The 143,546-nt window shown below is 40.1% G+C and overlaps 36 non-coding genes across 36 annotated transcripts; all 36 read left to right on the top strand.

The window, feature by feature from the left end:
- The first annotated feature begins 1,000 nt into the window (after positions 1-1,000).
- Positions 1,001-1,073, top strand: TRNAF-GAA (transfer RNA phenylalanine (anticodon GAA)). The gene has a single exon. It is a non-coding gene; the product is annotated as a tRNA-Phe (tRNA).
- Positions 1,074-6,185: 5,112 nt separating this feature from the next.
- Positions 6,186-6,258, top strand: TRNAF-GAA (transfer RNA phenylalanine (anticodon GAA)). Its single transcript has one exon. It is a non-coding gene; the product is annotated as a tRNA-Phe (tRNA).
- A 13,788-nt stretch (positions 6,259-20,046) lies between these two features.
- TRNAF-GAA (transfer RNA phenylalanine (anticodon GAA)) lies at positions 20,047-20,119 on the top strand. Its single transcript has one exon. It is a non-coding gene; the product is annotated as a tRNA-Phe (tRNA).
- A 1,039-nt stretch (positions 20,120-21,158) lies between these two features.
- On the top strand, positions 21,159-21,231 carry TRNAF-GAA (transfer RNA phenylalanine (anticodon GAA)). The gene has a single exon. It is a non-coding gene; the product is annotated as a tRNA-Phe (tRNA).
- A 12,429-nt stretch (positions 21,232-33,660) lies between these two features.
- Positions 33,661-33,733, top strand: TRNAF-GAA (transfer RNA phenylalanine (anticodon GAA)). The gene has a single exon. It is a non-coding gene; the product is annotated as a tRNA-Phe (tRNA).
- A 7,490-nt stretch (positions 33,734-41,223) lies between these two features.
- On the top strand, positions 41,224-41,296 carry TRNAF-GAA (transfer RNA phenylalanine (anticodon GAA)). Its single transcript has one exon. It is a non-coding gene; the product is annotated as a tRNA-Phe (tRNA).
- A 3,949-nt stretch (positions 41,297-45,245) lies between these two features.
- On the top strand, positions 45,246-45,318 carry TRNAF-GAA (transfer RNA phenylalanine (anticodon GAA)). Its single transcript has one exon. It is a non-coding gene; the product is annotated as a tRNA-Phe (tRNA).
- Positions 45,319-46,408: 1,090 nt separating this feature from the next.
- Positions 46,409-46,481, top strand: TRNAF-GAA (transfer RNA phenylalanine (anticodon GAA)). The gene has a single exon. It is a non-coding gene; the product is annotated as a tRNA-Phe (tRNA).
- Positions 46,482-52,125: 5,644 nt separating this feature from the next.
- TRNAF-GAA (transfer RNA phenylalanine (anticodon GAA)) lies at positions 52,126-52,198 on the top strand. Its single transcript has one exon. It is a non-coding gene; the product is annotated as a tRNA-Phe (tRNA).
- Positions 52,199-56,458: 4,260 nt separating this feature from the next.
- Positions 56,459-56,531, top strand: TRNAF-GAA (transfer RNA phenylalanine (anticodon GAA)). Its single transcript has one exon. It is a non-coding gene; the product is annotated as a tRNA-Phe (tRNA).
- A 1,039-nt stretch (positions 56,532-57,570) lies between these two features.
- TRNAF-GAA (transfer RNA phenylalanine (anticodon GAA)) lies at positions 57,571-57,643 on the top strand. The gene has a single exon. It is a non-coding gene; the product is annotated as a tRNA-Phe (tRNA).
- A 1,089-nt stretch (positions 57,644-58,732) lies between these two features.
- Positions 58,733-58,805, top strand: TRNAF-GAA (transfer RNA phenylalanine (anticodon GAA)). The gene has a single exon. It is a non-coding gene; the product is annotated as a tRNA-Phe (tRNA).
- A 510-nt stretch (positions 58,806-59,315) lies between these two features.
- On the top strand, positions 59,316-59,388 carry TRNAL-GAG (transfer RNA leucine (anticodon GAG)). Its single transcript has one exon. It is a non-coding gene; the product is annotated as a tRNA-Leu (tRNA).
- A 3,411-nt stretch (positions 59,389-62,799) lies between these two features.
- TRNAF-GAA (transfer RNA phenylalanine (anticodon GAA)) lies at positions 62,800-62,872 on the top strand. The gene has a single exon. It is a non-coding gene; the product is annotated as a tRNA-Phe (tRNA).
- Positions 62,873-63,382: 510 nt separating this feature from the next.
- Positions 63,383-63,455, top strand: TRNAF-GAA (transfer RNA phenylalanine (anticodon GAA)). Its single transcript has one exon. It is a non-coding gene; the product is annotated as a tRNA-Phe (tRNA).
- A 1,672-nt stretch (positions 63,456-65,127) lies between these two features.
- Positions 65,128-65,200, top strand: TRNAS-GGA (transfer RNA serine (anticodon GGA)). The gene has a single exon. It is a non-coding gene; the product is annotated as a tRNA-Ser (tRNA).
- Positions 65,201-65,708: 508 nt separating this feature from the next.
- TRNAF-GAA (transfer RNA phenylalanine (anticodon GAA)) lies at positions 65,709-65,781 on the top strand. Its single transcript has one exon. It is a non-coding gene; the product is annotated as a tRNA-Phe (tRNA).
- Positions 65,782-69,192: 3,411 nt separating this feature from the next.
- TRNAF-GAA (transfer RNA phenylalanine (anticodon GAA)) lies at positions 69,193-69,265 on the top strand. Its single transcript has one exon. It is a non-coding gene; the product is annotated as a tRNA-Phe (tRNA).
- Positions 69,266-69,775: 510 nt separating this feature from the next.
- Positions 69,776-69,848, top strand: TRNAF-GAA (transfer RNA phenylalanine (anticodon GAA)). The gene has a single exon. It is a non-coding gene; the product is annotated as a tRNA-Phe (tRNA).
- Positions 69,849-70,358: 510 nt separating this feature from the next.
- TRNAF-GAA (transfer RNA phenylalanine (anticodon GAA)) lies at positions 70,359-70,431 on the top strand. The gene has a single exon. It is a non-coding gene; the product is annotated as a tRNA-Phe (tRNA).
- A 508-nt stretch (positions 70,432-70,939) lies between these two features.
- On the top strand, positions 70,940-71,012 carry TRNAF-GAA (transfer RNA phenylalanine (anticodon GAA)). Its single transcript has one exon. It is a non-coding gene; the product is annotated as a tRNA-Phe (tRNA).
- A 2,254-nt stretch (positions 71,013-73,266) lies between these two features.
- Positions 73,267-73,339, top strand: TRNAF-GAA (transfer RNA phenylalanine (anticodon GAA)). Its single transcript has one exon. It is a non-coding gene; the product is annotated as a tRNA-Phe (tRNA).
- Positions 73,340-73,847: 508 nt separating this feature from the next.
- TRNAF-GAA (transfer RNA phenylalanine (anticodon GAA)) lies at positions 73,848-73,920 on the top strand. Its single transcript has one exon. It is a non-coding gene; the product is annotated as a tRNA-Phe (tRNA).
- An 8,024-nt stretch (positions 73,921-81,944) lies between these two features.
- TRNAF-GAA (transfer RNA phenylalanine (anticodon GAA)) lies at positions 81,945-82,017 on the top strand. Its single transcript has one exon. It is a non-coding gene; the product is annotated as a tRNA-Phe (tRNA).
- A 1,095-nt stretch (positions 82,018-83,112) lies between these two features.
- Positions 83,113-83,185, top strand: TRNAF-GAA (transfer RNA phenylalanine (anticodon GAA)). The gene has a single exon. It is a non-coding gene; the product is annotated as a tRNA-Phe (tRNA).
- A 2,254-nt stretch (positions 83,186-85,439) lies between these two features.
- On the top strand, positions 85,440-85,512 carry TRNAF-GAA (transfer RNA phenylalanine (anticodon GAA)). Its single transcript has one exon. It is a non-coding gene; the product is annotated as a tRNA-Phe (tRNA).
- A 16,595-nt stretch (positions 85,513-102,107) lies between these two features.
- Positions 102,108-102,180, top strand: TRNAF-GAA (transfer RNA phenylalanine (anticodon GAA)). Its single transcript has one exon. It is a non-coding gene; the product is annotated as a tRNA-Phe (tRNA).
- Positions 102,181-105,014: 2,834 nt separating this feature from the next.
- Positions 105,015-105,087, top strand: TRNAF-GAA (transfer RNA phenylalanine (anticodon GAA)). Its single transcript has one exon. It is a non-coding gene; the product is annotated as a tRNA-Phe (tRNA).
- Positions 105,088-107,884: 2,797 nt separating this feature from the next.
- On the top strand, positions 107,885-107,957 carry TRNAF-GAA (transfer RNA phenylalanine (anticodon GAA)). Its single transcript has one exon. It is a non-coding gene; the product is annotated as a tRNA-Phe (tRNA).
- A 2,210-nt stretch (positions 107,958-110,167) lies between these two features.
- TRNAF-GAA (transfer RNA phenylalanine (anticodon GAA)) lies at positions 110,168-110,240 on the top strand. The gene has a single exon. It is a non-coding gene; the product is annotated as a tRNA-Phe (tRNA).
- A 2,793-nt stretch (positions 110,241-113,033) lies between these two features.
- On the top strand, positions 113,034-113,106 carry TRNAF-GAA (transfer RNA phenylalanine (anticodon GAA)). The gene has a single exon. It is a non-coding gene; the product is annotated as a tRNA-Phe (tRNA).
- Positions 113,107-117,063: 3,957 nt separating this feature from the next.
- Positions 117,064-117,136, top strand: TRNAF-GAA (transfer RNA phenylalanine (anticodon GAA)). The gene has a single exon. It is a non-coding gene; the product is annotated as a tRNA-Phe (tRNA).
- Positions 117,137-119,929: 2,793 nt separating this feature from the next.
- On the top strand, positions 119,930-120,002 carry TRNAF-GAA (transfer RNA phenylalanine (anticodon GAA)). The gene has a single exon. It is a non-coding gene; the product is annotated as a tRNA-Phe (tRNA).
- A 12,713-nt stretch (positions 120,003-132,715) lies between these two features.
- TRNAL-GAG (transfer RNA leucine (anticodon GAG)) lies at positions 132,716-132,788 on the top strand. Its single transcript has one exon. It is a non-coding gene; the product is annotated as a tRNA-Leu (tRNA).
- A 3,979-nt stretch (positions 132,789-136,767) lies between these two features.
- TRNAF-GAA (transfer RNA phenylalanine (anticodon GAA)) lies at positions 136,768-136,840 on the top strand. The gene has a single exon. It is a non-coding gene; the product is annotated as a tRNA-Phe (tRNA).
- Positions 136,841-139,664: 2,824 nt separating this feature from the next.
- Positions 139,665-139,737, top strand: TRNAF-GAA (transfer RNA phenylalanine (anticodon GAA)). The gene has a single exon. It is a non-coding gene; the product is annotated as a tRNA-Phe (tRNA).
- Positions 139,738-143,546: the final 3,809 nt, after the last annotated feature.

Genomic DNA, 143,546 nt, shown 5'->3' with positions numbered 1-143,546 from the left:
AAAATGATCAATTCAACATAGACTTTGCTTTCTGTCCTCCTTTTAAACTTTCTTCCACCTATCTTGCCTTCAGGTTTGACTATGAATGTTTTCCATTTTGTCCTTTTTTGTAAAGTAAACTCTTGTCTGCATCACATTCCACTTCCCCTTGAACACAGATGTCAGTAGTCAGATGACATTGCTTACCTACTCATGCCAAATATATCTGGGTAATATAGTGCTAGTCCATTCAGAGTTAAAAAAACAACTACCTAACCTGGATCCCAAAAATGCTATTTACCCATTGCACCAGTTAACTGGGGAATGATACAGGACTCCTTAAAACATATCTCTACCATATGAGGTTAAAAATCCAGGTCCTGCATCTATTTTGTTAAATGGTTCAAATTAAAGTATGAAGACCCCAGCTATCAGAAGGCCGAAATAGCTCAGTTGGCCGAGCGTTAGACTGAAGATCTAAAGGTCCCTGGTTGAATCCCGGGTTTCGGCACAGTTGAGAGGTTCCTTGCTTCTAACAAAATAGGTCTTGGGATCAGCTGTAGTTCTTTTTCTCTATTCATCAAATTTTTTCCAACTGATCTACAACACAATCAATTTAACATAGACTTTGCTTTATGTCCTCCTTCTAAACTTGCTTCCACCTCTCTTACCTTCAGGTTTGACAATGAATATTTCCCATTTCATGCTTTTTTGTAAAGTAAACTCTTGTCTGCATTACCTTCCACTTCCCCTTGAACACAGATGTCAGTAGTCAGATGACATTGCTTACCTACTCATGCCAAATATATCTGGGTAATATAGTGCTAGTCCATTCAGAGTTAAAAAAACAACTACCTAACCTGGATCCAAAAAATGCTATTTACCCATTGCACCAGTTAATTGCGGAATGATACAGGACTCCTTAAAACATATCTCTACCATATGAGGTTAAAAATCCAGGTCCTGCATCTATTTTGTTAAATGGTTTAAATTAAAGTATGAAGACCACAGGTATAAGCAGGCCGAAATAGCTCAGTTGGGAGAGCGTTAGACTGAAGATCTAAAGGTCCCTGGTTCAATCCCGGGTTTCGGCACAGTTGAGAGGTTCCTTGCTTCTAACAAAATAGGTCTTGGAATCAGCTGTAGTACTTTTTCTCTATTCATCAAATTTTTTCCAACTGATCTACAACACAATCAATTTAACATAGACTTTGCTTTATGTCCTCCTTCTAAACTTGCTTCCACCTCTCTTACCTTCAGGTTTGACAATGAATATTTCCCATTTCATGCTTTTTTGTAAAGTAAACTCTTGTCTGCATTACCTTCCACCTCCCCTTGAATACAGATGTCAGTAGTCAGATGACATTGCTTACCTACTCATGCCAAATATATCTGGATCCCAAAAATGCTATTTACCCATTGCACCAGTTAATTGCGGAATGATACAGGACTCCTTAAAACATATCTCACCATATGAGGTTAAAAATCCAGGTCCTGCATCTATTTTGTTAAATGGTTTAAATTAAAGTATGAAGACCACAGCTATAAGCAGGCCGAAATAGCTAAGTTTGGAGAGCGTTAGACTGAAGATCTAAAGGTCCCTGGTTCAATCCCGGGTTTCGGCACAGTTGAGAGGTTCCTTGCTTCTAGCAAAATAGATCTTGGAATCAGCTGTAGTACTTTTTTCTCAATCAACATTTTTATCAACTGATCTACAAAATGATCAATTCAACATAGACTTTGCTTTCTGTCCTCCTTTTAAACTTTCTTCCACCTATCTTGCCTTCAGGTTTGACTATGAATGTTTTCCATTTCGTCCTTTTTTGTAAAGTAAACTCTTGTCTGCATCACATTCCACTTCCCCTTGAACACAGATGTCAGTAGTCAGATGACATTGCTTACCTACTCATGCCAAATATATCTAGGTAATATAGTGCTAGTCCATTCAGAGTTAAAAAAACAACTACCTAACCTGGATCCCAAAAATGCTATTTACCCATTGCACCAGTTAACTGGGGAATGATATAGGACTCCTTAAAACATATCTCTACCATATGAGGTTAAAAATCCAGGTCCTGCATCTATTTTGTTAAATGGTTCAAATTAAAGTATGAAGACCCCAGCTATCAGAAGGCCGAACTAGCTCAGTTGGCAGAGCGTTAGACTGAAGATCTAAAGGTCCCTGGTTCAATCCCCGGTTTCGGCACAGTTGAGAGGTTCCTTGCTTCTAACAAAATAGGTCTTGGGATCAGCTGTAGTTCTTTTTCTCTATTCATCAAATTTTTTCCAACTGATCTACAACACAATCAATTTAACATAGACTTTGCTTTATGTCCTCCTTCTAAACTTGCTTCCACCTCTCTTACCTTCAGGTTTGACAATGAATATTTCCCATTTCATGCTTTTTTGTAAAGTAAACTCTTGTCTGCATTACCTTCCACTTCCCCTTGAACACAGATGTCAGTAGTCAGATGACATTGCTTACCTACTCATGCCAAATATATCTGGGTAATATAGTGCTAGTCCATTCAGAGTTAAAAAAACAACTACCTAACCTGGATCCAAAAAATGCTATTTACCCATTGCACCAGTTAATTGCGGAATGATACAGGACTCCTTAAAACATATCTCTACCATATGAGGTTAAAAATCCAGGTCCTGCATCTATTTTGTTAAATGGTTTAAATTAAAGTATGAAGACCACAGCTATAAGCAGGCTGAAATAGCTCATTTGGGAGAGCGTTAGACTGAAGATCTAAAGGTCCCTGGTTCAATCCCGGGTTTCGGCACAGTTGAGAGGTTCCTTGCTTCTAACAAAATAGGTCTTGGAATCAGCTGTAGTACTTTTTTCTCTATCAACATTTTTATCAACTGATCTACAAAATGATCAATTCAACATAGACTTTGCTTTATGTCCTCCTTTTAAACTTTCTTCCACCTATCTTGCCTTCAGGTTTGACAATGAATGTTTCCCATTTCGTCCTTTTTTGTAAAGTAAACTCTTGTCTGCATCACATTCCACTTCCCCTTGAACACAGATGTCAGTAGTCAGATGACATTGCTTACCTACTCATGCCAAATATATCTAGGTAATATAGTGCTAGTCCATTCAGAGTTAAAAAAACAACTACCTAACCTGGATCCCAAAAATGCTATTTACCCATTGCACCAGTTAACTGGGGAATGATACAGGCCTCCTTAAAACATATCTCTACCATATGAGGTTAAAAATCCAGGTCCTGCATCTATTTTGTTAAATGGTTTAAATTAAAGTATGAAGACCCCAGCTATAAGCAGGCCGAAATAGCTCAGCTGGGAGAGCGTTAGACTGAAGATCTAAAGGTCCCTGGTTCAATCCTGGGTTTCGGCACAGTTGAGAGGTTCCTTGCTTCTAACAAAATAGGTCTTGGAATCAGCTGTAGTACTTTTTCTCTATTCATCAAATTTTTTCCAACTGATCTACAACACAATCAATTTAACATAGACTTTGCTTTATGTCCTCCTTCTAAACTTGCTTCCACCTCTCTTACCTTCAGGTTTGACAATGAATATTTCCCATTTCATGCTTTTTTGTAAAGTAAACTCTTGTCTGCATTACCTTCCACTTCCCCTTGAACACAGATGTCAGTAGTCAGATAACATTGCTTACCTACTCATGCCAAATATATCTGGGTAATATAGTGCTAGTCCATTCAGAGTTAAAAAAACAACTACCTAACCTGGATCCCAAAAATGCTATTTACCCATTGCACCAGTTAATTGCGGAATGATACAGGACTCCTTAAAACATATCTCACCATATGAGGTTAAAAATCCAGGTCCTGCATCTATTTTGTTAAATGGTTTAAATTAAAGTATGAAGACCACAGCTATAAGCACGCCAAAATAGCTCAGCTGGGAGAGCGTTAGACTGAAGATCTAAAGGTCCCTGGTTCAATCCCGGGTTTCGGCACAGTTGAGAGGTTCCTTGCTTCTAACAAAATAGGTCTTGGAATCAGCTGTAGTACTTTTTTCTCTATCAACATTTTTATCAACTGATCTACAAAATGATCAATTCAACATAGACTTTGCTTTCTGTCCTCCTTTTAAACTTTCTTCCACCTATCTTGCCTTCAGGTTTGACAATGAATGTTTCCCATTTCGTCCTTTTTTGTAAAGTAAACTCTTGTCTGCATCACATTCCACTTCCCCTTGAACACAGATGTCAGTAGTCAGATGACATTGCTTACCTACTCATGCCAAATATATCTAGGTAATATAGTGCTAGTCCATTCAGAGTTAAAAAAACAACTACCTAACCTGGATCCCAAAAATGCTATTTACCCATTGCACCAGTTAACTGGGGAATGATACAGGCCTCCTTAAAACATATCTCTACCATATGAGGTTAAAAATCCAGGTCCTGCATCTATTTTGTTAAATGGTTTAAATTAAAGTATGAAGACCCCAGCTATAAGCAGGCCAAAATAGCTCAGCTGGGAGAGCGTTAGACTGAAGATCTAAAGGTCCCTGGTTCAATCCTGTGTTTCGGCACAGTTGAGAGGTTCCTTGCTTCTAACAAAATAGGTCTTGGAATCAGCTGTAGTACTTTTTCTCTATTCATCAAATTTTTTCCAACTGATCTACAACACAATCAATTTAACATAGACTTTGCTTTATGTCCTCCTTCTAAACTTGCTTCCACCTCTCTTACCTTCAGGTTTGACAATGAATATTTCCCATTTCATGCTTTTTTGTAAAGTAAACTCTTGTCTGCATTACCTTCCACTTCCCCTTGAACACAGATGTCAGTAGTCAGATGACATTGCTTACCTACTCATGCCAAATATATCTGGGTAATATAGTGCTAGTCCATTCAGAGTTAAAAAAACAACTACCTAACCTGGATCCCAAAAATGCTATTTACCCATTGCACCAGTTAATTGCGGAATGATACAGGACTCCTTAAAACATATCTCACCATATGAGGTTAAAAATCCAGGTCCTGCATCTATTTTGTTAAATGGTTTAAATTAAAGTATGAAGACCACAGCTATAAGCAGGCCAAAATAGCTAAGCTGGGAGAGCGTTAGACTGAAGATCTAAAGGTCCCTGGTTCAATCCCGGGGTTCGGCACAGTTGAGAGGTTCCTTGCTTCTAACAAAATAGGTCTTGTAATCAGCTGTAGTACTTTTTTCTCTATCAACATTTTTATCAACTGATCTACAAAATGATCAATTCAACATAGACTTTGCTTTCTGTCCTCTTTTTAAACTTTCTTCCACCTATCTTGCCTTCAGGTTTGACTATGAATGTTTTCCATTTTGTCCTTTTTTGTAAAGTAAACTCTTGTCTGCATCACATTCCACTTCCCCTTGAACACAGATGTCAGTAGTCAGATGACATTGCTTACCTACTCATGCCAAATATATCTGGGTAATATAGTGCTAGTCCATTCAGAGTTAAAAAAACAACTACCTAACCTGGATCCCAAAAATGCTATTTACCCATTGCACCAGTTAACTGGGGAATGATACAGGACTCCTTAAAACATATCTCTACCATATGAGGTTAAAAAGTCCAGGTCCTGCATCTATTTTGTTAAATGGTTCAAATTAAAGTATGAAGACCCCAGCTATCAGAAGGCCGAAATAGCTCAGTTGGCCGAGCGTTAGACTGAAGATCTAAAGGTCCCTGGTTGAATCCCGGGTTTCGGCACAGTTGAGAGGTTCCTTGCTTCTAACAAAATAGGTCTTGGGATCAGCTGTAGTTCTTTTTCTCTATTCATCAAATTTTTTCCAACTGATCTACAACACAATCAATTTAACATAGACTTTGCTTATGTCCTCCTTCTAAACTTGCTTCCACCTCTCTTACCTTCAGGTTTGACAATGAATATTTCCCATTTCATGCTTTTTTGTAAAGTAAACTCTTGTCTGCATTACCTTCCACTTCCCCTTGAACACAGATGTCAGTAGTCAGATGACATTGCTTACCTACTCATGCCAAATATATCTGGGTAATATAGTGCTAGTCCATTCAGAGTTAAAAAAACAACTACCTAACCTGGATCCAAAAAATGCTATTTACCCATTGCACCAGTTAATTGCGGAATGATACAGGACTCCTTAAAAAATATCTCTACCATATGAGGTTAAAAATCCAGGTCCTGCATCTATTTTGTTGAATGGTTTAAATTAAAGTATGAAGACCACAGGTATAAGCAGGCCGAAATAGCTCAGTTGGGAGAGCGTTAGACTGAAGATCTAAAGGTCCCTGGTTCAATCCCGGGTTTCGGCACAGTTGAGAGGTTCCTTGCTTCTAACAAAATAGGTCTTGGAATCAGCTGTAGTACTTTTTCTCTATTCATCAAATTTTTTCCAACTGATCTACAACACAATCAATTTAACATAGACTTTGCTTTATGTCCTCCTTCTAAATTTGCTTCCACCTCTCTTACCTTCAGGTTTGACAATGAATATTTCCCATTTCATGCTTTTTTGTAAAGTAAACTCTTGTCTGCATTACCTTCCACCTCCCCTTGAATACAGATGTCAGTAGTCAGATGACATTGCTTACCTACTCATGCCAAATATATCTGGATCCCAAAAATGCTATTTACCCATTGCACCAGTTAATTGCGGAATGATACAGGACTCCTTAAAACATATCTCACCATATGAGGTTAAAAATCCAGGTCCTGCATCTATTTTGTTAAATGGTTTAAATTAAAGTATGAAGACCACAGCTATAAGCAGGCCGAAATAGCTAAGTTGGGAGAGCGTTAGACTGAAGATCTAAAGGTCCCTGGTTCAATCCCGGGTTTCGGCACAGTTGAGAGGTTCCTTGCTTCTAACAAAATAGATCTTGGAATCAGCTGTAGTACTTTTTTCTCAATCAACATTTTTATCAACTGATCTACAAAATGATCAATTCAACATAGACTTTGCTTTCTGTCCTCCTTTTAAACTTTCTTCCACCTATCTTGCCTTCAGGTTTGACTATGAATGTTTTCCATTTCGTCCTTTTTTGTAAAGTAAACTCTTGTCTGCATCACATTCCACTTCCCCTTGAACACAGATGTCAGTAGTCAGATGACATTGCTTACCTACTCATGCCAAATATATCTAGGTAATATAGTGCTAGTCCATTCAGAGTTAAAAAAACAACTACCTAACCTGGATCCCAAAAATGCTATTTACCCATTGCACCAGTTAACTGGGGAATGATACAGGACTCCTTAAAACATATCTCTACCATATGAGGTTAAAAATCCAGGTCCTGCATCTATTTTGTTAAATGGTTCAAATTAAAGTATGAAGACCCCAGCTATCAGAAGGCCGAACTAGCTCAGTTGGCAGAGTGTTAGACTGAAGATCTAAAGGTCCCTGGTTCAATCCCCGGTTTCGGCACAGTTGAGAGGTTCCTTGCTTCTAACAAAATAGGTCTTGGGATCAGCTGTAGTTCTTTTTCTCTATTCATCAAATTTTTTCCAACTGATCTACAACACAATCAATTTAACATAGACTTTGCTTTATGTCCTCCTTCTAAACTTGCTTCCACCTCTCTTACCTTCAGGTTTGACAATGAATATTTCCCATTTCATGCTTTTTTGTAAAGTAAACTCTTGTCTGCATTACCTTCCACTTCCCCTTGAACACAGATGTCAGTAGTCAGATGACATTGCTTACCTACTCATGCCAAATATATCTGGGTAATATAGTGCTAGTCCATTCAGAGTTAAAAAAACAACTACCTAACCTGGATCCAAAAAATGCTATTTACCCATTGCACCAGTTAATTGCGGAATGATACAGGACTCCTTAAAACATATCTCTACCATATGAGGTTAAAAATCCAGGTCCTGCATCTATTTTGTTAAATGGTTTAAATTAAAGTATGAAGACCACAGCTATAAGCAGGCCGAAATAGCTCAGTTGGGAGTGCGTTAGACTGAAGATCTAAAGGTCCCTGGTTCAATCCCGGGTTTCGGCACAGTTGAGAGGTTCCTTGCTTCTAACAAAATAGGTCTTGGAATCAGCTGTAGTACTTTTTTCTCTATCAACATTTTTATCAACTGATCTACAAAATGATCAATTCAACATAGACTTTGCTTTCTGTCCTCCTTTTAAACTTTCTTCCACCTATCTTGCCTTCAGGTTTGACAATGAATGTTTCCCATTTCGTCCTTTTTTGTAAAGTAAACTCTTGTCTGCATCACATTCCACTTCCCCTTGAACACAGATGTCAGTAGTCAGATGACATTGCTTACCTACTCATGCCAAATATATCTAGGTAATATAGTGCTAGTCCATTCAGAGTTAAAAAAACAACTACCTAACCTGGATCCCAAAAATGCTATTTACCCATTTCACCAGTTAACTGGGGAATGATACAGGCCTCCTTAAAACATATCTCTACCATATGAGGTTAAAAATCCAGGTCCTGCATCTATTTTGTTAAATGGTTTAAATTAAAGTATGAAGACCCCAGCTATAAGCAGGCCGAAATAGCTCAGCTGGGAGAGCGTTAGACTGAAGATCTAAAGGTCCCTGGTTCAATCCTGGGTTTCGGCACAGTTGAGAGGTTCCTTGCTTCTAACAAAATAGGTCTTGGAATCAGCTGTAGTACTTTTTCTCTATTCATCAAATTTTTTCCAACTGATCTACAACACTATCAATTTAACATAGACTTTGCTTTATGTCCTCCTTCTAAACTTGCTTCCACCTCTCTTACCTTCAGGTTTGACAATGAATATTTCCCATTTCATGCTTTTTTGTAAAGTAAACTCTTGTCTGCATTACCTTCCACTTCCCCTTGAACACAGATGTCAGTAGTCAGATGACATTGCTTACCTACTCATGCCAAATATATCTGGGTAATATAGTGCTAGTCCATTCAGAGTTAAAAAAACAACTACCTAACCTGGATCCCAAAAATGCTATTTACCCATTGCACCAGTTAATTGCGGAATGATACAGGACTCCTTAAAACATATCTCACCATATGAGGTTAAAAATCCAGGTCCTGCATCTATTTTGTTAAATGGTTTAAATTAAAGTATGAAGACCACAGCTATAAGCAGGCCAAAATAGCTAAGCTGGGAGAGCGTTAGACTGAAGATCTAAAGGTCCCTGGTTCAATCCCGGGTTTCGGCACAGTTGAGAGGTTCCTTGCTTCTAACAAAATAGGTCTTGGAATCAGCTGTAGTACTTTTTTCTCTATCAACATTTTTATCAACTGATCTACAAAATGATCAATTCAACATAGACTTTGCTTTCTGTCCTCCTTTTAAACTTTCTTCCACCTATCTTGCCTTCAGGTTTGACTATGAATGTTTTCCATTTTGTCCTTTTTTGTAAAGTAAACTCTTGTCTGCATCACATTCCACTTCCCCTTGAACACAGATTTCAGTAGTCAGATTACATTGCTTACCTACTCATGCCAAATATATCTGGGTAATATAGTGCTAGTCCATTCAGAGTTAAAAAAACAACTACCTAACCTGGATCCCAAAAATGCTATTTACCCATTGCACCAGTTAACTGGGGAATGATACAGGACTCCTTAAAACATATCTCTACCATATGAGGTTAAAAATCCAGGTCCTGCATCTATTTTGTTAAATGGTTTAAATTAAAGTATGAAGACCCCAGCTATAAGCAGGCCGAAATAGCTCAGCTGGGAGAGCGTTAGACTGAAGATCTAAAGGTCCCTGGTTCAATCCTGGGTTTCGGCACAGTTGAGAGGTTCCTTACTTCTAACAAAATAGGTCTTGGAATCAGCTGTAGTACTTTTTCTCTATTCATCAAATTTTTTCCAACTGATCTACAACACAATCAATTTAACATAGACTTTGCTTTATGTCCTCCTTCTAAACTTGCTTCCACCTCTCTTACCTTCAGGTTTGACAATGAATATTTCCCATTTCATGCTTTTTTGTAAAGTAAACTCTTGTCTGCATTACCTTCCACTTCCCCTTGAACACAGATGTCAGTAGTCAGATGACATTGCTTACCTACTCATGCCAAATATATCTGGGTAATATAGTGCTAGTCCATTCAGAGTTAAAAAAACAACTACCTAACCTGGATCCAAAAAATGCTATTTACCCATTGCACCAGTTAATTGCGGAATGATACAGGACTCCTTAAAACATATCTCTACCATATGAGGTTAAAAATCCAGGTCCTGCATCTATTTTGTTAAATGGTTTAAATTAAAGTATGAAGACCACAGCTATAAGCAGGCCGAAATAGCTAAGTTGGGAGAGCGTTAGACTGAAGATCTAAAGGTCCCTGGTTCAATCCCGGGATTCGGCACAGTTGAGAGGTTCCTTGCTTCTAACAAAATAGGTCTTGGAATCAGCTGTAGTACTTTTTTCTCTATCAACATTTTTATCAAATGATCTACAAAATGATCAATTCAACATAGACTTTGCTTTCTGTCCTCCTTTTAAACTTTCTTCCACCTATCTTGCCTTCAGGTTTGACAATGAATGTTTCCCATTTCGTCCTTTTTTGTAAAGTAAACTCTTGTCTGCATCACATTCCACTTCCCCTTGAACACAGATGTCAGTAGTCAGATGACATTGCTTACCTACTCATGCCAAATATATCTAGGTAATATAGTGCTAGTCCATTCAGAGTTAAAAAAACAACTACCTAACCTGGATCCCAAAAATGCTATTTACCCATTGCACCAGTTAACTGGGGAATGATACAGGCCTCCTTAAAACATATCTCTACCATATGAGGTTAAAAATCCAGGTCCTGCATCTATTTTGTTAAATGGTTTAAATTAAAGTATGAAGACCCCAGCTATAAGCAGGCCGAAATAGCTCAGCTGGGAGAGCGTTAGACTGAAGATCTAAAGGTCCCTGGTTCAATCCTGGGTTTCGGCACAGTTGAGAGGTTCCTTGCTTCTAACAAAATAGGTCTTGGAATCAGCTGTAGTACTTTTTCTCTATTCATCAAATTTTTTCCAACTGATCTACAACACGATCAATTTAACATAGACTTTGCTTTATGTCCTCCTTCTAAACTTGCTTCCACCTCTCTTACCTTCAGGTTTGACAATGAATATTTCCCATTTCATGCTTTTTTGTAAAGTAAACTCTTGTCTGCATTACCTTCCACTTCCCCTTGAACACAGATGTCAGTAGTCAGATGACATTGCTTACCTACTCATGCCAAATATATCTGGGTAATATAGTGCTAGTCCATTCAGAGTTAAAAAAACAACTACCTAACCTGGATCCCAAAAATGCTATTTACCCATTGCACCAGTTAATTGCGGAATGATACAGGACTCCTTAAAACATATCTCACCATATGAGGTTAAAAATCCAGGTCCTGCATCTATTTTGTTAAATGGTTTAAATTAAAGTATGAAGACCACAGCTTTAAGCAGGCCAAAATAGCTAAGCTGGGAGAGCGTTAGACTGAAGATCTAAAGCTCCCTGGTTCAATCCCGGGTTTCGGCACAGTTGAGAGGTTCCTTGCTTCTAACAAAATAGGTCTTGGAATCAGCTGTAGTACTTTTTTCTCTATCAACATTTTTATCAACTGATCTACAAAATGATCAATTCAACATAGACTTTGCTTTCTGTCCTCCTTTTAAACTTTCTTCCACCTATCTTGCCTTCAGGTTTGACTATGAATGTTTTCCATTTTGTCCTTTTTTGTAAAGTAAACTCTTGTCTGCATCACATTCCACTTCCCCTTGAACACAGATGTCAGTAGTCAGATGACATTGCTTACCTACTCATGCCAAATATATCTGGGTAATATAGTGCTAGTCCATTCAGAGTTAAAAAAACAACTACCTAACCTGGATCCCAAAAATGCTATTTACCCATTGCACCAGTTAACTGGGGAATGATACAGGACTCCTTAAAACATATCTCTACCATATGAGGTTAAAAATCCAGGTCCTGCATCTATTTTGTTAAATGGTTCAAATTAAAGTATGAAGACCCCAGCTATCAGAAGGCCGAAATAGCTCAGTTGGCCGAGCGTTAGACTGAAGATCTAAAGGTCCCTGGTTGAATCCCGGGTTTCGGCACAGTTGAGAGGTTCCTTGCTTCTAACAAAATAGGTCTTTGGATCAGCTGTAGTTCTTTTTCTCTATTCATCAAATTTTTTCCAACTGATCTACAACACAATCAATTTAACATAGACTTTGCTGTATGTCCTCCTTCTAAACTTGCTTCCACCTCTCTTACCTTCAGGTTTGACAATGAATATTTCCCATTTCATGCTTTTTTGTAAAGTAAACTCTTGTCTGCATTACCTTCCACTTCCCCTTGAACACAGATGTCAGTAGTCAGATGACATTGCTTACCTACTCATGCCAAATATATCTGGGTAATATAGTGCTAGTCCATTCAGAGTTAAAAAAACAACTACCTAACCTGGATCCAAAAAATGCTATTTACCCATTGCACCAGTTAATTGCGGAATGATACAGGACTCCTTAAAACATATCTCTACCATATGAGGTTAAAAATCCAGGTCCTGCATCTATTTTGTTAAATGGTTTAAATTAAAGTATGAAGACCACAGGTAGAAGCAGGCCGAAATAGCTCAGTTGGGAGAGCTTTAGACTGAAGATCTAAAGGTCCCTGGTTCAATCCCGGGTTTTGGCACAGTTGAGAGGTTCCTTGCTTCTATCAAAATAGGTCTTGGAATCAGCTGTAGTACTTTTTCTCTATTCATCAAATTTTTTCCAACTGATCTACAACACAATCAATTTAACATAGACTTTGCTTTATGTCCTCCTTCTAAACTTGCTTCCACCTCTCTTACCTTCAGGTTTGACAATGAATATTTCCCATTTCATGCTTTTTTGTAAAGTAAACTCTTGTCTGCATTACCTTCCACCTCCCCTTGAATACAGATGTCAGTAGTCAGATGACATTGCTTACCTACTCATGCCAAATATATCTGGATCCCAAAAATGCTATTTACCCATTGCACCAGTTAATTGCGGAATGATACAGGACTCCTTAAAACATATCTCACCATATGAGGTTAAAAATCCAGGTCCTGCATCTATTTTGTTAAATGGTTTAAATTAAAGTATGAAGACCACAGCTATAAGCAGGCCGAAATAGCTAAGTTGGGAGAGCGTTAGACTGAAGATCTAAAGGTCCCTGGTTCAATCCCGGGTTTCGGCACAGTTGAGAGGTTCCTTGCTTCTAACAAAATAGATCTTGGAATCAGCTGTAGTACTTTTTTCTCAATCAACATTTTTATCAACTGATCTACAAAATGATCAATTCAACATAGACTTTGCTTTCTGTCCTCCTTTTAAACTTTCTTCCACCTATCTTGCCTTCAGGTTTGACTATGAATGTTTTCCATTTCGTCCTTTTTTGTAAAGTAAACTCTTGTCTGCATCACATTCCACTTCCCCTTGAACACAGATGTCAGTAGTCAGATGACATTGCTTACCTACTCATGCCAAATATATCTGGGTAATATAGTGCTAGTCCATTCAGAGTTAAAAAAACAACTACCTAACCTGGATCCCAAAAATGCTATTTACCCATTGCACCAGTTAACTGGGGAATGATACAGGACTCCTTAAAACATATCTCTACCATATGAGGTTAAAAATCCAGGTCCTGCATCTATTTTGTTAAATGGTTCAAATTAAAGTATGAAGACCCCAGCTATCAGAAGGCCGAAATAGCTCAGTTGGGAGAGCGTTAGACTGAAGATCTTAAGGTCCCTGGTTCAATCCCGGGTTTCGGCACAGTTGAGAGGTTCCTTGCTTCTAACAAAATAGGTCTTGGAATCAGCTGTAGTACTTTTTTCTCTATCAACATTTTTATCAACTGATCTACAAAATGATCAATTCAACATAGACTTTGCTTTCTGTCCTCCTTTTAAACTTTCTTCCACCTATCTTGCCTTCAGGTTTGACAATGAATGTTTCCCATTCGTCCTTTTTTGTAAAGTAAACTCTTGTCTGCATCACATTCCACTTCCCCTTGAACACAGATGTCAGTAGTCAGATGACATTGCTTACCTACTCGTGCCAAATATATCTAGGTAATATAGTGCTAGTCCATTCAGAGTTAAAAAAACAACTACCTAACCTGGATCCCAAAAATGCTATTTACCTATTGCACCAGTTAACTGGGGAATGATACAGGCCTCCTTAAAACATATCTCTACCATATGAGGTTAAAAATCCAGGTCCTGCATCTATTTTGTTAAATGGTTTAAATTAAAGTATGAAGACCCCAGCTATAAGCAGGCCGAAATAGCTCAGCTGGGAGAGCGTTAGACTGAAGATCTAAAGGTCCCTGGTTCAATCCTGGGTTTCGGCACAGTTGAGAGGTTCCTTGCTTCTAACAAAATAGGTCTTGGAATCAGCTGTAGTACTTTTTCTCTATTCATCAAATTTTTTCCAACTGATCTACAACACAATCAATTTAACATAGACTTTGCTTTATGTCCTCCTTCTAAACTTGCTTCCACCTCTCTTACCTTCAGGTTTGACAATGAATATTTCCCATTTCATGCTTTTTTGTAAAGTAAACTCTTGTCTGCATTACCTTCCACTTCCCCTTGAACACAGATGTCAGTAGTCAGATGACATTGCTTACCTACTCATGCCAAATATATCTGGGTAATATAGTGCTAGTCCATTCAGAGTTAAAAAAACAACTACCTAACCTGGATCCAAAAAATGCTATTTACCCATTGCACCAGTTAATTGCGGAATGATACAGGACTCCTTAAAACATATCTCACCATATGAGGTTAAAAATCCAGGTCCTGCATCTATTTTGTTAAATGGTTTAAATTAAAGTATGAAGACTACAGCTATAAGCAGGCCAAAATAGCTAAGCTGGGAGAGCGTTAGACTGAAGATCTAAAGGTCCCTGGTTCAATCCCGGGTTTCGGCACAGTTGAGAGGTTCCTTGCTTCTAACAAAATAGGTCTTGGAATCAGCTGTAGTACTTTTTTCTCTATCAACATTTTTATCAACTGATCTACAAAATGATCAATTCAACATAGACGTTGCTTTCTGTCCTCCTTTTAAACTTTCTTCCACCTATCTTGCCTTCAGGTTTGACTATGAATGTTTTCCATTTTGTCCTTTTTTGTAAAGTAAACTCTTGTCTGCATCACATTCCACTTCCCCTTGAACACAGATTTCAGTAGTCAGATGACATTGCTTACCTACTCATGCCAAATATATCTGGGTAATATAGTGCTAGTCCATTCAGAGTTAAAAAAACAACTACCTAACCTGGATCCCAAAAATGCTATTTACCCATTGCACCAGTTAACTGGGGAATGATACAGGACTCCTTAAAACATATCTCTACCATATGAGGTTAAAAATCCAGGTCCTGCATCTATTTTGTTAAATGGTTTAAATTAAAGTATGAAGACCCCAGCTATAAGCAGGCCGAAATAGCTCAGCTGGGAGAGCGTTAGACTGAAGATCTAAAGGTCCCTGGTTCAATCCTGGGTTTCGGCACAGTTGAGAGGTTCCTTGCTTCTAACAAAATAGGTCTTGGAATCAGCTGTAGTACTTTTTCTCTATTCATCAAATTTTTTCCAACTGATCTACAACACAATCAATTTAACATAGACTTTGCTTTATGTCCTCCTTCTAAACTTGCTTCCACCTCTCTTACCTTCAGGTTTGACAATGAATATTTCCCATTTCATGCTTTTTTGTAAAGTAAACTCTTGTCTGCATTACCTTCCACTTCCCCTTGAACACAGATGTCAGTAGTCAGATGACATTGCTTACCTACTCATGCCAAATATATCTGGGTAATATAGTGCTAGTCCATTCAGAGTTAAAAAAACAACTACCTAACCTGGATCCCAAAAATGCTATTTACCCATTGCACCAGTTAATTGCGGAATGATACAGGACTCCTTAAAACATATCTCACCATATGAGGTTAAAAATCCAGGTCCTGCATCTATTTTGTTAAATGGTTTAAATTAAAGTATGAAGACCACAGCTATAAGCAGGCCAAAATAGCTAAGCTGGGAGAGCGTTAGACTGAAGATCTAAAGGTCCCTGGTTCAATCCCGGGTTTCGGCACAGTTGAGAGGTTCCTTGCTTCTAACAAAATAGGTCTTGGAATCAGCTGTAGTACTTTTTTCTCTATCAACATTTTTATCAACTGATCTACAAAATGATCAATTCAACATAGACTTTGCTTTCTGCCCTCCTTTTAAACTTTCTTCCACCTATCTTGCCTTCAGGTTTGACTATGAATGTTTTCCATTTTGTCCTTTCTTGTAAAGTAAACTCTTGTCTGCATCACATTCCACTTCCCCTTGAACACAGATTTCAGTAGTCAGATGACATTGCTTACCTACTCATGCCAAATATATCTGGGTAATATAGTGCTAGTCCATTCAGAGTTAAAAAAAACAACTACCTAACCTGGATCCCAAAAATGCTATTTACCCATTGCACCAGTTAACTGGGGAATGATACAGGACTCCTTAAAACATATCTCTACCATATGAGGTTAAAAATCCAGGTCCTGCATCTATTTCGTTAAATGGTTCAAATTAAAGTATGAAGACCCCAGCTATCAGAAGGCCGAAATAGCTCAGTTGGCCGAGCGTTAGACTGAAGATCTAAAGGTCCCTGGTTCAATCCCGGGTTTCGGCACAGTTGAGAGGTTCCTTGCTTCTAACAAAATAGGTCTTGGGATCAGCTGTAGTTCTTTTTCTCTATTCATCAAATTTTTTCCAACTGATCTACAACACAATCAATTTAACATAGACTTTGCTTTATGTCCTCCTTCTAAACTTGCTTCCACCTCTCTTACCTTCAGGTTTGACAATGAATATTTCCCATTTCATGCTTTTTTGTAAAGTAAACTCTTGTCTGCATTACCTTCCACTTCCCCTTGAACACAGATGTCAGTAGTCAGATGACATTGCTTACCTACTCATGCCAAATATATCTGGGTAATATAGTGCTAGTCCATTCAGAGTTAAAAAAACAACTACCTAACCTGGATCCAAAAAATGCTATTTACCCATTGCACCAGTTAATTGCGGAATGATACAGGACTCCTTAAAACATATCTCTACCATATGAGGTTAAAAATCCAGGTCCTGCATCTATTTTGTTAAATGGTTTAAATTAAAGTATGAAGACCACAGGTATAAGCAGGCCGAAATAGCTCAGTAGGGAGAGCGTTAGACTGAAGATCTAAAGGTCCCTGGTTCAATCCCGGGTTTCGGCACAGTTGAGAGGTTCCTTGCTTCTAACAAAATAGGTCTTGGAATCAGCTGTAGTACTTTTTCTCTATTCATCAAATTTTTTCCAACTGATCTACAACACAATCAATTTAACATAGACTTTGCTTTATGTCCTCCTTCTAAACTTGCTTCCACCTCTCTTACCTTCAGGTTTGACAATGAATATTTCCCATTTCATGCTTTTTTGTAAAGTAAACTCTTGTCTGCATTACCTTCCACCTCCCCTTGAATACAGATGTCAGTAGTCAGATGACATTGCTTACCTACTCATGCCAAATATATCTGGGTAATATAGTGCAAGTCCATTCAGAGTTAAAAAAACAACTACCTAACCTGGATCCCAAAACTGCTATTTGCCCATTGCACCAGTTAATTGCGGAATGATACAGGACTCCTTAAAACATATCTCTACCATATGAGGTTAAAAATCCAGGTCCTGCATCTATTTTGTTAAATGGTTTAAATTAAAGTATGAAGACCACAGCTATAAGCAGGCCGCAATAGCTCAGTTGGGAGAGCGTTAGACTGAAGATCTAAAGGTCCCTGGTTCAATCCCGGTTTTCGGCACAGTTCAGAGGTTCCTTGCTTCTAACAAATTAGGTCTTGGAATCAGCTGTAGTACTTTTTTCTCTATCAACATTTTTATCAACTGATCTACAAAATGATCAATTCAACATAGACTTTGCTTTCTGTCCTCCTTTTAAACTTCCTTCCACCTATCTTGCCTTCAGGTTTGACAATGAATGTTTCCCATTTCGTCCTTTTTTGTAAAGTAAACTCTTGTCTGCATCACATTCCACTTCCCCTTGAACACAGATGTCAGTAGTCAGATGACATTGCTTACCTACTCATGCCAAATATATCTAGGTAATATAGTGCTAGTCCATTTCGAGTTAAAAAAACAACTACCTAACCTGGATCCCAAAAATGCTATTTACCCATTGCACCAGTTAACTGGGGAATGATACAGGACTCCTTAAAACATATCTCTACCATATGAGGTTAAAAATCCAGGCCCTGCATCTATTTTGTTAAATGGTTTAAATTAAAGTATGAAGACCACAGCTATAAGCAGGCCGAAATATCTCAGTTGGGAGAGCGTTAGACTGAAGCTCTAAAGGTCCCTGATTCAATCCCGGGTTTCGGCACAGTTGAGAGGTTCCTTGCTTCTAACAAAATAGGTCTTGGAATCAGCTGTAGTACTTTTTCTCTATTCATCAAATTTTTTCCAACTGATCTACAACACAATCAATTTAACATAGACTTTGATTTATGTCCTCCTTCTAAACTTGCTTCCACCTCTCTTACCTTCAGGTTTGACAATGAATATTTCCCATTTCATGCTTTTTTGTAAAGTAAACTCTTGTCTGCATTACCTTCCACTTCCCCTTGAACACAGATGTCAGTAGTCAGATGACATTGATTACCTACTCATGCCAAATACATCTGGGTAATATAGTGCTAGTCCATTCAGAGTTAAAAAAACAACTACCTAACCTGGATCCCAAAAATGCTATTTACCCATTGCACCAGTTAATTGCGGAATGATACAGGACTCCTTAAAACATATCTCACCATATGAGGTTAAAAATCCAGGTCCTGCATCTATTTTGTTAAATGGTTTAAATTAAAGTATGAAGACCACAGCTATAAGCAGGCCAAAATAGCTAAGCTGGGAGAGCGTTAGACTGAAGTTCTAAAGGTCCCTGGTTCAATCCCGGGTTTCGGCACAGTTGAGAGGTTCCTTGCTTCTAACAAAATAGGTCTTGGAATCAGCTGTAGTACTTTTTTCTCTATCAACATTTTTATCAACTGATCTACAAAATGATCAATTCAACATAGACTTTGCTTTCTGTCCTCCTTTTAAACTTTCTTCCACCTATCTTGCCTTCAGGTTTGACTATGAATGTTTTCCATTTTGTCCTTTTTTGTAAAGTAAACTCTTGTCTGCATCACATTCCACTTCCCCTTGAACACAGATGTCAGTAGTCAGATGACATTGCTTACCTACTCATGCCAAATATATCTGGGTAATATAGTGCTAGTCCATTCAGAGTTAAAAAAACAACTACCTAACCTGGATCCCAAAAATGCTATTTACCCATTGCACCAGTTAACTGGGGAATGATACAGGACTCCTTAAAACATATCTCTACCATATGAGGTTAAAAATCCAGGTCCTGCATCTATTTTGTTAAATGGTTCAAATTAAAGTATGAAGACCCCAGCTATCAGAAGGCCGAAATAGCTCAGTTGGCCGAGCGTTAGACTGAAGATCTAAAGGTCCCTGGTTCAATCCCGGGTTTCGGCACAGGTGAGAGGTTCCTTGCTTCTAACAAAATAGGTCTTGGGATCAGCTGTAGTTCTTTTTCTCTATTCATCAAATTTTTTCCAACTGATCTACAACACAATCAATTTAACATAGACTTTGCTTTATGTCCTCCTTCTAAACTTGCTTCCACCTCTCTTACCTTCAGGTTTGACAATGAATATTTCCCATTTCATGCTTTTTTGTAAAGTAAACTCTTGTCTGCATTACCTTCCACTTCCCCTTGAACACAGATGTCAGTAGTCAGATGACATTGCTTACCTACTCATGCCAAATATATCTGGGTAATATAGTGCTAGTCCATTCAGAGTTAAAAAAACAACTACCTAACCTGGATCCAAAAAATGCTATTTACCCATTGCACCAGTTAATTGCGGAATGATACAGGACTCCTTAAAACATATCTCTACCATATGAGGTTAAAAATCCAGGTCCTGCATCTATTTTGTTAAATGGTTTAAATTAAAGCATGAAGACCACAGCTATAAGCAGGCCGAAATAGCTCAGTTGGGAGAGCGTTAGACTGAAGATCTAAAGGTCCCTGGTTCAATCCCGGGTTTCGGCACAGTTGAGAGATTCCTTGCTTCTAACAAAGTAGGTCTTGGAATCAGCTGTAGTACTTTTTCTCTATTCATCAAATTTTTTCCAACTGATCTACAACACAATCAATTTAACATAGACTTTGCTTTATGTCCTCCTTCTAAACTTGCTTCCACCTCTCTTACCTTCAGGTTTGACAATGAATATTTCCCATTTCATGCTTTTTTGTAAAGTAAACTCTTGTCTGCATTACCTTCCGCCTCCCCTTGAATACAGATGTCAGTAGTCAGATGACATTGCTTACCTACTCATGCCAAATATATCTGGATCCCAAAAATGCTATTTACCCATTGCACCAGTTAATTGCGGAATGATACAGGACTCCTTAAAACATATCTCACCATATGAGGTTAAAAATCCAGGTCCTGCATCTATTTTGTTAAATGGTTTAAATTAAAGTATGAAGACCACAGCTATAAGCAGGCCGAAATAGCTAAGTTGGGAGAGCGTTAGACTGAAGATCTAAAGGTCCCTGGTTCAATCCTGGGTTTCGGCACAGTTGAGGGGTTCCTTGCTTCTAACAAAATAGATCTTGGAATCAGCTGTAGTACTTTTTTCTCAATCAACATTTTTATCAACTGATCTACAAAATGATCAATTCAACATAGACTTTGCTTTCTGTCCTCCTTTTAAACTTTCTTCCACCTATCTTGCCTTCAGGTTTGACTATGAATGTTTTCCATTTCGTCCTTTTTTGTAAAGTAAACTCTTGTCTGCATCACATTCCACTTCCCCTTGAACACAGATGTCAGTAGTCAGATGACATTGCTTACCTACTCATGCCAAATATATCTGGGTAATATAGTGCTAGTCCATTCAGAGTTAAAAAAACAACTACCTAACCTGGATCCCAAAAATGCTATTTACCCATTGCACCAGTTAACTGGGGAATGATACAGGACTCCTTAAAACATATCTCTACCATATGAGGTTAAAAATCCAGGTCCTGCATCTATTTTGTTAAATGGCTCAAATTAAAGTATGAAGACCCCAGCTATCAGAAGGCCGAAATAGCTCAGTTGGGAGAGTGTTAGACTGAAGATCTAAAGGTCCCTGGTTCAATCCCGGGTTTCGGCACAGTTGAGAGGTTCCTTGCTTCTAACAAAATAGGTCTTGGAATCAGCTGTAGTACTTTTTTCTCTATCAACATTTTTATCAACTGATCTACAAAATGATCAATTCAACATAGACTTTGCTTTCTGTCCTCCTTTTAAACTTTCTTCCACCTATCTTGCCTTCAGGTTTGACAATGAATGTTTTCCATTTTGTCCTTTTTTGTAAAGTAAACTCTTGTCTGCATCACATTCCACTTCCCCTTGAACACAGATGTCAGTAGTCAGATGACATTGCTTACCTACTCATGCCAAATATATCTGGTAATATAGTGCTAGTCCATTCAGAGTTAAAAAAACAACTACCTAACCTGGATCCCAAAAGTGCTATTTACCCATTGCACCAGTTAACTGGGGAATGATACAGGACTCCTTAAAACATATCTCTACCATATGAGGTTAAAAATCCAGGTCCTGCATCTATTTTGTTAAATGGTTCAAATTAAAGTATGAAGACCCCAGCTATCAGAAGGCCGAAATAGCTCAGTTGGCCGAGCGTTAGATTGAAGATCTAAAAGTCCCTGGTTCAATCCCGGGTTTCGGCACAGTTGAGAGGTTCCTTGCTTCTAACAAAATAGATCCTGGGATCAGCTGTAGTTTTTTTTCTCTATTCATCAAATTTTTTCCAACTGATCTACAACACAATCAATTTAACATAGACTTTGCTTTATGTCCTCCTTCTAAACTTGCTTCCACCTCTCTTACCTTCAGGTTTGACAATGAATATTTCCCATTTCATGCTTTTTTGTAAAGTAAACTCTTGTCTGCATTACCTTCCACTTCCCCTTGAACACAGATGTCAGTAGTCAGATGACATTGCTTACCTACTCATGCCAAATATATCTGGGTAATATAGTGCTAGTCCATTCAGAGTTAAAAAAACAACTACCTAACCTGGATCCCAAAAATGCTATTTACCCATTGCACCAGTTAATTGCGGAATGATACAGGACTCCTTAAAACATATCTCACCATATGAGGTTAAAAATCCAGGTCCTGCATCTATTTTGTTAAATGGTTTAAATTAAAGTATGAAGACCACAGCTATAAGCAGGCCAAAATAGCTAAGCTGGGAGAGCGTTAGACTGAAGATCTAAAGGTCCCTGGTTCAATCCCGGGTTTCGGCACAGTTGAGAGGTTCCTTGCTTCTAACAAAATAGGTCTTGGAATCAGCTGTAGTACTTTTTTCTCTATCAACATTTTTATCAACTGATCTACAAAATGATCAATTCAACATAGACTTTGCTTTCTGTCCTCCTTTTAAACTTTCTTCCACCTATCTTGCCTTCAGGTTTGACTATGAATGTTTTCCATTTTGTCCTTTCTTGTAAAGTAAACTCTTGTCTGCATCACATTCCACTTCCCCTTGAACACAGATTTCAGTAGTCAGATGACATTGCTTACCTACTCATGCCAAATATATCTGGGTAATATAGTGCTAGTCCATTCAGAGTTAAAAAAAACAACTACCTAACCTGGATCCCAAAAATGCTATTTACCCATTGCACCAGTTAACTGGGGAATGATACAGGACTCCTTAAAACATATCTCTACCATATGAGGTTAAAAATCCAGGTCCTGCATCTATTTCGTTAAATGGTTCAAATTAAAGTATGAAGACCCCAGCTATCAGAAGGCCGAAATAGCTCAGTTGGCCGAGCGTTAGACTGAAGATCTAAAGGTCCCTGGTTCAATCCCGGGTTTCGGCACAGTTGAGAGGTTCCTTGCTTCTAACAAAATAGGTCTTGGGATCAGCTGTAGTTCTTTTTCTCTATTCATCAAATTTTTTCCAACTGATCTACAACACAATCAATTTAACATAGACTTTGCTTTATGTCCTCCTTCTAAACTTGCTTCCACCTCTCTTACCTTCAGGTTTGACAATGAATATTTCCCATTTCATGCTTTTTTGTAAAGTAAACTCTTGTCTGCATTACCTTCCACTTCCCCTTGAACACAGATGTCAGTAGTCAGATGACATTGCTTACCTACTCATGCCAAATATATCTGGGTAATATAGTGCTAGTCCATTCAGAGTTAAAAAAACAACTACCTAACCTGGATCCAAAAAATGCTATTTACCCATTGCACCAGTTAATTGCGGAATGATACAGGACTCCTTAAAACATATCTCTACCATATGAGGTTAAAAATCCAGGTCCTGCATCTATTTTGTTAAATGGTTTAAATTAAAGTATGAAGACCACAGGTATAAGCAGGCCGAAATAGCTCAGTAGGGAGAGCGTTAGACTGAAGATCTAAAGGTCCCTGGTTCAATCCCGGGTTTCGGCACAGTTGAGAGGTTCCTTGCTTCTAACAAAATAGGTCTTGGAATCAGCTGTAGTACTTTTTCTCTATTCATCAAATTTTTTCCAACTGATCTACAACACAATCAATTTAACATAGACTTTGCTTTATGTCCTCCTTCTAAACTTGCTTCCACCTCTCTTACCTTCAGGTTTGACAATGAATATTTCCCATTTCATGCTTTTTTGTAAAGTAAACTCTTGTCTGCATTACCTTCCACCTCCCCTTGAATACAGATGTCAGTAGTCAGATGACATTGCTTACCTACTCATGCCAAATATATCTGGGTAATATAGTGCAAGTCCATTCAGAGTTAAAAAAACAACTACCTAACCTGGATCCCAAAACTGCTATTTGCCCATTGCACCAGTTAATTGCGGAATGATACAGGACTCCTTAAAACATATCTCTACCATATGAGGTTAAAAATCCAGGTCCTGCATCTATTTTGTTAAATGGTTTAAATTAAAGTATGAAGACCACAGCTATAAGCAGGCCGCAATAGCTCAGTTGGGAGAGCGTTAGACTGAAGATCTAAAGGTCCCTGGTTCAATCCCGGGTTTCGGCACAGTTGAGAGGTTCCTTGCTTCTAACAATATAGGTCTTGGAATCAGCTGTAGTACTTTTTTCTCTATCAACATTTTTATCAACTGATCTACAAAATGATCAATTCAACATAGACTTTGCTTTCTGTCCTCCTTTTAAACTTTCTTCCACCTATCTTGCCTTCAGGTTTGACTATGAATGTTTTCCATTTCGTCCTTTTTTGTAAAGTAAACTCTTGTCTGCATCACATTCCACTTCCCCTTGAACACAGATGTCAGTAGTCAGATGACATTGCTTACCTACTCATGCCAAATATATCTGGGTAATATAGTGCTAGTCCATTCAGAGTTAAAAAAACAACTACCTAACCTGGATCCCAAAAATGCTATTTACCCATTGCACCAGTTAACTGGGGAATGATACAGGACTCCTTAAAACATATCTCTTCCATATGAGGTTAAAAATCCAGGTCCTGCATCTATTTTGTTAAATGGTTTAAATTAAAGTATGAAGACCACAGCTATAAGCAGGCCGAAATAGCTCAGTTGGGCGAGCGTTAGACTGAAGATCTAAAGGTCCCTGGTTCAATCCCGGGTTTCGGCACAGTTGAGAGGTTCCTTGCTTCTAACAAAATAGGTCTTGGGATCAGCTGTAGTTCTTTTTCTCTATTCATCAAATTTTTTCCAACTGATCTACAACACAATCAATTTAACATAGACTTTGCTTTATGTCCTCCTTCTAAACTTGCTTCCACCTCTCTTACCTTCAGGTTTGACAATGAATATTTCCCATTTCATGCTTTTTTGTAAAGTAAACTCTTGTCTGCATTACCTTCCACTTCCCCTTGAACACAGATGTCAGTAGTCAGATGACATTGCTTACCTACTCATGCCAAATATATCTGGGTAATATAGTGCTAGTCCATTCAGAGTTTGGAAAGGGGCGACCACTCGGTCCCCCCGAACGTATGGCAGAGTGCCTCGATCCCCCCGGGAAGCCATTTTTGGGCGGGAGGCGCGTCTCGGCTGGTATGCCCGAAGCGGCGTAGCCGGGGCGCGCTTTTTCCCGCCCTTGAGTGGGCTGGCCTAGACACGGACGCCGCCGGCCACGCCCTCGGGGCAGGCAGGGGCGGGTTTACGCCCGCCCTGAAGATGGATAAAAAGAGACGCAAGACCAGAAGACATCCTCTTGTTCCTGTGCTCTGAAGCTGCACCTCCCCGCTGCACGTGAGCTCGAGACGGAACGAAGAGCCAATTTTGAGCGTTTTAATCATTCTTGTTTGTTTTTCAGTTACTTTGTTGGAGAATGCCGAAGAAGGTTGGAAAGCGCATGAATACCGACCAGATGCTGCAGGTTATCATGAAAGAGATGTCCGAGCTAAAGAAGCGGGTGGACAAGAATGAGGAAAGGGGTCCAAAACGTCCTTTGGCGGGAGCAGCCCCGGGAGGGAAAAACAAGAGGCCCAGGAGGGGGGCAACGGGAGAGGAGATCCCCGGTCCCAGTGCTCCGCTCGAGGCTCCAACTCCCGTGCCAGAGGAGGGGAATCCGATCACCCCCGTGTCCGAGGATGATATGCCGCCCGAGTTGGCAGCACAATTGGCAGCGTGGTTGGGAAAAGGTAACGAGGGCGCCACGGCTGTCGAAGCGCAGGAGCTGATTAAGCAATTGCGTGAGAAACGGGAAGCAGCCAAGGTGCCCGTGCCGGCTGCAGTGGGGGACAAGACACCAGGGACGGTTGCGACCACAGAGGCAGCGTCAGGTGCAGGTAAGCGGCCATTGCCGATCGCGAGGGATGAGTCAACACCCTCTCGGAGAGAAAAGTTGGGGCAACATGTTCCTTTGGCAATTAAGGAGAAGATTTGGGCGGGGGAGTATGTGAACATTTTTTCGTTACTTGTTGATCATTATGAGGTGGAGCATGTAAAGAGTCAGAAGGACCTCATGCATCCGAGTGTTTGGCGCGCAAAGATGGCCGCCTTTAAGGTGAATGAGAATATCGCCAATTGGGGCAATGCCTGGGGAATCTTTACATCAATCCTGGGGGAACGTAGGCCTGAGTTGCTTTCCGAGTTCCCAATCTACCAATCACGAATCATGGGGTACTCGACATCGCACCAGGGTAATCATTGGTTTTGTTACGATAATATGTTCAGAAAGGAAAAGGAGCATAATAAAAGTTTAACCTGGGATTGTTATGATGCCTTGACTTGGGATAAAATGAAGGAGTCAGGAATGTTGAAAATGCCGTTGGTAGGAAGTAATGTGGGTGAATCCTCCCGACAATATGCGGGGACGCCCTTTCGATCAGGTTCGGGGGCCGACGATCACTCGAAACCTACCGGCAATACCGGAAGGAAGGGTTTCTGTTTTAATTACAACAGAGGAAAATGTACGAGACCGCAGGGATCGTGTAAATTCAAACATGAATGTAGTAGTTGTGGGTCGTCCCATCCTGAGACCTCGTGCAGAGCCAGAACGGGTGATAACGGGGGGAGAGGAGGTGCCAAACAGGTCTAATATAGTCCGAGGGGCGCCTTTACCCACTCCCATTGATACCCTGGCAATGATCCCTTGGCTCAGTGATTACCCGGATCGTACTTCTGCTGGGGTGCTGCGAAACGGTTTTTCGTATGGTTTCCGCATCCCGGTAGGGGACTTTCAGGGTGTGGATAAGTGTAAAAACCAACTTTCCGTCTTGCAGCATACAACCGTAGTACGGGATAAGATCCGGAAAGAGGTGACTCGAGGTCGGGTCGCTGGCCCGTTTAGTCTACCCCCAGTCCAGAATTTTGTTTGTTCTCCCTTAGGGGTAGTCCCCAAGAAAGACCCTGGAGAGTTCCGACTAATTCATAATTTATCAGCTCCACGAGGTCTTTCCGTAAATGAGGCAATCGATCCAGAAGTGTGTTCGGTGCGGTACGCATCCTTCGATGAGGCCGTAGCCATTTTGAATCGCCTGGGGCCCGGGGCGCTGATGGCGAAATCAGATATCGAGTCAGCGTTCCGATTGCTCCCGGTACACCCAGACGACCAGCGTCTCCTAGGTTTCATGTTTCAGGGTTGTTATTACATGGATAGGTGTATGCCAATGGGGTGTTCTATATCCTGTGCTTATTTCGAGAAATTCAGTAGTTTTCTACAATGGGTTTTCACAAAGAAAACGGGTTTCCAAGATGTAATGCACTACCTTGATGATTTCTTATTTCTTGGGGCAGCCGGGGGTCTTGAATGTGGCCGGGCCTTGGCCGAATTTTGTGTGTTGATGAAACAGTTAGGTGTGCCATTGGCGCCGGGTAAAACAGTGGGTCCTACGACTTGCCTCGAGTTTCTGGGGATCGAGTTGGACTCCATTGAGGGGTGTTTCCGTTTGCCAGCCGAGAAAGTCTTGAAGTTCAGGGCTGCGCTGCAACTGTGTATAAATGCATCAAAAGTTACGCTGCAACAATTACAGCAGGTGGTGGGACAGTTGAATTTTGCCCTGAGGGTAATACCAATGGCCCGCCCCTTTTCCCGTTCAATTGCCCAAGCGATGGTCGGCCTTAAAGAAGGCCATCATCGCACGAGACTATCGGCCGAGATCCGCCAGGACATGCGTATTTGGTTAGCATTCTTGGCGGATTTCAATGGTAGAATCGTCTGGAATAAACCAGCCGTGTCTTCTGAGGAGCTGGGGCTATGGACAGATTCTGCGGGAAGCATAGGTTTTGGCGCCATTTTCGGCACGAAATGGTCGGCACAAAGATGGCCGACTTGGTGGCATGAGAGGGGTCTGACGAGTAATATTGCTTTCCTCGAACTGTTTCCCATCTTGGTGGCCTTGAGAACATGGCCCGATGGGTTCAAAAATCACTCGGTCATATTTTGGTCGGACAATATGACCGTGGTCGAGTGCATCAATAGTCAGGCAGCACGTTGTAAACTGATCTTAAGACTGCTTAAAGAAATTGTGTTACTATGTATGCAATTGAACGTGCTATTCAGAGCAAAACATGTGCCAGGGGTGATGAATCAGGCAGCTGACGCACTGTCTCGTTTTCAAATGCAGGCTTTTTCGGGTTTCCTTCCCTCAGCGGACCCGGAGCCGGCACCCTTTACCGAAGCTCTCTGGTCTCTCGGTGCCCCGAACTTCGTCACCTCGTGGGAGAGAGTCTAGCACCAAGGACGAGGAAGGCATATGAAGGGGCGTTTCGGGCCTATTTAGCCTTTTTGGGGAGTGATAGAGAGCAACTTTGGGGTCATGAGGAATGGGTGGTGAATTTCCTGATGTCCTTACGTAGGGCTGGGAAATCGGTGGCTACGGCCCAGAGGCATCGTGCTGCCATTTCCTTTATTGCCAGAGCACACGCTATCCAGGACCCAACAGCGTCTTTCGTTGTACAGAAAGCGCTGCGTGGGTGGCAACGCCTTGAGGGTCGCAGAGTAGATGAAAGGCGCCCGATAGGTTTGGATAGATTGTCCCAGTTGTTGGCTACACTTCCTGCCACATGTTCATCTCAGTTTGAGGCAGTGCTGTTCCGAGCCACGTTTACGCTAACATTTCACGGAGCAATGCGAGTAAGCGAACTAGTTGCAAGGAACAAACTGGATGTGGCGGGGGGTTTGTGCCGGGAACATGTTCAGATCAGGGGAGAAACGATGACTGTCTCCTTTGTAAAGTCTAAGACTGACCAAGATGGGATGGGTGACTGCGTCGTCGTACGCAGGATTCCTGGGTCCTCCATATGTCCGGTAAAGTGTTTAGAGGATTACCTAGCACGAAGGGTGGCATCATGGGGGGGGACTTTGTTAAGACACGCGGACGCCACCCCACTGACGAAATTTCAGTTTCAGCGGGTGCTTGCGATGTCAGTTGCCGCTGCGGGCTTGAACCCGGGCGAATTTGGGACCCATTCCTTTCGGATAGGGGCTGCTACGGAAGCTACAGCCAGGGGCCTTGATGTTGAGCAAGTGAAACGAATGGGGCGTTGGTCCTCCAATTGTTATAAAAGATATGTGCGGTTGCACATGTTGTGAAGCTGTAATTATGTACTTTTTACTCACGCTTCTTGTTTTTTGTTTGGTTTCAGTTACGCAAGCCTACGAGGCGGGGCGGACTATGCAGTCGACCCTACACCGGGCCAGCGGTCAGACATCACCGGCTGTGAAAAAGGAGGTGTGGGTCGTGGGCCACTCATACGTGAGGCGTGCCGCGGACGTATTCAAAGCAGGTGATATGATTCACGTAGCTGGGGAATACGGGTACAGGATGTCCTTCTACGGAAGGGGCGGTCTCTGTATTGACCAGTTTCAAACATTCTTTGAGGGTTTGTTAGGGCGGACAAGGTCACCGCCGTCTATAGTAATAGTGCATGTTGGGGGCAATGATTTGGTCACCATCGGTAGACGACTACTCCTGGAGGCAATGCTTTCCACTGTAAGTTGGTTGGCGAGGAGAGTTCCGGGGTGCACAATTGCATGGTCCCATTTGATTCCACGAAAGGTGTGGCGGGGGGCTATCTCTATACCTGCTTTGAATCACTCTGTTAGAAAGCTTAACAATAAAGTGAGTAGGTTGTTCCGTTCCAGGACATTGCATTCTATTTCTCATAGCTGTATTAATGATGACAGGATGTATTCGGGGGATGGTGTGCATTTGTCTTGGGTGGGGAATGAGTTGTTCTTAGGGGACCTCTTAGCATGGTTGAAATCTTTGAAACATGACCTTTAGGTAGGAGTTTTTTGGGGGGTCCGGATAGCCGGTCAACTATCCGGCCTGTGGCGGTAAGGTCATGATCGGTGAGCACTAATTGGAAGATCCCTATGAGTGGGCGTCACCCAACACGGATGGGAGCGCTCGGGGGAGGTGGCCTTTGGCCCCTCAACGGGGAGGCGGTCCCTTCTAAGGATGGGTCGCCGGAAGAAGAGGAAAGGCGGTCAAGGCCCCTTCCTGTGTAGGAGGGGTTACAGCCCCCTCCTGGGGAATTTCCCGGGGCCAGTGACATCTGCGACGGCAGATGCGGTAAGTTGTGTGGGGTTGGGGGGAGGTCTACGATACCTTCTAGATACCTCACACGAGTCTTCGAACGACCTTTAACTGGCGTCGAGTTGATAAGTGCCCCCGTCAAGACAAGGGAAATTGTAGTAGTTGCACGTGAGTACGCCTCAGTGCTGTCGCCCCTCCCAAGTGGGCGGGGTATGTCTGGTTAGGGATCTTGACACCGGTTACGACCTTGCCGTTGGCCCTTAAACGTTAGGATGTACAATTTCAATATTTCAAGTAAATGTTTTGTAGGATGTTAGATCGGCTAGGAGAACCTCTGTATTAGAGAATCTGTTAAGGTTAGCCAAACATCGCAGTGTGGTATGAAATTGTACATTAATGTTTAAATGTTTTAATTTTTTGTTTTAATAAATACGGCCGGGAGGGTCACTCCCTCCCACTTCCAAAAAACTTCAAGAACTGTTTCCGGTTTCCCTCATTTGGGGATTGTGTTGAGAGGGGGTGGCGGGTATCTCAGCCATAAAAAAAACAACTACCTAAACTGGATCCAAAAAATGCTATTTACCCATTGCACCAGTTAATTGCGGAATGATACAGGACTCCTTAAAACATATCTCTACCATATGAGGATAAAAATCCAGGTCCTGCATCTATTTTGTTAAATGGTTTAAATTAAAGTATGAAGACCACAGCTATAAGCAGGCCGAAATAGCTCAGTTGGGAGAGCGTTAGACTGAAGCTCTAAAGGTCCCTGATTCAATCCCGGGTTTCGGCACAGTTGAGAGGTTCCTTGCTTCTAACAAAATAGGTCTTGGAATCAGCTGTAGTACTTTTTCTCTATTCATCAAATTTTTTCCAACTGATCTACAACACAATCAATTTAACATAGACTTTGATTTATGTCCTCCTTCTAAACTTGCTTCCACCTCTCTTACCTTCAGGTTTGACAATGAATATTTCCCATTTCATGCTTTTTTGTAAAGTAAACTCTTGTCTGCATTACCTTCCACTTCCCCTTGAACACAGATGTCAGTAGTCAGATGACATTGCTTACCTACTCATGCCAAATATATCTGGGTAATATAGTGCTAGTCCATTCAGAGTTAAAAAAACAACTACCTAACCTGGATCCCAAAAATGCTATTCACCCATTGCACCAGTTAATTGCGGAATGATACAGGACTCCTTAAAACATATCTCACCATATGAGGTTAAAAATCCAGGTCCTGCATCTATTTTGTTAAATGGTTTAAATTAAAGTATGAAGACCACAGCTATAAGCAGGCCAAAATAGCTAAGCTGGGAGAGCGTTAGACTGAAGATCTAAAGGTCCCTGGTTCAATCCCGGGTTTCGGCACAGTTGAGAGGTTCCTTGCTTCTAACAAAATAGGTCTTGGAATCAGCTGTAGTACTTTTTTCTCTATCAACATTTTTATCAACTGATCTACAAAATGATCAATTCAACATAGACTTTGCTTTCTGTCCTCCTTTTAAACTTTCTTCCACCTATCTTGCCTTCAGGTTTGACTATGAATGTTTTCCATTTTGTCCTTTTTTGTAAAGTAAACTCTTGTCTGCATCACATTCCACTTCCCCTTGAACACAGATGTCAGTAGTCAGATGACATTGCTTACCTACTCATGCCAAATATATCTGGGTAATATAGTGCTAGTCCATTCAGAGTTAAAAAAAACAACTACCTAACCTGGATCCCAAAAATGCTATTTACCCATTGCACCAGTTAACTGGGGAATGATACAGGACTCCTTAAAACATATCTCTACCATATGAGGTTAAAAATCCAGGTCCTGCATCTATTTTGTTAAATGGTTCAAATTAAAGTATGAAGACCCCAGCTATCAGAAGGCCGAAATAGCTCAGTTGGCCGAGCGTTAGACTGAAGATCTAAAGGTCCCTGGTTGAATCCCGGGTTTCGGCACAGTTGAGAGGTTCCTTGCTTCTAACAAAATAGGTCTTGGGATCAGCTGTAGTTCTTTTTCTCTATTCATCAAATTTTTTCCAACTGATCTACAACACAATCAATTTAACATAGACTTTGCTTTATGTCCTCCTTCTAAACTTGCTTCCACCTCTCTTACCTTCAGGTTTGACAATGAATATTTCCCATTTCATGCTTTTTTGTAAAGTAAACTCTTGTCTGCATTACCTTCCACTTCCCCTTGAACACAGATGTCAGTAGTCAGATGACATTGCTTACCTACTCATGCCAAATATATCTGGGTAATATAGTGCTAGTCCATTCAGAGTTAAAAAAACAACTACCTAACCTGGATCCAAAAAATGCTATTTACCCATTGCACCAGTTAATTGCGGAATGATACAGGACTCCTTAAAACATATCTCTACCATATGAGGTTAAAAATCCAGGTCCTGCATCTATTTTGTTAAATGGTTTAAATTAAAGCATGAAGACCACAGGTATAAGCAGGCCGAAATAGCTCAGTTGGGAGAGCGTTAAACTGAAGATCTAAAGGTCCCTGGTTCAATCCCGGGTTTCGGCACAGTTGAGAGGTTCCTTGCTTCTAACAAAATAGGTCTTGGAATCAGCTGTAGTACTTTTTCTCTATTCATCAAATTTTTTCCAACTGATCTACAACACAATCAATTTAACATAGACTTTGCTTTATGTCCTCCTTCTAAACTTGCTTCCACCTCTCTTACCTTCAGGTTTGACAATGAATATTTCCCATTTCATGCTTTTTTGTAAAGTAAACTCTTGTCTGCATTACCTTCCACCTCCCCTTGAATACAGATGTCAGTAGTCAGATGACATTGCTTACCTACTCATGCCAAATATATCTGGATCCCAAAAATGCTATTTACCCATTGCACCAGTTAATTGCGGAATGATACAGGACTCCTTAAAACATATCTCACCATATGAGGTTAAAAATCCAGGTCCTGCATCTATTTTGTTAAATGGTTTAAATTAAAGTATGAAGACCACAGCTATAAGCAGGCCGAAATAGCTAAGTTGGGAGAGCGTTAGACTGAAGATCTAAAGGTCCCTGGTTCAATCCCGGGTTTCGGCACAGTTGAGAGGTTCCTTGCTTCTAACAAAATAGATCTTGGAATCAGCTGTAGTACTTTTTTCTCAATCAACATTTTTATCAACTGATCTACAAAATGATCAATTCAACATAGACTTTGCTTTCTGTCCTCCTTTTAAACTTTCTTCCACCTATCTTGCCTTCAGGTTTGACTATGAATGTTTTCCATTTCGTCCTTTTTTGTAAAGTAAACTCTTGTCTGCATCACATTCCACTTCCCCTTGAACACAGATGTCAGTAGTCAGATGACATTGCTTACCTACTCATGCCAAATATATCTGGGTAATATAGTGCTAGTCCATTCAGAGTTAAAAAAACAACTACCTAACATGGATCCCAAAAATGCTATTTACCCATTGCACCAGTTAACTGGGGAATGATACAGGACTCCTTAAAACATATCTCTACCATATGAGGTTAAAAATCCAGGTCCTGCATCTATTTTGTTAAATGGTTCAAATTAAAGTATGAAGACCCCAGCTATGAGAAGGCCGAAATAGCTCAGTTGGGAGAGCGTTAGACTGAAGATCTAAAGGTCCCTGGTTCAATCCCGGGTTTCGGCACTGTTGAGAGGTTCCTTGCTTCTAACAAAATAGGTCTTGGAATCAGCTGTAGTACTTTTTTCTCTATCAACATTTTTATCAACTGATCTACAAAATGATCAATTCAACATAGACTTTGCTTCTGTCCTCCTTTTAAACTTTCTTCCACCTATCTTGCCTTCAGGTTTGACAATGAATGTTTCCCATTCGTCCTTTTTTGTAAAGTAAACTCTTGTCTGCATCACATTCCACTTCCCCTTGAACACAGATGTCAGTAGTCAGATGACATTGCTTACCTACTCATGCCAAATATATCTAGGTAATATAGTGCTAGTCCATTCAGAGTTAAAAAAACAACTACCTAACCTGGATCCCAAAAATGCTATTTACCCATTGCACCAGTTAACTGGGGAATGATACAGGACTCCTTAAAACATATCTCTACCATATGAGGTTAAAAATCCAGGTCCTGCATCTATTTTGTTAAATGGTTCAAATTAAAGTATGAAGACCCCAGCTATCAGAAGGCCGAACTAGCTCAGTTGGCAGAGCGTTAGACTGAAGATCTAAAGGTCCCTGGTTCAATCCCCGGTTTCGGCACAGTTGAGAGGTTCCTTGCTTCTAACAAAATAGGTCTTGGGATCAGCTGTAGTTCTTTTTCTCTATTCATCAAATTTTTTCCAACTGATCTACAACACAATCAATTTAACATAGACTTTGCTTTATGTCCTCCTTCTAAACTTGCTTCCACCTCTCTTACCTTCAGGTTTGACAATGAATATTTCCCATTTCATGCTTTTTTGTAAAGTAAACTCTTGTCTGCATTACCTTCCACTTCCCCTTGAACACAGATGTCAGTAGTCAGATGACATTGCTTACCTACTCATGCCAAATATATCTGGGTAATATAGTGCTAGTCCATTCAGAGTTAAAAAAACAACTACCTAACCTGGATCCAAAAAATGCTATTTACCCATTGCACCAGTTAATTGCGGAATGATACAGGACTCCTTAAAACATATCTCTACCATATGAGGTTAAAAATCCAGGTCCTGCATCTATTTTGTTAAATGGTTTAAATTAAAGTATGAAGACCACAGCTATAAGCAGGCCGAAATAGCTCAGTTGGGCGAGCGTTAGACTGAAGATCTAAAGGTCCCTGGTTCAATCCCGGGTTTCAGCACAGTTGAGAGGTTCCTTGCTTCTAACAAAATAGGTCTTGGAATCAGCTGTAGTACTTTTTTCTCTATCAACATTTTTATCAACTGATCTACAAAATGATCAATTCAACATAGACTTTGCTTTCTGTCCTCCTTTTAAACTTTCTTCCACCTATCTTGCCTTCAGGTTTGACAAAAAATGTTTCCCATTTCGTCCTTTTTTGTAAAGTAAACTCTTGTCTGCATCACATTCCACTTCCCCTTGAACACAGATGTCAGTAGTCAGATGACATTGCTTACCTACTCGTGCCAAATATATCTAGGTAATATAGTGCTAGTCCATTCAGAGTTAAAAAAACAACTACCTAACCTGGATCCCAAAAATGCTATTTACCTATTGCACCAGTTAACTGGGGAATGATACAGGCCTCCTTAAAACATATCTCTACCATATGAGGTTAAAAATCCAGGTCCTGCATCTATTTTGTTAAATGGTTTAAATTAAAGTATGAAGACCCCAGCTATAAGCAGGCCGAAATAGCTCAGCTGGGAGAGCGTTAGACTGAAGATCTAAAGGTCCCTGGTTCAATCCTGGGTTTCGGCACAGTTGAGAGGTTCCTTGCTTCTAACAAAATAGGTCTTGGAATCAGCTGTAGTACTTTTTCTCTATTCATCAAATTTTTTCCAACTGATCTACAACACAATCAATTTAACATAGACTTTGCTTTATGTCCTCCTTCTAAACTTGCTTCCACCTCTCTTACCTTCAGGTTTGACAATGAATATTTCCCATTTCATGCTTTTTTGTAAAGTAAACTCTTGTCTGCATTACCTTCCACTTCCCCTTGAACACAGATGTCAGTAGTCAGATGACATTGCTTACCTACTCATGCCAAATATATCTGGGTAATATAGTGCTAGTCCATTCAGAGTTAAAAAAACAACTACCTAACCTGGATCCCAAAAATGCTATTTACCCATTGCACCAGTTAATTGCGGAATGATACAGGACTCCTTAAAACATATCTCACCATATGAGGTTAAAAATCCAGGTCCTGCATCTATTTTGTTAAATGGTTTAAATTAAAGTATGAAGACCACAGCTATAAGCAGGCCAAAATAGCTAAGCTGGGAGAGCGTTAGACTGAAGATCTAAAGGTCCCTGGTTCAATCCCGGGTTTCGGCACAGTTGAGAGGTTCCTTGCTTCTAACAAAATAGGTCTTGGAATCAGCTGTAGTACTTTTTTCTCTATCAACATTTTTATCAACTGATCTACAAAATGATCAATTCAACATAGACTTTGCTTTCTGTCCTCCTTTTAAACTTTCTTCCACCTATCTTGCCTTCAGGTTTGACTATGAATGTTTTCCATTTTGTCCTTTTTTGTAAAGTAAACTCTTGTCTGCATCACATTCCACTTCCCCTTGAACACAGATTTCAGTAGTCAGATGACATTGGTTACCTACTCATGCCAAATATATCTGGGTAATATAGTGCTAGTCCATTCAGAGTTAAAAAAACAACTACCTAACCTGGATCCCAAAAATGCTATTTACCCATTGCACCAGTTAACTGGGGAATGATACAGGACTCCTTAAAACATATCTCTACCATATGAGGTTAAAAATCCAGGTCCTGCATCTATTTTGTTAAATGGTTTAAATTAAAGTATGAAGACCCCAGCTATAAGCAGGCTGAAATAGCTCAGCTGGGAGAGCGTTAGACTGAAGATCTAAAGGTCCCTGGTTCAATCCTGGGTTTCAGCACAGTTGAGAGGTTCCTTGCTTCTAACAAAATAGGTCTTGGAATCAGCTGTAGTACTTTTTCTCTATTCATCAAATTTTTTCCAACTGATCTACAACACAATCAATTTAACATAGACTTTGCTTTATGTCCTCCTTCTAAACTTGCTTCCACCTCTCTTACCTTCAGGTTTGACAATGAATATTTCCCATTTCATGCTTTTTTGTAAAGTAAACTCTTGTCTGCATTACCTTCCACTTCCCCTTGAACACAGATGTCAGTAGTCAGATGACATTGCTTACCTACTCATGCCAAATATATCTGGGTAATATAGTGCTAGTCCATTCAGAGTTAAAAAAAACAACTACCTAACCTGGATCCCAAAAATGCTATTTACCCATTGCACCAGTTAATTGCGGAATGATACAGGACTCCTTAAAACATATCTCACCATATGAGGTTAAAAATCCAGGTCCTGCATCTATTTTGTTAAATGGTTTAAATTAAAGTATGAAGACCACAGCTATAAGCAGGCCAAAATAGCTAAGCTGGGAGAGCGTTAGACTGAAGATCTAAAGGTCCCTGGTTCAATCCCGGATTTCGGCACAGTTGAGAGGTTCCTTGCTTCTAACAAAATAGGTCTTGGAATCAGCTGTAGTACTTTTTTCTCTATCAACATTTTTATCAACTGATCTACAAAATGATCAATTCAACATAGACTTTGCTTTCTGTCCTCCTTTTAAACTTTCTTCCACCTATCTTGCCTTCAGGTTTGACTATGAAGGTTTTCCATTTTGTCCTTTCTTGTAAAGTAAACTCTTGTCTGCATCACATTCCACTTCCCCTTGAACACAGATTTCAGTAGTCAGATGACATTGCTTACCTACTCATGCCAAATATATCTGGGTAATATAGTGCTAGTCCATTCAGAGTTAAAAAAACAACTACCTAACCTGGATCCCAAAAATGCTATTTACCCATTGCACCAGTTAACTGGGGAATGATACAGGACTCCTTAAAACATATCTCTACCATATGAGGTTAAAAATTCAGGTCCTGCATCTATTTCGTTAAATGGTTCAAATTAAAGTATGAAGACCCCAGCTATCAGAAGGCCGAAATAGCTCAGTTGGCCGAGCGTTAGACTGAAGATCTAAAGGTCCCTGGTTCAATCCCGGGTTTCGGCACAGTTGAGAGGTTCCTTGCTTCTAACAAAATAGGTCTTGGGATCAGCTGTAGTTCTTTTTCTCTATTCATCAAATTTTTTCCAACTGATCTACAACACAATCAATTTAACATAGACTTTGCTTTATGTCCTCCTTCTAAACTTGCTTCCACCTCTCTTACCTTCAGGTTTGACAATGAATATTTCCCATTTCAAGCTTTTTTGTAAAGTAAACTCTTGTCTGCATTACCTTCCACTTCCCCTTGAACACAGATGTCAGTAGTCAGATGACATTGCTTACCTACTCATGCCAAATATATCTGGGTAATATAGTGCTAGTCCATTCAGAGTTAAAAAAACAACTACCTAACCTGGATCCAAAAAATGCTATTTACCCATTGCACCAGTTAATTGCGGAATGATACAGGACTCCTTAAAACATATCTCTACCATATGAGGTTAAAAATCCAGGTCCTGCATCTATTTTGTTAAATGGTTTAAATTAAAGTATGAAGACCACAGCTATAAGCAGGCCAAAATAGCTCAGTTGGGAGAGCGTTAGACTGAAGATCTAAAGGTCCCTGGTTCAATCCCGGGTTTCGGCACAGTTGAGAGGTTCCTTGCTTCTAACAAAATAGGTCTTGGAATCAGCTGTAGTACTTTTTCTCTATTCATCAAATTTTTTCCAACTGATCTACAACACAATCAATTTAACATAGACTTTGCTTTATGTCCTCCTTCTAAACTTGCTTCCACCTCTCTTACCTTCAGGTTTGACAATGAATATTTCCCATTTCATGCTTTTTTGTAAAGTAAACTCTTGTCTGCATTACCTTCCACCTCCCCTTGAATACAGATGTCAGTAGTCAGATGACATTGCTTACCTACTCATGCCAAATATATCTGGGTAATATAGTGCAAGTCCATTCAGAGTTAAAAAAACAACTACCTAACCTGGATCCCAAAACTGCTATTTGCCCATTGCACCAGTTAATTGCGGAATGATACAGGACTCCTTAAAACATATCTCTACCATATGAGGTTAAAAATCCAGGTCCTGCATCTATTTTGTTAAATGGTTTAAATTAAAGTATGAAGACCACAGCTATAAGCAGGCCGCAATAGCTCAGTTGGGAGAGCGTTAGACTGAAGATCTAAAGGTCCCTGGTTCAATCCCGGGTTTCGGCACAGTTCAGAGGTTCCTTGCTTCTAACAAATTAGGTCTTGGAATCAGCTGTAGTACTTTTTTCTCTATCAACATTTTTATCAACTGATCTACAAAATGATCAATTCAACATAGACTTTGCTTTCTGTCCTCCTTTTAAACTTCCTTCCACCTATCTTGCCTTCAGGTTTGACAATGAATGTTTCCCATTTCGTCCTTTTTTGTAAAGTAAACTCTTGTCTGCATCACATTCCACTTCCCCTTGAACACAGATGTCAGTAGTCAGATGACATTGCTTACCTACTCATGCCAAATATATCTGGGTAATATAGTGCTAGTCCATTACGAGTTAAAAAAACAACTACCTAACCTGGATCCCAAAAATGCTATTTACCCATTGCACCAGTTAACTGGGGAATGATACAGGACTCCTTAAAACATATCTCTTCCATATGAGGTTAAAAATCCAGGTCCTGCATCTATTTTGTTAAATGGTTTAAATTAAAGTATGAAGACCACAGCTATAAGCAGGCCGAAATAGCTCAGTTGGGCGAGCGTTAGACTGAAGATCTAAAGGTCCCTGGTTCAATCCCGGGTTTCGGCACAGTTGAGAGGTTCCTTGCTTCTAACAAAATAGGTCTTGGGATCAGCTGTAGTTCTTTTTCTCTATTCATCAAATTTTTTCCAACTGATCTACAACACAATCAATTTAACATAGACTTTGCTTTATGTCCTCCTTCTAAACTTGCTTCCACCTCTCTTACCTTCAGGTTTGACAATGAATATTTCCCATTTCATGCTTTTTTGTAAAGTAAACTCTTGTCTGCATTACCTTCCACTTCCCCTTGAACACAGATGTCAGTAGTCAGATGACATTGCTTACCTACTCATGCCAAATATATCTGGGTAATATAGTGCTAGTCCATTCAGAGTTAAAAAAACAACTACCTAACCTGGATCCCAAAAATGCTATTTACCCATTGCACCAGTTAATTGCGGAATGATACAGGACTCCTTAAAACATATCTCACCATATGAGGTTAAAAATCCAGGTCCTGCATCTATTTTGTTAAATGGTTTAAATTAAAGTATGAAGACCACAGCTATAAGCAGGCCAAAATAGCTAAGCTGGGAGAGCGTTAGACTGAAGATCTAAAGGTCCCTGGTTCAATCCCGGGTTTCGGCACAGTTGAGAGGTTCCTTGCTTCTAACAAAATAGGTCTTGGAATCAGCTGTAGTACTTTTTTCTCTATCAACATTTTTATCAACTGATCTACAAAATGATCAATTCAACATAGACTTTGCTTTCTGTCCTCCTTTTAAACTTTCTTCCACCTATCTTGCCTTCAGGTTTGACTATGAATGTTTTCCATTTTGTCCTTTCTTGTAAAGTAAACTCTTGTCTGCATCACATTCCACTTCCCCTTGAACACAGATTTCAGTAGTCAGATGACATTGCTTACCTACTCATGCCAAATATATCTGGGTAATATAGTGCTAGTCCATTCAGAGTTAAAAAAACAACTACCTAACCTGGATCCCAAAAATGCTATTTACCCATTGCACCAGTTAACTGGGGAATGATACAGGACTCCTTAAAACATATCTCTACCATATGAGGTTAAAAATTCAGGTCCTGCATCTATTTCGTTAAATGGTTCAAATTAAAGTATGAAGACCCCAGCTATCAGAAGGCCGAAATAGCTCAGTTGGCCGAGCGTTAGACTGAAGATCTAAAGGTCCCTGGTTCAATCCCGGGTTTCGGCACAGTTGAGAGGTTCATTGCTTCTAACAAAATAGGTCTTGGGATCAGCTGTAGTTCTTTTTCTCTATTCATCAAATTTTTTCCAACTGATCTACAACACAATCAATTTAACATAGACTTTGCTTTATGTCCTCCTTCTAAACTTGCTTCCACCTCTCTTACCTTCAGGTTTGACAATGAATATTTCCCATTTCATGCTTTTTTGTAAAGTAAACTCTTGTCTGCATTACCTTCCACTTCCCCTTGAACACAGATGTCAGTAGTCAGATGACATTGCTTACCTACTCATGCCAAATATATCTGGGTAATATAGTGCTAGTCCATTCAGAGTTAAAAAAACAACTACCTAACCTGGATCCAAAAAATGCTATTTACCCATTGCACCAGTTAATTGCGGAATGATACAGGACTCCTTAAAACATATCTCTACCATATGAGGTTAAAAATCCAGGTCCTGCATCTATTTTGTTAAATGGTTTAAATTAAAGTATGAAGACCACAGCTATAAGCAGGCCGAAATAGCTCAGTTGGGAGAGCGTTAGACTGAAGATCTAAAGGTCCCTGGTTCAATCCCGGGTTTCGGCACAGTTGAGAGGTTCCTTGCTTCTAACAAAATAGGTCTTGGAATCAGCTGTAGTACTTTTTCTCTATTCATCAAATTTTTTCCAACTGATCTACAACACAATCAATTTAACATAGACTTTGCTTTATGTCCTCCTTCTAAACTTGCTTCCACCTCTCTTACCTTCAGGTTTGACAATGAATATTTCCCATTTCATGCTTTTTTGTAAAGTAAACTCTTGTCTGCATTACCTTCCGCCTCCCCTTGAATACAGATGTCAGTAGTCAGATGACATTGCTTACCTACTCATGCCAAATATATCTGGGTAATATAGTGCAAGTCCATTCAGAGTTAAAAAAACAACTACCTAACCTGGATCCCAAAACTGCTATTTGCCCATTGCACCAGTTAATTGCGGAATGATACAGGACTCCTTAAAACATATCTCTACCATATGAGGTTAAAAATCCAGGTCCTGCATCTATTTTGTTAAATGGTTTAAATTAAAGTATGAAGACCACAGCTATAAGCAGGCCGCAATAGCTCAGTTGGGAGAGCGTTAGACTGAAGATCTAAAGGTCCCTGGTTCAATCCCGGGTTTCGGCACAGTTCAGAGGTTCCTTGCTTCTAACAAATTAGGTCTTGGAATCAGCTGTAGTACTTTTTTCTCTATCAACATTTTTATCAACTGATCTACAAAATGATCAATTCAACATAGACTTTGCTTTCTGTCCTCCTTTTAAACTTCCTTCCACCTATCTTGCCTTCAGGTTTGACAATGAATGTTTCCCATTTCGTCCTTTTTTGTAAAGTAAACTCTTGTCTGCATCACATTCCACTTCCCCTTGAACACAGATGTCAGTAGTCAGATGACATTGCTTACCTACTCATGCCAAATATATCTAGGTAATATAGTGCTAGTCCATTTCGAGTTAAAAAAACAACTACCTAACCTGGATCCCAAAAATGCTATTTACCCATTGCACCAGTTAACTGGGGAATGATACAGGACTCCTTAAAACATATCTCTACCATATGAGGTTAAAAATCCAGGTCCTGCATCTATTTTGTTAAATGGTTTAAATTAAAGTATGAAGACCACAGCTATAAGCAGGCCGAAATATCTCAGTTGGGAGAGCGTTAGACTGAAGCTCTAAAGGTCCCTGATTCAATCCCGGGTTTCGGCACAGTTGAGAGGTTCCTTGCTTCTAACAAAATAGGTCTTGGAATCAGCTGTAGTACTTTTTCTCTATTCATCAAATTTTTTCCAACTGATCTACAACACAATCAATTTAACATAGACTTTGATTTATGTCCTCCTTCTAAACTTGCTTCCACCTCTCTTACCTTCAGGTTTGACAATGAATATTTCCCATTTCATGCTTTTTTGTAAAGTAAACTCTTGTCTGCATTACCTTCCACTTCCCCTTGAACACAGATGTCAGTAGTCAGATGACATTGATTACCTACTCATGCCAAATACATCTGGGTAATATAGTGCTAGTCCATTCAGAGTTAAAAAAACAACTACCTAACCTGGATCCCAAAAATGCTATTTACCCATTGCACCAGTTAATTGCGGAATGATACAGGACTCCTTAAAACATATCTCACTATATGAGGTTAAAAATACAGGTCCTGCATCTATTTTGTTAAATGGTTTAAATTAAAGTATGAAGACCACAGCTATAAGCAGGCCAAAATAGCTAAGCTGGGAGAGCGTTAGACTGAAGATCTAAAGGTCCCTGGTTCAATCCCAGGTTTCGGCACAGTTGAGAGGTTCCTTGCTTCTAACAAAATAGGTCTTGGAATCAGCTGTAGTACTTTTTTCTCTATCAACATTTTTATCAACTGATCTACAAAATGATCAATTCAACATAGACTTTGCTTTCTGTCCTCCTTTTAAACTTTCTTCCACCTATCTTGCCTTCAGGTTTGACTATGAATGTTTTCCATTTTGTCCTTTTTTGTAAAGTAAACTCTTGTCTGCATCACATTCCACTTCCCCTTGAACACAGATGTCAGTAGTCAGATGACATTGCTTACCTACTCATGCCAAATATATCTGGGTAATATAGTGCTAGTCCATTCAGAGTTAAAAAAACAACTACCTAACCTGGATCCCAAAAATGCTATTTACCCATTGCACCAGTTAACTGGGGAATGATACAGGACTCCTTAAAACATATCTCTACCATATGAGGTTAAAAATCCAGGTCCTGCATCTATTTTGTTAAATGGTTCAAATTAAAGTATGAAGACCCCAGCTATCAGAAGGCCGAAATAGCTCAGTTGGCCGAGCGTTAGACTGAAGATCTAAAGGTCCCTGGTTCAATCCCGGGTTTCGGCACAGTTGAGAGGTTCCTTGCTTCTAACAAAATAGGTCTTGGGATCAGCTGTAGTTCTTTTTCTCTATTCATCAAATTTTTTCCAACTGATCTACAACACAATCAATTTAACATAGACTTTGCTTTATGTCCTCCTTCTAAACTTGCTTCCACCTCTCTTACCTTCAGGTTTGACAATGAATATTTCCCATTTCATGCTTTTTTGTAAAGTAAACTCTTGTCTGCATTACCTTCCACTTCCCCTTGAACACAGATGTCAGTAGTCAGATGACATTGCTTACCTACTCATGCCAAATATATCTGGGTAATATAGTGCTAGTCCATTCAGAGTTAAAAAAACAACTACCTAACCTGGATCCAAAAAATGCTATTTACCCATTGCACCAGTTAATTGCGGAATGATACAGGACTCCTTAAAACATATCTCTACCATATGAGGTTAAAAATCCAGGTCCTGCATCTATTTTGTTAAATGGTTTAAATTAAAGTATGAAGACCACAGCTATAAGCAGGCCGAAATAGCTCAGTTGGGAGAGCGTTAGACTGAAGATCTAAAGGTCCCTGTTTCAATCCCGGGTTTCGGCACAGTTGAGAGGTTCCTTGCTTCTAACAAAATAGGTCTTGGAATCAGCTGTAGTACTTTTTCTCTATTCATCAAATTTTTTCCAACTGATCTACAACACAATCAATTTAACATAGACTTTGCTTTATGTCCTCCTTCTAAACTTGCTTCCACCTCTCTTACCTTCAGGTTTGACAATGAATATTTCCCATTTCATGCTTTTTTGTAAAGTAAACTCTTGTCTGCATTACCTTCCGCCTCCCCTTGAATACAGATGTCAGTAGTCAGATGACATTGCTTACCTACTCATGCCAAATATATCTGGATCCCAAAAATGCTATTTACCCATTGCACCAGTTAATTGCGGAATGATACAGGACTCCTTAAAACATATCTCACCATATGAGGTTAAAAATCCAGGTCCTGCATCTATTTTGTTAAATGGTTTAAATTAAAGTATGAAGAACACAGCTATAAGCAGACCGAAATAGCTAAGTTGGGAGAGCGTTAGACTGAAGATCTAAAGGTCCCTGGTTCAATCCTGGGTTTCGGCACAGTTGAGGGGTTCCTTGCTTCTAACAAAATAGATCTTGGAATCAGCTGTAGTACTTTTTTCTCAATCAACATTTTTATCAACTGATCTACAAAATGATCAATTCAACATAGACTTTGCTTTCTGTCCTCCTTTTAAACTTTCTTCCACCTATCTTGCCTTCAGGTTTGACTATGAATGTTTTCCATTTCGTCCTTTTTTGTAAAGTAAACTCTTGTCTGCATCACATTCCACTTCCCCTTGAACACAGATGTCCGTAGTCAGATGACATTGCTTACCTACTCATGCCAAATATATCTGGGTAATATAGTGCTAGTCCATTCAGAGTTAAAAAAACAACTACCTAACCTGGATCCCAAAAATGCTATTTACCCATTGCACCAGTTAACTGGGGAATGATACAGGACTCCTTAAAACATATCTCTACCATATGAGGTTAAAAATCCAGGTCCTGCATCTATTTTGTTAAATGGCTCAAATTAAAGTATGAAGACCCCAGCTATCAGAAGGCCGAAATAGCTCAGTTGGGAGAGCGTTAGACTGAAGATCTAAAGGTCCCTGGTTCAATCCCGGGTTTCGGCACAGTTGCGAGGTTCCTTGCTTCTAACAAAATAGGTCTTGGAATCAGCTGTAGTACTTTTTTCTCTATCAACATTTTTATCAACTGATCTACAAAATGATCAATTCAACATAGACTTTGCTTTCTGTCCTCCTTTTAAACTTTCTTCCACCTATCTTGCCTTCAGGTTTGACTATGAATGTTTTCCATTTTGTCCTTTTTTGTAAAGTAAACTCTTGTCTGCATCACATTCCACTTCCCCTTGAACACAGATGTCAGTAGTCAGATGACATTGCTTACCTACTCATGCCAAATATATCTGGTAATATAGTGCTAGTCCATTCAGAGTTAAAAAAACAACTACCTAACCTGGATCCCAAAAATGCTATTTACCCATTGCACCAGTTAACTGGGGAATGATACAGGACTCCTTAAAACATATCTCTACCATATGAGGTTAAAAATCCAGGTCCTGCATCTATTTTGTTAAATGGTTCAAATTAAAGTATGAAGACCCCAGCTATCAGAAGGCCGAAATAGCTCAGTTGGCCGAGCGTTAGATTGAAGATCTAAAAGTCCCTGGTTCAATCCCGGGTTTCGGCACAGTTGAGAGGTTCCGTGCTTCTAACAAAATAGATCCTGCGATCAGCTGTAGTTTTTTTTCTCTATTCATCAAATTTTTTCCAACTGATCTACAACACAATCAATTTAACATAGACTTTGCTTTATGTCCTCCTTCTAAACTTGCTTCCACCTCTCTTACCTTCAGGTTTGACAATGAATATTTCCCATTTCATGCTTTTTTGTAAAGTAAACTCTTGTCTGCATTACCTTCCACTTCCCCTTGAACACAGATGTCAGTAGTCAGATGACATTGCTTACCTACTCATGCCAAATATATCTGGTTAATATAGTGCTAGTCCATTCATAGTTAAAAAAACAACGACCTAACCTGGATCCAAAAAATGCTATTTATCCATTGCACCAGTTAATTGCGGAATGATACAGGACTCCTTAAAACATATCTCTACCATATGAGGTTAAAAATCCAGGTCCTGCATCTATTTTGTTAAATGGTTTAAATTAAAGTATGAAGACCACAGCTATAAGCAGGCCGAAATAGCTCAGTTGGGAGAGCGTTAGACTGAAGATCTAAAGGTCCCTGGTTCAATCCCGGGTTTCGGCACAGTTGAGAGGTTCCTTGCTTCTAACAAAATAGGTCTTGGAATCAGCTGTAGTACTTTTTCTCTATTCATCAAATTTTTTCCAACTGATCTACAACACAATCAATTTAACATAGACTTTGCTTTATGTCCTCCTTCTAAACTTGCTTCCACCTCTCTTACCTTCAGGTTTGACAATGAATATTTCCCATTTCATGCTTTTTTGTAAAGTAAACTCTTGTCTGCATTACCTTCCACCTCCCCTTGAATACAGATGTCAGTAGTCAGATGACATTGCTTACCTACTCATGCCAAATATATCTGGATCCCAAAAATGCTATTTACCCATTGCACCAGTTAATTGCGGAATGATACAGGACTCCTTAAAACATATCTCACCATATGAGGTTAAAAATCCAGGCCCTGAATCTATTTTGTTAAATGGTTCAAATTAAAGTATGAAGACCCCAGCTATCAGAAGGCCGAAATAGCGCAGTTGGGAGAGCGTTAGACTGAAGATCTAAAGGTCCCTGGTTCAATCCTGGGTTTCGGCACAGTTGAGAGGTTCCTTGCTTCTAACAATATAGGTCTTGGAATCAGCTGTAGTACTTTTTTCTCTATCAACATTTTTATCAACTGATCTACAAAATGATCAATTCAACATAGACTTTGCTTTCTGTCCTCCTTTTAAACTTTCTTCCACCTATCTTGCCTTCAGGTTTGACTATGAATGTTTTCCATTTCGTCCTTTTTTGTAAAGTAAACTCTTGTCTGCATCACATTCCACTTCCCCTTGAACACAGATGTCAGTAGTCAGATGACATTGCTTACCTACTCATGCCAAATATATCTGGGTAATATAGTGCTAGTCCATTCAGAGTTAAAAAAACAACTACCTAACCTGGATCCCAAAAATGCTATTTACCCATTGCACCAGTTAACTGGGGAATGATACAGGACTCCTTAAAACATATCTCTACCATATGAGGTTAAAAATCCAGGTCCTGCATCTATTTTGTTAAATGGTTTAAATTAAAGTATGAAGACCACAGCTATAAGCAGGCCGAAATAGCTCAGTTGGGCGAGCGTTAGACTGAAGATCTAAAGGTCCCTGGTTCAATCCCGGGTTTCGGCACAGTTGAGAGGTTCCTTGCTTCTAACAAAATAGGTCTTGGGATCAGCTGTAGTTCTTTTTCTCTATTCATCAAATTTTTTCCAACTGATCTACAACACAATCAATTTAACATAGACTTTGCTTTATGTCCTCCTTCTAAACTTGCTTCCACCTCTCTTACCTTCAGGTTTGACAATGAATATTTCCCATTTCATGCTTTTTTGTAAAGTAAACTCTTGTCTGCATTACCTTCCACTTCCCCTTGAACACAGATGTCAGTAGTCAGATGACATTGCTTACCTACTCATGCCAAATATATCTGGGTAATATAGTGCTAGTCCATTCAGAGTTAAAAAAACAACTACCTAAACTGGATCCAAAAAATGCTATTTACCCATTGCACCAGTTAATTGCGGAATGATACAGGACTCCTTAAAACATATCTCTACCATATGAGGATAAAAATCCAGGTCCTGCATCTATTTTGTTAAATGGTTTAAATTAAAGTATGAAGACCACAGCTATAAGCAGGCCGAAATAGCTCAGTTGGGAGAGCGTTAGACTGAAGCTCTAAAGGTCCCTGATTCAATCCCGGGTTTCGGCACAGTTGAGAGGTTCCTTGCTTCTAACAAAATAGGTCTTGGAATCAGCTGTAGTACTTTTTCTCTATTCATCAAATTTTTTCCAACTGATCTACAACACAATCAATTTAACATAGACTTTGATTTATGTCCTCCTTCTAAACTTGCTTCCACCTCTCTTACCTTCAGGTTTGACAATGAATATTTCCCATTTCATGCTTTTTTGTAAAGTAAACTCTTGTCTGCATTACCTTCCACTTCCCCTTGAACACAGATGTCAGTAGTCAGATGACATTGCTTACCTACTCATGCCAAATATATCTGGGTAATATAGTGCTAGTCCATTCAGAGTTAAAAAAACAACTACCTAACCTGGATCCCAAAAATGCTATTTACCCATTGCACCAGTTAATTGCGGAATGATACAGGACTCCTTAAAACATATCTCACCATATGAGGTTAAAAATCCAGGTCCTGCATCTATTTTGTTAAATGGTTTAAATTAAAGTATGAAGACCACAGCTATAAGCAGGCCAAAATAGCTAAGCTGGGAGAGCGTTAGACTGAAGATCTAAAGGTCCCTGGTTCAATCCCGGGTTTCGGCACAGTCGAGAGGTTCCTTGCTTCTAACAAAATAGGTCTTGGAATCAGCTGTAGTACTTTTTTCTCTATCAACATTTTTATCAACTGATCTACAAAATGATCAATTCAACATAGACTTTGCTTTCTGTCCTCCTTTTAAACTTTCTTCCACCTATCTTGCCTTCAGGTTTGACTATGAATGTTTTCCATTTTGTCCTTTTTTGTAAAGTAAACTCTTGTCTGCATCACATTCCACTTCCCCTTGAACACAGATGTCAGTAGTCAGATGACATTGCTTACCTACTCATGCCAAATATATCTGGGTAATATAGTGCTAGTCCATTCAGAGTTAAAAAAACAACTACCTAACCTGGATCCCAAAAATGCTATTTACCCATTGCACCAGTTAACTGGGGAATGATACAGGACTCCTTAAAACATATCTCTACCATATGAGGTTAAAAATCCAGGTCCTGCATCTATTTTGTTAAATGGTTCAAATTAAAGTATGAAGACCCCAGCTATCAGAAGGCCGAAATAGCTCAGTTGGCCGAGCGTTAGACTGAAGATCTAAAGGTCCCTGGTTGAATCCCGGGTTTCGGCACAGTTGAGAGGTTCCTTGCTTCTAACAAAATAGGTCTTGGGATCAGCTGTAGTTCTTTTTCTCTATTCATCAAATTTTTTCCAACTGATCTACAACACAATCAATTTAACATAGACTTTGCTTTATGTCCTCCTTCTAAACTTGCTTCCACCTCTCTTACCTTCAGGTTTGACAATGAATATTTCCCATTTCATGCTTTTTTGTAAAGTAAACTCTTGTCTGCATTACCTTCCACTTCCCCTTGAACACAGATGTCAGTAGTCAGATGACATTGCTTACCTACTCATGCCAAATATATCTGGGTAATATAGTGCTAGTCCATTCAGAGTTAAAAAAACAACTACCTAACCTGGATCCAAAAAATGCTATTTACCCATTGCACCAGTTAATTGCGGAATGATACAGGACTCCTTAAAACATATCTCTACCATATGAGGTTAAAAATCCAGGTCCTGCATCTATTTTGTTAAATGGTTTAAATTAAAGCATGAAGACCACAGGTATAAGCAGGCCGAAATAGCTCAGTTGGGAGAGCGTTAGACTGAAGATCTAAAGGTCCCTGGTTCAATCCTGGGTTTCGGCACCGTTGAGAGGTTCCTTGCTTCTAACAAAATAGGTCTTGGAATCAGCTGTAGTACTTTTTCTCTATTCATCAAATTTTTTCCAACTGATCTACAACACAATCAATTTAACATAGACTTTGCTTTATGTCCTCCTTCTAAACTTGCTTCCACCTCTCTTACCTTCAGGTTTGACAATGAATATTTCCCATTTCATGCTTTTTTGTAAAGTAAACTCTTGTCTGCATTACCTTCCACCTCCCCTTGAATACAGATGTCAGTAGTCAGATGACATTGCTTACCTACTCATGCCAAATATATCTGGATCCCAAAAATGCTATTTACCCATTGCACCAGTTAATTGCGGAATGATACAGGACTCCTTAAAACATATCTCACCATATGAGGTTAAAAATCCAGGTCCTGCATCTATTTTGTTAAATGGTTTAAATTAAAGTATGAAGACCACAGCTATAAGCAGGCCGAAATAGCTAAGTTGGGAGAGCGTTAGACTGAAGATCTAAAGGTCCCTGGTTCAATCCCGGGTTTCGGCACAGTTGAGAGGTTCCTTGCTTCTAACAAAATAGATCTTGGAATCAGCTGTTGTACTTTTTTCTCAATCAACATTTTTATCAACTGATCTACAAAATGATCAATTCAATATAGACTTTGATTTCTGTCCTCCTTTTAAACTTTCTTCCACCTATCTTGCCTTCAGGTTTGACTATGAATGTTTTCCATTTCGTCCTTTTTTGTAAAGTAAACTCTTGTCTGCATCACATTCCACTTCCCCTTGAACACAGATGTCAGTAGTCAGATGACATTGCTTACCTACTCATGCCAAATATATCTGGGTAATATAGTGCTAGTCCATTCAGAGTTAAAAAAACAACTACCTAACATGGATCCCAAAAATGCTATTTACCCATTGCACCAGTTAACTGGGGAATGATACAGGACTCCTTAAAACATATCTCTACCATATGAGGTTAAAAATCCAGGTCCTGCATCTATTTTGTTAAATGGTTCAAATTAAAGTATGAAGACCCCAGCTATCAGAAGGCCGAAATAGCTCGGTTGGGAGAGCGTTAGACTGAAGATCTAAAGGTCCCTGGTTCAATCCCGGGTTTCGGCACTGTTGAGAGGTTCCTTGCTTCTAACAAAATAGGTCTTGGAATCAGCTGTAGTACTTTTTTCTCTATCAACATTTTTATCAACTGATCTACAAAATGATCAATTCAACATAGACTTTGCTTTCTGTCCTCCTTTTAAACTTTCTTCCACCTATCTTGCCTTCAGGTTTGACAATGAATGTTTCCCATTTCGTCCTTTTTTGTAAAGTAAACTCTTGTCTGCATCACATTCCACTTCCCCTTGAACACAGATGTCAGTAGTCAGATGACATTGCTTACCTACTCATGCCAAATATATCTAGGTAATATAGTGCTAGTCCATTCAGAGTTAAAAAAACAACTACCTAATCTGGATCCCAAAAATGCTATTTACCCATTGCACCAGTTAACTGGGGAATGATACAGGACTCCTTAAAACATATCTCTACCATATGAGGTTAAAAATCCAGGTCCTGCATCTATTTTGTTAAATGGTTCAAATTAAAGTATGAAGACCCCAGCTATCAGAAGGCCGAACTAGCTCAGTTGGCCGAGCGTTAGACTGAAGATCTAAAGGTCCCTGGTTCAATCCCTGGTTTCGGCGCAGTTGAGAGGTTCCTTGCTTCTAACAAAATAGGTCTTGGGATCAGCTGTAGTTCTTTTTCTCTATTCATCAAATTTTTTCCAACTGATCTACAACACAATCAATTTAACATAGACTTTGCTTTATGTCCTCCTTCTAAACTTGCTTCCACCTCTCTTACCTTCAGGTTTGACAATGAATATTTCCCATTTCATGCTTTTTTGTAAAGTAAACTCTTGTCTGCATTACCTTCCACTTCCCCTTGAACACAGATGTCAGTAGTCAGATGACATTGCTTACCTACTCATGCCAAATATATCTGGGTAATATAGTGCTAGTCCATTCAGAGTTAAAAAAACAACTACCTAACCTGGATCCAAAAAATGCTATTTTCCCATTGCACCAGTTAATTGCGGAATGATACAGGACTCCTTAAAACATATCTCTACCATATGAGGTTAAAAATCCAGGTCCTGCATCTATTTTGTTAAATGGTTTAAATTAAAGTATGAAGACCACAGCTATAAGCAGGCCGAAATAGCTCAGTTGGGAGAGCGTTAGACTGAAGATCTAAAGGTCCCTGGTTCAATCCCGGGTTTCGGCACAGTTGAGAGGTTCCTTGCTTCTAACAAAATAGGTCTTGGAATCAGCTGTAGTACTTTTTTCTCTATCAACATTTTTATCAACTGATCTACAAAATGATCAATTCAACATAGACTTTGCTTTCTGTCCTCCTTTTAAACTTTCTTCCACCTATCTTGCCTTCAGGTTTGACAATGAATGTTTCCCATTTCGTCCTTTTTTGTAAAGTAAACTCTTGTCTGCATCACATTCCACTTCCCCTTGAACACAGATGTCAGTAGTCAGATGACATTGCTTACCTACTCATGCCAAATATATCTAGGTAATATAGTGCTAGTCCATTCAGAGTTAAAAAAAACAACTACCTAACCTGGATCCCAAAAATGCTATTTACCCATTGCACCAGTTAACTGGGGAATGATACAGGCCTCCTTAAAACATATCTCTACCATATGAGGTTAAAAATCCAGGTCCTGCATCTATTTTGTTAAATGGTTTAAATTAAAGTATGAAGACCCCAGCTATAAGCAGGCCGAAATAGCTCAGCTGTGAGAGCGTTAGACTGAAGATCTAAAGGTCCCTGGTTCAATCCTGGGTTTCGGCAGAGTTGAGAGGTTCCTTGCTTCTAACAAAATAGGTCTTGGAATCAGCTGTAGTACTTTTTCTCTATTCATCAAATTTTTTCCAACTGATCTACAACACAATCAATTTAACATAGACTTTGCTTTATGTCCTCCTTCTAAACTTGCTTCCACCTCTCTTACCTTCAGGTTTGACAATGAATATTTCCCATTTCATGCTTTTTTGTAAAGTAAACTCTTGTCTGCATTACCTTCCACTTCCCCTTGAACACAGATGTCAGTAGTCAGATGACATTGCTTACCTACTCATGCCAAATATATCTGGGTAATATAGTGCTAGTCCATTCAGAGTTAAAAAAACAACTACCTAACCTGGATCCCAAAAATGCTATTTACCCATTGCACCAGTTAATTGCGGAATGATACAGGACTCCTTAAAACATATCTCACCATATGAGGTTAAAAATCCAGGTCCTGCATCTATTTTGTTAAATGGTTTAAATTAAAGTATGAAGACCACAGCTATAAGCAGGCCAAAATAGCTAAGCTGGGAGAGCGTTAGACTGAAGATCTAAAGGTCCCTGGTTCAATCCCGGGTTTCGGCACAGTTGAGAGGTTCCTTGCTTCTAACAAAATAGGTCTTGGAATCAGCTGTAGTACTTTTTTCTCTATCAACATTTTTATCAACTGATCTACAAAATGATCAATTCAACATAGACTTTGCTTTCTGTCCTCCTTTTAAACTTTCTTCCACCTATCTTGCCTTCAGGTTTGACTATGAATGTTTTCCATTTCGTCCTTTTTTGTAAAGTAAACTCTTGTCTGCATCACATTCCACTTCCCCTTGAACACAGATGTCAGTAGTCAGATGACATTGCTTACCTACTCATGCCAAATATATCTGGGTAATATAGTGCTAGTCCATTCAGAGTTAAAAAAACAACTACCTAACCTGGATCCCAAAAATGCTATTTACCCATTGCACCAGTTAACTGGGGAATGATACAGGACTCCTTAAAACATATCTCTACCATATGAGGTTAAAAATCCAGGTCCTGCATCTATTTTGTTAAATGGTTCAAATTAAAGTATGAAGACCCCAGCTATCAGAAGGCCGAAATAGCTCAGTTGGCCGAGCGTTAGACTGAAGATCTAAAGGTCCCTGGTTGAATCCCGGGTTTCGGCACAGTTGAGAGGTTCCTTGCTTCTAACAAAATAGGTCTTGGGATCAGCTGTAGTTCTTTTTCTCTATTCATCAAATTTTTTCCAACTGATCTACAACACAATCAATTTAACATAGACTTTGCTTTATGTCCTCCTTCTAAACTTGCTTCCACCTCTCTTACCTTCAGGTTTGACAATGAATATTTCCCATTTCATGCTTTTTTGTAAAGTAAACTCTTGTCTGCATTACCTTCCACTTCCCCTTGAACACAGATGTCTTTGTAAAAGACAGGAGAGAAAGTGGCGCACTTCATACAATCCCGAAGAAAAAGCCACCTATAGGGAAATGATCAGGAACTATAAGCTTGCAATTAAATCCTCGCAAGCTGCCTTCTACAATTTTAAAATCACCATGGCAAAATCCAAATCTAAAGAAATTTTTCGCATAGTCAACTCCCTGATCAAACCCCCATCTCCGGTCACAGACAACAATAACTCACCGACCAAGTGCAATGATCTGGCGGAATTCTTCTTCCAAAAAATTAATAAAATTTATCTCTCCTTCCCTAATCCATCCACTGATTCCCCTGGTCAAAACCCGCACTTGACAGTAAATCCGACCAAGTGGTTGGAGTCTCTCCCCCTTATAACATTGGAAACCGTAAAGAAACTGGCACAACAAATAAAATCCGGCTCCCCGTGTGACCCTGCCCCCCCAGGCTCACTAAATCTTGCCAGCGTTGCTATTTTCCCTACGCTCCTGGATCTCATGAACTCCTCTATAACCAGTAGGACGGTCCCTTCAACATGGAAGCACGCTATGGTACGGGCTCTATTGAAGAAACCTTCCCTTGACCCGGCCAACCCCAGTAATTATCGCCCGATCTCGTTACTCCCCTGGGCTTCGAAAATTCTGGAGAAACATGTCAATACCACTCTGACAACATTTTTTGAGGAAAACCACCTCCTCGACTCCTCCCAAACAGGTTTTCGTACCAAACATGGGACAGAGACCGCTTTATTGGCAGTGACTGAGGAGGCAAGACGGCTCCTGGATCGAGGAGGATCAGTGGCAGTGATCCTCCTCGACCTAAGTGCCGCATTTGACACGGTACATCACAAAATCTTGCTAACCCGCCTTGCCGACTTAGGAGTGACCGGAGACGCCCTGACATGGTTCAACTCTTTTTTATCTGACAGAACCTTTCAGGTCTTCGACGGCACATCCCGCTCATCAACTCGCCCCCTGGGATGCGGAGTTCCCCAGGGCTCCTCTTTAAGTCCTACGCTCTTCAACGCATACATGAAGCCACTGGCTGAGGTAGTTCGTCCGCATGGTGTCAAGATCATCTCCTATGCGGACGACACCCAGCTGGTGGTCTCCCTTGCTGAGAAGAGCGGCCTCCAGTCGCCACCAGACCTAGCGGCCTGTTTGGAGGATGTAAAGAAGTGGATGATGAGCTCATGCCTAAAGCTAAACGACGATAAAACTGAGCTGATGATCCTGGGCCCAGCCTCCCCCGCCTCCATAGAACTGATCTGGCCATCAAGCATGGGAATGGCCCCACCCCCCAGAGACAACATTAAAAGCTTGGGCGTCTGGCTCGACAAGTCTCTGAGCCTTAACACACAGGCCACTAAGATCTCAGCTACCTGCTTTGGCCTCCTTAGGGTGATTAAGAAAGTCCTTCCCCTCCTCTGTTCTGAGGCCAAACAGATAATTATACAGGGCCTCATCCAATCTCGTTTGGACTTCAATAACGCCCTTTATTTGGGAGCACCAGACTATACCCTACAGAAGCTCCAACGCACCCAGAATTGTGCTGCCAGAGCGCTGCTGGGAATCTCCCGGAGGACTTCAGTAAGAACCGGTTTAAAGACCCTGCACTGGTTACCTGTCAGGGACCGAGTAAAATTTAAATCACTCTGTATCGCCCACCAGACATTCTGGGAAACGGGCCCAGACATCAATCGCCCCCTGATTTCTCCCTACAGGCCCAACAAATCTCTTCGCTCTTCAACAGCATTTTTGGCCGAAATCCCCAGAATACGCAGAGCCAGAGCAGGAGGACGCTCCTTCTCGTATAATGTTTCCAAACTCTGGAACTCCCTCCCTCTGCAGCTGAGGAACAACCCCAACCTGACTACGTTCCGGAAACAGCTAAAAACCCTGCTATTCAATGCCTAAAAGTAACCTTAAGAGTGCTTCTTCTGTTTTAGCGCCTGGACGCCTCAGGGCAGCTGCAGCGCTCTACAAGTCACATTTTCATTTCATTTCATTTCAGTAGTCAGATGACATTGCTTACCTACTCATGCCAAATATATCTGGGTAATATAGTGCTAGTCCATTCAGAGTTAAAAAAACAACTACCTAACCTGAATCCAAAAAATGCTATTTACCCATTGCACCAGTTAATTGCGGAATGATACAGGACTCCTTAAAACATATCTCTACCATATGAGGTTAAAAATCCAGGTCCTGCATCTATTTTGTTAAATGGTTTAAATTAAAGTATGAAGACCACGGGTATAAGCAGGCCGAAATAGCTCAGTTGGGAGAGCGTTAGACTGAAGATCTAAAGGTCCCTGGTTCAATCCCGGGTTTCGGCACAGTTGAGAGGTTCCTTGCTTCTAACAAAATAGGTCTTGGAATCAGCTGTAGTACTTTTTCTCTATTCATCAAATTTTTTCCAACTGATCTACAACACAATCAATTTAACATAGACTTTGCTTTATGTCCTCCTTCTAAACTTGCTTCCACCTCTCTTACCTTCAGGTTTGACAATGAATATTTCCCATTTCATGCTTTTTTGTAAAGTAAACTCTTGTCTGCATTACCTTCCACCTCCCCTTGAATACAGATGTCAGTAGTCAGATGACATTGCTTACCTACTCATGCCAAATATATCTGGATCCCAAAAATGCTATTTACCCATTGCACCAGTTAATTGCGGAATGATACAGGACTCCTTAAAACATATCTCACCATATGAGGTTAAAAATCCAGGTCCTGCATCTATTTTGTTAAATGGTTTAAATTAAAGTATGAAGACCACAGCTATAAGCAGGCCGAAATAGCTAAGTTGGGAGAGCGTTAGACTGAAGATCTAAAGGTCCCTGGTTCAATCCCGGGTTTCGGCACAGTTGAGAGGTTCCTTGCTTCTAACAAAATAGATCTTGGAATCAGCTGTAGTACTTTTTTCTCAATCAACATTTTTATCAACTGATCTACAAAATGATCAATTCAACATAGACTTTGCTTTCTGTCCTCCTTTTAAACTTTCTTCCACCTATCTTGCCTTCAGGTTTGACTATGAATGTTTTCCATTTCGTCCTTTTTTGTAAAGTAAACTCTTGTCTGCATCACATTCCACTTCCCCTTGAACACAGATGTCAGTAGTCAGATGACATTGCTTACCTACTCATGCCAAATATATCTGGGTAATATAGTGCTAGTCCATTCAGAGTTAAAAAAACAACTACCTAACATGGATCCCAAAAATGCTATTTACCCATTGCACCAGTTAACTGGGGAATGATACAGGACTCCTTAAAACATATCTCTACCATATGAGGTTAAAAATCCAGGTCCTGCATCTATTTTGTTAAATGGTTCAAATTAAATTATGAAGACCCCAGCTATCAGAAGGCCGAAATAGCTCAGTTGGGAGAGCGTTAGACTGAAGATCTAAAGGTCCCTGGTTCAATCCCGGGTTTCGGCACAGTTGAGAGGTTCCTTGCTTCTAACAATATAGGTCTTGGAATCAGCTGTAGTACTTTTTTCTCTATCAACATTTTTATCAACTGATCTACAAAATGATCAATTCAACATAGACTTTGCTTTCTGTCCTCCTTTTAAACTTTCTTCCACCTATCTTGCCTTCAGGTTTGACAATGAATGTTTCCCATTTCGTCCTTTTTTGTAAAGTAAACTCTTGTCTGCATCACATTCCACTTCCCCTTGAACACAGATGTCAGTAGTCAGATGACATTGCTTACCTACTCATGCCAAATATATCTGGGTAATATAGTGCTAGTCCATTCAGAGTTAAAAAAACAACTACCTAACCTGGATCCCAAAAATGCTATTTACCCATTGCACCAGTTAACTGGGGAATGATACAGGACTCCTTAAAACATATCTCTACCATATGAGGTTAAAAATCCAGGTCCTGCATCTATTTTGTTAAATGGTTCAAATTAAAGTATGAAGACCCCTGCTATCAGAAGGCCGAAATAGCTCAGTTGGGAGAGCGTTAGACTGAAGATCTAAAGGTCCCTGGTTCAATCCCGGGTTTCTGCACAGTTGAGAGGTTCCTTGCTTCTAACAAAATAGGTCTTGGAATCAGCTGTAGTACTTTTTTCTCTATTAACATTTTTATCAACTGATCTACAAAATGATCAATTCAACATAGACTTTGCTTTCTGTCCTCCTTTTAAACTTTCTTCCACCTATCTTGCCTTCAGGTTTGACTATGAATGTTTTCCATTTCGTCCTTTTTTGTAAAGTAAACTCTTGTCTGCCTCACATTCCACTTCCCCTTGAACACAGATGTCAGTAGTCAGATGACATTGCTTACCTACTCATGCCAAATATATCTGGGTAATATAGTGCTAGTCCATTCAGAGTTAAAAAAACAACTACCTAACCTGGATCCCAAAAATGCTATTTACCCATTGCACCAGTTAACTGGGGAATGATACAGGACTCCTTAAAACATATCTCTACCATATGAGGTTAAAAATCCAGGTCCTGCATCTATTTTGTTAAATGGTTCAAATTAAAGTATGAAGACTCCAGCTATCAGAAGGCCGAAATAGCTCAGTTGGGAGAGCGTTAGACTGAAGATCTAAAGGTCCCTGGTTCAATCCCGGGTTTTGGCACAGTTGAGAGGTTCCTTGCTTATAACAAAATAGGTCTTGGAATCAACTGTAGTACTTTTTCTCTATTCATCAAATTTTTTCCAACTGATCTACAACACAATCAATTTAACATAGACTTTGCTTTATGTACTCCTTCTAAACTTGCTTCCACCTCTCTTACCTTCAGGTTTGACAATGAATATTTCCCATTTCATGCTTTTTTGTAAAGTAAACTCTTGTCTGCATTACCTTCCACTTCCCCTTGAACACAGATGTCAGTAGTCAGATGACATTGCTTACCTACTCATGCCAAATATATCTGGGTAATATAGTGCTAGTCCATTCAGAGTTAAAAAAACAACTACTTAACCTGGATCCAAAAAATGCTATTTACCCATTGTACCAGTTAATTGCGGAATGATACAGGACTCCTTAAAACATATCTCTACCATATGAGGTTAAAAATCCAGGTCCTGCATCTATTTTGTTAAATGGTTTAAATTAAAGTATGAAGACCACAGCTATAAGCAGGCCGAAATAGCTCAGTTGGGAGAGCGTTAGACTGAGGATCTAAAGGTCCCTGGTTCAATCCCGGGTTTCGGCACAGTTGAGAGGTTCCTTGCTTCTAACAAAATAGGTCTTGGAATCAGCTGTAGTACTTTTTCTCTATTCATCAAATTTTTTCCAACTGATCTACAACACAATCAATTTAACATAGACTTTGCTTTATGTCCTCCTTCTAAACTTGCTTCCACCTCTCTTACCTTCAGGTTTGACAATGAATATTTCCCATTTCATGCTTTTTTGTAAAGTAAACTCTTGTCTGCATTACCTTCCACCTCCCCTTGAATACAGATGTCAGTAGTCAGATGACATTGCTTACCTACTCATGCCAAATATATCTGGGTAATATAGTGCTAGTCCATTCAGAGTTAAAAAAACAACTACCTAACCTGGATCCCAAAACTGCTATTTGCCCATTGCACCAGTTAATTGCGGAATGATACAGGACTCCTTAAAACATATCTCTACCATATGAGGTTAAAAATCCAGGTCCTGCATCTATTTTGTTAAATAGTTTAAATTAAAATATGAAGACCACAGCTATAAGCAGGCCGCAATAGCTCAGTTGGGAGAGCGTTAGACTGAAGATCTAAAGGTCCCTGGTTCCATCCCGGGTTTCGGCACAGTTGAGAGGTTCCTTGCTTCTAACAAAATAGGTCTTGGAATCAGCTGTAGTACTTTTTTCTCTATCAACATTTTTATCAACTGATCTACAAAATGATCAATTCAACCTAGACTTTGCTTTCTGTCCTCCTTTTAAACTTTCTTCCACCTATCTTGCCTTCAGGTTTGACAATGAATGTTTCCCATTTCGTCCTTTTTTGTAAAGTAAACTCTTGTCTGCATCACATTCCACTTCCCCTTGAACACAGATGTCAGTAGTCAGATGACATTGCTTACCTACTCATGCCAAATATATCTGGGTAATATAGTGCTAGTCCATTCAGAGTTAAAAAAACAACTACCTAACCTGGATCCAAAAAATGTTATTTACCCATTGCACCAGTTAATTGCGGAATGATACAGGACTCCTTAAAACATATCTCTACCATATGAGGTTAAAAATCCAGGTCCTGCATCTATTTTGTTAAATGGTTTAAATTAAAGTATGAAGACCACAGCTATAAGCAGGCCGAAATAGCTCAGTTGGGAGAGCGTTAGACTGAAGATCTAAAGGTCCCTGGTTCAATCCTGGGTGTCGGCACAGTTGAGAGGTGCCTTGCTTCTAACAAAATAGGTCTTGGAATCAGCTGTAGTACTTTTTCTCTATTCATCAAATTTTTTCCAACTGATCTACAACACAATCAATTTAACATAGACTTTGCTTTATGTCCTCCTTCTAAACTTGCTTCCACCTCTCTTACCTTCAGGTTTGACAATGAATATTTCCCATTTCATGCTTTTTTGTAAAGTAAACTCTTGTCTGCATTACCTTCCACCTCCCCTTGAATACAGATGTCAGTAGTCAGATGACATTGCTTACCTACTCATGCCAAATATATCTGGGTAATATAGTGCTAGTCCATTCAGAGTTAAAAAAACAACTACCTAACCTGGATCCCAAAACTGCTATTTGCCCATTGCACCAGTTAATTGCGGAATGATACAGGACTCCTTAAAACATATCTCTACCATATGAGGTTAAAAATCCAGGTCCTGCATCTATTTTGTTAAATGGTTTAAATTAAAGTATGAAGACCACAGCTATAAGCAGGCCGCAATAGCTCAGTTGGTAGAGCGTTAGTCTGAAGATCTAAAGGTCCCTGGTTCAATCCCGGGTTTCGGCACAGTTGAGAGGTTCCTTGCTTCTAACAAAATAGGTCTTGGAATCAGCTGTGGTACTTTTTTCTCTATCAACATTTTTATCAACTGATCTACAAAATGATCAATTCAACATAGACTTTGCTTTCTGTCCTCCTTTTAAACTTTCTTCCACCTATCTTGCCTTCAGGTTTGACAATGAATGTTTCCCATTTCGTCCTTTTTTGTAAAGTAAACTCTTGTCTGCATCACATTCCACTTCCCCTTGAACACAGATGTCAGTAGTCAGATGACATTGCTTACCTACTCCTGCCAAATATATCTAGGTAATATAGTGCTAGTCCATTTCGAGTTAAAAAAACAACTACCTAACCTGGATCCCAAAAATGCTATTTACCCATTGCACCAGTTAACTGGGGAATGATACAGGACTCCTTAAAACATATCTCTACCATATGAGGTTAAAAAGTCCAGGTCCTGCATCTATTTTGTTAAATGGTTTAAATTAAAGTATGAAGACCACAGCTATAAGCAGGCCGAAATAGCTCAGTTGGGAGAGCGTTAGACTGAAGATCTAAAGGTCCCTGATTCAATCCCGGGTTTTGGCACAGTTGAGAGGTTCCTTGCTTCTAACAAAATAGGTCTTGGAATCAGCTGTAGTACTTTTTCTCTATTCATCAAATTTTTTCCAACTGATCTACAACACAATCAATTTAACATAGACTTTGATTTATGTCCTCCTTCTAAACTTGCTTCCACCTCTCTTACCTTCAGGTTTGACAATGAATATTTCCCATTTCATGCTTTTTTGTAAAGTAAACTCTTGTCTGCATTACCTTCCACTTCCCCTTGAACACAGATGTCAGTAGTCAGATGACATTGCTTACCTACTCATGCCAAATATATCTGGGTAATATAGTGCTAGTCCATTCAGAGTTAAAAAAACAACTACCTAACCTGGATCCCAAAAATGCTATTTACCCATTGCACCAGTTAATTGCGGAATGATACAGGACTCCTTAAAACATATCTCACCATATGAGGTTAAAAATCCAGGTCCTGCATCTATTTTGTTAAATGGTTTAAATTAAAGTATGAAGACCACAGCTATAAGCAGGCCAAAATAGCTAAGCTGGGAGAGCGTTAGACTAAAGGTCCCTGGTTCAATCCCGGCTTTCGGCACAGTTGAGAGGTTCCTTGCTTCTAACAATATAGGTCTTGGAATTAGCTGTAGTACTTTTTTCTCTATCAACATTTTTATCAACTGATCTACAAAATGATCAATTCAACATAGACTTTGCTTTCTGTCCTCCTTTTAAACTTTCTTCCACCTATCTTGCCTTCAGGTTTGACTATGAATGTTTTCCATTTCGTCTTTTTTTGTAAAGTAAACTCTTGTCTGCATCACATTCCACTTCCCCTTGAACACAGATGTCAGTAGTCAGATGACATTGCTTACCTACTCATGCCAAATATATCTGGGTAATATAGTGCTAGTCCATTCAGAGTTAAAAAAACAACTACCTAACCTGGATCCCAAAAATGCTATTTACCCATTGCACCAGTTAACTGGGGAATGATACAGGACTCCTTAAAACATATCTCTACCATATGAGGTTAAAAATCCAGGTCCTGCATCTATTTTGTTAAATGGTTTAAATTAAAGTATGAAGACCACAGCTATAAGCAGGCCGAAATAGCTCAGTTGGGAGAGCGTTAGACTGAAGATCTAAAGGTCCCTGGTTCAATCCCGGGTTTCGGCACAGTTGAGAGGTTCCTTGCTTCTAACAAAATAGGTCTTGGAATCAGCTGTATTACTTTTTCTCTATTCATCAAATTTTTTCCAACTGATCTACAACACAATCAATTTAACATAGACTTTGCTTTATGTCCTCCTTCTAAACTTGCTTCCACCTCTCTTACCTTCAGGTTTGACAATGAATATTTCCCATTTCATGCTTTTTTGTAAAGTAAACTCTTGTCTGCATTACCTTCCACCTCCCCTTGAACACAGATGTCAGTAGTCAGATGACATTGCTTACCTACTCATGCCAAATATATCTGGGTAATATAGTGCTAGTCCATTCAGAGTTAAAAAAACAACTACCTAACCTGGATCCAAAAAATGTTATTTACCCATTGCACCAGTTAATTGCGGAATGATACAGGACTCCTTAAAACATATCTCTACCATATGAGGTTAAAAATCCAGGTCCTGCATCTATTTTGTTAAATGGTTTAAATTAAAGTATGAAGACCACAGCTATAAGCAGGCCGAAATAGCTCAGTTGGGAGAGCGTTAGACTGAAGATCTAAAGGTCCCTGGTTCAATCCCGGGTTTCGGCACAGTTGAGAGGTTCCTTGCTTCTAACAAAATAGGTCTTGGAATCAGCTGTAGTACTTTTTCTCTATTCATCAAATTTTTTCCAACTGATCTACAACACAATCAATTTAACATAGACTTTGCTTTATGTCCTCCTTCTAAACTTGCTTCCACCTCTCTTACCTTCAGGTTTGACAATGAATATTTCCCATTTCATGCTTTTTTGTAAAGTAAACTCTTGTCTGCATTACCTTCCACCTCCCCTTGAATACAGATGTCAGTAGTCAGATGACATTGCTTACCTACTCATGCCAAATATATCTGGGTAATATAGTGCTAGTCCATTCAGAGTTAAAAAAACAACTACCTAACCTGGATCCCAAAACTGCTATTTGCCCATTGCACCAGTTAATTGCGGAATGATACAGGACTCCTTAAAACATATCTCTACCATATGAGGTTAAAAATCCAGGTCCTGCATCTATTTTGTTAAATGGTTTAAATTAAAGTATGAAGACCACAGCTACAAGCAGGCCGCAATAGCTCAGTTGGGAGAGTGTTAGACTGAAGATCTAAAGGTCCCTGGTTCAATCCCGGGTTTCGGCACAGTTGAGAGGTTCCTTGCTTCTAACAAAATAGGTCTTGGAATCAGCTGTAGTACTTTTTCTCTATCAACATTTTTATCAACTGATCTACAAAATGATCAATTCAACATAGACTTTGGTTTCTGTCCTCCTTTTAAACTTTCTTCCACCTATCTTGCCTTCAGGTTTGACAATGAATGTTTCCCATTTCGTCCTTTTTTGTAAAGTAAACTCTTGTCTGCATCACATTCCACTTCCCCTTGAACACAGATGTCAGTAGTCAGATGACATTGCTTACCTACTCATGCCAAATATATCTAGGTAATATAGTGCTAGTCCCTTCAGAGTTAAAAAAACAACTACCTAACCTGGATCCCAAAAATGCTATTTACCCATTGCACCAGTTAACTGGGGAATGATACAGGACTCCTTAAAACATATCTCTACCATATGAGCTTAAAAATCCAGGTCCTGCATCTATTTTGTTAAATGGTTCAAATTAAAGTATGAAGACCCCAGGTATCAGAAGGCCAAAATAGCTCAGTTGGGAGAGCGTTAGACTGAAGATCTAAAGGTCCCTGGTTCAATCCTGGGTTTCGGCACAGTTGAGAGGTTCCTTGCTTGTAACAAAATAGGTCTTGGAATCAGCTGTAGTACTTTTTCTCTATTCATCAAATTTTTTCCAACTGATCTACAACACAATCAATTTAACATAGACTTTGCTTTATATCCTCCTTCTAAACTTGCTTCCACCTCTCTTACCTTCAGGTTTGACAATGAATATTTCCCATTTCATGCTTTTTTGTAAAGTAAACTCTTGTCTGCATTACCTTCCACTTCCCCTTGAACACAGATGTCAGTAGTCAGATGACATTGCTTACCTACTCATGCCAAATATATCTGGGTAATATAGTGCTAGTCCATTCAGAGTTAAAAAAACAACTACCTAACCTGGATCCCAAAAATGCTATTTACCCATTGCACCAGTTAATTGCGGAATGATACAGGACTCCTTAAAACATATCTCACCATATGAGGTTAAAAATCCAGGTCCTGCATCTATTTTGTTAAATCGTTTAAATTAAAGTATGAAGACCACAGCTATAAGCAGGCCGAAACAGCTAAGTTGGGAGAGCGTTAGACTGGAGATCTAAAGGTCCCTGGTTCAATCCCGGGTTTCGGCACAGTTGAGAGGTTCCTTGCTTCTAACAAAATAGGTCTTGGAATCATCTGTAGTACTTTTTTCTCTATCAACATTTTTATCAACTGATCTACAAAATGATCAATTCAACATAGACTTTGCTTTCTGTCCTCCTTTTAAACTTTCTTCCACCTATCTTGCCTTCAGGTTTGACTATGAATGTTTTCCATTTCGTCCTTTTTTGTAAAGTAAACTCTTGTCTGCATCACATTCCACTTCCCCTTGAACACAGATGTCAGTAGTCAGATGACATTGCTTACCTACTCATGCCAAATATATCTGGGTAATATAGTGCTAGTCCATTCAGAGTTAAAAAAACAACTACCTAACCTGGATCCCAAAAATGCTATTTACCCATTGCACCAGTTAACTGGGGAATGATACAGGACTCCTTAAAACATATCTCTACCATATGAGGTTAAAAATCCAGGTCCTGCATCTATTTTGTTAAATGGTTTAAATTAAAGTATGAAGACCACAGCTATAAGCAAGCCGAAATAGCTCAGTTGGGAGAGCGTTAGACTGAAGATCTAAAGGTCCCTGGTTCAATCCCGGGTTTCGGCACAGTTGAGAGGTTCCTTGCTTCTAACAAAATAGGTCTTGGAATCAGCTGTAGTACTTTTTCTCTATTCATCAAATTTTTTCCAACTGATCAACAACACAATCAATTTAACATAGACTTTGCTTTATGTCCTCCTTCTAAACTTGCTTCCACCTCTCTTACCTTCAGGTTTGACAATGAATATTTCCCATTTCATGCTTTTTTGTAAAGTAAACTCTTGTCTGCATTACCTTCCACCTCCCCTTGAATACAGATGTCAGTAGTCAGATGACATTGCTTACCTACTCATGCCAAATATATCTGGGTAATATAGTGCTAGTCCATTCAGAGTTAAAAAAACAACTACCTAACCTGGATCCCAAAACTGCTATTTGCCCATTGCACCAGTTAATTGCGGAATGATACAGGACTCCTTAAAACATATCTCTACCATATGAGGTTAAAAATCCAGGTCCTGCATCTATTTTGTTAAATAGTTTAAATTAAAGTATGAAGACCACAGCTATAAGCAGGCCGCAATAGCTCAGTTGGGAGAGCGTTAGACTGAAGATCTAAAGGTCCCTGGTTCCATCCCGGGTTTCGGCACAGTTGAGAGGTTCCTTGCTTCTAACAAAATAGGTCTTGGAATCAGCTGTAGTACTTTTTTCTCTATCAACATTTTTATCAACTGATCTACAAAATGATCAATTCAACCTAGACTTTGCTTTCTGTCCTCCTTTTAAACTTTCTTCCACCTATCTTGCCTTCAGGTTTGACAATGAATGTTTCCCATTTCGTCCTTTTTTGTAAAGTAAACTCTTGTCTGCATCACATTCCACTTCCCCTTGAACACAGATGTCAGTAGTCAGATGACATTGCTTACCTACTCATGCCAAATATATCTGGGTAATATAGTGCTAGTCCATTCAGAGTTAAAAAAACAACTACCTAACCTGGATCCAAAAAATGTTATTTACCCATTGCACCAGTTAATTGCGGAATGATACAAGACTCCTTAAAACATATCTCTACCATATGAGGTTAAAAATCCAGGTCCTGCATCTATTTTGTTAAATGGTTTAAATTAAAGTATGAAGACCACAGCTATAAGCAGGCCGAAATAGCTCAGTTGGCAGAGCGTTAGACTGAAGATCTAAAGGTCCCTGGTTCAATCCGGGGTTTCGGCACAGTTGAGAGGTGCCTTGCTTCTAACAAAATAGGTCTTGGAATCAGCTGTAGTACTTTTTCTCTATTCATCAAATTTTTTCCAACTGATCTACAACACAATCAATTTAACATAGACTTTGCTTTATGTCCTCCTTCTAAACTTGCTTCCACCTCTCTTACCTTCAGGTTTGACAATGAATATTTCCCATTTCATGCTTTTTTGTAAAGTAAACTCTTGTCTGCATTACCTTCCACCTCCCCTTGAATACAGATGTCAGTAGTCAGATGACATTGCTTACCTACTCATGCCAAATATATCTGGGTAATATAGTGCTAGTCCATTCAGAGTTAAAAAAACAACTACCTAACCTGGATCCCAAAACTGCTATTTGCCCATTGCACCAGTTAATTGCGGAATGATACAGGACTCCTTAAAACATATCTCTACCATATGAGGTTAAAAATCCAGGTCCTGCATCTATTTTGTTAAATGGTTTAAATTAAAGTATGAATACCACAGATATAAGCAGGCCGCAATAGCTCAGTTGGTAGAGCGTTAGTCTGAAGATCTAAAGGTCCCTGGTTCAATCCCGGGTTTCGGCACAGTTGAGAGGTTCCTTGCTTCTAACAAAATAGGTCTTGGAATCAGCTGTGGTACTTTTTTCTCTATCAACATTTTTATCAACTGATCTACAAAATGATCAATTCAACATAGACTTTGCTTTCTGTCCTCCTTTTAAACTTTCTTCCACCTATCTTGCCTTCAGGTTTGACAATGAATGTTTCCCATTTCGTCCTTTTTTGTAAAGTAAACTCTTGTCTGCATCACATTCCACTTCCCCTTGAACACAGATGTCAGTAGTCAGATGACATTGCTTACCTACTCCTGCCAAATATATCTAGGTAATATAGTGCTAGTCCATTTCGAGTTAAAAAAACAACTACCTAACCTGGATCCCAAAAATGCTATTTACCCATTGCACCAGTTAACTGGGGAATGATACAGGACTCCTTAAAACATATCTCTACCATATGAGGTTAAAAAGTCCAGGTCCTGCATCTATTTTGTTAAATGGTTTAAATTAAAGTATGAAGACCACAGCTATAAGCAGGCCGAAATAGCTCAGTTGGGAGAGCGTTAGACTGAAGATCTAAAGGTCCCTGATTCAATCCCGGGTTTTGGCACAGTTGAGAGGTTCCTTGCTTCTAACAAAAAAGGTCTTGGAATCAGCTGTAGTACTTTTTCTCTATTCATCAAATTTTTTCCAACTGATCTACAACACAATCAATTTAACATAGACTTTGATTTATGTCCTCCTTCTAAACTTGCTTCCACCTCTCTTACCTTCAGGTTTGACAATGAATATTTCCCATTTCATGCTTTTTTGTAAAGTAAACTCTTGTCTGCATTACCTTCCACTTCCCCTTGAACACAGATGTCAGTAGTCAGATGACATTGCTTACCTACTCATGCCAAATATATCTGGGTAATATAGTGCTAGTCCATTCAGAGTTAAAAAAACAACTACCTAACCTGGATCCCAAAAATGCTATTTACCCATTGCACCAGTTAATTGCGGAATGATACAGGACTCCTTAAAACATATCTCACCATATGAGGTTAAAAATCCAGGTCCTGCATCTATTTTGTTAAATGGTTTAGATTAAAGTATGAAGACCACAGCTATAAGCAGGCCAAAATAGCTAAGCTGGGAGAGCGTTAGACTAAAGGTCCCTGGTTCAATCCCGGGTTTCGGCACAGTTGAGAGGTTCCTTGCTTCTAACAATATAGGTCTTGGAATTAGCTGTAGTACTTTTTTCTCTATCAACATTTTTATCAACTGATCTACAAAATGATCAATTCAACATAGACTTTGCTTTCTGTCCTCCTTTTAAACTTTCTTCCACCTATCTTGCCTTCAGGTTTGACTATGAATGTTTTCCATTTCGTCTTTTTTTGTAAAGTAAACTCTTGTCTGCATCACATTCCACTTCCCCTTGAACACAGATGTCAGTAGTCAGATGACATTGCTTACCTACTCATGCCAAATATATCTGGGTAATATAGTGCTAGTCCATTCAGAGTTAAAAAAACAACTACCTAACCTGGATCCCAAAAATGCTATTTACCCATTGCACCAGTTAACTGGGGAATGATACTGGACTCCTTAAAACATATCTCTACCATATGAGGTTAAAAATCCAGGTCCTGCATCTATTTTGTTAAATGGTTTAAATTAAAGTATGAAGACCACAGCTATAAGCAGGCCGAAATAGCTCAGTTGGGAGAGCGTTAGACTGAAGATCTAAAGGTCCCTGGTTCAATCCCGGGTTTCGGCACAGTTGAGAGGTTCCTTGCTTCTAACAAAATAGGTCTTGGAATCAGCTGTATTACTTTTTCTCTATTCATCAAATTTTTTCCAACTGATCTACAACACAATCAATTTAACATAGACTTTGCTTTATGTCCTCCTTCTAAACTTGCTTCCACCTCTCTTACCTTCAGGTTTGACAATGAATATTTCCCATTTCATGCTTTTTTGTAAAGTAAACTCTTGTCTGCATTACCTTCCACCTCCCCTTGAACACAGATGTCAGTAGTCAGATGACATTGCTTACCTACTCATGCCAAATATATCTGGGTAATATAGTGCTAGTCCATTCAGAGTTAAAAAAACAACTACCTAACCTGGATCCAAAAAATGTTATTTACCCATTGCACCAGTTAATTGCGGAATGATACAGGACTCCTTAAAACATATCTCTACCATATGAGGTTAAAAATCCAGGTCCTGCATCTATTTTGTTAAATGGTTTAAATTAAAGTATGAAGACCACAGCTATAAGCAGGCCGAAATAGCTCAGTTGGGAGAGCGTTAGACTGAAGATCTAAAGGTCCCTGGTTCAATCCCGGGTTTCGGCACAGTTGAGAGGTTCCTTGCTTCTAAAAAAATAGGTCTTGGAATCAGCTGTAGTACTTTTTCTCTATTCATCAAATTTTTTCCAACTGATCTACAACACAATCAATTTAACATAGACTTTGCTTTATGTCCTCCTTCTAAACTTGCTTCCACCTCTCTTACCTTCAGGTTTGACAATGAATATTTCCCATTTCATGCTTTTTTGTAAAGTAAACTCTTGTCTGCATTACCTTCCACCTCCCCTTGAATACAGATGTCAGTAGTCAGATGACATTGCTTACCTACTCATGCCAAATATATCTGGGTAATATAGTGCTAGTCCATTCAGAGTTAAAAAAACAACTACCTAACCTGGATCCCCAAACTGCTATTTGCCCATTGCACCAGTTAATTGCGGAATGATACAGGACTCCTTAAAACATATCTCTACCATATGAGGTTAAAAATCCAGGTCCTGCATCTATTTTGTTAAATGGTTCAAATTAAAGTATGAAGACCCCAGCTATCAGAAGGCCGAAATAGCTCAGTTGGGAGAGCGTTAGACTGAAGATCTAAAGGTCCCTGGTTCAATCCCGGGTTTCGGCACAGTTGAGAGGTTCCTTGCTTCTAACAAAATAGGTCTTGGAATCATCTGTAGTACTTTTTTCTCTATCAACATTTTTATCAACTGATCTACAAAATGATCAATTCAACATAGACTTTGCTTTCTGTCCTCCTTTTAAACTTTCTTCCACCTATCTTGCCTTCAGGTTTGACTATGAATGTTTTCCATTTCGTCCTTTTTTGTAAAGTAAACTCTTGTCTGCATCACATTCCACTTCCCCTTGAACACAGATGTCAGTAGTCAGATGACATTGCTTACCTACTCATGCCAAATATATCTGGGTAATATAGTGCTAGTCCATTCAGAGTTAAAAAAACAACTACCTAACCTGGATCCCAAAAATGCTATTTACCCATTGCACCAGTTAACTGGGGAATGATACAGGACTCCTTAAAACATATCTCTACCATATGAGGTTAAAAATCCAGGTCCTGCATCTATTTTGTTAAATGGTTTAAATTAAAGTATGAAGACCACAGCTATAAGCAGGCCGAAATAGCTCAGTTGGGAGAGCGTTAGACTGAAGATCTAAAGGTCCCTGGTTCAATCCCGGGTTTCGGCACAGTTGAGAGGTTCCTTGCTTCTAACAAAATAGGTCTTGGAATCAGCTGTAGTACTTTTTCTCTATTCATCAAATTTTTTCCAACTGATCAACAACACAATCAATTTAACATAGACTTTGCTTTATGTCCTCCTTCTAAACTTGCTTCCACCTCTCTTACCTTCAGGTTTGACAATGAATATTTCCCATTTCATGCTTTTTTGTAAAGTAAACTCTTGTCTGCATTACCTTCCACCTCCCCTTGAATACAGATGTCAGTAGTCAGATGACATTGCTTACCTACTCATGCCAAATATATCTGGGTAATATAGTGCTAGTCCATTCAGAGTTAAAAAAACAACTACCTAACCTGGATCCCAAAACTGCTATTTGCCCATTGCACCAGTTAATTGCGGAATGATACAGGACTCCTTAAAACATATCTCTACCATATGAGGTTAAAAATCCAGGTCCTGCATCTATTTTGTTAAATGGTTTAAATTAAAGTATGAAGACCACAGCTATAAGCAGGCCGCAATAGCTCAGTTGGGAGAGCGTTAGACTGAAGATCTTAAGGTCCCGGGTTCAATCCTGGGTTTCGGCACAGTTGAGAGGTTCCTTGCTTCTAACAAAATAGGTCTTGGAATCAGCTGTAGTACTTTTTTCTCTATCAACATTTTTATCAACTGATCTACAAAATGATCAATTCAACATAGACTTTGCTTTCTGTCCTCCTTTTAAACTTTCTTCCACCTATCTTGCCTTCAGGTTTGACAATGAATGTTTCCCATTTCGTCCTTTTTTGTAAAGTAAACTCTTGTCTGCATCACATTCCACTTCCCCTTGAACACAGATGTCAGTAGTCAGATGACATTGCTTACCTACTAATGCCAAATATATCTAGGTAATATAGTGCTAGTCCCTTCAGAGTTAAAAAAACAACTACCTAACCTGGATCCCAAAAATGCTATTTACCCATTGCACCAGTTAACTGGGGAATGATACAGGACTCCTTAAAACATATCTCTACCATATGAGGTTAAAAATCCAGGTCCTGCATCTATTTTGTTAAATGGTTCAAATTAAAGTATGAAGACCCCAGCTATCAGAAGGCCAAAATAGCTCAGTTGGGAGAGCGTTAGACTGAAGATCTAAAGGTCCCCGGTTCAATCCCGGGTTTCGGCACAGTTGAGAGGTTCCTTGCTTCTAACGAAATAGGTCTTGGAATCAGCTGCAGTACTTTTTCTCTATTCATCAAATTTTTTCCAACTGATCTACAACACAATCAATTTAACATAGACTTTGCTTTATATCCTCCTTCTAAACTTGCTTCCACCTCTCTTACCTTCAGGTTTGACAATGAATATTTCCCATTTCATGCTTTTTTGTAAAGTAAACTCTTGTCTGCATTACCTTCCACTTCCCCTTGAACACAGATGTCAGTAGTCAGATGACATTGCTTACCTACTCATGCCATATATATCTGGGTAATATAGTGCTAGTCCATTCAGAGTTAAAAAAACAACTACCTAACCTGGATCCCAAAAATGCTATTTACCCATTGCACCAGTTAATTGCAGAATGGTACAGGACTCCTTAAAACATATCTCACCATATGAGGTTAAAAATCCAGGTCCTGCATCTATTTTGTTAAATGGTTTAAATTAAAGTATAAAGACCACAGCTATAAGCAGGCCGAAATAGCTAATTTGGGAGAGCGTTAGACTGAAGATCTAAAGGTCCCTGGTTCAATCCTGGGTTTCGGCACAGTTGAGAGGTTCCTTGCTTCTAACAAAATAGGTCTTGGAATCATCTGTAGTACTTTTTTCTCTATCAACATTTTTATCAACTGATCTACAAAATGATCAATTCAACATAGACTTTGCTTTCTGTCCTCCTTTTAAACTTTCTTCCACCTATCTTGCCTTCATTTTTGACTATGAATGTTTTCCATTTCGTCCTTTTTTGTAAAGTAAACTCTTGTCTGCATCACATTCCACTTCCCCTTGAACACAGATGTCAGTAGTCAGATGACATTGCTTACCTACTCATGCCAAATATATCTGGGTAATATAGTGCTAGTCCATTCAGAGTTAAAAAAACAACTACCTAACCTGGATCCCAAAAATGCTATTTACCCATTGCACCAGTTAACTGGGGAATGATACAGGACTCCTTAAAACATATCTCTAGCATATGAGGTTAAAAATCCAGGTCCTGCATCTATTTTGTTAAATGGTTCAAATTAAAGTATGAAGACCCCAGCTATCAGAAGGCCGAAATAGCTCAGTTGGGAGAGCGTTAGACTGAAGATCTAAAGGTCCCTGGTTCAATCCCGGGTTTCGGCACAGTTGAGAGGTTCCTAGCTTCTAACAAAATAGGTCTTGGAATCATCTGTAGTACTTTTTTCTCTATCAACATTTTTATCAACTGATCTACAAAATGATCAATTCAACATAGACTTTGCTTTCTGTCCTCCTTTTAAACTTTCTTCCACCTATCTTGCCTTCAGGTTTGACTATGAATGTTTTCCATTTCGTCCTTTTTTGTAAAGTAAACTCTTGTCTGCATCACATTCCACTTCCCCTTGAACACAGATGTCAGTAGTCAGATGACATTGCTTACCTACTCATGCCAAATATATCTGGGTAATATAGTGCTAGTCCATTCAGAGTTAAAAAAACAACTACCTAACCTGGATCCCAAAAATGCTATTTACCCATTGCACCAGTTAACTGGGGAATGATACAGGACTCCTTAAAACATATCTCTACCATATGAGGTTAAAAATCCAGGTCCTGCATCTATTTTGTTAAATGGTTTAAATTAAAGTATGAAGACCACAGCTATAAGCAGGCCGAAATAGCTCAGTTGGGAGAGCGTTAGACTGAAGATCTAAAGGTCCCTGGTTCAATCCCGGGTTTCGGCACAGTTGAGAGGTTCCTTGCTTCTAACAAAATAGGTCTTGGAATCAGCTGTAGTACTTTTTCTCTATTCATCAAATTTTTTCCAACTGATCAACAACACAATCAATGTACTATAGACTTTGCTTTATGTCCTCCTTCTAAACTTGCTTCGACCTCTCTTACCTTCAGGTTTGACAATGAATATTTCCCATTTCATGCTTTTTTGTAAAGTAAACTCTTGTCTGCATTACCTTCCACCTCCCCTTGAATACAGATGTCAGTAGTCAGATGACATTGCTTACCTACTCATGCCAAATATATCTGGGTAATATAGTGCTAGTCCATTCAGAGTTAAAAAAACAACTACCTAACCTGGATCCCAAAACTGCTATTTGCCCATTGCACCAGTTAATTGCGGAATGATACAGGACTCCTTAAAACATATCTCTACCATATGAGGTTAAAAATCCAGGTCCTGCATCTATTTTGTTAAATGGTTTAAATTAAAGTATGAAGACCACAGCTATAAGCAGGCCGCAATAGCTCAGTTGGGAGAGCGTTAGACTGAAGATCTTAAGGTCCCTGGTTCAATCCCGGGTTTCGGCACAGTTGAGAGGTTCCTTGCTTCTAACAAAATAGGTCTTGGAATCAGCTGTAGTACTTTTTTCTCTATCAACATTTTTATCAACTGATCTACAAAATGATCAATTCAACATAGACTTTGCTTTCTGTCCTCCTTTTAAACTTTCTTCCACCTATCTTGCCTTCAGGTTTGACAATGAATGTTTCCCATTTCGTCCTTTTTTGTAAAGTAAACTCTTGTCTGCATCACATTCCACTTCCCCTTGAACACAGATGTCAGTAGTCAGATGACATTGCTTACCTACTCATGCCAAATATATCTAGGTAATATAGTGCTAGTCCCTTCAGAGTTAAAAAAACAACTACCTAACCTGGATCCCAAAAATGCTATTTACCCATTGCACCAGTTAACTGGGGAATGATACAGGACTCCTTAAAACATATCTCTACCATATGAGCTTAAAAATCCAGGTCCTGCATCTATTTTGTTAAATGGTTCAAATTAAAGTATGAAGACCCCAGCTATCAGAAGGCCAAAATAGCTCAGTTGGGAGAGCGTTAGACTGAAGATCTAAAGGTCCCTGGTTCAATCCCGGGTTTCGGCACAGTTGAGAGGTTCCTTGCTTCTAACAAAATAGGTCTTGGAATCAGCTGCAGTACTTTTTCTCTATTCATCAAATTTTTTCCAACTGATCTACAACACAATCAATTTAACATAGACTTTGCTTTATATCCTCCTTCTAAACTTGCTTCCACCTCTCTTACCTTCAGGTTTGACAATGAATATTTCCCATTTCATGCTTTTTTGTAAAGTAAACTCTTGTCTGCATTACCTTCCACTTCCCCTTGAACACAGATGTCAGTAGTCAGATGACATTGCTTACCTACTCATGCCAAATATATCTGGGTAATATAGTGCTAGTCCGTTCAGAGTTAAAAAAACAACTACCTAACCTGGATCCCAAAAATGCTATTTACCCATTGCACCAGTTATTTGCGGAATGATACAGGACTCCTTAAAACATATCTCACCATATGAGGTTAAAAATCCAGGTCCTGCATCTATTTTGTTAAATGGTTTAAATTAAAGTATGAAGACCATAGCTATAAGCAGGCCGAAATAGCTAAGTTGGGAGAGCGTTAGACTGAAGATCTAAAGGTCCCTAGTTCAATCCCGGGTTTCGGCACAGTTGAGAGGTTCCTTGCTTCTAACAAAATAGGTCTTGGAATCAGCTGTAGTACTTTTTTCTCTATCAACATTTTTATCAACTGATCCACAAAATGATCAATTCAACATAGACTTTGCTTTCTGTCCTCCTTTTAAACTTTCTTCCACCTATCTTGCCTTCAGGTTTGACTATGAATGTTTTCCATTTCGTCCTTTTTTGTAAAGTAAACTCTTGTCTGCATCACATTCCACTTCCCCTTGAACAAAGATGTCAGTAGTCAGATGACATTGCTTACCTACTCATGCCAAATATATCTGGGTAATATAGTGCTAGTCCATTCAGAGTTAAAAAAACAACTACCTAACCTGGATCCCAAAAATGCTATTTACCCATTGCACCAGTTAACCGGGGAATGATACAGGACTCCTTAAAACATATCTCTACCATATGAGGTTAAAAATCCAGGTCCTGCTTCTATTTTGTTAAATGGTTTAAATTAAAGTATGAAGACCACAGCTATAAGCAGGCCGAAATAGCTCAGTTGGGCGAGCGTTAGACTGAAGATCTAAAGGTCCCTGGTTCAATCCCGGGTTTCGGCACAGTTGAGAGGTTCCTTGCTTCTAACAAAATAGGTCTTGGGATCAGCTGTAGTTCTTTTTCCCTATTCATCAAATTTTTTCTAACTGATCTACAACACAATCAATTTAACATAGACTTTGCTTTATGTCCTCCTTCTAAACTTGCTTCCACCTCTCTTACCTTCAGGTTTGACAATGAATATTTCCCATTTCATGCTTTTTTGTAAAGTAAACTCTTGTCTGCATTACCTTCCACTTCCCCTTGAACACAGATGTCAGTAGTCAGATGACATTGCTTACCTACTCATGCCAAATATATCTGGGTAATATAGTGCTAGTCCATTCAGAGTTAAAAAAAACAACTACCTAACCTGGATCCAAAAAATGCTATTTACCCATTGCACCAGTTAATTGCGGAATGATACAGGACTCCTTAAAACATATCTCTACCATGTGAGGTTAAAAATCCAGGTCCTGCATCTATTTTGTTAAATGGTTTAAATTAAAGTATGGAGACCACAGCTATAAGCAGGCCGAAATAGCTCAGTTGGGAGAGCGTTAGACTGAAGATCTGAAGGTCCCTGGTTCAATCCCGGGTTTCGGCACAGTTGAGAGGTTCCTTGCTTCTAACAAAATAGGTCTTGGAATCAGCTGTAGTACTTTTTCTCTATTCATCAAATTTTTTCTAACTGATCTACAACACAATCAATTTAACATAGACTTTGCTTTATGTCCTCCTTCTAAACTTGCTTCCACCTCTCTTACCTTCAGGTTTGACAATGAATATTTCCCATTTCATGCTTTTTTGTAAAGTAAACTCTTGTCTGCATTACCTTCCACCTCCCCTTGAATACAGATGTCAGTAGTCAGATGACATTGCTTACCTACTCATGCCAAATATATCTGGGTAATATAGTGCTAGTCCATTCAGAGTTAAAAAAACAACTACCTAACCTGGATCCCAAAACTGCTATTTGCCCATTGCACCAGTTAATTGCGGAATGATACAGGACTCCTTAAAACATATCTCTACCATATGAGGTTAAAAATCCAGGTCCAGCATCTATTTTGTTAAATGGTTTAAATTAAAGTATGAAGACCACAGCTATATGCAGGCCGCAATAGCTCAGTTGGGAGAACGTTAGACTGAAGATCAAAAGGTCCCTGGTTCAATCCTGGGTTTCGGCACAGTTGAGAGGTTCCTTGCTTCTACCAAAGTAGGTCTTGGAATCAGCTGTAGTACTTTTTTCTCTATCAACATTTTTGTCAACTGATCTACAAAATGATCAATTCAACATAGACTTTGCTTTCTGTCCTCCTTTTAAACTTGCTTCCACCTATCTTGCCTTCAGGTTTGACAATGAATGTTTCCCATTTCGTCCTTTTTTGTAAAGTAAACTCTTGTCTGCATCAGATTCCACTTCCCCTTGAACACAGATGTCAGTAGTCAGATGACATTGCTTACCTACTCATGCCAAATATATCTAGGTAATATAGTGCTAGTCCATTCAGAGTTAAAAAAACGACTACCTAACCTGGATCCCAAAAATGCTATTTACCCATTGCACCAGTTAACTGGGGAATGATACAGGACTCCTTAAAACATATCTCTACCATATGAGGTTAAAAATCCAGGTCCTGCATCTATTTTGTTAAATGGTTCAAATTAAAGTATGAAGACCCCAGCTATCAGAAGGCCGAAATAGCTCAGTTGGGCGAGCGTTAGACTGAAGATCTAAAGGTCCCTGGTTCAATCCCGGGTTTCGGCACATGTGAGAGGTTCCTTGCTTCTAACAAGATAGGTCTTGGGATCAGCTGTAGTTCTTTTTCTCTATTCATCAAATTCTTTCCAACTGATCTACAACACAATCAATTTAACATAGACTTTGCTTTATGTCCTCCTTCTAAACTTGCTTCCACCTCTCTTACCTTCAGGTTTGACAATGAATATTTCCCATTTCATGCTTTTTTGTAAAGTAAACTCTTGTCTGCATTACCTTCCACTTCCCCTTGGACACAGATATCAGTAGTTAGATGACATTGCTTACCTACTCATGCCAAATATATCTGGGTAATATAGTGCTAGTCCATTCAGAGTTAAAAAAACAACTACCTAACCTGGATCCCAAAAATGCTATTTGCCCATTGCACCAGTTAATTGCGGAATGATACAGGACTCCTTAAAACATATCTCTACCATATGAGGTTAAAAATCCAGGTCCTACATCTATTTTGTTAAATGGTTTAAATTAAAGTGTGAAGACCACAGCTATAAGCAGGCCGAAATAGCTAAGTTGGGAGAGCGTTAGACTGAAGATCTAAAGGTCCCTGGTTCAATCCCGGGTTTCGGCACAGTTGAGAGGTTCCTTGCTTCTAACAAAATAGGTCTTGGAATCAGCTGTAGTACTTTTTTCTCTATCAACATTTTTATCAACTGATCTACAAAATGATCAATTCAACATAGACTTTGCTTTCTGTCCTCCTTTTAAACTTTCTTCCACCTATCTTGCCTTCAGGTTTGACAATGAATGTTTTCCATTTCGTCCTTTTTTGTAAAGTAAACTCTTGTCTGCATCACATTCCACTTCCCCTTGAACACAGATGTCAGTAGTCAGATGACATTGCTTACCTACTCATGCCAAATATATCTGGGTAATATAGTGCTAGTCCATTCAGAGTTAAAAAAACAACTACCTAACCTGGATCCCAAAAATGCTATTTACCCATTGCACCAGTTAACTGGGGAATGATACAGGACTCCTTAAAACATATCTCTACCATATGAGGTTAAAAATCCAGGTCCTGCATCTATTTTGTTAAATGGTTCAAATTAAAGTATGAAGACCCCAGCTATCAGAAGGCCGAAACAGCTCAGTTGGGAGAGTGTTAGACTGAAGATCTAAAGGTCCCTGGTTCAATCCCGGGTTTCGGCACAGTTGAGAGGTTCCTTGCTTCTAACAAAATAGGTCTTGGGATCAGCTGTAGTTCTTTTTCTCTATTCATCAAATTTTTTCCAACTGATCTACAACACAATCAATTTAACATAGACTTTGCTTTATGTCCTCCTTCTAAACTTGCTGCCACCTCTCTTACCTTCAGGTTTGACAATGAATATTTCCCATTTCATGCTTTTTTGTAAAGTAAACTCTTGTCTGCATTACCTTCCACTTCCCCTTGAACACAGATGTCAGTAGTCAGATGACATTGCTTACCTACTCATGCCAAATATATCTGGGTAATATAGTGCTAGTCCATTCAGAGTTAAAAAAACAACTACCTAACCTGGATCCAAAAAATGCTATTTACCCATTGCACCAGTTAATTGCGGAATGATACAGGACCCCTTAAAACATATCTCTACCATATGAGGTTAAAAATCCAGGTCCTGCATCTATTTTGTTAAATGGTTTAAATTAAAGTATGAAGACCACAGCTATAAGCAGGCCGAAATAGCTCAGTTGGGAGAACGTTAGACTGAAGATCTAAAGGTCCCTGGTTCAATCCCGAGTTTCGGCACAGTTGAGAGGTTCCTCGCTTCTAACAAAATAGGTCTTGGAATCAGCTGTAGTACTTTTTCTCTATTCATCAATTTTTTTCCAACTGATCTACAACACAATCAATTTAACATAGACTTTGCTTTATGTCCTCCTTCTAAACTTGCTTCCACCTCTCTTACCTTCAGGTTTGACAATGAATATTTCCCATTTCATGCTTTTTTGTAAAGTAAACTCTTGTCTGCATTACCTTCCACCTCCCCTTGAATACAGATGTCAGTAGTCAGATGACATTGCTTACCTACTCATGCCAAATATATCTGGATCCCAAAAATGCTATTTACCCATTGCACCAGTTAATTGTGGAATGATACAGGACTCCTTAAAACATATCTCTACCATATGAGGTTAAAAATCCAGGTCCTGCATCTATTTTGTTAAATGGTTTAAATTAAAGTATGAAGACCACAGCTATAAGCAGGCCGAAAAAGCTAAGTTGGGAGAGCATTAGACTGAAGATCTAAAGGTCCCTGGTTCAATCCCGGGTTTCGGCACAGTTGAGAGGTTCCTTGCTTCTAACAAAATAGGTCTTGGAATCAGCTGTAGTACTTTTTTGTCTATCAACGATTTTATCAACTGATCTACAAAATGATCAATTCAACATAGACTTTGCTTTCTGTCCTCCTTTTAAACTTTCTTCCACCTATCTTGCCTTCAGGTTTGACAATGAATGTTTTCCATTTCGTCCTTTTTTGTAAAGTAAACTCTTGTCTGCATCACATTCCACTTCCCCTTGAACACAGATGTCAGTAGTCAGATGACATTGCTTACCTACTCATGCCAAATATATCTGGGTAATATAGTGCTAGTCCATTCAGAGTTAAAAAAACAACTACCTAACCTGGATCCCAAAAATGCTATTTACCCATTGCACCAGTTAACTGGGGAATGATACAGGACTCCTTAAAACATATCTCTACCATATGAGGTTAAAAATCCAGGTCCTGCATCTATTTTGTTAAATGGTTCAAATTAAAGTATGAAGACCCCAGCTAGAAGGCCGAAACAGCTCAGTTGGGAGAGTGTTAGACTGAAGATCTAAAGGTCCCTGGTTCAATCCCGGGTTTCGGCACAGTTGAGAGGTTCCTTGCTTCTAACAAAATAGGTCTTGGGATCAGCTGTAGTTCTTTTTCTCTATTCATCAAATTTTTTCCAACTGATCTACAACACAATCAATTTAACATAGACTTTGCTTTATGTCCTCCTTCTAAACTTGCTGCCACCTCTCTTACCTTCAGGTTTGACAATGAATATTTCCCATTTCATGCTTTTTTGTAAAGTAAACTCTTGTCTGCATTACCTTCCACTTCCCCTTGAACACAGATGTCAGTAGTCAGATGACATTGCTTACCTACTCATGCCAAATATATCTGGGTAATATAGTGCTAGTCCATTCAGAGTTAAAAAAACAACTACCTAACCTGGATCCAAAAAATGCTATTTACCCATTGCACCAGTTAATTGCGGAATGATACAGGACCCCTTAAAACATATCTCTACCATATGAGGTTAAAAATCCAGGTCCTGCATCTATTTTGTTAAATGGTTTAAATTAAAGTATGAAGACCACAGCTATAAGCAGGCCGAAATAGCTCAGTTGGGAGAGCGTTAGACTGAAGATCTAAAGGTCCCTGTTTCAATCCCGGGTTTCGGCACAGTTGAGAGGTTCCTTGCTTCTAACAAAATAGGTCTTGGAATCAGCTGTAGTACTTTTTTCTCTATCAACATTTTTATCGAACTGATCTACAAAATGATCAATTCAACATAGACTTTGCTTTCTGTCCTCCTTTTAAACTTTCTTCCACCTATCTTGCCTTCAGGTTTGACTATGAATGTTTCCCATTTCGTCCTTTTTTGTAAAGTAAACTCTTGTCTGCATCACATTCCACTTCCCCTTGAACACAGATGTCAGTAGTCAGATGACATTGCTTACCTACTCATGCCAAATATATCTGGGTAATATAGTGCTAGTCCATTCAGAGTTAAAAAAACAACTACCTAACCTGGATCCCAAAAATGCTATTTACCCATTGCACCAGTTAACTGGGGAATGATACAGGACTCCTTAAAACATATCACTTCCATATGAGGTTAAAAATCCAGGTCATGCATCTATTTTGTTAAATGGTTCAAATTAAAGTATGAAGACAACAGATATCAGCAGGCCGAAATAGCTCAGTTGGGAGAGTGTTAGACTGAAGATCTAAAGGTCCCTGGTTCAATCCCGGGTTTCGGCACTGTTGAGAGGTTCTTTGCTTCTAACAAAATAGGTCTTAGAATCAGCTGTTGTCCTTTTTCTGTATTCATCAATTTTTTTCTAACTGATCTACAACACAATCAATTTAACATAGACTTTGCTTTCTGTCCTCCTTCTAGACTTGCTTCCAACTCTCTTGCCTTCAGGTTTGACTATGAATGTTTCCCATGTCATGCTTTTTTGTAAAGTAAACTCTGGTCTGCATTACCTTCCACTTCCCCTTGAACACAGATGTCAGTGGTCAGATGACATTGCTTACCTACTCAGGCAAAATACGTCTGGGTAATATAGTGCTAGTCCATACGGAGGTAAAAATAAAATGACCTAACCTGGATCCCAAAAATAGTATTTACCCATTGCACCAGTTAACTGCTGAATGATACAGGACTCCTTAAAACATATCTCTAACCTATAAGGTCAAATATCCAGGTCATGCATCTATTTTGTTAAATGGTTCAAATCAAAGTATGTAGACTACAGCTAGCAGGAGGCAGAAATAGCTCAGTTGGGAGACCGTTAGACTGAAGATCTAAAGGTCCCTGGTTTAATCCCGGGTTTCAGCACTGTTGAGAGGTTCCTTGCTTCTCACAAAATAAGTCTTGGAATCAGCTGTAGTACATTTTTCTCTATCAACATTTTTATCAACTGATCCACAAAATGATCAATTCAACATAGACTTTGCTTTCTGTCCTCCTTTTAAACTTTCTTCCACCTATCTTGCCTTCAGGTTTGACTATGAATGTTTCCCATTTCGTCCTTTTTTGTAAAGTAAACTCTTAAACTCTTGTCTGCATCACATTCCACTTCCCCTTGAACACAGATGTCAGTAGTCAGATGACATTGCTTACCTACTCATGCCAAATATATCTGGGTGTATGCTAGTCCATTCAGAGTTGAAAAAACAACTACCTAACCTGGATCCCAAAAATGCTATTTGCCCATTGCACCAGTTAATTGCGGAATGATACAGGACTCCTTAAAACATATCTCTACCATATGAGGTTAAAAATCCAGGTCCTACATCTATTTTGTTAAATGGTTTAAATTAAAGTGTGAAGACCACAGCTATAAGCAGGCCGAAATAGCTCAGTTGGGAGAGCGTTAGACTGAAGATCTAAAGGTCCCTGGTTCAATCCCGGGTTTCGGCACAGTCGAGAGGTTCCTTGCTTCTAACAAAATAGGTCTTGGAATCAGCTGTAGTACTTTTTCTCTATTCATCAAATTTTTTCCAACTGATCTACAACACAATCAATTTAACATAGACTTTGCTTTATGTCCTCCTTCTAAACTTGCTTCCACCTCTCTTACCTTCAGGTTTGACAATGAATATTTCCCATTTCATGCTTTTTTGTAAAGTAAACTCTTGTCTGCATTACCTTCCACTTCCCCTTGAACACAGATGTCAGTAGTCAGATGACATTGCTTACCTACTCATGCCAAATATATCTGGGTAATATAGTGCTAGTCCATTCAGAGTTAAAAAAACAACTACCTAACCTGGATCCCAAAAATGCTATTTGCCCATTGCACCAGTTAATTGCGGAATGATACAGGACTCCTTACAACATATCTCTACCATATGAGGTTAAAAATCCAGGTCCTGCATCTATTTTGTTAAATGGTTTAAATTAAAGTATGAAGACCACAGCTGTAAGCAGGCCGCAATATCTCAGTTGGGAGAGTGTTAGACTGAAGATCTAAAGGTCCCTGGTTCAATCCTGGGTTTCGGCACAGTTGAGAGGTTCCTTGCTTCTAAAAAAATAGGTCTTGGAATCAGCTGTAGTACTTTCTTCTCTATTAACATTTTTATCAACTGATCTACAAAATGATCAATTCAACATAGACTTTGCTTTCTGTCCTCCTTTTAAACTTTCTTCCACCTATCTTGCCTTCAGGTTTGACAATGAATGTTTCCCATTTCGTCCTTTTTTGTAAAGTAAACTCTTGTCTGCATCACATTCCACTTCCCCTTGAACACAGATGTCAGTAGTCAGATGACATTGCTTACCTACTCATGCCAAATATATCTAGGTAATATAGTGCTAGTCCATTCAGAGTTAAAAAAACAACTACCTAACCTGGATCCCAAAAATGCTATTTACCGATTGCACCAGTTAACTGGGGAATGATACAGGACTCCTCCAAACATATCTCTACCATATGAGGTTAAAAATCCAGGTCCTGCATCTATTTTTTTAAATGGTTCAAATTAAAGTATGAAGACCCCAGCTATCAGAAGGCCGAAATAGTTCAGTTGGGAGAGCGTTAGACTGAAGATCTAAAGGTCCCTGGTTCAATCCCGGGTTTCTGCACAGTTGATAGGTTCCTTGCTTCTAACAAAATAGGTTTTGGAATCAGCTGTAGTACTTTTTCTCTATTCATCAAATTTTTTCCAACTGATCTACAACACAATCAATTTAACATAGACTTTGCTTTATATCCTCCTTCTAAACTTGCTTCCACCTCTCTTACCTTCAGGTTTGACAATGAATATTTCCCATTTCATGCTTTTTTGTAAAGTAAACTCTTGTCTGCATTACCTTCCACTTCCCCTTGAACACAGATGTCAGTAGTCAGATGACATTGCTTACCTACTCATGCCAAATATATCTGGGTAATATAGTGCTAGTCCATTCAGAGTTAAAAAAACAACTACCTAACCTGGATCCCAAAAATGCTATTTACCCATTGCACCAGTTAATTGCAGAATGATACAGGACTCCTTAAAACATATCTCACCATATGAGGTTAAAAATCCAGGTCCTGCATCTATTTTGTTAAATGGTTTAAATTAAAGTGTGAAGACCACAGCTATAAGCAGGCCGAAATAGCTAAGTTGGGAGAGCGTTAGACTGAAGATCTAAAGGTCCCTGGTTCAATCCCGGGTTTCGGCACAGTTGAGAGGTTCCTTGCTTCTAACAAAATAGGTCTTGGGATCAGCTGTAGTACTTTTTTCTCTATCAACATTTTTATCAACTGATCTACAAAATGATCAATTCAACATAGACTTTGCTTTCTGTCCTCCTTTTAAACTTTCTTCCACCTATCTTGCCTTCAGGTTTGACTATGAATGTTTTCCATTTCGTCCTTTTTTGTAAAGTAAACTCTTGTCTGCATCACATTCCACTTTCCCTTGAACACAGATGTCAGTAGTCAGATGACATTGCTTACCTACTCATGCCAAATATATCTGGGTAATATAGTGCTAGTCCATTCAGAGTTAAAAAAACAACTACCTAACCTGGATCCCAAAAATGCTATTTACCCATTGCACCAGTTAACTGGGGAATGATACAGGACTCCTTAAAACATATCTCTACCATATGAGGTTAAAAATCCAGGTCCTGCATCTATTTTGTTAAATGGTTCAAATTAAAGTATGAAGACCCCAGCTATCAGAAGGCCGAAATAGCTCAGTTGGGAGAGTGTTAGACTGAAGATCTAAAGGTCCCTGGTTCAATCCCGGGTTTCGGCACAGTTGAGAGGTTCCTTGCTTCTAACAAAATAGGTCTTGGGATCAGCTGTAGTTCTTTTTCTCTATTCATCAAATTTTTTCCAACTGATCTACAACACAATCAATTTAACATAGACTTTGCTTTATGTCCTCCTTCTAAACTTGCTTCCACCTCTCTTACCTTCAGGTTTGACAATGAATATTTCCCATTTCATGCTTTTTTGTAAAGTAAACTCTTGCCTGCATTACCTTCCACTTCCCCTTGAACACAGATGTCAGTAGTCAGATGACATTGCTTACCTACTCATGCCAAATATATCTGGGTAATATAGTGCTAGTCCATTCAGAGTTAAAAAAACAACTACCTAACCTGGATCCAAAAAATGCTATTTACCCATTGCACCAGTTAATTGCGGAATGATACAGGACCCCTTAAAACATATCTCTACCATATGAGGTTAAAAATCCAGGTCCTGCATCTATTTTGTTAAATGGTTTAAATTAAAGTATGAAGACCACAGCTATAAGCAGGCCGAAATAGCTCAGTTGGGAGAACGTTAGACTGAACATCTAAAGGTCCCTGGTTCAATCCCGAGTTTCGGCACAGTTGAGAGGTTCCTTGCTTCTAACAAAATAGGTCTTGGAATCAGCTGTAGTACTTTTTCTCTATTCATCAAATTATTTCCAACTGATCTACAACACAATCAATTTAACATAGACTTTGCTTTATGTCCTCCTTCTAAACTTGCTTCCACCTCTCTTACCTTCAGGTTTGACAATGAATATTTCCCATTTCATGCTTTTTTGTAAAGTAAACTCTTGTCTGCATTACCTTCCACTTCCCCTTGAACACAGATGTCAGTAGTCAGATGACATTGCTTACCTACTCATGCCAAATATATCTGGGTAATATGGTGCTAGTCCATTCAGAGTTAAAAAAACAACTACCTAACCTGGATCCCAAAAATGCTATTTACCCATTGCACCAGTTAACTGCGGAATGATACAGGACTCCTGGAAAGGGGCGACCATTCGGTCCCCCCGAACGTATGGTGGAGTACCACGATCCCCCCGGGAAGCCATCTTGGGCGGGAGGCGAGCCTCGGCTGGTATGCCCGAAGCGGCGTAGCCGGGGCGCGCCTTTTTCCCGCCCTGGAGTGGGTTGGCCTAGACACTGACGCGGCCGGCCACGCCCTTTGGGGCAGGCAGGGGCGGGTTTACGCCCGCCCTGAAGACGGATAAAAGGAGCAACAAGCCAAGAAAGCATCCTCTTGTTCCTGTGCTCTGAAGCTGCACCTCCTCGCTGCACGTGAGCTCGAGACGGAACGAAGAGCCAATTTTGAATGATAAAAACTTAACTTGGGATTGTTATGATTCTGTGTCTTGGTCCAAAATGGAAGATACTGGGATGTTGAAATTGCCATTGGTGGGGAGTAGCGCGGGTGAACCCTCCCGCCAATATGCGGGGACGCCCTTTCGAGCAGGTACGAGTAACGACAATCACTCGAGGCCGATCGGCAACACAGGTAAAAGGGGGATTTGTTGGAACTTTAACAGAGGTAAATGTACGAGGCCCCAGGGGTCCTGCAAATTTAGGCACGAATGTGGTGGGTGTGGGCAACCATCCCATCCTGAGTTCATGTGCAGAGCCAAAACGGGCGATAACGGGGGTAGAGGGGGCGCCAAACAGGTCAGATATAGCCCGAGGGGCGCCTTTACCTACTCCGGTTGATACCATGGCAATGATTCCCTGGCTCAGCGAATACCCGGATCACGCTTCCGCTGGGGTGTTGCGGAACGGGTTTTCATATGGTTTCCGCATCCCAGTGGGGGAGTTTCAGGGTATCGCGAAATGTAAAAACCAAATATCGGTCTTGCAACATACGACCGTAGTACAGGAAAAGATCCGGAAAGAGGTTACTCGAGGTCGAGTCGCCGGTCCATTTAATGTGCCACCAGTTGCTAATTTTGTTTGTTCCCCCTTAGGGGTGGTCCCCAAGAAGGACCCGGGTGAGTTTCGGCTGATACATAATTTATCAGCCCCACGTGGTCTTTCAGTGAACGATGCGATAGACCCGGAAGTATGTTCGGTGTGGTACGCATCCTTCGATGGGGCCGTAGCCATATTGAATCGCCTGGGGCCCGGGGCGCTGATGGCAAAATGTGATATTGAGTCAGCGTTCCGGTTGCTCCCGGTACATCCAGACGACCAGCTCTCCTTGGTTTCATGTTTCAGGGTCACTATTACATGGATCGGTGTATGCCAATGGGGTGCTCTATATCTTGTGCCTATTTTGAAAAGTTCAGTTGCTTCCTGGAATGGGTCTTCACTAAGAAGACGGGGTTTCAACATGTAATGCATTATCTCGATGACTTTTTGTTTCTGGGGGCAGCCGGGGATCCGGAATGTGGACAGGCTTTGACTGAATTTGGTGTCTTGATGAATCAGTTTGGCGTGCCATTGGCACCAGGTAAGACTATGGGTCCCTCGACTTGCCTCGAGTTTCTGGGGATCGAGCTCGACTCTGAAGAAGGTTGTTTTCGTTTACCACGAGACAAAGTGTTAAGATTCAGGGCATGCTTGCAAACGTGTATAAGTGAGTCTAAGGTTAAGCTACATCAATTACAACAATTGGTGGGACAGTTGAATTTTGCCCTGAGAGTAATACCGATGGCCCGCCCCTTTTCCCGCTCGATCGCTCAAGCCATGGTCGGCCTGAAGGAAGGTCATCACCGCACGAGGCTCTCGGCAGAGGTTTGCCAGGACATGCGCATTTGGTTGGCATTTCTGGCGGATTTCAACGGTCGAATTGTCTGGAACAAACCGGCGGTGTCCTCTGAGGAGCTGGGGCTGTGGACAGATTCGGCAGGGAGCATTGGTTTTGGTGCCATATTCGGCACTCAGTGGTCAGCACAAAAATGGCCGTCGTGGTGGCATGATGATGGACTGACAAGTAACATTGCTTTTCTGGAACTTTTTCCCATTCTGGTGGCCCTGAGAACTTGGCCCGAGGGGTTCAGAGATCACTCTGTGGTATTCTGGTCTGATAACATGACCGTGGTTGAGTGTATCAATAGCCAGGCAGCACGATGCAAATGGATTCTGAGATTGCTCAAGGAAATTGTATTATTGTGTATGCAATTGAATGTGCTATTTAAGGCAAGACATGGGCCGGGGGTAATGAACCAGGTGGCTGATGCGCTTTCTCGTTTCCGTATGCAGGCCTTCTGGGGTTTTCTGCCCACAGCGGACCCGGTGGCGGCACCCTTTCCCGAAGCTCTCTGGTCTCTCGGTGCCCCGAACTTCGTAACCTCGTGGGAGAGAGCTTAGCACCCAGGACAAGGAAGGCATACCAAGGGGCGTTTCGATCCTACTGGGCCTTTGTGGGGGATGCTAGGAGGGAGCTTTGGGGCCAGGAAGACTTAGTAGTCGATTTTCTGCTGTCCTTACATCGGGCAGGCAAATCGGTGGCTACGGCCCAGAGGCATCGAGCCACCATTTCCTTTATGGCAAGGGCTCATGGGTTCCAGGACCCGACTGCGTCTTTTGTTGTGCAAAAGGCGCTACGTGGGTGGCAACGCCTTGAGGGTCGCAGAGTAGATGAAAGGCGCCCGATAGGTCTGGATAGGTTGGCTTTGTTGTTATCTGTACTTCCTGCAACATGTTCATCCCAGTATGAAGCAGTGTTATTCCGAGCCGCTTTTGTGCTAGCATTCCATGGGGCTATGCGGGTAAGCGAGTTAGTGGCAAGGAACAAGCAGGATACCTTGGGGGGACTGTGCCGAGAGCACGTTCAGGTCAGAGGGGGGACAATGACTGTCTCGTTCGTCAGGTCCAAGACCGATCAGGGTGCTGTGGGTAATTGCATAATCATACAAAGGATTCCCGGGTCCTCCATGTGCCCGGTGAGTTGTGTAGAGGAATATTTAGCACAAAGGGTGGCATCATGGGGGGGGACCTTGTTGAGACACGCTGACGCCACCCCACTGACGAGGTTTCAGTTTCAGCGGGTGCTTGCGATGTCGATTGCCGCTGCGGGCTTGAACCCGGGCGAGTTTGGGACCCATTCCTTTCGGATAGGGGCTGCTACAGAGGCTACAGCCAGGGGTCTGAATGTCGAACAAGTTAAACGTGTGGGGCGTTGGTCCTCCAACTGTTATAAAAGGTATGTGCGGTTGCACATGTTGTGAAGCTGTAACGATGTACTCACGCTTCTTGTTTTTGTTTGGTTTCAGTTGCGCAAGCCTACGAGGCGGGGCGGACTATGCAGTCGACCCAACACCGGGCCAGCGGTCAGACATCACCGGCTGTGAAAAAGGAGGTGTGGGTCGTGGGCCACTCATACGTGAGGCGTGCTGTGGACGTATTCAAAGCAGGTGACATGATTCACGTGGCTGGGGAATACGGGTACAGTGTGTCCTTCTACGGAAGGGGCGGACTCTGTATTGACCAGTTTCAATCATTTTTCGAGGGTTTGCTAGGGCGGACGAGGTCACCGCCGTCTATAGTCATAGTACATCTTGGGGGCAATGATTTGGTCACCACTGGTAGACGACTTCTTCTTGAAGCGATGCTTTCCACTGTAAGTTGGTTAACGAGGAGAGTTCCAGGGTGCACGATTGCATGGTCCCATATGATCCCACGAAAAGTATGGCGGGGGGCTATTTCTGTATCTGCTCTGAATCATTCAGTAAGAAAAATTAATAACAAAGTGAGTAGATTGTTCCGTTCCAATACACTGCATTCTATTTCGCATGGTTGTATTACTGGTGACAGTATGTATGTGGGGGATGGTGTTCACTTGTCCCGGGTGGGGAACGAGTTACTCATAGGAGACTTGATAGCTTGGCTAAAAACTTTAAGACATGACCTTTAGGTAGGAGTGTTGTGGGGGGTCCGGATAGCCGGTCAACTATCCGGCCTGTGGCGGTAAGGTCATGATCGGTGAGCACTAATTGGAAGATCCCTATGAGTGGGCGTCACCCATTACGGATGGGAGCGCTCGAGGGAGGTGGCCATTGGCCCCTCAACGGGGAGGCGGTCCCTTCTAAGGATGGGCCGCCGAAAGGAAAGGAAAGGCGGTCAAGGCCCCTTCCTGGGTAGGAGGGGCTACAGCCCCCTCCTGGAGAATTTCCCGGGGCCAGGACATCTGCGACGGCAGATGTGGTAAGTTGTGTGGGGTTTGGGGGGGTCTACGCTACCTTCTAGATACCTCACACGAGTCCTCGGACGACCTTTAAGTGGCGTCGAGTTTATTGGGGCCCCCGTCAAGTCAAGGGAAATTGGTAGTTGCACTTGAGGTACACCTCTGTGCGGTCGCCCCTCACAAGTGAGGGGGATATTTCTGGTTTAGGGATCTTGACACCGGTTACGACCTTGCCGTTGGCCCTTAAACGTTAGGATGTACAATTTCAAATTGCAAGTTAATATTTTGTAGGATGTTAGTTCGGCTAGGAGAACCTTTGTATTAGAGAATATGTTAAGGTTAGCCAAACATCGCAAATGTGGTAATGAAATTGTACATAATATGAAACTGTTATTTTAATGTTTTAATTTTTGTTTCATATTTTAATAAATACGGCCGGGAGGGTCACTCCCTCCCGTCTTCCAAAAGTTCAGAACTGTTTCCGGTTTCCCATCCTTGGGGATTGTGTTGAGAGGGGGTGGCGGGTATCTCAGCCATATGGAAAGGGGCGACCATTCGGTCCCCCCGAACGTATGGTGGAGTACCACGATCCCCCCGGGAAGCCATCTTGGGCGGGAGGCGAGCCTCGGCTGGTATGCCCGAAGCGGCGTAGCCGGGGCGCGCCTTTTTCCCGCCCTGGAGTGGGTTGGCCTAGACACTGACGCGGCCGGCCACGCCCTTTGGGGCAGGCAGGGGCGGGTTTACGCCCGCCCTGAAGACGGATAAAAGGAGCAACAAGCCAAGAAAGCATCCTCTTGTTCCTGTGCTCTGAAGCTGCACCTCCTCGCTGCACGTGAGCTCGAGACGGAACGAAGAGCCAATTTTGAATGATAAAAACTTAACTTGGGATTGTTATGATTCTGTGTCTTGGTCCAAAATGGAAGATACTGGGATGTTGAAATTGCCATTGGTGGGGAGTAGCGCGGGTGAACCCTCCCGCCAATATGCGGGGACGCCCTTTCGAGCAGGTACGAGTAACGACAATCACTCGAGGCCGATCGGCAACACAGGTAAAAGGGGGATTTGTTGGAACTTTAACAGAGGTAAATGTACGAGGCCCCAGGGGTCCTGCAAATTTAGGCACGAATGTGGTGGGTGTGGGCAACCATCCCATCCTGAGTTCATGTGCAGAGCCAAAACGGGCGATAACGGGGGTAGAGGGGGCGCCAAACAGGTCTGATATAGTCCGAGGGGCGCCTTTACCTACTCCGGTTGATACCATGGCAATGATTCCCTGGCTCAGCGAATACCCGGATCACGCTTCCGCTGGGGTGTTGCGGAACGGGTTTTCATATGGTTTCCGCATCCCAGTGGGGGAGTTTCAGGGTATCGCGAAATGTAAAAACCAAATATCGGTCTTGCAACATACGACCGTAGTACAGGAAAAGATCCGGAAAGAGGTTACTCGAGGTCGAGTCGCCGGTCCATTTAATGTGCCACCAGTTGCTAATTTTGTTTGTTCCCCCTTAGGGGTGGTCCCCAAGAAGGACCCGGGTGAGTTTCGGCTGATACATAATTTATCAGCCCCACGTGGTCTTTCAGTGAACGATGCGATAGACCCGGAAGTATGTTCGGTGCGGTACGCATCCTTCGATGGGGCCGTAGCCATATTGAATCGCCTGGGGCCCGGGGCGCTGATGGCAAAATGTGATATTGAGTCAGCGTTCCGGTTGCTCCCGGTACATCCAGACGACCAGCGTCTCCTTGGTTTCATGTTTCAGGGTCACTATTACATGGATCGGTGTATGCCAATGGGGTGCTCTATATCTTGTGCCTATTTTGAAAAGTTCAGTTGCTTCCTGGAATGGGTCTTCACTAAGAAGACGGGGTTTCAACATGTAATGCATTATCTCGATGACTTTTTGTTTCTGGGGGCAGCCGGGGATCCGGAATGTGGACAGGCTTTGACTGAATTTTGTGTCTTGATGAATCAGTTTGGCGTGCCATTGGCACCAGGTAAGACTATGGGTCCCTCGACTTGCCTCGAGTTTCTGGGGATCGAGCTCGACTCTGAAGAAGGTTGTTTTCATTTACCACGAGACAAAGTGTTAAGATTCAGGGCATGCTTGCAAACGTGTATAAGTGAGTCTAAGGTTAAGCTACATCAATTACAACAATTGGTGGGGCAGTTGAATTTTGCCCTGAGAGTAATACCGATGGCCCGCCCCTTTTCCCGCTCGATCGCTCAAGCCATGGTCGGCCTGAAGGAAGGTCATCACCGCACGAGGCTCTCGGCAGAGGTTTGCCAGGACATGCGCATTTGGTTGGCATTTCTGGCGGATTTCAACGGTCGAATTGTCTGGAACAAACCGGCGGTGTCCTCTGAGGAGCTGGGGCTGTGGACAGATTCGGCAGGGAGCATTGGTTTTGGTGCCATATTCGGCACTCAGTGGTCGGCACAAAAATGGCCGTCGTGGTGGCATGATGATGGACTGACAAGTAACATTGCTTTTCTGGAACTTTTTCCCATTCTGGTGGCCCTGAGAACTTGGCCCGAGGGGTTCAGAGATCACTCTGTGGTATTCTGGTCTGATAACATGACCGTGGTTGAGTGTATCAATAGCCAGGCAGCACGATGCAAATGGATTCTGAGATTGCTCAAGGAAATTGTATTATTGTGTATGCAATTGAATGTGCTATTTAAGGCAAGACATGTGCCGGGGGTAATGAACCAGGCGGCTGATGCGCTTTATCGTTTCCGTATGCAGGCCTTCTGGGGTTTTCTGCCCACAGCGGACCCGGTGGCGGCACCCTTTCCCGAAGCTCTCTGGTCTCTCGGTGCCCCGAACTTCGTAACCTCGTGGGAGAGAGCTTAGCACCCAGGACAAGGAAGGCATACCAAGGGGCGTTTCGATCCTACTGGGCCTTTGTGGGGGATGCTAGGAGGGAGCTTTGGGGCCAGGAAGACTTAGTAGTCGATTTTCTGCTGTCCTTACATCGGGCAGGCAAATCGGTGGCTACGGCCCAGAGGCATCGAGCCGCCATTTCCTTTATGGCAAGGGCTCATGGGATCCAGGACCTGACTGCGTCTTTTGTTGTGCAAAAGGCGCTACGTGGGTGGCAACGCCTTGAGGGTCGCAGAGTAGATGAAAGGCGCCCGATAGGTCTGGATAGGTTGGCTTTGTTGTTATCTGTACTTCCTGCAACATGTTCATCCCAGTATGAAGCAGTGTTATTCCGAGCCGCTTTTGTGCTAGCATTCCATGGGGCTATGCGGGTAAGCGAGTTAGTGGCAAGGAACAAGCAGGATACCTTGGGGGGACTGTGCCGAGAGCACGTTCAGGTCAGAGGGGGGACAATGACTGTCTCGTTCGTCAGGTCCAAGACCGATCAGGGTGCTGTGGGTAATTGCATAATCATACAAAGGATTCCCGGGTCCTCCATGTGCCCGGTGAGTTGTGTAGAGGAATATTTAGCACAAAGGGTGGCATCATGGGGGGGGACCTTGTTGAGACACGCTGACGCCACCCCACTGACGAGGTTTCAGTTTCAGCGGGTGCTTGCGATGTCGATTGCCGCTGCGGGCTTGAACCCGGGCGAGTTTGGGACCCATTCCTTTCGGATAGGGGCTGCTACAGAGGCTACAGCCAGGGGTCTGAATGTCGAACAAGTTAAACGTGTGGGGCGTTGGTCCTCCAACTGTTATAAAAGGTATGTGCGGTTGCACATGTTGTGAAGCTGTAACGATGTACTCACGCTTCTTGTTTTTGTTTGGTTTCAGTTGCGCAAGCCTACGAGGCGGGGCGGACTATGCAGTCGACCCAACACCGGGCCAGCGGTCAGACATCACCGGCTGTGAAAAAGGAGGTGTGGGTCGTGGGCCACTCATACGTGAGGCGTGCTGTGGACGTATTCAAAGCAGGTGACATGATTCACGTGGCTGGGGAATACGGGTACAGTGTGTCCTTCTACGGAAGGGGCGGACTCTGTATTGACCAGTTTCAATCATTTTTCGAGGGTTTGCTAGGGCGGACGAGGTCACCGCCGTCTATAGTCATAGTACATCTTGGGGGCAATGATTTGGTCACCACTGGTAGACGACTTCTTCTTGAAGCGATGCTTTCCACTGTAAGTTGGTTAGCGAGGAGAGTTCCAGGGTGCACGATTGCATGGTCCCATATGATCCCATGAAAAGTATGGCGGGGGGCTATTTCTGTGTCTGCTCTGAATCATTCAGTAAGAAAAATTAATAACAAAGTGAGTAGATTGTTCCGTTCCAATACACTGCATTCTATTTCGCATGGTTGTATTACTGGTGACAGTATGTATGTGGGGGATGGTGTTCACTTGTCCCGGGTGGGGAACGAGTTACTCATAGGAGACTTGATAGCTTGGCTAAAAACTTTAAGACATGACCTTTAGGTAGGAGTGTTGTGGGGGGTCCGGATAGCCGGTCAACTATCCGGCCTGTGGCGGTAAGGTCATGATCGGTGAGCACTAATTGGAAGATCCCTATGAGTGGGCGTCACCCATTACGGATGGGAGCGCTCGAGGGAGGTGGCCATTGGCCCCTCAACGGGGAGGCGGTCCCTTCTAAGGATGGGCCGCCGAAAGGAAAGGAAAGGCGGTCAAGGCCCCTTCCTGGGTAGGAGGGGCTACAGCCCCCTCCTGGAGAATTTCCCGGGGCCAGGACATCTGCGACGGCAGATGTGGTAAGTTGTGTGGGGTTTGGGGGGGGTCTACGCTACCTTCTAGATACCTCACACGAGTCCTCGGACGACCTTTAAGTGGCGTCGAGTTTATTGGGGCCCCCGTCAAGTCAAGGGAAATTGGTAGTTGCACTTGAGGTACACCTCTGTGCGGTCGCCCCTCACAAGTGAGGGGGATATTTCTGGTTTAGGGATCTTGACACCGGTTACGACCTTGCCGTTGGCCCTTAAACGTTAGGATGTACAATTTCAAATTGCAAGTTAATATTTTGTAGGATGTTAGTTCGGCTAGGAGAACCTTTGTATTAGAGAATATGTTAAGGTTAGCCAAACATCGCAAATGTGGTAATGAAATTGTACATAATATGAAACTGTTATTTTAATGTTTTAATTTTTGTTTCATATTTTAATAAATACGGCCGGGAGGGTCACTCCCTCCCGTCTTCCAAAAGTTCAGAACTGTTTCCGGTTTCCCATCCTTGGGGATTGTGTTGAGAGGGGGTGGCGGGTATCTCAGCCATATGGAAAGGGGCGACCATTCGGTCCCCCCGAATGTATGGTGGAGTACCACGATCCCCCCGGGAAGCCATCTTGGGCGGGAGGCGAGCCTCGGCTGGTATGCCCGAAGCGGCGTAGCCGGGGCGCGCCTTTTTCCCGCCCTGAAGTGGGTTGGCCTAGACACTGACGCGGCCGGCCACGCCCTTTGGGGCAGGCAGGGGCGGGTTTACGCCCGCCCTGAAGACGGATAAAAGGAGCAACAAGCCAAGAAAGCATCCTCTTGTTCCTGTGCTCTGAAGCTGCACCTCCTCGCTGCACGTGAGCTCGAGACGGAACGAAGAGCCAATTTTGACCCACCCACCAGCCCCTGAGGACAGCTACTTGTTTTGAATAAAGTTTAGATGTGGTAACTCTATTTTCTTTCAGGTTGTGATGACTGTCGTGATATTTTGAATCTGCAATAAAGATGGTCACTTTCTGGATGTTTTCAAATAAAGTATTTGCACTAGTGTTGATCAGTAAGCATGCTTATAATAAATTATAATTGTTTTGTAATTTAGTAATTTAGATAGCTTTGTCGTATTTATTGTCGGGCGGTAAGGTCATGATCGGTGAGCACTAATTGGAAGATCCCTATGAGGGGGCGTCACCCATTACGGATGGGAGCGCTCGAGGGAGGTGGCCATTGGCCCCTCAACGGGGAGGCGGTCCCTTCTAAGGATGGGCCGCCGAAAGGAAAGGAAAGGCGGTCAAGGCCCCTTCCTGGGTAGGAGGGGCTACAGCCCCCTCCTGGAGAATTTCCCGGGGCCAGGACATCTGCGACGGCAGATGTGGTAAGTTGTGTGGGGTTTGGGGGGGGGTCTACGCTACCTTCTAGACACCTCACACGAGTCCTCGGATGACCTTTAAGTGGCGTCGAGTTTATTGGGGCCCCCGTCAAGTCAAGGGAAATTGGTAGTTGCACTTGAGGTACACCTCTGTGCGGTCGCCCCTCACAAGTGAGGGGGATATTTCTGGTTTAGGGATCTTGACACCGGTTACGACCTTGCCGTTGGCCCTTAAACGTTAGGATGTACAATTTCAAATTGCAAGTTAATATTTTGTAGGATGTTAGTTCGGCTAGGAGAACCTTTGTATTAGAGAATATGTTAAGGTTAGCCAAACATCGCAAATGTGGTAATGAAATTGTACATTGCTTATACCCTCAGGCGTCAAGGCGCTCAAACCATTATTGAAAAAGTGAAGAGTGAAGAACTAAACCGGATACAGAGAAGAATGAATTAGTGAGAGAAAAGCCAGGTTTTCAAAAGTTTGCGAAACTGGAACAGCGTGGTGCTTTGTCTGATGTTGAGAGGCAAAGTATTCCAAAGTTTAGGGGCCGCCACCAGAAAGCGACGGTCCCCCCAAGACACTGTTTTGGTGCGTGGAACAAGCAGCTGGTTAAAGGCAGCTGAGCGTAGAGCTCTAGTGGGCTTGTAGATTTGCAGTTTGTCTCGTAGGAAAAATGGTCCTTGGTCATTGAGTGTTTTAAAAACTATACAGAGAGCCTTAAAGTGGACTCTTTTTTGTACAGTCAGCCAGTGGAGATCTTTTATGTTTTTGGCAATGGGTTCGAACTTTGTTTTGCCGGTGATAAGGCGGGCTGCTGCATTTTGTATAGTTTGCAATTTTATAGTGACACGGGTTTGCGCGTTGAGAAATAAACCATTACAATAGTCCAAGGATGAGAGGACAAGGGCAGAAACAAGTGTCTTAATTGCAGATTCGGGAAGAAAAGGACGAATTTTGCGAATCATTTTTAGTTTTAGGTGCGCAGTAGATGCAGTCTTGTTGGCATGATCCATAAAGTTCAGTCCATCATCGAAAACAATCCCCAGGTTCCTGACCTTGGAAGTTGGTATAGGAGGTGTGCCAAAGGACTCCGGCCACCAGGTGGTGGACCAGGCTGGAGATAATGGACCGAAAATGAGTACCTCAGTTTTTTCTGAGTTTAACTTTAAACAGTTTTTCGCCATCCAGTCTCCTATATCTAGGAGCCCTATCTTGAATTTTTCAGCTACTTGCTCTCCGTCACCTTTGATCGCCAACACTAGTTGGGTGTCGTCGGCGTACGAGGTAAGGCTCATCCCGTGTGCTTTGATGGTCTTAGCTAGGTCCGACACATAGATGTTGAAGAGTGTCGGACTAAGGGATGAGCCTTGAGGAACACCACAGGGGGCGGAGAGTTGTGCTGATTGAAAGGGTCCTAGGGTGACCGCCTGCGTTCTATTGGCAAGGAAAGAGGCAATTAGATTTTTGGCCGTATGACAGATGCCTAATCCTTGGACACGGTCGACCAAGATGTTGTGGTCGACCGTGTCGAAGGCCGCTGATAGATCTAGCAGCACCAGTATGGCAGTGCCACCTTGGTCCCTGATGACCCTGATGTCATCAGCGGCTTTGATCAGGGCGGTCTCAGTCCCGTGATGTTTCCGAAATCCAAACTGTGTATTGTCCAGGAGCTGGTGCACTTCAATAAACTCAGAGATCTGGGTATTCATGATCTTTTCAATTGTCTTTGCCAAAAATGGAAGACTTGCAATTGGACGATAATTTTTTAGCTCATTTTTGTCGAGCGAGGGTTTTTTTAGCAGCGGCTTTAGCAAAGTGTTTTTGAGCGGGTCGGGGTAATGACCTGACTGCAAAATCAAATTACAGACCTGCGTGAGTGCTGGTGTGATGACGTCAAGGACTGGTGTGAGGACCGATAAAGGGCAGGGGTCTAGGGGTGAGCCTGATTTGATGGTCAGAAGTGTGTTTTTTATTTGCTCTTGAGTGACTGGTTGAAAACAGGAAAAGGCATTAGCAGAGGGGGAGGTGAAGGCAGGATTAGGGACCGGGAGCAATTTGGAAGAGAATGCTTGATAGATGTCGTCTACTTTGGTGTAGAAAAACGCTGCGAGGGAGTCACACAGTGACTGCGACGGGGGGGGGGCGTAAGATCCGGGGAGTTACCTGATAGCGTTTTAGTAATGGAAAATAATTGCTTGCTGGAATTTCTGGCCTGCTCAATTTGGACGGTGTAATATTCTCTTTTGGCTTGTGCAATCATGTTTTTATATAGAGCTACAGCCTCTCTATAGGCAGACTTGCTATCTGCGTTATAATCTTTCCTCCAGATTCTCTCCTTGCTGCGGTTGATCTGTTTTTGTGTCCTGAGTTTATCGTTATACCAAGGAGCGGTAGGTTTAGCTCTGTTGCTAGAATGTTCCTTGGAAGGGGCTGCTTGGTAAGATGCCTTGCCAATCCATTCATATAGTTGCTGAAGAGCTAGGTTGGGGTCAGTGGCAAACTCTGGGCAGGTTTGTGAAAGTGTTAGTTTAAAATGTTCTAAATTGATGTTTTTCCAGTCTTTAAACGGTAATTTGGGTGCCAGAGGGGGGTTATTGTTACAGTCCTTGCAGGAGGTGATATTAGCAAAGATTGCAAAATGATCTGTCCACTGCATGGGCAGAATGTTTGTGATATGGAGACCTTCTAGATTGGAGAAAATAGGGTCCAAAATGTGGCCAGCTTGGTGCGTAGGAGACTTAACAAGCTGGTTAAGCCCTAAGTTGCCTAAGTCAGTGGTGAGGGCAACGGAGTCAGCTAGATGATCGAGATCTAGATGAAAGTTCAAATCACCGAGAACAGTGAAGCTAGTTTCCATAGCTACCGATTCCAATATGGTGTTTATGTTGGACAGAAAAGTGGTACATAATATGAAACTGTTATTTTAATGTTTTAATTTTTGTTTCATATTTTAATAAATACGGCCGGGAGGGTCACTCCCTCCCGTCTTCCAAAAGTTGAGAACTGTTTCCGGTTTCCCATCCTTGGGGATTGTGTTGAGAGGGGGTGGCGGGTATCTCAGCCATATTAAAACATATCTCTACCATATGAGGTTAAAAATCCAGGTCCTGCATCTATTTTGTTAAATGGTTCAGATTAAAGTATGAAGACCCCAGCTATCAGAAGGCCGAAATAGCTCAGTTGGGAGAGCGTTAGACTGAAGATCTAAAGGTCCCTGGTTCAATCCTGGGTTTTGGCACAGTTGAGAGGTTCCTTGCTTCTAACAAAATAGGTCTTGGAATCAGCTGTAGTACTTTTTCTCTATTCATCAAATTTTTTCCAACTGATCTACAACACAATCAATTTAACATAGACTTTGCTTTATGTCCTCCTTCTAAACTTGCTTCCACCTCTCTTACCTTCAGGTTTGACAATGAATATTTCCCATTTCATGCTTTTTTGTAAAGTAAACTCTTGTCTGCATTACCTTCCACTTCCCCTTGAACACAGATGTCAGTAGTCAGATGACATTGCTTACCTACTCATGCCAAATATATCTGGGTAATATAGTGCTAGTCCATTCAGAGTTAAAAAAACAACTACCTAACCTGGATCCCCAAAATGCTATTTACCCATTGCACCAGTTAATTGCGGAATGATACAGGACTCCATAAAACATATCTCTACCATATGAGGTTAAAAATCCAGGTCCTGCATCTATTTTGTTAAATGGTTTAAATTAAAGTATGAAGACCACAGCTATAAGCAGGCCGAAATAGCTCAGTTGGGAGAGCGTTAGACTGAAGACCTAAAGGTCCCTGTTTCAATCCCGGGTTTCGGCACAGTTGAGAGGTTCCTTGCTTCTAACAAAATAGGTCTTGGAATCAGCTGTAGTACTTTTTTCTCTATCAACATTTTTATCAACTGATCTACAAAATGATCAATTCAAGATAGACTTTGCTTTCTGTCCTCCTTTTAAACTTTCTTCCACCTATCTTGCCTTCAGGTTTGACTATGAATGTTTCCCATTTCGTCCTTTTTTGTAAAGTAAACTCTTGTCTGCATCACATTCCACTTCCGCTTGAACACAGATGTCAGTAGTCAGATGACATTGCTTACCTACTCATGCCACATATATCTGGTTCATATAGTTCTAGTCCATTCAGAGTTAAAAAAACAACTACCTAACCTGGATCCCAAAAATGCTATTTACCCATTGCACCAGTTAACTGGGGAATGATACAGGACTCCTTAAAACATATCTCTACCATATGAGGTTAAAAATCCAGGTCCTGCATCTATTTTGTTAAATGGTTCAAATTAAAGTATGAAGACCCCAGATATCAGAAGGCAGAAATAGCTCAGTTGGGAGAGCCTTAGACTGAAGATCTAAAGGTCCCTGGTTCAATCCCGGGTTTCAGCACAGTTGAGAGGTTCCTTGCTTCTAACAAAATAGGTCTTGGAATCAGCTGTAGTACTTTTTCTCTATTCATCAAATTGTTTCCAACTGATCTACAACATAATCAATTTAACATAGACTTTGCTTTATGTCCTCCTTCTAAACTTGCTTCCACCTCTCTTACCTTCAGGTTTGACAATGAATATTTCCCATTTCATGCTTTTTTGTAAAGTAAACTCTTGTCTGCATTACCTTCCACTTCCCCTTGAACACAGATGTCAGTAGTCAGATGACATTGCTTACCTACTCATGCCAAATATATCTGGGTAATATAGTGCTAGCCCATTCAGAGTTAAAAAAACAACTACCTAACCTGGATCCCAAAAATGCTATTTACCCATTGCACCAGTTAATTGCGGAATGATACAGGACTCCTTAAAACATATCTCTACCATATGAGGTTAAAAATCCAGGTCCTGCATCTATTTTTTTAAATGGTTTAAATTAAAGTATGAAGACCACAGCTATAAGCAGGCCGAAATAGCTCAGTTGGGAGAGCGTTAGACTGAAGATCTAAAGGTCCCTGTTTCAATCCCGGGTTTCGGCACAGTTGAGAGGGTCCTTGCTTCTAACAAAATAGGTCTTGGAATCAGCTGTAGTACTTTTTTCTCTATCAAAATTTTTATCGAACTGATCTACAAAATGATCAATTCAACATAGACTTTGCTTTCTGTCCTCCTTTTAAACTTTCTTCCACCTATCTTGCCTTCAGGTTTGACTATGAATGTTTCCCATTTCGTCCTCCTTGAACACAGATGTCAGTAGTCAGATGACATTGCTTACCTACTCATGCCAAATATATCTGGGTAATATAGTGCTAGTCCATTCAGAGTTAAAAAAACAACTACCTAACCTGGATCCCAAAAATGCTATTTACCCATTGCACCAGTTAACTGGGGAATGATACAGGACTCCTTAAAACATATCACTACCATATGAGGTTAAAAATCCAGGTCATGCATCTATTTTGTTAAATGGTTCAAATTAAAGTATGAAGACCACAGATATCAGCAGGCCGAAATAGCTCAGTTGGGAGAGTGTTAGACTGAAGATCTAAAGGTCCCTGGTTCAATCCCGGGTTTCGGCACTGTTGAGAGGTTCTTTGCTTCTAACAAAATAGGTCTTAGAATCAGCTGTTGTCCTTTTTCTGTATTCATCAATTTTTTTCTAACTGATCTACAACACAATCAATTTAACATAGACTTTGCTTTCTGTCCTCCTTCTAGACTTGCTTCCAACTCTCTTGCCTTCAGGTGTGACTATGAATGTTTCCCATGTCATGCTTTTTTGTAAAGTAAACTCTGGTCTGCATTACCTTCCACTTCCCCTTGAACACAGATGTCAGTGGTCAGATGACATTGCTTACCTACTCAGGCAAAATACGTCTGGGTAATATAGTGCTAGTCCATACGGAGGTAAAAATAAAATGACCTAACCTGGATCCCAAAAATAGTATTTACCCATTGCACCAGTTAACTGCTGAATGATACAGGACTCCTTAAAACATATCTCTAACCTATAAGGTCAAATATCCAGGTCATGCATCTATTTTGTTAAATGGTTCAAATCAAAGTATGTAGACTACAGCTAGCAGGAGGCAGAAATAGCTCAGTTGGGAGACCGTTAGACTGAAGATCTAAAGGTCCCTGGTTTAATCCCGGGTTTCGGCACTGTTGAGAGGTTCCTTGCTTCTCACAAAATAAGTCTTGGAATCAGCTGTAGTACTTTTTTCTCTATCAACATTTTTATCAACTGATCCACAAAATGATCAATTCAACATAGACTTTGCTTTCTGTCCTCCTTTTAAACTTTCTTCCACCTATCTTGCCTTCAGGTTTGACTATGAATGTTTCCCATTTCGTCCTTTTTTGTAAAGTAAACTCTTGTCTGCATCACATTCCACTTCCCCTTGAACACAGATGTCAGTAGTCAGATGACATTGCTTACCTACTCATGCCAAATATATCTGGGTGTATGCTAGTCCATTCAGAGTTAAAAAAACAACTACCTAACCTGGATCCCAAAAATGCTATTTACCCATTGCACCAGTTAACTGGGGAATGATACAGGACTCCTTAAAACATATCTCTACCATATGAGGTTAAAAATCCAGGTCCTGCATCTATTTTGTTAAATGGTTCAAATTGAAGTATGAAGACCCCAGCTATCAGAAGGCCGAAATAACTCAGTTGGGAGAGCGTTAGACTGAAGATCTAAAGGTCCTTGGTTCAATCCCGGGTTTCGGCACAGTTGAGAGGTTCCTTGCTTCTAACAAAATAGGTCTTGGAATCAGCTGTAGTACTTTTTCTCTATTCATCAAATTTTTTCCAACTGATCTACAACACAATCAATTTAACATAGACTTTGCTTTATGTCCTCCTTCTAAACTTGCTTCCACCTCTCTTACCTTCAGGTTTGACAATGAATATTTCCCATTTCATACTTTTTTGTAAAGTAAACTCTTGTCTGCATTACCTTCCACTTCCCCTTGAACACAGATGTCAGTAGTCAGATGATATTGCTTACCTACTCATGCCAAATATATCTGGGTAATATAGTGCTAGTCCATTCACAGTTAAAAAAACAACTACCTAACCTGGATCCAAAAAATGCTATTTACCCATTGCACCAGTTAATTGCGGAATGATACAGGACTCCTTAAAACATATCTCTACCATATGAGGTTAAAAATCCAGGTCCTGCATCTATTTTGTTAAATGGTTTAAATTAAAGTATGAAGACCACAGCTATAAGCAGGCCGAAATAGCTCAGTTGGGAGAGCGTCAGACTGAAGATCTAAAGGTCCCTGGTTCAATCCTGGGTTTCGGCACAGTTGAGAGGTTCCTTGCTTCTAACAAAATAGGTCTTGGAATCAGCTGTAGTACTTTTTCTCTATTCATCAAATTTTTTCCAACTGATCTACAACACAATCAATTTAACATAGACTTTGCTTTATGTCCTCCTTCTAAACTTGCTTCCACCTCTCTTACCTTCAGGTTTGACAATTAATATTTCCCATTTCATGCTTTTTTGTAAAGTAAACTCTTGTCTGCATTACCTTCCACTTCCCCTTGAACACAGATGTCAGTAGTCAGATGACATTGCTTACCTACTCATGCCAAATATATCTGGGTAATATAGTGCTAGTCCATTCAGAGTTAAAAAAACAACTACCTAACCTGGATCCCAAGAATGCTATTTGCCCATTGCACCAGTTAATTGCGGAATGATACAGGACTCCTTAAAACATATCTCTACCATATGAGGGTAAAAATCCAGGTCCTGCATCTATTTTGTTAAATGGTTTAAATTAAAGTATGAAGACCACAGCTATAAGCAGGCTGCAATAGCTCAGTTGGGAGAGCGTTAGACTGAAGATCTAAAGGTCCCTGGTTCAATCCTGGGTTTCTGCACAGTTGAGAGGTTCCTTGCTTCTAAAAAGATAGGTCTTGGAACCAGCTGTAGTACTTTTTTCTCTATTAACATTTTTATCAACTGATCTACAAAATGATCAATTCAACATAGACTTTGCTTTCTGTCCTCCTTTTAAACTTTCTTCCACCTATCTTGCCTTCAGGTTTGACTATGAATGTTTCCCATTTCGTCCTTTTTTGTAAAGTAAACTCTGGTCTGCATCACATTCCACTTCCCCTTGAACACAGATGTCAGTAGTCAGATGACATTGCTTACCTACTCATGCCAAATATATCTAGGTAATATAGTGCTAGTCCATTCAGAGTTAAAAAAACAACTACCTAACCTGGATCCCAAAAATGCTATTTACCGATTGCACCAGTTAACTGGGGAATGATACAGGACTCCTCCAAACATATCTCTACCATATGAGGTTAAAAATCCAGGTCCTGCATCTATTTTGTTAAATGGTTCAAATTAAAGTATGAAGACCCCAGCTATCAGAAGGCCGAAATAGCTCAGTTGGGAGAGCGTTAGACTGAAGATCTAAAGGTCCCTGGTTCAATTCCAGGTTTCGGCACAGTTGAGAGGTTCCTTGCTTCTAACAAAATAGGTTTTGGAATCAGCTGTAGTACTTTTTCTCTATTCATCAAATTTTTTCCAACTGATCTACAACACAATCAATTTAACATAGACTTTGCTTTATATCCTCCTTCTAAACTTGCTTCCACCTCTCTTACCTTCAGGTTTGACAATGAATATTTCCCATTTCATGCTTTTTTGTAAAGTAAACTCTTGTCTGCATTACCTTCCACTTCCCCTTGAACACAGATGTCAGTAGTCAGATGACATTGCTTACCTACTCATGCATAATATATCTGGGTAATATAGTGCTAGTCCATTCACAGTTAAAAAAACAACTACCTAACCTGGATCCAAAAAATGCTATTTACCCATTGCACCAGTTAATTGCGGAATGATACAGGACTCCTTAAAACATATCTCTACCATATGAGGTTAAAAATCCAGGTCCTGCATCTATTTTGTTAAATGGTTTAAATTAAAGTATGAAGACCACAGCTATAAGCAGGCCGAAATAGCTCAGTTGGGAGAGCGTCAGACTGAAGATCTAAAGGTCCCTGGTTCAATCCCGGGTTTCGGCACAGTTGAGAGGTTCCTTGCTTCTAACAAAATAGGTCTTGGAATCAGCTGTGGTACTTTTTCTCTATTCATCAAATTTTTTCCAACTGATCTACAACACAATCAATTTAACATAGACTTTGCTTTATGTCCTCCTTCTAAACTTGCTTCCACCTCTCTTACCTTCAGGTTTGACAATGAATATTTCCCATTTCATGCTTTATTGTAAAGTAAACTCTTGTCTGCATTACCTTCCACTTCCCCTTGAACACAGATGTCAGTAGTCAGATGACATTGCTTACCTACTCATGCCAAATATATCTGGGTAATATAGTGCTAGTCCATTCAGAGTTAAAAAAACAACTACCTAACCTGGATCCCAAAAATGCTATTTGCCCATTGCACCAGTTAATTGCGGAATGATACAGGACTCCTTAAAACATATCTCTACCATATGAGGTTAAAAATCCAGGTCCTGCATCTATTTTGTTAAATGGTTTAAATTAAAGTATGAAGACCACAGCTATAAGCAGGCTGCAATAGCTCAGTTGGGAGAGCGTTAGACTGAAGATCTAAAGGTCCCTGGTTCAATCCTGGGTTTTGGCACAGTTGAGAGGTTCCTTGCTTCTAACAAAATAGGTCTTGGAATCAGCTGTAGTACTTTTTTCTCTATCAACATTTTTATCAACTGATCTACAAAATGATCAATTCAACATAGACTTTGCTTTCTGTCCTCCTTTTAAACTTTCTTCCACCTATCTTGCCTTCAGGTTTGACAATGAATGTTTCCCATTTCGTCCATTTTTGTAAAGTAAACTCTTGTCTGCATCACATTCCACTTCCCCTTGAACACAGATGTCAGTAGTCAGATGACATTGCTTACCTACTCATGCCAAATATATCTAGGTAATATAGTGCTAGTCCATGCAGAGTTAAAAAAACAACTACCTAACCTGGATCCCAAAAATGCTATTTACCCATTGCACCAGTTAACTGGGGAATGATACAGGACTCCTTAAAACATATCTCTACCATATGAGGTTAAAAATCCAGGTCCTGCATCTATTTTGTTAAATGGTTCAAATTAAAGTATGAAGACCCCAGATATCAGAAGGCAGAAATAGCTCAGTTGGGAGAGCCTTAGACTGAAGATCTAAAGGTCCCTGGTTCAATCCAGGGTTTCAGCACAGTTGAGAGGTTCCTTGCTTCTAACAAAATAGGTCTTGGAATCAGCTGTAGTACTTTTTCTCTATTCATCAAATTGTTTCCAACTGATCTACAACATAATCAATTTAACATAGACTTTGCTTTATGTCCTCCTTCTAAACTTGCTTCCACCTCTCTTACCTTCAGGTTTGACAATGAATATTTCCCATTTCATGCTTTTTTGTAAAGTAAACTCTTGTCTGCATTACCTTCCACTTCCCCTTGAACACAGATGTCAGTAGTCAGATGACATTGCTTACCTACTCATGCCAAATATATCTGGGTAATATAGTGCTAGCCCATTCAGAGTTAAAAAAACAACTACCTAACCTGGATCCCAAAAATGCTATTTGCCCATTGCACCAGTTAATTGCGGAATGATACAGGACTCGTTAAAACATATCTCTACCATATGAGGTTAAAAATCCAGGTCCTGCATCTATTTTGTTAAATGGTTTAAATTAAAGTATGAAGACCACAGCTATGAGCAGGCCGAAATAGCTCAGTTGGGAGAGCGTTAGACTGAAGATCTAAAGGTCCCTGTTTCAATCCCGGGTTTCGGCACAGTTGAGAGGGTCCTTGCTTCTAACAAAATAGGTCTTGGAATCAGCTGTAGTACTTTTTTCTCTATCAACATTTTTATCGAACTGATCTACAAAATGATCAATTCAACATAGACTTTGCTTTCTGTCCTCCTTTTAAACTTTCTTCCACCTATCTTGCCTTCAGGTTTGACTATGAATGTTTCCCATTTCGTCCTCCTTGAACACAGATGTCAGTAGTCAGATGACATTGCTTACCTACTCATGCCAAATATATCTGGGTAATATAGTGTTAGTCCATTCAGAGTTAAAAAAACAACTACCTAACCTGGATCCCAAAAATGCTATTTACCCATTGCACCAGTTAACTGGGGAATGATACAGGACTCCTTAAAACATATCACTACCATATGAGGTTAAAAATCCAGGTCATGCATCTATTTTGTTAAATGGTTCAAATTAAAGTATGAAGACCACAGATATCAGCAGGCCGAAATAGCTCAGTTGGGAGAGTGTTAGACTGAAGATCTAAAGGTCCCTGGTTCAATCCCGGGTTTCGGCACTGTTGAGAGGTTCTTTGCCTCTAACAAAATAGGTCTTAGAATCAGCTGTTGTCCTTTTTCTGTATTCATCAATTTTTTTCTAACTGATCTACAACACAATCAATTTAACATAGACTTTGCTTTCTGTCCTCCTTCTAGACTTGCTTCCAACTCTCTTGCCTTCAGGTGTGACTATGAATGTTTCCCATGTCATGCTTTTTTGTAAAGTAAACTCTGGTCTGCATTACCTTCCACTTCCCCTTGAACACAGATGTCAGTGGTCAGATGACATTGCTTACCTACGCAGGCAAAATACGTCTGGGTAATATAGTGCTAGTCCATACGGAGGTAAAAATAAAATGACCTAACCTGGATCCCAAAAATAGTATTTACCCATTGCACCAGTTAACTGCAGAATGATACAGGACTCCTTAAAACATATCTCTAACCTATAAGGTCAAATATCCAGGTCATGCATCTATTTTGTTAAATGGTTCAAATCAAAGTATGTAGACTACAGCTAGCAGGAGGCAGAAATAGCTCAGTTGGGAGACCGTTAGACTGAAGATCTAAAGGTCCCTGGTTTAATCCCGGGTTTCGGCACTGTTGAGAGGTTCCTTGCTTCTCACAAAATAAGTCTTGGAATCAGCTGTAGTACTTTTTTCTCTATCAACATTTTTATCAACTGATCCACAAAATGATCAATTCAACATAGACTTTGCTTTCTGTCCTCCTTTTAAACTTTCTTCCACCTATCTTGCCTTCAGGTTTGACTATGAATGTTTCCCATTTCGTCCTTTTTTGTAAAGTAAACTCTTGTCTGCATCACATTCCACTTCCCCTTGAACACAGATGTCAGTAGTCAGATGACATTGCTTACCTACTCATGCCAAATATATCTGGGTGTATGCTAGTCCATTCAGAGTTAAAAAAACAACTACCTAACCTGGATCCCAAAAATGCTATTTACCCATTGCACCAGTTAACTGGGGAATGATACAGGACTCCTTAAAACATATCTCTACCATATGAGGTTAAAAATCCAGGTCCTGCATCTATTTTGTTAAATGGTTCAAATTAAAGTATGAAGACCCCAGATATCAGAAGGCAGAAATAGCTCAGTTGGGAGAGCCTTAGACTGAAGATCTAAAGGTCCCTGGTTCAATCCAGGGTTTCAGCACAGTTGAGAGGTTCCTTGCTTCTAACAAAATAGGTCTTGGAATCAGCTGTAGTACTTTTTCTCTATTCATCAAATTGTTTCCAACTGATCTACAACATAATCAATTTAACATAGACTTTGCTTTATGTCCTCCTTCTAAACTTGCTTCCACCTCTCTTACCTTCAGGTTTGACAATGAATATTTCCCATTTCATGCTTTTTTGTAAAGTAAACTCTTGTCTGCATTACCTTCCACTTCCCCTTGAACACAGATGTCAGTAGTCAGATGACATTGCTTACCTACTCATGCCAAATATATCTGGGTAATATAGTGCTAGCCCATTCAGAGTTAAAAAAACAACTACCTAACCTGGATCCCAAAAATGCTATTTGCCCATTGCACCAGTTAATTGCGGAATGATACAGGACTCGTTAAAACATATCTCTACCATATGAGGTTAAAAATCCAGGTCCTGCATCTATTTTGTTAAATGGTTTAAATTAAAGTATGAAGACCACAGCTATGAGCAGGCCGAAATAGCTCAGTTGGGAGAGCGTTAGACTGAAGATCTAAAGGTCCCTGTTTCAATCCCGGGTTTCGGCACAGTTGAGAGGGTCCTTGCTTCTAACAAAATAGGTCTTGGAATCAGCTGTAGTACTTTTTTCTCTATCAACATTTTTATCGAACTGATCTACAAAATGATCAATTCAACATAGACTTTGCTTTCTGTCCTCCTTTTAAACTTTCTTCCACCTATCTTGCCTTCAGGTTTGACTATGAATGTTTCCCATTTCGTCCTCCTTGAACACAGATGTCAGTAGTCAGATGACATTGCTTACCTACTCATGCCAAATATATCTGGGTAATATAGTGTTAGTCCATTCAGAGTTAAAAAAACAACTACCTAACCTGGATCCCAAAAATGCTATTTACCCATTGCACCAGTTAACTGGGGAATGATACAGGACTCCTTAAAACATATCACTACCATATGAGGTTAAAAATCCAGGTCATGCATCTATTTTGTTAAATGGTTCAAATTAAAGTATGAAGACCACAGATATCAGCAGGCCGAAATAGCTCAGTTGGGAGAGTGTTAGACTGAAGATCTAAAGGTCCCTGGTTCAATCCCGGGTTTCGGCACTGTTGAGAGGTTCTTTGCCTCTAACAAAATAGGTCTTAGAATCAGCTGTTGTCCTTTTTCTGTATTCATCAATTTTTTTCTAACTGATCTACAACACAATCAATTTAACATAGACTTTGCTTTCTGTCCTCCTTCTAGACTTGCTTCCAACTCTCTTGCCTTCAGGTGTGACTATGAATGTTTCCCATGTCATGCTTTTTTGTAAAGTAAACTCTGGTCTGCATTACCTTCCACTTCCCCTTGAACACAGATGTCAGTGGTCAGATGACATTGCTTACCTACGCAGGCAAAATACGTCTGGGTAATATAGTGCTAGTCCATACGGAGGTAAAAATAAAATGACCTAACCTGGATCCCAAAAATAGTATTTACCCATTGCACCAGTTAGCTGCAGAATGATACAGGACTCCTTAAAACATATCTCTAACCTATAAGGTCAAATATCCAGGTCATGCATCTATTTTGTTAAATGGTTCAAATCAAAGTATGTAGACTACAGCTAGCAGGAGGCAGAAATAGCTCAGTTGGGAGACCGTTAGACTGAAGATCTAAAGGTCCCTGGTTTAATCCCGGGTTTCGGCACTGTTGAGAGGTTCCTTGCTTCTCACAAAATAAGTCTTGGAATCAGCTGTAGTACTTTTTTCTCTATCAACATTTTTATCAACTGATCCACAAAATGATCAATTCAACATAGACTTTGCTTTCTGTCCTCCTTTTAAACTTTCTTCCACCTATCTTGCCTTCAGGTTTGACTATGAATGTTTCCCATTTCGTCCTTTTTTGTAAAGTAAACTCTTGTCTGCATCACATTCCACTTCCCCTTGAACACAGATGTCAGTAGTCAGATGACATTGCTTACCTACTCATGCCAAATATATCTGGGTGTATGCTAGTCCATTCAGAGTTAAAAAAACAACTACCTAACCTGGATCCCAAAAATGCTATTTACCCATTGCACCAGTTAACTGGGGAATGATACAGGACTCCTTAAAACATATCTCTACCATATGAGGTTAAAAATCCAGGTCCTGCATCTATTTTGTTAAATGGTTCAAATTGAAGTATGAAGACCCCAGCTATCAGAAGGCCGAAATAACTCAGTTGGGAGAGCGTTAGACTGAAGATCTAAAGGTCCTTGGTTCAATCCCGGGTTTCGGCACAGTTGAGAGGTTCCTTGCTTCTAACAAAATAGGTCTTGGAATCAGCTGTAGTACTTTTTCTCTATTCATCAAATTTTTTCCAACTGATCTACAACACAATCAATTTAACATAGACTTTGCTTTATGTCCTCCTTCTAAACTTGCTTCCACCTCTCTTACCTTCAGGTTTGACAATGAATATTTCCCATTTCATGCTTTTTTGTAAAGTAAACTCTTGTCTGCATTACCTTCCACTTCCCCTTGAACACAGATGTCAGTAGTCAGATGATATTGCTTACCTACTCATGCCAAATATATCTGGGTAATATAGTGCTAGTCCATTCACAGTTAAAAAAACAACTACCTAACCTGGATCCAAAAAATGCTATTTACCCATTGCACCAGTTAATTGCGGAATGATACAGGACTCCTTAAAACATATCTCTACCATATGAGGTTAAAAATCCAGGTCCTGCATCTATTTTGTTAAATGGTTTAAATTAAAGTATGAAGACCACAGCTATAAGCAGGCCGAAATAGCTCAGTTGGGAGAGCGTCAGACTGAAGATCTAAAGGTCCCTGGTTCAATCCTGGGTTTCGGCACAGTTGAGAGGTTCCTTGCTTCTAACAAAATAGGTCTTGGAAGCAGCTGTAGTACTTTTTCTCTATTCATCAAATTTTTTCCAACTGATCTACAACACAATCAATTTAACATAGACTTTGCTTTATGTCCTCCTTCTAAACTTGCTTCCACCTCTCTTACCTTCAGGTTTGACAATTAATATTTCCCATTTCATGCTTTTTTGTAAAGTAAACTCTTGTCTGCATTACCTTCCACTTCCCCTTGAACACAGATGTCAGTAGTCAGATGACATTGCTTACCTACTCATGCCAAATATATCTGGGTAATATAGTGCTAGCCCATTCAGAGTTAAAAAAACAACTACCTAACCTGGATCCCAAAAATGCTATTTACCCATTGCACCAGTTAATTGCGGAATGATACAGGACTCGTTAAAACATATCTCTACCATATGAGGTTAAAAATCCAGGTCCTGCATCTATTTTGTTAAATGGTTTAAATTAAAGTATGAAGACCACAGCTATAAGCAGGCTGAAATAGCTCAGTTGGGAGAGCGTTAGACTGAAGATCTAAAGGTCCCTGTTTCAATCCCGGGTTTCGGCACAGTTGAGAGGGTCCTTGCTTCTAACAAAATAGGTCTTGGAATCAGCTGTAGTACTTTTTTCTCTATCAACATTTTTATCGAACTGATCTACAAAATGATCAATTCAACATAGACTTTGCTTTCTGTCCTCCTTTTAAACTTTCTTCCACCTATCTTGCCTTCAGGTTTGACTATGAATGTTTCCCATTTCGTCCTCCTTGAACACAGATGTCAGTAGTCAGATGACATTGCTTACCTACTCATGCCAAATATATCTGGGTAATATAGTGCTAGTCCATTCAGAGTTAAAAAAACAACTACCTAACCTGGATCCCAAAAATGCTATTTACCCATTGCACCAGTTAACTGGGGAATGATACAGGACTCCTTAAAACATATCACTACCATATGAGGTTAAAAATCCAGGTCATGCATCTATTTTGTTAAATGGTTCAAATTAAAGTATGAAGACCACAGATATCAGCAGGCCGAAATAGCTCAGTTGGGAGAGTGTTAGACTGAAGATCTAAAGGTCCCTGGTTCAATCCCGGGTTTCGGCACTGTTGAGAGGTTCTTTGCCTCTAACAAAATAGGTCTTAGAATCAGCTGTTGTCCTTTTTCTGTATTCATCAATTTTTTTCTAACTGATCTACAACACAATCAATTTAACATAGACTTTGCTTTCTGTCCTCCTTCTAGACTTGCTTCCAACTCTCTTGCCTTCAGGTGTGACTATGAATGTTTCCCATGTCATGCTTTTTTGTAAAGTAAACTCTGGTCTGCATTACCTTCCACTTCCCCTTGAACACAGATGTCAGTGGTCAGATGACATTGCTTACCTACGCAGGCAAAATACGTCTGGGTAATATAGTGCTAGTCCATACGGAGGTAAAAATAAAATGACCTAACCTGGATCCCAAAAATAGTATTTACCCATTGCACCAGTTAACTGCAGAATGATACAGGACTCCTTAAAACATATCTCTAACCTATAAGGTCAAATATCCAGGTCATGCATCTATTTTGTTAAATGGTTCAAATCAAAGTATGTAGACTACAGCTAGCAGGAGGCAGAAATAGCTCAGTTGGGAGACCGTTAGACTGAAGATCTAAAGGTCCCTGGTTTAATCCCGGGTTTCGGCACTGTTGAGAGGTTCCTTGCTTCTCACAAAATAAGTCTTGGAATCAGCTGTAGTACTTTTTTCTCTATCAACATTTTTATCAACTGATCCACAAAATGATCAATTCAACATAGACTTTGCTTTCTGTCCTCCTTTTAAACTTTCTTCCACCTATCTTGCCTTCAGGTTTGACTATGAATGTTTCCCATTTCGTCCTTTTTTGTAAAGTAAACTCTTGTCTGCATCACATTCCACTTCCCCTTGAACACAGATGTCAGTAGTCAGATGACATTGCTTACCTACTCATGCCAAATATATCTGGGTGTATGCTAGTCCATTCAGAGTTAAAAAAACAACTACCTAACCTGGATCCCAAAAATGCTATTTACCCATTGCACCAGTTAACTGGGGAATGATACAGGACTCCTTAAAACATATCTCTACCATATGAGGTTAAAAATCCAGGTCCTGCATCTATTTTGTTAAATGGTTCAAATTGAAGTATGAAGACCCCAGCTATCAGAAGGCCGAAATAACTCAGTTGGGAGAGCGTTAGACTGAAGATCTAAAGGTCCTTGGTTCAATCCCGGGTTTCGGCACAGTTGAGAGGTTCCTTGCTTCTAACAAAATAGGTCTTGGAATCAGCTGTAGTACTTTTTCTCTATTCATCAAATTTTTTCCAACTGATCTACAACACAGTCAATTTAACATAGACTTTGCTTTATGTCCTCCTTCTAAACTTGCTTCCACCTCTCTTACCTTCAGGTTTGACAATGAATATTTCCCATTTCATGCTTTTTTGTAAAGTAAACTCTTGTCTGCATTACCTTCCACTTCCCCTTGAACACAGATGTCAGTAGTCAGATGACATTGCTTACCTACTCATGCATAATATATCTGGGTAATATAGTGCTAGTCCATTCACAGTTAAAAAAACAACTACCTAACCTGGATCCAAAAAATGCTATTTACCCATTGCACCAGTTAATTGCGGAATGATACAGGACTCCTTAAAACATATCTCTACCATATGAGGTTAAAAATCCAGGTCCTGCATCTATTTTGTTAAATGGTTTAAATTAAAGTATGAAGACCACAGCTATAAGCAGGCCGAAATAGCTCAGTTGGGAGAGCGTCAGACTGAAGATCTAAAGGTCCCTGGTTCAATCCCGGGTTTCGGCACAGTTGAGAGGTTCCTTGCTTCTAACAAAATAGGTCTTGGAATCAGCTGTGGTACTTTTTCTCTATTCATCAAATTTTTTCCAACTGATCTACAACACAATCAATTTAACATAGACTTTGCTTTATGTCCTCCTTCTAAACTTGCTTCCACCTCTCTTACCTTCAGGTTTGACAATGAATATTTCCCATTTCATGCTTTATTGTAAAGTAAACTCTTGTCTGCATTACCTTCCACTTCCCCTTGAACACAGATGTCAGTAGTCAGATGACATTGCTTACCTACTCATGCCAAATATATCTGGGTAATATAGTGCTAGTCCATTCAGAGTTAAAAAAACAACTACCTAACCTGGATCCCAAAAATGCTATTTGCCCATTGCACCAGTTAATTGCGGAATGATACAGGACTCCTTAAAACATATCTCTACCATATGAGGTTAAAAATCCAGGTCCTGCATCTATTTTGTTAAATGGTTTAAATTAAAGTATGAAGACCACAGCTATAAGCAGGCCGCAATAGCTCAGTTGGGAGAGCGTTAGACTGAAGATCTAAAGGTCCCTGGTTCAATCCTGGGTTTTGGCACAGTTGAGAGGTTCCTTGCTTCTAACAAAATAGGTCTTGGAATCAGCTGTAGTACTTTTTTCTCTATCAACATTTTTATCAACTGATCTACAAAATGATCAATTCAACATAGACTTTGCTTTCTGTCCTCCTTTTAAACTTTCTTCCACCTATCTTGCCTTCAGGTTTGACAATGAATGTTTCCCATTTCGTCCATTTTTGTAAAGTAAACTCTTGTCTGCATCACATTCCACTTCCCCTTGAACACAGATGTCAGTAGTCAGATGACATTGCTTACCTACTCATGCCAAATATATCTAGGTAATATAGTGCTAGTCCATTCAGAGTTAAAAAAACAACTACCTAACCTGGATCCCAAAAATGCTATTTACCCATTGCACCAGTTAACTGGGGAATGATACAGGACTCCTTAAAACATATCTCTACCATATGAGGTTAAAAATCCAGGTCCTGCATCTATTTTGTTAAATGGTTCAAATTAAAGTATGAAGACCCCAGATATCAGAAGGCAGAAATAGCTCAGTTGGGAGAGCCTTAGACTGAAGATCTAAAGGTCCCTGGTTCAATCCCGGGTTTCAGCACAGTTGAGAGGTTCCTTGCTTCTAACAAAATAGGTCTTGGAATCAGCTGTAGTACTTTTTCTCTATTCATCAAATTGTTTCCAACTGATCTACAACATAATCAATTTAACATAGACTTTGCTTTATGTCCTCCTTCTAAACTTGCTTCCACCTCTCTTACCTTCAGGTTTGACAATGAATATTTCCCATTTCATGCTTTTTTGTAAAGTAAACTCTTGTCTGCATTACCTTCCACTTCCCCTTGAACACAGATGTCAGTAGTCAGATGACATTGCTTACCTACTCATGCCAAATATATCTGGGTAATATAGTGCTAGCCCATTCAGAGTTAAAAAAACAACTACCTAACCTGGATCCCAAAAATGCTATTTGCCCATTGCACCAGTTAATTGCGGAATGATACAGGACTCGTTAAAACATATCTCTACCATATGAGGTTAAAAATCCAGGTCCTGCATCTATTTTGTTAAATGGTTTAAATTAAAGTATGAAGACCACAGCTATGAGCAGGCCGAAATAGCTCAGTTGGGAGAGCGTTAGACTGAAGATCTAAAGGTCCCTGTTTCAATCCCGGGTTTCGGCACAGTTGAGAGGGTCCTTGCTTCTAACAAAATAGGTCTTGGAATCAGCTGTAGTACTTTTTTCTCTATCAAAATTTTTATCGAACTGATCTACAAAATGATCAATTCAACATAGACTTTGCTTTCTGTCCTCCTTTTAAACTTTCTTCCACCTATCTTGCCTTCAGGTTTGACTATGAATGTTTCCCATTTCGTCCTCCTTGAACACAGATGTCAGTAGTCAGATGACATTGCTTACCTACTCATGCCAAATATATCTGGGTAATATAGTGCTAGTCCATTCAGAGTTAAAAAAACAACTACCTAACCTGGATCCCAAAAATGCTATTTACCCATTGCACCAGTTAACTGGGGAATGATACAGGACTCCTTAAAACATATCACTACCATATGAGGTTAAAAATCCAGGTCATGCATCTATTTTGTTAAATGGTTCAAATTAAAGTATGAAGACCACAGATATCAGCAGGCCGAAATAGCTCAGTTGGGAGAGTGTTAGACTGAAGATCTAAAGGTCCCTGGTTCAATCCCGGGTTTCGGCACTGTTGAGAGGTTCTTTGCCTCTAACAAAATAGGTCTTAGAATCAGCTGTTGTCCTTTTTCTGTATTCATCAATTTTTTTCTAACTGATCTAAAACACAATCAATTTAACATAGACTTTGCTTTCTGTCCTCCTTCTAGACTTGCTTCCAACTCTCTTGCCTTCAGGTGTGACTATGAATGTTTCCCATGTCATGCTTTTTTGTAAAGTAAACTCTGGTCTGCATTACCTTCCACTTCCCCTTGAACACAGATGTCAGTGGTCAGATGACATTGCTTACCTACGCAGGCAAAATACGTCTGGGTAATATAGTGCTAGTCCATACGGAGGTAAAAATAAAATGACCTAACCTGGATCCCAAAAATAGTATTTACCCATTGCACCAGTTAACTGCAGAATGATACAGGACTCCTTAAAACATATCTCTAACCTATAAGGTCAAATATCCAGGTCATGCATCTATTTTGTTAAATGGTTCAAATCAAAGTTTGTAGACTACAGCTAGCAGGAGGCAGAAATAGCTCAGTTGGGAGACCGTTAGACTGAAGATCTAAAGGTCCCTGGTTTAATCCCGGGTTTCGGCACTGTTGAGAGGTTCCTTGCTTCTCACAAAATAAGTCTTGGAATCAGCTGTAGTACTTTTTTCTCTATCAACATTTTTATCAACTGATCCACAAAATGATCAATTCAACATAGACTTTGCTTTCTGTCCTCCTTTTAAACTTTCTTCCACCTATCTTGCCTTCAGGTTTGACTATGAATGTTTCCCATTTCGTCCTTTTTTGTAAAGTAAACTCTTGTCTGCATCACATTCCACTTCCCCTTGAACACAGATGTCAGTAGTCAGATGACATTGCTTACCTACTCATGCCAAATATATCTGGGTGTATGCTAGTCCATTCAGAGTTAAAAAAACAACTACCTAACCTGGATCCCAAAAATGCTATTTACCCATTGCACCAGTTAACTGGGGAATGATACAGGACTCCTTAAAACATATCTCTACCATATGAGGTTAAAAATCCAGGTCCTGCATCTATTTTGTTAAATGGTTCAAATTGAAGTATGAAGACCCCAGCTATCAGAAGGCCGAAATAACTCAGTTGGGAGAGCGTTAGACTGAAGATCTAAAGGTCCTTGGTTCAATCCCGGGTTTCGGCACAGTTGAGAGGTTCCTTGCTTCTAACAAAATAGGTCTTGGAATCAGCTGTAGTACTTTTTCTCTATTCATCAAATTTTTTCCAACTGATCTACAACACAATCAATTTAACATAGACTTTGCTTTATGTCCTCCTTCTAAACTTGCTTCCACCTCTCTTACCTTCAGGTTTGACAATGAATATTTCCCATTTCATGCTTTTTTGTAAAGTAAACTCTTGTCTGCATTACCTTCCACTTCCCCTTGAACACAGATGTCAGTAGTCAGATGATATTGCTTACCTACTCATGCCAAATATATCTGGGTAATATAGTGCTAGTCCATTCACAGTTAAAAAAACAACTACCTAACCTGGATCCAAAAAATGCTATTTACCCATTGCACCAGTTAATTGCGGAATGATACAGGACTCCTTAAAACATATCTCTACCATATGAGGTTAAAAATCCAGGTCCTGCATCTATTTTGTTAAATGGTTTAAATTAAAGTATGAAGACCACAGCTATAAGCAGGCCGAAATAGCTCAGTTGGGAGAGCGTCAGACTGAAGATCTAAAGGTCCCTGGTTCAATCCCGGGTTTCGGCACAGTTGAGAGGTTCCTTGCTTCTAACAAAATAGGTCTTGGAATCAGCTGTAGTACTTTTTCTCTATTCATCAAATTTTTTCCAACTGATCTACAACACAATCAATTTAACATAGACTTTGCTTTATGTCCTCCTTCTAAACTTGCTTCCACCTCTCTTACCTTCAGGTTTGACAATTAATATTTCCCATTTCATGCTTTTTTGTAAAGTAAACTCTTGTCTGCATTACCTTCCCCTTCCCCTTGAACACAGATGTCAGTAGTCAGATGACATTGCTTACCTACTCATGCCAAATATATCTGGGTAATATAGTGCTAGCCCATTCAGAGTTAAAAAAACAACTACCTAACCTGGATCCCAAAAATGCTATTTACCCATTGCACCAGTTAATTGCGGAATGATACAGGACTCGTTAAAACATATCTCTACCATATGAGGTTAAAAATCCAGGTCCTGCATCTATTTTGTTAAATGGTTTAAATTAAAGTATGAAGACCACAGCTATAAGCAGGCCGAAATAGCTCAGTTGGGAGAGCGTTAGACTGAAGATCTAAAGGTCCCTGTTTCAATCCCGGGTTTCGGCACAGTTGAGAGGGTCCTTGCTTCTAACAAAATAGGTCTTGGAATCAGCTGTAGTACTTTTTTCTCTATCAACATTTTTATCGAACTGATCTACAAAATGATCAATTCAACATAGACTTTGCTTTCTGTCCTCCTTTTAAACTTTCTTCCACCTATCTTGCCTTCAGGTTTGACTATGAATGTTTCCCATTTCGTCCTCCTTGAACACAGATGTCAGTAGTCAGATGACATTGCTTACCTACTCATGCCAAATATATCTGGGTAATATAGTGCTAGTCCATTCAGAGTTAAAAAAACAACTACCTAACCTGGATCCCAAAAATGCTATTTACCCATTGCACCAGTTAACTGGGGAATGATACAGGACTCCTTAAAACATATCACTACCATATGAGGTTAAAAATCCAGGTCATGCATCTATTTTGTTAAATGGTTCAAATTAAAGTATGAAGACCACAGATATCAGCAGGCCGAAATAGCTCAGTTGGGAGAGTGTTAGACTGAAGATCTAAAGGTCCCTGGTTCAATCCCGGGTTTCGGCACTGTTGAGAGGTTCTTTGCCTCTAACAAAATAGGTCTTAGAATCAGATGTTGTCCTTTTTCTGTATTCATCAATTTTTTTCTAACTGATCTACAACACAATCAATTTAACATAGACTTTGCTTTCTGTCCTCCTTCTAGACTTGCTTCCAACTCTCTTGCCTTCAGGTGTGACTATGAATGTTTCCCATGTCATGCTTTTTTGTAAAGTAAACTCTGGTCTGCATTACCTTCCACTTCCCCTTGAACACAGATGTCAGTGGTCAGATGACATTGCTTACCTACGCAGGCAAAATACGTCTGGGTAATATAGTGCTAGTCCATACGGAGGTAAAAATAAAATGACCTAACCTGGATCCCAAAAATAGTATTTACCCATTGCACCAGTTAACTGCAGAATGATACAGGACTCCTTAAAACATATCTCTAACCTATAAGGTCAAATATCCAGGTCATGCATCTATTTTGTTAAATGGTTCAAATCAAAGTATGTAGACTACAGCTAGCAGGAGGCAGAAATAGCTCAGTTGGGAGACCGTTAGACTGAAGATCTAAAGGTCCCTGGTTTAATCCTGGGTTTCGGCACTGTTGAGAGGTTCCTTGCTTCTCACAAAATAAGTCTTGGAATCAGCTGTAGTACTTTTTTCTCTATCAACATTTTTATCAACTGATCCACAAAATGATCAATTCAACATAGACTTTGCTTTCTGTCCTCCTTTTAAACTTTCTTCCATCTATCTTGCCTTCAGGTTTGACTATGAATGTTTCCCATTTCGTCCTTTTTTGTAAAGTAAACTCTTGTCTGCATCACATTCCACTTCCCCTTGAACACAGATGTCAGTAGTCAGATGACATTGCTTACCTACTCATGCCAAATATATCTGGGTGTATGCTAGTCCATTCAGAGTTAAAAAAACAACTACCTAACCTGGATCCCAAAAATGCTATTTACCCATTGCACCAGTTAACTGGGGAATGATACAGGACTCCTTAAAACATATCTCTACCATATGAGGTTAAAAATCCAGGTCCTGCATCTATTTTGTTAAATGGTTCAAATTGAAGTATGAAGACCCCAGCTATCAGAAGGCCGAAATAACTCAGTTGGGAGAGCGTTAGACTGAAGATCTAAAGGTCCTTGGTTCAAACCCGGGTTTCGGCACAGTTGAGAGGTTCCTTGCTTCTAACAAAATAGGTCTTGGAATCAGCTGTAGTACTTTTTCTCTATTCATCAAATTTTTTCCAACTGATCTACAACACAGTCAATTTAACATAGACTTTGCTTTATGTCCTCCTTCTAAACTTGCTTCCACCTCTCTTACCTTCAGGTTTGACAATGAATATTTCCCATTTCATGCTTTTTTGTAAAGTAAACTCTTGTCTGCATTACCTTCCACTTCCCCTTGAACACAGATGTCAGTAGTCAGATGATATTGCTTACCTACTCATGCCAAATATATCTGGGTAATATAGTGCTAGTCCATTCACAGTTAAAAAAACAACTACCTAACCTTAATCCAAAAAATGCTATTTACCCATTGCACCAGTTAATTGCGGAATGATACAGGACTCCTTAAAACATATCTCTACCATATGAGGTTAAAAATCCAGGTCCTGCATCTATTTTGTTAAATGGTTTAAATTAAAGTATGAAGACCACAGCTATAAGCAGGCCGAAATAGCTCAGTTGGGAGTGCGTCAGACTGAAGATCTAAAGGTCCCTGGTTCAATCCCGGGTTTCGGCACAGTTGAGAGGTTCCTTGCTTCTAACAAAATAGGTCTTGGAATCAGCTGTAGTACTTTTTCTCTATTCATCAAATTTTTTCCAACTGATCTACAACACAATCAATTTAACATAGACTTTGCTTTATGTCCTCCTTCTAAACTTGCTTCCACCTCTCTTACCTTCAGGTTTGACAATTAATATTTCCCATTTCATGCTTTTTTGTAAAGTAAACTCTTGTCTGCATTACCTTCCACTTCCCCTTGAACACAGATGTCAGTAGTCAGATGACATTGCTTACCTACTCATGCCAAATATATCTGGGTAATATAGTGCTAGTCCATTCAGAGTTAAAAAAACAACTACCTAACCTGGATCCCAAGAATGCTATTTGCCCATTGCACCAGTTAATTGCGGAATGATACAGGACTCCTTAAAACATATCTCTACCATATGAGGGTAAAAATCCAGGTCCTGCATCTATTTTGTTAAATGGTTTAAATTAAAGTATGAAGACCACAGCTATAAGCAGGCTGCAATAGCTCAGTTGGGAGAGCGTTAGACTGAAGATCTAAAGGTCCCTGGTTCAATCCTGGGTTTCTGCACAGTTGAGAGGTTCCTTGCTTCTAACAAAATATGTCTTGGAACCAGCTGTAGTACTTTTTTCTCTATTAACATTTTTATCAACTGATCTACAAAATGATCAATTCAACATAGACTTTGCTTTCTGTCCTCCTTTTAAACTTTCTTCCACCTATCTTGCCTTCAGGTTTGACAATGAATGTTTCCCATTTCGTCCTTTTTTGTAAAGTAAACTCTTGTCTGCATCACATTCCACTTCCCCTTGAACACAGATGTCAGTAGTCAGATGACATTGCTTACCTACTCATGCCAAATATATCTAGGTAATATAGTGCTAGTCCATTCAGAGTTAAAAAAAACAACTACCTAACCTGGATCCCAAAAATGCTATTTACCGATTGCACCAGTTAACTGGGGAATGATACAGGACTCCTCCAAACATATCTCTACCATATGAGGTTAAAAATCCAGGTCCTGCATCTATTTTGTTAAATGGTTCAAATTAAAGTATGAAGACCCCAGCTATCAGAAGGCTGAAATAGCTCAGTTGGGAGAGCGTTAGACTGAAGATCTAAAGGTCCCTGGTTCAATCCCAGGTTTCGGCACAGTTGAGAGGTTCCTTGCTTCTAACAAAATAGGTTTTGGAATCAGCTGTAGTACTTTTTCTCTATTCATCAAATTTTTTCCAACTGATCTACAACACAATCAATTTAACATAGACTTTGCTTTATATCCTCCTTCTAAACTTGCTTCCACCTCTCTTACCTTCAGGTTTGAAAATGAATATTTCCCATTTCATGCTTTTTTGTAAAGTAAACTCTTGTCTGCATTACCTTCCACTTCCCCTTGAACACAGATGTCAGTAGTCAGATGACATTGCTTACCTACTCATGCCAAATATATCTAGGTAATATAGTGCTAGTCCATTCAGAGTTAAAAAAACAACTACCTAACCTGGATCCCAAAAATGCTATTTACCCATTGCACCAGTTAACTGGGGAATGATACAGGACTCCTTAAAACATATCTCTACCATATGAGGTTAAAAATCCAGGTCCTGCATCTATTTTGTTAAATGGTTCAAATTAAAGTATGAAGACCTCAGCTATCAGAAGGCCGAAATAGCTCAGTTGGGAGAGCGTTAGACTGAAGATCTAAAGGTCCCTGGTTCCATCCTGGGTTTCGGCACAGTTGAGAAGTTCCTTGCTTCTAACAAAATAGGTCTTGGAATCAGCTGTAGTACTTTTTTCTCTATCAACATTTTTATCAACTGATCTACAAAATGATCAATTCAACATAGACTTTGCTTTCTGTCCTCCTTTTAAACTTTCTTCCACCTATCTTGCCTTCAGGTTTGACAATGAATGTTTCCCATTTCGTCCTTTTTTGTAAAGTAAACTCTTGTCTGCATCACATTCCACTTCCCCTTGAACACAGATGTCAGTAGTCAGATGACATTGCTTACCTACTCATGCCAAATATATCTGGGTAATATAGTGCTAGTCCATTCAGAGTTAAAAAAACAACTACCTAACCTGGATCCAAAAAATGTTATTTACCCATTGCACCAGTTAATTGCGGAATGATACAGGACTCCTTAAAACATATCTCTACCATATGAGGTTAAAAATCCAGGTCCTGCATCTATTTTGTTAAATGGTTTAAATTAAAGTATGAAGACCACAGCTATAAGCAGGCCGCAATAGCTCAGTTGGGAGAGCGTTAGACTGAAGATCTAAAGGTCCCTGGTTCAATCCTGGGTTTCGGCACAGTTGAGAGGTTCCTTGCTTCTAACAAAATAGGTCTTGGAATCAGCTGTAGTACTTTTTCTCTATTCATCAAATTTTTTCCAACTGATCTACAACACAATCAATTTAACATAGACTTTGCTTTATGTCCTCCTTCTAAACTTGCTTCCACCTCTCTTACCTTCAGGTTTGACAATGAATATTTCCCATTTCATGCTTTTTTGTAAAGTAAACTCTTGTCTGCATTACCTTCCACCTCCCCTTGAATACAGATGTCAGTAGTCAGATGACATTGCTTACCTACTCATGCCAAATATATCTGGGTAATATAGTGCTAGTCCATTCAGAGTTAAAAAAACAACTACCTAACCTGGATCCCAAAACTGCTATTTGCCCATTGCACCAGTTAATTGCGGAATGATACAGGACTCCTTAAAACATATCTCTACCATATGAGGTTAAAAATCCAGGTCCTGCATCTATTTTGTTAAATGGTTTAAATTAAAGTATGAAGACCACAGCTATAAGCAGGCTGCAATAGCTCAGTTGGGAGAGCGTTAGACTGAAGATCTAAAGGTCCCTGGTTCAATCCTGGGTTTCGGCACAGTTGAGAGGTTCCTTGCTTCTAACAAAATAGGTCTTGGAATCAGCTGTAGTACTTTTTTCTCTATCAACATTTTTATCAACTGATCTACAAAATGATCAATTCAACATAGACTTTGCTTTCTGTCCTCCTTTTAAACTTTCTTCCACCTATCTTGCCTTCAGGTTTGACAATGAATGTTTCCCATTTCGTCCTTTTTTGTAAAGTAAACTCTTGTCTGCATCACATTCCACTTCCCCTTGAACACAGATGTCAGTAGTCAGATGACATTGCTTACCTACTCATGCCAAATATATCTAGGTAATATAGTGCTAGTCCATTTCGAGTTAAAAAAACAACTACCTAACCTGGATCCCAAAAATGCTATTTACCCATTGCACCAGTTAACTGGGGAATGATACAGGACTCCTTAAAACATATCTCTACCATATGAGGTTAAAAATCCAGGTCCTGCATCTATTTTGTTAAATGGTTTAAATTAAAGTATGAAGACCACAGCTATAAGCAGGCCGAAATAGCTCAGTTGGGAGAGCGTTAGACTGAAGATCCAAAGGTCCCAGATTCAATCCCGGGTTTTGGCACAGTTGAGAGGTTCCTTGCTTCTAACAAAATAGGTCTTGGAATCAGCTGTAGTACTTTTTCTCTATTCATCAAATTTTTTCCAACTGATCTACAACACAATCAATTTAACATAGACTTTGATTTATGTCCTCCTTCTAAACTTGCTTCCACCTCTCTTACCTTCAGGTTTGACAATGAATATTTCCCATTTCATGCTTTTTTGTAAAGTAAACTCTTGTCTGCATTACCTTCCACTTCCCCTTGAACATAGATGTCAGTAGTCAGATGACATTGCTTACCTACTCATGCCAAATATATCTAGGTAATATAGTGCTAGTCCATTCAGAGTTAAAAAAACAACTACCTAACCTGGATCCCAAAAATGCTATTTACCGATTGCACCAGTTAACTGGGGAATGATACAGGACTCCTCCAAACATATCTCTACCATATGAGGTTAAAAATCCAGGTCCTGCATCTATTTTGTTAAATGGTTCAAATCAAAGTATGAAGACCCCAGCTATCAGAAGGCTGAAATAGCTCAGTTGGGAGAGCGTTAGACTGAAGATCTAAAGGTCCCTGGTTCAATCCCAGGTTTCGGCACAGTTGAGAGGTTCCTTGCTTCTAACAAAATAGGTTTTGGAATCAGCTGTAGTACTTTTTCTCTATTCATCAAATTTTTTCCAACTGATCTACAACACAATCAATTTAACATAGACTTTGCTTTATATCCTCCTTCTAAACTTGCTTCCACCTCTCTTACCTTCAGGTTTGAAAATGAATATTTCCCATTTCATGCTTTTTTGTAAAGTAAACTCTTGTCTGCATTACCTTCCACTTCCCCTTGAACACAGATGTCAGTAGTCAGATGACATTGCTTACCTACTCATGCCAAATATATCTAGGTAATATAGTGCTAGTCCATTCAGAGTTAAAAAAACAACTACCTAACCTGGATCCCAAAAATGCTATTTACCCATTGCACCAGTTAACTGGGGAATGATACAGGACTCCTTAAAACATATCTCTACCATATGAGGTTAAAAATCCAGGTCCTGCATCTATTTTGTTAAATGGTTCAAATTAAAGTATGAAGACCTCAGCTATCAGAAGGCCGAAATAGCTCAGTTGGGAGAGCGTTAGACTGAAGATCTAAAGGTCCCTGGTTCCATCCTGGGTTTCGGCACAGTTGAGAAGTTCCTTGCTTCTAACAAAATAGGTCTTGGAATCAGCTGTAGTACTTTTTTCTCTATCAACATTTTTATCAACTGATCTACAAAATGATCAATTCAACATAGACTTTGCTTTCTGTCCTCCTTTTAAACTTTCTTCCACCTATCTTGCCTTCAGGTTTGACAATGAATGTTTCCCATTTCGTCCTTTTTTGTAAAGTAAACTCTTGTCTGCATCACATTCCACTTCCCCTTGAACACAGATGTCAGTAGTCAGATGACATTGCTTACCTACTCATGCCAAATATATCTGGGTAATATAGTGCTAGTCCATTCAGAGTTAAAAAAACAACTACCTAACCTGGATCCAAAAAATGTTATTTACCCATTGCACCAGTTAATTGCGGAATGATACAGGACTCCTTAAAACATATCTCTACCATATGAGGTTAAAAATCCAGGTCCTGCATCTATTTTGTTAAATGGTTTAAATTAAAGTATGAAGACCACAGCTATAAGCAGGCCGCAATAGCTCAGTTGGGAGAGCGTTAGACTGAAGATCTAAAGGTCCCTGGTTCAATCCTGGGTTTCGGCACAGTTGAGAGGTTCCTTGCTTCTAACAAAATAGGTCTTGGAATCAGCTGTAGTACTTTTTCTCTATTCATCAAATTTTTTCCAACTGATCTACAACACAATCAATTTAACATAGACTTTGCTTTATGTCCTCCTTCTAAACTTGCTTCCACCTCTCTTACCTTCAGGTTTGACAATGAATATTTCCCATTTCATGCTTTTTTGTAAAGTAAACTCTTGTCTGCATTACCTTCCACCTCCCCTTGAATACAGATGTCAGTAGTCAGATGACATTGCTTACCTACTCATGCCAAATATATCTGGGTAATATAGTGCTAGTCCATTCAGAGTTAAAAAAACAACTACCTAACCTGGATCCCAAAACTGCTATTTGCCCATTGCACCAGTTAATTGCGGAATGATACAGGACTCCTTAAAACATATCTCTACCATATGAGGTTAAAAATCCAGGTCCTGCATCTATTTTGTTAAATGGTTTAAATTAAAGTATGAAGACCACAGCTATAAGCAGGCTGCAATAGCTCAGTTGGGAGAGCGTTAGACTGAAGATCTAAAGGTCCCTGGTTCAATCCTGGGTTTCGGCACAGTTGAGAGGTTCCTTGCTTCTAACAAAATAGGTCTTGGAATCAGCTGTAGTACTTTTTTCTCTATCAACATTTTTATCAACTGATCTACAAAATGATCAATTCAACATAGACTTTGCTTTCTGTCCTCCTTTTAAACTTTCTTCCACCTATCTTGCCTTCAGGTTTGACAATGAATGTTTCCCATTTCGTCCTTTTTTGTAAAGTAAACTCTTGTCTGCATCACATTCCACTTCCCCTTGAACACAGATGTCAGTAGTCAGATGACATTGCTTACCTACTCATGCCAAATATATCTAGGTAATATAGTGCTAGTCCATTTCGAGTTAAAAAAACAACTACCTAACCTGGATCCCAAAAATGCTATTTACCCATTGCACCAGTTAACTGGGGAATGATACAGGACTCCTTAAAACATATCTCTACCATATGAGGTTAAAAATCCAGGTCCTGCATCTATTTTGTTAAATGGTTTAAATTAAAGTATGAAGACCACAGCTATAAGCAGGCCGAAATAGCTCAGTTGGGAGAGCGTTAGACTGAAGATCCAAAGGTCCCAGATTCAATCCCGGGTTTTGGCACAGTTGAGAGGTTCCTTGCTTCTAACAAAATAGGTCTTGGAATCAGCTGTAGTACTTTTTCTCTATTCATCAAATTTTTTCCAACTGATCTACAACACAATCAATTTAACATAGACTTTGATTTATGTCCTCCTTCTAAACTTGCTTCCACCTCTCTTACCTTCAGGTTTGACAATGAATATTTCCCATTTCATGCTTTTTTGTAAAGTAAACTCTTGTCTGCATTACCTTCCACTTCCCCTTGAACATAGATGTCAGTAGTCAGATGACATTGCTTACCTACTCATGCCAAATATATCTGGGTAACATAGTGCTAGTCCATTCAGAGTTAAAAAAACAACTACCTAACCTGGATCCCAAAAATGCTATTTACCCATTGCACCAGTTAATTGCGGAATGATACAGGACTCCTTAAAACATATCTCACCATATGAGGTTAAAAATCCAGGTCCTGCATCTATTTTGTTAAATGGTTTAAATTAAAGTATGAAGACCACAGCTATAAGCAGGCCAAAATAGCTAAGCTGGGAGAGCGTTAGACTAAAGGTCCCTGGTTCAATCCTGGGTTTCGGCACAGTTGAGAGGTTCCTTGCTTCTAACAAAATAGGTCTTGGAATCAGCTGTAGTACTTTTTTCTCTATCAACATTTTTATCAACTGATCTACAAAATGATCAATTCAACATAGACTTTGCTTTCTGTCCTCCTTTTAAACTTTCTTCCACCTATCTTGCCTTCAGGTTTGACTATGAATGTTTTCCATTTCGTCCTTTTTTGTAAAGTAAACTCTTGTCAGCATCACATTCCACTTCCCCTTGAACACAGATGTCAGTAGTCAGATGACATTGCTTACCTACTCATGCCAAATATATCTGGGTAACATAGTGCTAGTCCATTCAGAGTTAAAAAAACAACTACCTAACCTGGATCCCAAAAATGCTATATACCCATTGCACCAGTTAACTGGGGAATGATACAGGACTCCTTAAAACATATCTCTACCATATGAGGTTAAAAATCCAGGTCCTGCATCTATTTTGTTAAATGGTTCAAATTAAAGTATGAAGACCCCAGCTATCAGAAGGCCGAAATAGCTCAGTTGGCCGAGCGTTAGACTGAAGATCTAAAGGTCCCTGGTTCAATCCCGGGTTTCGGCACAGTTGAGAGGTTCCTTGCTTCTAACAAAATAGGTCTAGGGATCAGCTGTAGTTCTTTTTCTCTATTCCTCAAATTTTTTCCAACTGATCTACAACACAATCAATTTAACATAGACTTTGCTTTATGTCCTCCTTCTAAACTTGCTTCCACCTCTCTTACCTTCAGGTTTGACAATGAATATTTCCCATTTCATGCTTTTTTGTAAAGTAAACTCTTGTCTGCATAACCTTCCACTTCCCCTTGAACATAGATGTCAGTAGTCAGATGACATTGCTTACCTACTCATGCCAAATATATCTGGATAACATAGTGCTAGTCCACTCAGAGTTAAAAAAACAACTACCTAACCTGGATCCCAAAAATGCTATTTACCCATTGCACCAGTTAATTGCGGAATGATACAGGACTCCTTAAAACATATCTCACCATATGAGGTTAAAAATCCAGGTCCTGCATCTATTTTGTTAAATGGTTTAAATTAAAGTATGAAGACCACAGCTATAAGCAGGCCAAAATAGCTAAGCTGGGAGAGCGTTAGACTAAAGGTCCCTGGTTCAATCCTGGGTTTCGGCACAGTTGAGAGGTTCCTTGCTTCTAACAAAATAGGTCTTGGAATCAGCTGTAGTACTTTTTTCTCTATCAACATTTTTATCAACTGATCTATAAAATGATCAATTCAACATAGACTTTGCTTTCTGTCCTCCTTTTAAACTTTCTTCCACCTATCTTGCCTTCAGGTTTGACTATGAATGTTTTCCATTTCGTCCTTTTTTGTAAAGTAAACTCTTGTCTGCATCACATTCCACTTCCCCTTGAACACAGATGTCAGTAGTCAGATGACATTGCTTACCTACTCATGCCAAATATATCTGGGTAATATAGTGCTAGTCCATTCAGAGTTAAAAAAACAACTACCTAACCTGGATCCCAAAAATGCTATTTACCCATTGCACCAGTTAACTGGGGAATGATACAGGACTCCTTAAAACATATCTCTACCATATGAGGTTAAAAATCCAGGTCCTGCATCTATTTTGTTAAATGGTTCAAATTAAAGTATGAAGACCCCAGCTATCAGAAGGCCGAAATAGCTCAGTTGGCCGAGCGTTAGACTGAAGATCTAAAGGTCCCTGGTTCAATCCCGGGTTTCGGCACAGTTGAGAGGTTCCTTGCTTCTAACAAAATAGGTCTAGGGATCAGCTGTAGTTCTTTTTCTCTATTCCTCAAATTTTTTCCAACTGATCTACAACACAATCAATTTAACATAGACTTTGCTTTATGTCCTCCTTCTAAACTTGCTTCCACCTCTCTTACCTTCAGGTTTGACAATGAATATTTCCCATTTCATGCTTTTTTGTAAAGTAAACTCTTGTCTGCATTACCTTCCACTTCCCCTTGAACACAGATGTCAGTAGTCAGATGACATTGCTTACCTACTCATGCCAAATATATCTGGGTAATATAGTGCTAGTCCATTCAGAGTTAAAACAACAACTACCTAACCTGGATCCCAAAACTGCTATTTGCCCATTGCACCAGTTAATTGCGGAATGATACAGGACTCCTTAAAACATATCTCTACCATATGAGGTGAAAAATCCAGGTCCTGCATCTATTTTGTTAAATGGTTTAAATTAAAGTATGAAGACCACAGCTATAAGCAGGCCGCAATAGCTCAGTTGGGAGAGCGTTAGACTGAAGATCTAAAGGTCCCTGGTTCAATCCCGGGTTTCGGCACAGTTGAGAGGTTCCTTGCTTCTAACAAAATAGGTCTTGGAATCAGCTGTAGTACTTTTTTCTCTATCAACATTTTTATCAACTTATCTACAAAATGATCAATTCAACATAGACTTTGCTTTCTGTCCTCCTTTTAAACTTTCTTCCACCTATCTTGCCTTCAGGTTTGACAATGAATGTTTCCCATTTCGTCCTTTTTTGTAAAGAAAACTCTTGTCTGCATCACATTCCACTTCCCCTTGAACACAGATGTCAGTAGTCAGATGACATTGCTTACCTACTCATGCCAAATATATCTAGGTAATATAGTGCTAGTCCCTTCAGAGTTAAAAACACAACTACCTAACCTGGATCCCAAAAATGCTATTTACCCATTGCACCAGTTAACTGGGGAATGATACAGGACTCCTTAAAACATATCTCTACCATATGAGGTTAAAAATCCAGGTCCGGCATCTATTTTGTTAAATGGTTCAAATTAAAGTATGAAGACCCCAGCTATCAGAAGGCAAAAATAGCTCAGTTGGGAGAGCGTTAGACTGAAGATCTAAAGGTCCCTGGTTCAATCCCGGGTTTCGGCACAGTTGAGAGGTTCCTTGCTTCTAACAAAATAGGTCTTGGAATCAGCTGTAGTACTTTTTCTCTATTCATCAAAGTTTTTCCAACTGATCTACAACACAATCAATTTAACATAGACTTTGCTTTATGTCCTCCTTCTAAACTTGCTTCCACCTCTCTTACCTTCAGGTTTGACAATGAATATTTCCCATTTCATGCTTTTTTGTAAAGTAAACTCTTGTCTGCATTACCTTCCACTTCCCCTTGAACACAGATGTCAGTAGTCAGATGACATTGCTTACCTACTCATGCCAAATATATCTGGGTAATATAGTGCTAGTCCATTCAGAGTTAAAAAAACAACTACCTAACCTGGATCCAAAAAATGCTATTTACCCATTGCACCAGTTAATTGCGGAATGATACAGGACTCCTTAAAACATATCTCTACCATGTGAGGTTAAAAATCCAGGTCCTGCATCTATTTTGTTAAATGGTTTAAATTAAAGTATGAAGACCACAGCTATAAGCAGGCCAAAATAGCTCAGTTGGGAGAGCGTTAGACTGAAGATCTGAAGGTCCCTGGTTCAATCCCGGGTTTCGGCACAGTTGAGAGGTTCCTTGCTTCTAACAAAATAGGTCTTGGAATCAGCTGTATACTTTTTCTCTATTCATCAAATTTTTTCCAACTGATCTACAACACAATCAATTTAACATAGACTTTGCTTTATGTCCTCCTTCTAAACTTGCTTCCACCTCTCTTACCTTCAGGTTTGACAATGAATATTTCCCATTTCATGCTTTTTTGTAAAGTAAACTCTTGTCTGCATTACCTTCCACTTCCCCTTGAACACAGATGTCAGTAGTCAGATGACATTGCTTACCTACTCATGCCATATATATCTGGGTAATATAGTGCTAGTCCATTCAGAGTTAAAAAAACAACTACCTAACCTGGATCCCAAAAGTGCTATTTGCCCATTGCACCAGTTAATTGCGGAATGATACATGACTCCTTAAAACATATCTCTACCATATGAGGTTAAAAATCCAGGTCCTGCATCTATTTTGTTAAATGGTTTAAATTAAAGTATGAAGACCACAGCTATAAGCAGGCCGCAATAGCTCAGTTGGGAGAGCGTTAGACTGAGGATCTAAAGGTCCCTGGTTCAATCCCGGGTTTCGGCACAGTTGAGAGGTTCCTTGCTTCTAACAAAATAGGTCTTGGAATCAGCTGTAGTACTTTTTCTCTATTCATCAAATTTTTTCCAACTGATCTACAACACAATCAATTTACCATAGACTTTGATTTATGTCCTCCTTCTAAACTTGCTTCCACCTCTCTTACCTTCAGGTTTGACAATGAATATTTCCCATTTCATGCTTTTTTGTAAAGTAAACTCTTGTCTGCATTACCTTCCACTTCCCCTTGAACATAGATGTCAGTAGTCAGATGACATTGCTCACCTACTCATGCCAAATATATCTGGGTAACATAGTGCTAGTCCATTCAGAGTTAAAAAAACAACTACCTAACCTGGATCCCAAAAATGCTATTTACCCATTGCACCAGTTAATTGCGGAATGATACAGGACTCCTTAAAACATATCTCACCATATGAGGTTAAAAATCCAGGTCCTGCATCTATTTTGTTAAATGGTTTAAATTAAAGTATGAAGACCACAGCTATAAGCTGCCAAAATAGCTAAGCTGGGAGAGCGTTAGACTAAAGGTCCCTGGTTCAATCCTGGGTTTCGGCACAGTTGAGAGGTTCCTTGCTTCTAACAAAATAGGTCTTGGAATCAGCTGTAGTACTTTTTTCTCTATCAACATTTTTATCAACTGATCTACAAAATGATCAATTCAACATAGACTTTGCTTTCTGTCCTCCTTTTAAACTTTCTTCCACCTATCTTGCCTTCAGGTTTGACTATGAATGTTTTCCATTTCGTCCTTTTTTGTAAAGTAAACTCTTGTCTGCATCACATTCCACTTCCCCTTGAACACAGATGTCAGTAGTCAGATGACATTGCTTACCTACTCCTGCCAAATATATCTGGGTAACATAGTGCTAGTCCATTCAGAGTTAAAAAAACAACTACCTAACCTGGATCCCAAAAATGCTATATACCCATTGCACCAGTTAACTGGGGAATGATACAGGACTCCTTAAAACATATCTCTACCATATGAGGTTAAAAATCCAGGTCCTGCATCTATTTTGTTAAATGGTTCAAATTAAAGTATGAAGACCCCAGCTATCAGAAGGCCAAAATAGCTCAGTTGGCCGAGCGTTAGACTGAAGATCTAAAGGTCCCTGGTTCAATCCCGGGTTTCGGCACAGTTGAGAGGTTCCTTGCTTCTAACAAAATAGGTCTAGGGATCAGCTGTAGTTCTTTTTCTCTATTCCTCAAATTTTTTCCAACTGATCTACAACACAATCAATTTAACATAGACTTTGCTTTATGTCCTCCTTCTAAACTTGCTTCCACCTCTCTTACCTTCAGGTTTGACAATGAATATTTCCCATTTCATGCTTTTTTGTAAAGTAAACTCTTGTCTGCATTACCTTCCACTTCCCCTTGAACACAGATGTCAGTAGTCAGATGACATTGCTTACCTACTCATGCCAAATATATCTGGGTAATATAGTGCTAGTCCATTCAGAGTTAAAAAAACAACTACCTAACCTGGATCCCAAAACTGCTATTTGCCCATTGCACCAGTTAATTGCGGAATGATACAGGACTCCTTAAAACATATCTCTACCATATGAGGTGAAAAATCCAGGTCCTGCATCTATTTTGTTAAATGGTTTAAATTAAAGTATGAAGACCACAGCTATAAGCAGGCCGCAATAGCTCAGTTGGGAGAGCGTTAGACTGAAGATCTAAAGGTCCCTGGTTCAATCCCGGGTTTTGGCACAGTTGAGAGGTTCCTTGCTTCTAACAAAATAGGTCTTGGAATCAGCTGTATACTTTTTCTCTATTCATCAAATTTTTTCCAACTGATCTACAACACAATCAATTTAACATAGACTTTGCTTTATGTCCTCCTTCTAAACTTGCTTCCACCTCTCTTACCTTCAGGTTTGACAATGAATATTTCCCATTTCATGCTTTTTTGTAAAGTAAACTCTTGTCTGCATTACCTTCCACTTCCCCTTGAACACAGATGTCAGTAGTCAGATGACATTGCTTACCTACTCATGCCATATATATCTGGGTAATATAGTGCTAGTCCATTCAGAGTTAAAAAAACAACTACCTAACCTGGATCCCAAAAATGCTATTTGCCCATTGCACCAGTTAATTGCGGAATGATACATGACTCCTTAAAACATATCTCTACCATATGAGGTTAAAAATCCAGGTCCTGCATCTATTTTGTTAAATGGTTTAAATTAAAGTATGAAGACCACAGCTATAAGCAGGCCGCAATAGCTCAGTTGGGAGAGCGTTAGACTGAAGATCTAAAGGTCCCTGGTTCAATCCCGGGTTTCGGCACAGTTGTGAGGTTCCTTGCTTCTAGCAAAATAGGTCTTGGAATCAGCTGTAGTACTTTTTTCTCTATCAACTGATCTACAAAATGATCAATTCAACATAGACTTTGCTTTATGTCCTCCTTCTAAACTTGCTTCCACCTCTCTTACCTTCAGGTTTGACAATGAATATTTCCCATTTCATGCTTTTTTGTAAAGTAAACTCTTGTCTGCATTACCTTCCACCTCCCCTTGAATACAGATGTCAGTAGTCAGATGACATTGCTTACCTACTCATGCCAAATATATCTAGGTAATATAGTGCTAGTCCATTCAGAGTTAAAAAAACAACTACCTAACCTGGATCCCAAAAATGTTATTTACCCATTGCACCAGTTAACTGGGGAATGATACAGGACTCCTTAAAACATATCTCTACCATATGAGGTTAAAAATCCAGGTCCTGCATCTATTTTGTTACATGGTTCAAATTAAAGTATGAAGACCCCAGCTATCAGAAGGCGGAAATAGCTCAGTTGGGAGAGCGTTAGACTGAAGATCTAAAGGTCCCTTGTTCAATCCCGGGTTTCGGCACAGTTGAGAGGTTCCTTGCTTCTAACAAAATAGGTCTTGGAATCAGCTGTAGTACTTTTTCTCTATTCATCAAATTTTTTCCAACTGATCTACAACACAATCAATTTAACATAGACTTTGCTTTATGTCCTCCTTCTAAACTTGCTTCCACCTCTCTTACCTTCAGGTTTGACAATGAATATTTCCCATTTCATGCTTTTTTGTTAAGTAAACTCTTGTCTGCATTACCTTCCACCTCCCCTTGAATACAGATGTCAGTAGTCAGATGACATTGCTTACCTACTCATGCCAAATATATCTGGGTAATATAGTGCTAGTCCATTCAGAGTTAAAAAAACAACTACCTAACCTGGATCCCAAAACTGCTATTTGCCCATTGCACCAGTTAATTGCGGAATGATACAGGACTCCTTAAAACATATCTCTACCATATGAGGTTAAAAATCCAGGTCCTGCATCTATTTTGTTGAATGGTTTAAATTAAAGTATGAAGACCACAGCTATAAGCAGGCCGCAATAGCTCAGTTGGGAGAGCGTTAGACTGAAGATCTAAAGGTCCCTGGTTCAATCCCGGCTTTCGGCACAGTTGAGAGGTTCCTTGCTTCTAACAAAATAGGTCTTGGAATCAGCTGTAGTACTTTTTTCTCTATCAACATTTTTATCAACTGATCTACAAAATGATCAATTCAACATAGACTTTGCTTTCTGTCCTCCTTTTAAACTTTCTTCCACCTATCTTGCCTTCAGGTTTGACAATGAATGTTTCCCATTTCGTCCTTTTTTGTAAAGTAAACTCTTGTCTGCATCACATTCCACTTCCCCTTGAACACAGATGTCAGTAGTCAGATGACATTGCTTACCTACTCATGCCAAATATATCTAGGTAATATAGTGCTAGTCCATTCAGAGTTAAAAAAACAACTACCTAACCTGGATCCCAAAAATGCTTTTTACCCATTGCACCAGTTAACTGGGGAATGATACAGGACTCCTTAAAACATATCTCTACCATATGAGGTTAAAAATCCAGGTCCTGCATCTATTTTGTTAAATGGTTCAAATTAAAGTATGAAGACCCCAGCTATCAGAAGGCCGAAATAGCTCAGTTGGGAGAGCGTTAGACTGAAGATCTAAAGGTCCCTGGTTCAATCCCGGGTTTCGGCACAGTTGAGAGGTTCCTTGCTTCTAACAAAATAGGTCTTGGAATCAGCTATAGTACTTTTTTCTCTATCAACATTTTTATCAACTGATCTACAAAATGATCAATTCAACATAGACTTTGCTTTCTGTCCTCCTTTTAAACTTTCTTCCACCTATCTTGCCTTCAGGTTTGACTATGAATGTTTTCCATTTCGTCCTTTTTTGTAAAGTAAACTCTTGTCTGCATCACATTCCACTTCCCCTTGAACACAGATGTCAGTAGTCAGATGACATTGCTTACCTACTCATGCCAAATATATCTGGGTAATATAGTGCTAGTCCATTCAGAGTTAAAAAAACAACTACCTAACCTGGTTTCCAAAAATGCTATTTACCCATTGCACCAGTTAACTGGGGAATGATACTGGACTCCTTAAAACATATCTCTACCATATGAGGTTAAAAATCCAGGTCCTGCATCTATTTTGTTAAATGGTTTAAATTAAAGTATGAAGACCACAGCTATAAGCAGGCCGAAATAGCTCAGTTGGGCGAGCGTTAGACTGAAGATCTAAAGGTCCCTGGTTCAATCCCGGGTTTCGGCACAGTTGAGAGGTTCCTTACTTCTAACAAAATAGGTCTTGGGATCAGCTGTAGTTCTTTTTCTCTATTCATCAAATTTTTTCCAACTGATCTACAACACAATCAATTTAACATAGACTTTGCTTTATGTCCTCCTTCTAAACTTGCTTCCACCTCTCTTACCTTCAGGTTTGACAATGAATATTTCCCATTTCATGCTTTTTTGTAAAGTAAACTCTTGTCTGCATTACCTTCCACCTCCCCTTGAATACAGATGTCAGTAGTCAGATGACATTGCTTACCTACTCATGCCAAATATATCTGGGTAATATAGTGCTAGTCCATTCAGAGTTAAAAAAACAACTACCTAACCTGGATCCCAAAACTGCTATTTGCCCATTGCACCAGTTAATTGCGGAATGATACAGGACTCCTTAAAACATATCTCTACCATATGAGGTTAAAAATCCAGGTCCTGCATCTATTTTGTTAAATGGTTTAAATTAAAGTATGAATACCACAGCTATAAGCAGGCCGCAATAGCTCAGTTGGGAGAGCGTTAGACTGAAGATCTAAAGGTCCCTGGTTCTATCCCGGGTTTCGGCACAGTTGAGAGGTTCCTTGCTTCTAACAAAATAGGTCTTGGAATCAGCTGTAGTACTTTTTTCTCTATCAACTGATCTACAAAATGATCAATTCAACATAGACTTTGCTTTCTGTCCTCCTTTTAAACTTTCTTCCACCTATCTTGCCTTCAGGTTTGACAATGAATGTTTCCCATTTCGTCCTTTTTTGTAAAGTAAACTCTTGTCTGCATCACATTCCACTTCCCCTTGAACACAGATGTCAGTAGTCAGATGACATTGCTTACCTACTCATGCCAAATATATCTAGGTAATATAGTGCTAGTCCATTCAGAGTTAAAAAAACAACTACCTAACCTGGATCCCAAAAATGTTATTTACCCATTGCACCAGTTAACTGGGGAATGATACAGGACTCCTTAAAACATATCTCTACCATATGAGGTTAAAAATCCAGGTCCTGCATCTATTTTGTTAAATGGTTCAAATTAAAGTATGAAGACCCCAGCTATCAGAAGGCCGAAATAGCTCAGTTGGGAGAGCGTTAGACTGAAGATCTAAAGGTCCCTTGTTCAATCCCGGGTTTCGGCACAGTTGAGAGGTTCCTTGCTTCTAGCAAAATAGGTCTTGGAATCAGCTGTAGTACTTGTTCTCTATTCATCAAATTTTTTCCAACTGATCTACAACACAATCAATTTAATATCGACTTTGCTTTATATACTCCTTCTAAACTTACTTCCACCTCTCTTACCTTCAGGTTTGACAATGAATATTTCCCATTTCATGCTTTTTTGTAAAGTAAACTCTTGTCTGCATTACCTTCCACCTCCCCTTGAATACAGATGTCAGTAGTCAGATGACATTGCTTACCTACTCATGCCAAATATATCTGGGTAATATAGTGCTAGTCCATTCAGAGTTAAAAAAACAACTACCTAACCTGGATCCCAAAACTGCTATTTGCCCATTGCACCAGTTAATTGCGGAATGATACAGGACTCCTTAAAACATATCTCTACCATATGAGGTTAAAAATCCAGGTCCTGCATCTATTTTGTTAAATGGTTTAAATTAAAGTATGAAGACCACAGCTATAAGCAGGCCGCAATAGCTCAGTTGGGAGAGCGTTAGACTGAAGATCTAAAGGTCCCTGGTTCAATCCCGGGTTTCGGCACAGTTGAGAGGTTCCTTGCTTCTAACAAAATAGGTCTTGGAATAAGCTGTGGTACTTTTTTCTCTATCAACATTTTTATCAACTGATCTACAAAATGATCAATTCAACATAGACTTTGCTTTCTGTCCTCCTTTTAAACTTTCTTCCACCTATCTTGCCTTCAGGTTTGACAATGAATGTTTCCCATTTCGTCCTTTTTTGTAAAGTAAACTCTTGTCTGCATCACATTCCACTTCCCCTTGAACACAGATGTCAGTAGTCAGATGAAATTGCTTACCTACTCATGCCAAATATATCTAGGTAATATAGTGCTAGTCCATTCAGAGTTAAAAAAACAACTACCTAACCTGGATCCCAAAAATGCTATTTACCCATTGCACCAGTTAACTGGGGAATGATACAGGACTCCTTAAAACATATCTCTACCATATGAGGTTAAAAATCCAGGTCCTGCATCTATTTTGTTAAATGGTTCAAATTAAAGTATGAAGACCCCAGCTATCAGAAGGCCGAAATAGCTCAGTTGGGAGAGCGTTAGACTGAAGATCTAAAGGTCCCTGGTTCAATCCCGGGTTTCGGCACAGTTGAGAGGTTCCTTGCTTCTAACAAAATAGGTCTTGGAATCAGCTGTAGTACTTTTTTCTCTATCAACATTTTTATCAACTGATCTACAAAATGATCAATTCAACATAGACTTTGCTTTCTGTCCTCCTTTTAAACTTTCTTCCACCTATCTTGCCTTCAGGTTTGACTATGAATGTTTTCCATTTCGTCCTTTTTTGTAAAGTAAACTCTTGTCTGCATCACATTCCACTTCCCCTTGAACACAGATGTCCGTAGTCAGATGACATTGCTGACCTACTCATGCCAAATATATCTGGGTAATATAGTGCTAGTCCATTCAGAGTTAAAAAACAACTACCTAACCTGGTTCCCAAAAATGCTATTTACCCATTGCACCAGTTAACTGGGGAATGATACTGGACTCCTTAAAACATATCTCTACCATATGAGGTTAAAAATCCAGGTCCTGCATCTATTTTGTTAAATGGTTTAAATTAAAGTATGAAGACCACAGCTATAAGCAGGCCGAAATAGCTCAGTTGGGCGAGCGTTAGACTGAAGATCTAAAGGTCCCTGGTTCAATCCTGCGTTTCGGCACAGTTGAGAGGTTCCTTGCTTCTAACAAAATAGGTCTTGGGATCAGCTGTAGTTCTTTTTCTCTATTCATCACATTTTTTCCAACTGATCTACAACACAATCAATTTAACATAGACTTTGCTTTATGTCCTCCTTCTAAACTTGCTTCCACCTCTCTTACCTTCAGGTTTGACAATGAATATTTCCCATTGTATGCTTTTTTGTAAAGTAAACTCTTGTCTGCATTACCTTCCACCTCCCCTTGAATACAGATGTCAGTAGTCAGATGACATTGCTTACCTACTCATGCCAAATATATCTGGGTAATATAGTGCTAGTCCATTCAGAGTTAAAAAAACAACTACCTAACCTGGATCCCAAAACTGCTATTTGCCCATTGCACCAGTTAATTGCGGAATGATACAGGACTCCTTAAAACATATCTCTACCATATGAGGTTAAAAATCCAGGTCCTGCATCTATTTTGTTAAATGGTTTAAATTAAAGTATGAATACCACAGCTATAAGCAGGCCGCAATAGCTCAGTTGGGAGAGCGTTAGACTGAAGATCTAAAGGTCCCTGGTTCAATCCTGGGTTTCGGCACAGTTGAGAGGTTCCTTGCTTCTAACAAAATAGGTCTTGGAATCAGCTGTAGTATTTTTTTCTCTATCAACTGATCTACAAAATGATCAATTCAACATAGACTTTGCTTTCTGTCCTCCTTTTAAACTTTCTTCCACCTATCTTGCCTTCAGGTTTGACAATGAATGTTTCCCATTTTGTCCTTTTTTGTAAAGTAAACTCTTGTCTGCATCACATTCCACTTCCCCTTGAACACAGATGTCAGTAGTCAGATGACATTGCTTACCTACTCATGCCAAATATATCTAGGTAATATAGTGCTAGTCCATTCAGAGTTAAAAAAACAACTACCTAACCTGGATCCCAAAAATGTTATTTACCCATTGCACCAGTTAACTGGGGAATGATACAGGACTCCTTAAAACATATCTCTACCATATGAGGTTAAAAATCCAGGTCCTGCATCTATTTTGTTAAATGGTTCAAATTAAAGTATGAAGACCCCAGCTATCAGAAGGCCGAAATAGCTCAGTTGGGAGAGTGTTAGACTGAAGATCTAAAGGTCCCTTGTTCAATCCCGGGTTTCGGCACAGTTGAGAGGTTCCTTGCTTCTAGCAAAATAGGTCTTGGAATCAGCTGTAGTACTTTTTCTCTATTCATCAAATTTTTTCCAACTGATCTACAACACAATCAATTTAATATCGACTTTGCTTTATATCCTCCTTCTAAACTTGCTTCCACCTCTCTTACCTTCAGGTTTGACAATGAATATTTCCCATTTCATGCTGTTTTGTAAAGTAAACTCTTGTCTGCATTACCTTCCACCTCCCCTTGAATACAGATGTCAGTAGTCAGATGACATTGCTTACCTACTCATGCCAAATATATCTGGGTAATATAGTGCTAGTCCATTCAGAGTTAAAAAAACAACTACCTAACCTGGATCCCAAAACTGCTATTTGCCCATTGCACCAGTTAATTGCGGAATGATACAGGACTCCTTAAAACATATCTCTAACATATGAGGTTAAAAATCTAGGTCCTGCATCTATTTTGTTAAATGGTTTAAATTAAAGTATGAAGACCACAGCTATAAGCAGGCCGCAATAGCTCAGTTGGGAGAGTGTTAGACTGAAGATCTAAAGGTCCCTGGTTCACTCCCGGCTTTCGGCACAGTTGAGAGGTTCCTTGCTTCTAACAAAATAGGTCTTGGAATAAGCTGTGGTACTTTTTTCTCTATCAACATTTTTATCAACTGATCTACAAAATGATCAATTCAACATAGACTTTGCTTTCTGTCCTCTTTTTAAACTTTCTTCCACCTATCTTGCCTTCAGGTTTGACAATGAATGTTTCCCATTTCGTCCTTTTTTGTAAAGTAAACTCTTGTCTGCATCACATTCCACTTCCCCTTGAACACAGATGTCAGTAGTCAGATGACATTGCTTACCTACTCATGCCAAATGTATCTAGGTAATATAGTGCTAGTCCATTCAGAGTTAAAAATAACAACTACCTAACCTGGATCCCAAAAATGCTATTTACCCATTGCACCAGTTAACTGGGGAATGATACAGGACTCCTTAAAACATATCTCTACCATATGAGGTTAAAAATCCAGGTCCTGCATCTATTTTGTTAAATGGTTCAAATTAAAGTATGAAGACCACAGCTATGAGAAGGCTGAAATAGCTCAGTTTGGAGAGCGTTAGACTGAAGATCTAAAGGTCCCTGGTTCAATCCCGGGTTTCGGCACAGTTGAGAGGTTCCTTGCTTCTAACAAAATAGCTCTTGGAATCAGCTGTAGTACTTTTTCTCTATTCATCAAATTTTTTCCAACTGATCTACAACACAATCAATTTAACATAGACTTTGCTTTATATCCTCCTTCTAAACTTGCTTCCACCTCTCTTACCTTCAGGTTTGACAATGAATATTTCCCATTTCATGCTTTTTTGTAAAGTAAACTCTTGTCTGCATTACCTTCCACTTCCCCTTGAACACAGATGTCAGTAGTCAGATGACATTGCTTACCTACTCATGCCAAATATATCTGGGGAATATAGTGCTAGTCCATTCAGAGTTAAAAAAACAACTACCTAACCTGGATCCCAAAAATGCTATTTACCCATTGCACCAGTTAATTGCGGAATGATACAGGACTCCTTAAAACATATCTCACCATATGAGGTTAAAAATCCAGGTCCTGCATCTATTTTGTTAAATGGTTTAAATTAAAGTATGAAGACCACAGCTATAAGCAGGCCGAAATAGCTAAGTTGGGAGAGCGTTAGACTGAAGATCTAAAGGTCCCTGGTTCAATCCTGGGTTTCGGCACAGTTGAGAGGGTCCTTGCTTCTAACAAAATAGGTCTTGGAATCAGCTGTAGTACTTTTTTCTCTATCAACATTTTTATCAACTGATCTACAAAATGATCAATTCAACATAGACTTTGCTTTCTGTCCTCCTTTTAAACTTTCTTCCACCTATCTTGCCTTCAGGTTTGACTATGAATGTTTTCCATTTCGTCCTTTTTTTGTAAAGTAAACTCTTGTCTGCATCACATTCCACTTCCCCTTGAACACAGATGTCAGTAGTCAGATGACATTGCTTACCTACTCATGCCAAATCTGGGTAATATAGTGCTAGTCCATTCAGAGTTAAAAA

The sequence above is a fragment of the Lissotriton vulgaris genome, chromosome 8 (genome assembly GCF_964263255.1).
Source record: "Lissotriton vulgaris chromosome 8, aLisVul1.2, whole genome shotgun sequence".
In the NCBI taxonomy this organism is placed as follows: Eukaryota; Metazoa; Chordata; class Amphibia; order Caudata; family Salamandridae; genus Lissotriton; species Lissotriton vulgaris.
Note: the sequence above shows the minus strand (reverse complement) of the source record. Positions and strands in the feature narration are given on the sequence as shown.